General features: G+C 49.2%; 7 protein-coding genes across 13 annotated transcripts; 5 read left to right on the top strand and 2 right to left on the bottom strand.

The window, feature by feature from the left end:
• Nucleotides 1-9,770: 9,770 nt before the first annotated feature.
• npas1 (neuronal PAS domain protein 1) lies at nucleotides 9,771-32,783 on the top strand. The gene is made up of 11 exons (XM_088910552.1): nucleotides 9,771-9,945; nucleotides 15,637-15,872; nucleotides 22,383-22,453; nucleotides 24,131-24,220; nucleotides 27,910-28,084; nucleotides 29,000-29,115; nucleotides 29,262-29,440; nucleotides 29,800-29,906; nucleotides 30,343-30,490; nucleotides 31,386-31,477; nucleotides 31,719-32,783. Exons 1-11 carry the CDS (start codon nucleotides 9,851-9,853, stop codon nucleotides 32,495-32,497), a joined length of 2,088 nt encoding a protein of 695 aa, XP_088766678.1. The 5' UTR covers nucleotides 9,771-9,850; the 3' UTR covers nucleotides 32,498-32,783.
• Nucleotides 32,784-33,908: 1,125 nt separating this feature from the next.
• Nucleotides 33,909-37,506, bottom strand: tmem160 (transmembrane protein 160). 2 transcript variants are annotated; one of them, XM_088910061.1, is made up of 4 exons: nucleotides 37,245-37,506; nucleotides 35,153-35,177; nucleotides 34,883-34,975; nucleotides 33,909-34,791 (listed from the first exon to the last, which is right to left on the bottom strand). In XM_088910061.1, exons 1-4 carry the CDS (start codon nucleotides 37,464-37,466, stop codon nucleotides 34,493-34,495), a joined length of 639 nt encoding a protein of 212 aa, XP_088766187.1. In that variant the 5' UTR covers nucleotides 37,467-37,506; the 3' UTR covers nucleotides 33,909-34,492. The 2 variants fall into 2 exon arrangements, with proteins under 2 accessions (XP_088766187.1, XP_088766186.1); XM_088910060.1 differs by having other exon boundaries at nucleotides 35,118-35,177; nucleotides 37,249-37,497.
• A 1,747-nt stretch (nucleotides 37,507-39,253) lies between these two features.
• On the bottom strand, nucleotides 39,254-52,016 carry egln2 (egl-9 family hypoxia-inducible factor 2). 6 transcript variants are annotated; one of them, XM_088910054.1, is made up of 6 exons: nucleotides 51,795-52,016; nucleotides 50,105-51,097; nucleotides 45,478-45,597; nucleotides 44,997-45,133; nucleotides 41,412-41,479; nucleotides 39,254-41,269 (listed from the first exon to the last, which is right to left on the bottom strand). In XM_088910054.1, the coding sequence occupies exons 2-6, from the start codon at nucleotides 50,999-51,001 to the stop codon at nucleotides 41,217-41,219; spliced, it is 1,275 nt and encodes a 424-aa protein (XP_088766180.1). In that variant the 5' UTR covers nucleotides 51,002-51,097; nucleotides 51,795-52,016; the 3' UTR covers nucleotides 39,254-41,216. The 6 variants fall into 6 exon arrangements, 5 of the variants coding, with proteins under 5 accessions (XP_088766180.1, XP_088766181.1, XP_088766182.1 ...); XM_088910055.1 differs by lacking the exon at nucleotides 51,795-52,016 and adding an exon at nucleotides 51,542-51,676; XM_088910056.1 differs by lacking the exon at nucleotides 51,795-52,016 and adding an exon at nucleotides 51,499-51,595.
• Nucleotides 52,017-84,404: 32,388 nt separating this feature from the next.
• Nucleotides 84,405-97,663, top strand: slc1a5 (solute carrier family 1 member 5). Its single transcript, XM_088912293.1, has 8 exons — nucleotides 84,405-85,111; nucleotides 92,022-92,064; nucleotides 92,701-92,790; nucleotides 93,159-93,325; nucleotides 93,412-93,645; nucleotides 93,726-93,920; nucleotides 94,046-94,180; nucleotides 94,361-97,663. The coding sequence occupies exons 1-8, from the start codon at nucleotides 84,564-84,566 to the stop codon at nucleotides 94,590-94,592; spliced, it is 1,644 nt and encodes a 547-aa protein (XP_088768419.1). The 5' UTR covers nucleotides 84,405-84,563; the 3' UTR covers nucleotides 94,593-97,663.
• A 3,359-nt stretch (nucleotides 97,664-101,022) lies between these two features.
• Nucleotides 101,023-101,623, top strand: sycn.1 (syncollin, tandem duplicate 1). Its single transcript, XM_088912196.1, has one exon. It carries the CDS (start codon nucleotides 101,038-101,040, stop codon nucleotides 101,431-101,433), a length of 396 nt encoding a protein of 131 aa, XP_088768322.1. The 5' UTR covers nucleotides 101,023-101,037; the 3' UTR covers nucleotides 101,434-101,623.
• Nucleotides 101,624-105,648: 4,025 nt separating this feature from the next.
• On the top strand, nucleotides 105,649-110,940 carry gng8 (guanine nucleotide binding protein (G protein), gamma 8). The gene is made up of 3 exons (XM_088912294.1): nucleotides 105,649-105,715; nucleotides 108,331-108,431; nucleotides 108,766-110,940. The coding sequence occupies exons 2-3, from the start codon at nucleotides 108,348-108,350 to the stop codon at nucleotides 108,892-108,894; spliced, it is 213 nt and encodes a 70-aa protein (XP_088768420.1). The 5' UTR covers nucleotides 105,649-105,715; nucleotides 108,331-108,347; the 3' UTR covers nucleotides 108,895-110,940.
• A 23,522-nt stretch (nucleotides 110,941-134,462) lies between these two features.
• LOC148838836 (prolactin-releasing peptide receptor) lies at nucleotides 134,463-135,599 on the top strand. The gene has a single exon (XM_088911974.1). It carries the CDS (start codon nucleotides 134,463-134,465, stop codon nucleotides 135,597-135,599), a length of 1,137 nt encoding a protein of 378 aa, XP_088768100.1.
• Nucleotides 135,600-141,377: the final 5,778 nt, after the last annotated feature.

Below are 141,377 nucleotides of genomic sequence, written 5' to 3' on the forward strand. Positions count from 1 at the left end.
TCATGTCGGAGGGATTTGGGGTGCCACAGCGTCCTATGCTGCATGGAGCCCTGATCCAGTACCGTGTGCAGGACTGGTTGTCTGGTGAAACGGTTGCCTGCTCACGTAGTTTGAAAGGGAATCTTTCAGGTTCCTATTGAAAAAGTTACAAAGTGTACTGAAAGCCACTAAATAACGTACTCGTTGTGCGTGAACCAGTGTAAAAGCTGATCTGTTTTTTCCATTCTCCTGCATTATTATGTTAATTCAGCACATGGGCCGTGATAAGGTGATTGTAAGGACCTCATTATGATTCCAACTTATTCATTTGGGTGATCCCTTTATTGAGGGTTATGTGCGGTTAATAATGCAATTGAATTGTAGGTAATGGAACTTGATTAGCAGGCAGCTGCACCTCATACAGGACTGACTGCTTTGGATGAATGCAGCACAAGCCAACAGCAAGGCAACAGCTACGGGCAGGAAGCTGCAATCACAGCCTGTAAAGCAGTGCAATCTGAGTGACGTGCTGCAAAGAAAACTCTGTTCCTTGGGATTATGCCCGTTTCACCTTGAAAATTACCTTGCTGTAGAAATTGGATCGATTATTTGATTAGCAGGATCGTCTGTGAGGTGTCACCTAGATGGGCTTCACATGGCACAAGCTCATCGAGGGCAGGGGGGCAGCAGGGGCTTCCTGTGGGGGGGTGGGGTGCTGAAAGCCCAGGGCCCAAACCCCCTGCCCTCTAGTATAGGGGCCCAGGAGGCTGCATCCCAACATGTTTTGGGTCGGGATGTCTCAGCAGGCTGCAGAGAGATAAAGGCTGGAATATGGAGCAGGCACACCGAGGAGATGGGGAAGGACCTGGGGAGGTTCAGTGCAGCTCTTTCAACAGCTGCACACACACAGACACCACACGCATGCAGTGTGAGAAATGTTGTTCAGTTCTACTACTGCATATCAGAGGCCTGATCTCCTGTCTCTGATTTCTTGTCTTGACTGTTTTTTGAAACTGGTGCACCTGGAACAGCACTTCCAGCGGTGATGCCTCAAGCCTTGTGCACAAGGTGTCTTCTTGTTTTTGCCCCGATGTCTAGTGAGGGGTTGAGGATGTTCCTGTTGTGAAATTCCCCCAATATGATAGCTGGGAGCAAAGCAGGGGCCTGGTGTTTCCCAGGAGGTCCTGGCGTGTGGAACAGGAAGACCTCAGATGAGCAATCATCAGCTCTGCTTCCCTTTGATACTGGCGGACGGTATTAGCATTGCTGTATGTACAGTACTGTGCCAACATCCTGTACATTTTGTATTGTTCTACTCTTTATGCTTCTTTCTCAGTGTCGCAGCAGTCTTCTACTTCAAGCCATTGTCTTCGGCACTAACAGCTAACCCTGAAGGATCTATGTGTGTTTGAGGGTTTTCAGTGGGATCAGTGTGAACTGGAGCTTGGCTTCTCCTCACCCAATCAGACCTGGTGTGGCACAAGCTCATCCAGGGCAGGGGGCATCACGGGCTCCCACAGCAGGTCAGCAGCAGGGATGTAGGATTGTGGCACAGTTCTGTCCTGTCTCAAGTAAGTCCATCTGTTGTCAATCTCTTGCATTCCTGTGCAACTGTAAATCACTGTGTTGACTGTGATGCCCATGGAAAGGAGCCCTGGCTGGTACCTTCTCTCCAGGTACAGAATTCTCCTGGAAGGCAAAGAAGAAAGAAATCAATAAGCTCTCGGCTGTGTGCTCGGCCATTGTGTTGCCCCCCTCTTGCAGAGTGGGGGAGGGAGGAATTCGTATCGCCGTCATGCAGCATTGCCATGCTCTGCTCTGCTCGGCTGGGGCGGCAGGGATCTCTCGCAGTCTAACGCAGCTCGGCAGGGAGATTAGGCCCGTGTGTGGGGCAGGGGGTGGGGTTACATGTTATTCTGTGTTTGAATTAATTGGCCGCTTGGAGGCTGTTTGCAGTGGGCAGAGGCAGCTCTGCGAGCTGATTACACGGGCACGGAGAGAATTAAAGTAATTAATTTGCAGGCGCTCGCAGGCACGGGGCCAGGATACAGCTGCTGCCAGGCGTATTGAGAGGGAAGGGGTGGCCACAGTGCGCACAGAGCAGGGAGCTGTCCTGGGCACTAGGGGGCGGCAGTAGGAGAGTGCAGGCGAGCTGGGTGCGCCCAGAGACATGATGCCAGAGCTCAGCACAGCAAGGGGTTTTTGCTTTTCGTTCTGGCTGTGGGGTTGAAGATCAGGGTGGAAAGCTATCAGGACAGCAGGGCCTGTCTGAGCCCGAGCGCTGACATCAGCCAGGTGGGCCACAGAGTACGACTGGCCAGGGGCTGCTGCTGCACAGAGCCCCCTCTTTCTGGGGGCTGCCGGGACCCTGTGAGCTGGCGCCAAGCACGCAGCCCGTCTGAAGATGCCAGGCTGCGGCAGGAGGGCGTGCCAAGCTCCTTGTTCTGCACACACTGTTGGGGAAGTAAAGCTGATGAAAGGTTTCAGAGAGAAAACAGGTCTAAAAATCCTGTGGGTGACTTCCAAAGCCTCTGCCTGCCGCGGATCTGAGCGCTCCGCCCCCGGACGCGAGTCTCCACACCTGGAAGACATGAGCCCCCAGATGCAGAGGAGCTCTGAGCTGGGGGACCCCTGAGTGATCGCCCCTCTAATGGGGGAGCCTGCTGGCGACCTACAGAGGTGACCTACAGCTCCGCTGTCTCGTTCTGCTGTGCTTCACCCCGCTGGGAAGGTGGGGTGCGAGCAGGAGCCCCGATGTGCGCTGGGGGCCCTGACCTGTCCCTCCCCTGTCCCGGGGATCAGCCGCTCTCAGGGCAGCCGGAGCGCCGATCTGTATTCCGAGGAGAGAGTGAGCAGAGCGATCCGGAGAGGGAGGGAGGGATGTATCAATATTCCGAGTTGTGTTTGAGGGCGAGCGGAGGGGGCCGGGCCTGCGGGAGGGTGCGTGTCCGTGTGTGTCCGTGTGTGTGTGTGGAAGAGGGGAACAGGCTCAGAATGCGGATGGGGGCGATGTGATGGAATCTTCCCATCCTCTCTGCTGCTCCCCTCTCGCCCCGTTACTCCGGGTGCTAATCAGCATTTGAAAGGCAGCTTTGACAGTGAAAAAGAGGGAGCGAGCGGCAGGAGGAGGGGGAGGAGAAAGAGCGAGTGAGGGAGAGAGAGTTACAGGCAGGGTCCGCACAAGCATGCCTTTTATATTTACCAGCAGCTGTAGAGGAGGAGGAAACGAGAAAACACAAGCAGCGCGTTCTTTTCCCACAAGAAATGAAAAGAAAGAAGCCGTGCTGAGGGAAATTTAGCTGGTGTTGAGGTTTTTTCAGTGGAATCTCTTTTCCCGGCGTGTTTCAAGTGTGCGTGGCGTGCCCCCTGCCTCTGGAGCGCCCGCGCCGAGCTCCGGCTCCCTGCTCGTCCAGCCTCGTGCAGCGGGACCGTCGACCGGCCCCGGCGCCGCGCGCCTCCGCTCTCCCCGGCTCGCGGCTGCCGGCGGGGCGCGCGGGAGCAGCTGGAGATGCCCGTCAGGTGAGTGCAGACACCCGCGCTCGCGCCTCGCGCCATGGCCTCGCGCTCGGAACACGTCGGCAGTGGAAGTAAAGATCACAGACCCCGCCTCGCGCGCTTACTGCGGTGGGCTGCATGATTCGAGACTTTTTTTACTTTTTGTAGCACAAAACTATTTAATAATAACACAATAAAAGTCAAATGTAAGAATCCAAGAGACGTTTTTCCAGTGAAGTGAAAGTCGCGCACGTAATTTGTCACAATATCGAGTGTCTTTTAACAGCACTGTGCTCTTCAGGGTGAGTTAGTTTTGTTCCAATCGGAACAAGAAAAGATTGAGCAAACAACGTGTTTGAAGTCGAGCTTCACGGGACACGACGAACGCATACCGACACTTCGCGACGCGTGACTTGCAGCCGCTCTCCGGTTCACGCGTGTGCGCGGAGGTTCAAGGAGCTCAAGCAGACGCATTTCGGTGTCTTTCGGGGCGACGATTCCGCCCGGGACTTCTGTTTTCATCTTCAAAAGTAGAAACACCGCTCTGCCCGGTGAAACTCGCGGGTTCACGGGTCTGAAAGTTGCGGCTCCTGTTTCTGACAAGGTGTCAGACTCGCCACAGCCCAGCTGTTTCCAGATGTGCCGCCGCTGTAGGGGTGTGAGTTCCGGGTTACCGCCAGCTCTCGCAGACACAGGCGGCTTTCTGACGGTGGACTGACGGCTGCATTTTCACTGTGTGCTATGACATACTTGTCGCAGATGGAACGTCCTGTTAATCTTACTTCTGGATTTTTATATTGAAAGTGCATCCTCTAATGTTACAAACTCAAAAATACATTCCGTGCAGTAACTGTTTAACTCTTACTGTATGTCGCTCCAGTGGAGGTGTTTTCCAATACGGAACACTCGAAACACGCTCTCACTTGGCACGATGGCAGCTGTTTCACGAACGCGAGCGCTTGAGCCCACTCCACGGGGGAAATGGTTCGCGTGATCTTGTTCCACGACATCGGCTTTCTTTACCTCCAGCCCCCGATTCTATCCGCTCCAGTCAAACCCAACACCCGCAAACAAAATCTTCCCTTCCTGTGACACCGGCAACACGCGAACACCGACGGTACATTTCGCTTCGTGACCACGCCTCGCTGCCAGGTGTGTGATACGTCTTAAGAAAACTAAGAGAGAATTCTCCCAGGAGAGCACGGCGGCGGCAGCGGCGCCAAGCCTGGCTGTTTGTTGGCGGCGGTGCACCGCAGAGGGCGGCCGTCTGGATGCGGAGTGTGATCGGGGAAAGACACGCAGCTGCACCTGTTCACCATGTGAAACAGCATCAGCATAGCGGAGGCACCTGAGATGAATGTCCAGGTTTTCTTCTGTGGGAACGTGAGGAAAAGGTCGTTAGCTGAACTCGTTCAGGTGGGTAACTGCGTCAGCACGTGTAGGCTGCAAAGGAACAAGTACTAGGTTTATTCCATGCTGAAAAAAAGAAGAAGCAAAACACAACGTTTCGGCTGTGGAGCCTCACACCTGAAGAAGGCTCCACGGCGGAAACGTTGTGTTTTCCTTCTTCTTTTTTTCAGCATGGAATAAACCTAGTACTTGTTCCGTTAGCTGAACTCTTCCAGCAGGCCCTCAGGACAGAGGTAATGCCCAGCCCTAATGCTGTCCCACCTGACTGCTGGTGAAAAAACCCAGCCACAGCATTCTAGATCAAGAAGCCCGATTCCTCTTAGATTCTAGAACAAGCTAAATTGTATCCAGCACCTGTCCTGATGTATCTTCTGTAAACTAAAATCAGGCACCAGTATAAACAAACTTTTTTTGAAAGTGAAATTTGAAAGTGCTGACTGACTTGCAGGGTCTGATATGGTCTGGGAAGTCAACCCACAGGCTTGGAGCAACAGGACAGAAGCACTGGTCCCTCTGTGTCTCCCACTGTCTCACAGTGTCTCCCATTATTTCTCTCTGTCTCCCACTGTCTCACAGTGTCTCATAGTGTCTCCCACACAGTGCCAGAGCTCTTCCTCATGAGCAGTAGATCCCACACAGGGCCGGAGCTCTTCCTCGTGAGCAGTAGATCCCACACAGGGCCGGAGCTCTTCCTCGTGAGCAGTAGATCCCACACAGGGCCGGAGCTCTTCCTCATGAGCAGTAGATCACACACAAGGACAGAGCTCTTCCTCATGAGCAGTAGATCCCACACAAGGACAGAGCTCTTCCTCATGAGCAGTAGATCCCACACAGGGCCGGAGCTCTTCCTCATGAGCAGTAGATCCCACACAGGGCCGGAGCTCTTCCTCATGAGCAGTAGATCCCACACAGGGCCGGAGCTCTTCCTCGTGAGCAGTAGATCCCACACAGGGCCGGAGCTCTTCCTCATGAGCAGTAGATCACACACAAGGACAGAGCTCTTCCTCATGAGCAGTAGATCCCACACAAGGACAGAGCTCTTCCTCATGAGCAGTAGATCCCACACAGGGCCGGAGCTCTTCCTCATGAGCAGTAGATCCCACACAGGGCCGGAGCTCTTCCTCATGAGCAGTAGATCCCACACAGGGCCGGAGCTCTTCCTCATGAGCAGTAGATCCCACACAGGGCCGGAGCTCTTCCTCATGAGCAGTAGATCCCACACAGGGCCGGAGCTCTTCCTCATGAGCAGTAGATCCCACACAGGGCCGGAGCTCTTCCTCATGAGCAGTAGATCACACACAAGGACAGAGCTCTTCCTCATGAGCAGTAGATCCCACACAAGGACAGAGCTCTTCCTCGTGAGCAGTAGATCCCACACAAGGACAGAGCTCTTCCTCGTGAGCAGTAGATCCCACACAAGGACAGAGCTCTTCCTCATGAGCAGTAGATCCCACACAAGGACAGAGCTCTTCCTCATGAGCAGTAGATCCCACACAGGGCCGGAGCTCTTCCTCATGAGCAGTAGATCCCACACAGGGCCGGAGCTCTTCCTCATGAGCAGTAGATCCCACACAGGGCCGGAGCTCTTCCTCATGAGCAGTAGATCACACACAAGGACAGAGCTCTTCCTCATGAGCAGTAGATCCCACACAAGGACAGAGCTCTTCCTCATGAGCAGTAGATCCCACACAGGGCCGGAGCTCTTCCTCATGAGCAGTAGATCCCACACAGGGCCGGAGCTCTTCCTCATGAGCAGTAGATCCCACACAGGGCCGGAGCTCTTCCTCATGAGCAGTAGAGTCTTTGTGGTGCCAGTAGTTTATGGTAACTATTACAACACAGCTGTGTAAGTCCACTGTGTGACACTGCAGCCTGGCTGTACAGCCTGTGAGCTGACAGTATGACAGGGCAGCCAACGGCCTGGCAGTGCCTGTGCTCAGTGTGCAGGGGGCTGTAGCTGTGAGACAAGATGATTCAGCATTGATTTCTTCCTTCTGTTATCTCCTAGGAGGAGATATGACATCACTGTGTAGATCTGTATGCACCAGGTAACCTCTAAAAGGTACAGCGATAAAACATTATGCCTCATGCATTTGACTGTTTCAAACTGTACAGCTGTCTCACATCTCTGGGTGCAGAGCTCTGTCTGGGATATCAAATGCTTACTGTACTAGCATACATAACAACTCGTTTGGCTCCAACTGGCCAGTTAAATTAGCCTGCTACAACACTGTCTAGTACAAGAATATATAAGAAAAGTTTTTTACTTGCTGGAGAGAAGCTGTTAAGTTTGTGCCTGATAAGCATCCCCAGTCAACCTGGCTTCACATGTTGTGTTTCTGATAGCATTTTCACTGGGGGGATGAAGCAGTTTTACATCCAGTATCACTGACAGCTGGAGGGTTTAATTAATAATTCCCTTCTGAAAACAAACAGTAATTGAGCCAAACTGATGCTGCACTTATGCAAATAGCAAGAAGGAGTTGGGCAGGTGGGGTTTTCCTGCGGATCTGACTGAGTGGCGTGAAGCACAGGAGAGCAGGGGGAGGAGTTGTGCTGTTTGTCTCCTCTGGCCTCTGACCTCCTGTCCCAACAGGGCTGCTCTGTGGTTTGTAATGGTTTGGTTGAAGGACGCAGCTACCTGTATGTGTGTATAATGACAATGTGTCACCTTCTTTAGAATAGATGTGCACAGGTAGACGTATGGTTACAAACTCAAGCGAATGTGCTGACACTGTGCCTGGCTGAGTGCCTTCAGACTGTCCGCTTACTAATCATCCACTTATTTTGCTTGATAGTTTGGAAGTTTGTCTCGGCCCCTGCTGAAAGAAAAATGCAAACCAGAGATAAAATGAAGAGCGAGTCACCGTCACTCTCTGCAGGCAGCAGTGTTATTGCTATGGTGGTATTTCCAAGATCGGTGCCTTTCTGATGGTAATGGAAGAAATAGGAGCAGCCACTATAAACCACACAAAATTAACAAAATAATAATTATATTTGAACACTGCTTAAGGAAAAGTCACTGAAGGTCAAATATTCAATAATGGTGTTAAGGCTACGTAAAAAATATCTTTGAAAAAGTCATGCTCTAACTCTAATGGGACTCTAATGGCTCTCAAAATCTAACAGGCAAGAAAAATACCAAAAAAAAAAAGAAATCGTTTCTTAACAGAGCTGTCGCTGCAGTTCCAGTCCGGCGGATAATCGCGGCCCTGACCGTGTGAGCGCTCCTGGGGGCAGAACGATCTTGTTCTGCTGCTCTGCGATGATACAGGCAGTTGACCATCCTGCTCTAATCACTCGCCCTCACCAGCCTCCCCAGTGCCAAGCGCCAGCGCACCGTGTCTCGGGCTCACTTCCTGCAGCTGGTGGGGTTCGTTAGGGGTTCCCCCTTGGGGTGCGGCGCATGTAAATGTAACCGGCAGTGAGGGAGCAGCAGCTCCGACCAGGCCTCAGCAGCTGAGCCCGAGAGGCAGAGCCGGCTGGTGGCTGGTTTGGCGCTGCATCCAGATGAGGAAGAACAAAAGGAATGATGTCAGATGGGAGAGGGCCTTTGAACAGCAATGTCGGGGTTCAGGGTTCACTCTGAGATAATCCCTAAGTCTCTGCTTTCGCGGTGCGAAAAGCTGACTTTTCACCATTCTGCGTGTATTTGGTACAAACCCCAGCCTGAGCAGGCCCTTGGGTTTGGAAAAGCAGTGGATGGCGTTAGGAAAGGGGCTCAATCTAGGGGCACTGCTGGGGCGCAGTGCAGGCTGGCCCCAGAGCTGCTGACCTGGGCACAGAGATAGGGCAGGTGTGCCCTCAGGCACAGAGGCTTACAGCTGGGAGCGACACCAGCCCTTTAAATGTCACCAGCACACAGCTGAGCCCTAAGGGGTGATGCAGCACAGCTGGCACGGGGTCTGTGGGCACCAGGGGTGTGTGCGTGTGGACTGGCATTTCAGCAGTCAGGCAGATCAGTTTGTCTCCACAATGGCAACAGCCTCCTAGGCCTGCTGTGTGGACCAGTGCTTATGATCTCACACTCGCCATGGCATGCAGTTCCTGCTGTAGGTGTGCAAGCTGACTTCTCGCTGTTGTGCTCCTCAGGAGTCGGTGATCTTCACTGAGCAATTAGGCATCCGTTTGTGGCCTTTGAAGAAACCACACATCACGCTGTCACCTGACCTTCCAGTTTGTGATCTGTGGTCATAGGTTACAGCAGCATTTCCCAGCCCTGTACTTAAAACACCGCCCTACTATTACAGAGCTCTTGCCTGTGCTGTCGTGGAGCCATGACTTATTCTAGGTGTTGTATTTTGTACGTTGCTGTGCATTGCAGTATATTGTATATTGCACAGATCTGTTACTCCTCTCTTGCACACTTATATAGACACTCAGAAGATGCATGGGGGTCTGCAGTGGCGCACCCCGTCTCTCTGAGTGCTCCCTGAGCTCTGTCACCGAGAACCAGCAGGTTCCAGCCTGGATCATACCGCTGGCCAGCTGTGACAGGCTTGTGCCAGGTGGGAGCATGCAGAGGACACGGCCCTGCTGGGTAGGTGGGCATTGGCAGAGCCAGGGCCATCTGGGCGCTCAGCAGAGAGGCGCCAGTGAGAGGCGCTGTGCAGCTCGCTGATGGTTCAGACAAGCCGTCTCCCTGTCTTATTCTCCCCCTGCAGTACAGGAGCCTGGAGATAATTCCTCTGGGGGCTATCTGGGAAGGAACGAGCTGCCGACTCCAGTGGGTTTTTTAGGTGCTGGCTGGGTCTACAGCCTGGAGTGATGAGGGTGGGGTGAAATGCGTTGTACCAAGTCTGGATGCCTTCTCCTGATCATCTCACCAGATCATCTGGTGATTTCTTTTCCTTCTCTGTATTTCTGGCTCTTTTCTGCAGGAGGTCAAAGCCAGTCCCTGCTCCCGCCAGTCAGAGCCTGCATTAGTGTGGCGGCGGTGCCAGCCGTCTCATCAGAGCGCGTGGGGATGGCGGCGGGGCCGTCGGTTAGCGAGGGAAGGCGCGTTTGCGTAGAGTGGGACTTTCTGCAGGGTCTGCTGACCAAACCCCCCCCTCTTCCCTGGTAAGATCGGCCGCGTCGCCGCAGCCCAACAGCCGACAGCATGCTCGCTGTCCACAGCGTGCGCTGTGGCAGGGCTCTGTGTCCGCCAGCATGCCGGCGACCCGGGGGGCAGTGGCACAGTACTCATTCAGAATCAGTCCAATGCTTTCGTCCAAATCGACTGACCTGCACACAAGCAGCTGGGTTTCCAGTCCAGGTCAAGTAGCTCCCTCAGGAGTACAGCAGCAGTGCCCCCACCTGGGGTTTGAGCCCACGACACAGAGCCCTGAACAAACTTCCACACTGCTGCCCTCTAGTGCGCCGCCCTGAGCTGTGCACTTCTGAGACGAGGCATTCACAAGTTGCCTGTGAGGCAAACAAACAAGCTAGATCAGTGCCTGTGCTGGCAGTTTCGCCACGGTGTGGTGTGGAAGCAGGCCAGGAAGAACAGATTCCAGTGCACCCCTTGTTTTTTACAACCACACTATGATAGCTCTGCCATACTGTTGCTTCTGAACATCTCCTGACTGATGACACGCCCACACTGTCTGTGACTCTACAACTCCTCACTGACAACACTCCCACACTGTCTGTGACTCTACAGCTCCTCACTGACAACACTCCCACACTGTCTGTGACTACAGCTCCTCACTGACGACACGCCCACACTGTCTGTGACTCTACAGCTCCTGATGACACTCCCACACTGTCTGTGACTACAGCTCCTCACTGACAACACACCCACACAGTCTGTGACTCTACAGCTCCTCACTGACAACACGCCCACACTGTCTGTGACTCTACAGCTCCTCACTGACAACACGCCCACACTGTCTGTGACTCTACAGCTCCTGATGACACTCCCACACTGTCTGTGACTCTACAGCTCCTGACAACACGCCCACACAGTCTGTGACTCTACAGCTCCTCACTGACGACACGCCCACAGTGTCTGTGACTCTACAGCTCCTGACTACACGCCCACACTGTCTGTGTCTCTGCAGCTCCTGACTGATGACACGCCCACACTGTCTGTCCCTAAAAGCTCCTGACGACACGCCCACACTGTCTGTGACTCTACAGCTCCCGACTGATGACATGCCCACACAGTCTGTGTCTGTGCAGCTGCTGACAAATCTATAGTCTGTCTGCCCAATAGCCTGTTGCCTCTCTCCCTCAGGACTTGGCATCTTTTGCTTAGTGTTCCAACCTGAGTAGTCAAATAAGATTGAAACTAATTAGTTTCTTCATTATATGTAAGATTTCTTTCATGAACTATATTAAAAGCCCACTGAGCTCTATAACAATCCTCATGCTCATCTTTAAGGGTCTACTTCGCTTGGCACCTCAGTACCTATCTGACTTTTCTGTTTACTCCCCACCTTGCAACGTTCATTCGTCCGACTCTGGTCTCCTGTTTGTCCCCCCAACTCATCGACACTCTGTGGGTGACAGGGTCTTCTCTTGCTATGCCTGAAAACTCTGGAACTCCATCCCCAAGGATATCAGGGCTTACCTGCCCTGAGCACATTCAAACCCAGACTCATAGCCTTCTTCTTCAGAAAGGGTTTTATTTAATTGGTGTCTTTTTCTGCTCCATTGCATCTCCACATAACAAGGAATTCAGACCCTGGTGGGGCTGGAGTGGTGTGAGGCTTTCTTGTGTAGCGTGTTTTTTGGTGAACATGTCAAATTGTCTAATTTATTTAGGTGGCGATCATTATGTCAACCGATATGTCTCGCCAAGACAAGACAGAGTTTCTTTGCTGAGGGTGCTGAAGCTCAGGTTGTGTGAAAGAGGCACTTCCTTTGCTCTGTGTGGGAGATCTGTCCAGACCGTCCAGTGGGCAGGAGGGAGGAATGGGGATCGCTGTTCACGGAGTCATCTTGAACAGTAGTGTGTGTAACCTGGTGTGAGGATACATCACAGCCTGAGCTCCCTGATGAGTATAAACCGATATGAATATGAGGATAATGGTTTAAATTTATGATCTATTTTTTTAAATTGCATGGTGTAAAATGGAAAGATGGGGCACGTAACTTAGGCGTTGAGGTTATGTAAATACTAGCTTTGTTAATTATCGACCAGTTTACTTTGGGTTACATTTAGTGCCAATAGTGTTTTATCTGTTTTAATGTTATTTAATAGCACCAATTAAGTATTAAAAGGTTTATTAGACTTGTCTGAGGTTGAATTGATGTGCTGGAGGAAATAAAACAAGCTGTGAATGTTTCCTCTGGTTTTAGTTTGAAGGAGGAGGGGTGTAAAAAGACCCCTGTCTTGCTCAGGTGAACACTGTAGCTGTGACCCCTGTTGTGGCCAGGAAGAGCTGGGGTCACTGGGAAGCCATGAGAATCAGGTACAGAAGAACAGATCTGTTCCAGAGCTCCATGCTTGACTATTGTTCAGAGCTTGGCCTCATTGTCATGAGATCACATTCAGTATGTGTGGCACACCTCCAGTCTCAAAACTCAGCACGCACAAACACCTCAGGCTCTGACAGCTGGGATTAATGTATTATGCAGAGCCGGGTGCCAATGCTACATGAGCATGCTGATAGCTGTGCATTGAGAACAACAGTATTTTGGGAAAGGCAGACAATTCAATGATTTGGGGTGTGGTTTCTTAATGTGGTAGGGTTCTGGCACTTTTGTTTTTTGTCCCTCGCTTGTGTTGGTAGAGATGTAGGAAGACTGGCTTACTGCCCATTCTAATCCGCTGGGATGAATCCCACGATTTGGTTCTGCTCCCAGATAAATGCTCCAGTATTCCAAGCAATACTAGAGGTGAAGACTAATGGGGGTCATGACTCTGAACCTTGGCCTTTGAAGCTTTTTGCAGTTGGAGACTAGAGCTGTCTCCCAAGCTGTGAGTAAATAACAGAAATTGAAATGTTTCAGTTTTTCTTCACAGTGCTGCTTCTGGATTGTAGATTGCCACCCTCAGCATGGTTTACAGTGAGTTTCAGAAAATCAGGATCTCTGAGCTCCAGCGCTCCAGAGCCAGACATGTACAGAAGGAGAGCAGAATGAATACAAGCTGTGAGCAGCACTCTGCTCTTACACTGGGGGCACTTGTAGCTCAGCTTGACAAATGGGGCTCTGGGTTATTGCAGGGAACAGGCAGATGGGAGTCTGTGATTGAGTCCTCACCCCTCTTGCGAGTCCCGGGCGGGGGGGCGGACGGCTGGCTGCTGGGTTATGTGAAATACATCCCCCCCAGGGGCCCGAGCCCGGCGGGCAGCGCTGATCCACACGCACGTGTGTGCATGGGCCGCGGCTGAGTGCACGCTGACACCCCACCTCATCTCCTGCAACGAGCGGCTCGTCCGATCCTTCTCTCTTCCTCAGGCTGTGAGCGGGTGTCCTCAGTATTCAACCCCCCCTGGTGTCGTTCTTGGAATTCGAGACCCTGTTAAAACGAGAGAATTGTCTCACAGGAGGGACTTTGAAAAGGCCCCCAGTCTGGGCAGAGGTTGCGTCACCGCTGTACCATCACCGGTACGAGTACTGTTGCCCAAAATACCCCCCTGAGAGAAGTTTTTTTTTGGAATGGATGAGATGGAAATTATTCGAAATTTAGTGTGGCGAGCAGAAAGGTGAAATATTGATAGGCTCTGATCTATCAAAACCAAGCTTTTCGAATCACTAGCTCACTCGTCAATGGTCTGCTGAGCTCTGGAGGTTCGGCAGCCTCATTCTGTTGTAAAGTTTCTTGGGTCTGTAATTCACATGGGAACAGGAGAGCGGGTTCTAGTCACGTGTAATGGGCCGTGTCAGGAGTCCCACTGCGCGCAGTGCAGGGGTCCCTGTCCCAGGCTGTCTGCCAGCAGCGATCCGGCTGAACCGGCGTCACGTCCTGTTTTCCCTGGTGAAAAGAAAGAAGTGATAGAAGAGCTAGAAGGATTTCCAGCCTTGAAGAGAATGGTTAGACATCACACTTTAAGTACACTGGTAGGAGACACTTTTAATTACTGCAGGATAATCTAAGCTGTGCCTCAAATGATGGATGTCCGTTCTGTCACTTGGATAAATTAGAAATGAAAATAGTGCCAAATGGAGGGGAATCGAGTCCTTTCTACTTTCTACCATGGTTTACTTGATTGATTTAATTAATCATATGTCTTTAGGGTAAATAGCATACAAAACTGAATTTCAGAATTGAACAGATATGTGGCATTAAAGTTGCACAGCAGCACAACAATTATTCAAATACAACACATTGCACCGTACAGCAGCTGCAGAAGCAAAGCAGTTACCATGCAATTGAGCAGCCGACACGCAGAAGAATTCAGAAATGACAGGTGGACACAAATTTAATTCCTCTTGTTTCACTAAATTTAATAACCACAGAAAACATTTCCCATCACTTATACAAAAATTAGCCCTTAACTCATCCGCCAGCAGACACGTTTAGAAACATCAAGGCAGAACGGGTTCCTGTGAGCTCTGTGAGGCAGGGGGGCAGAGGCCCAGTCGCACTGCAGCAGGAGAGAGGTTCCAGGCTTGGCGCAGGCCCTGCTGTGCAGGTGGCCAGGAAAGGTCTATATTTCAGAACACTCTTTTTTGTTCTCTTTTAAGAGCTTGGCGATGGCTTTGTTTCTGAGGCCTGACGCTGTGAATTCTACCCCCTTTGTTCAGCAGAGACAGACGACAGAGCTGTGGTGACAGCACAGTGACAACATGATTCTGCCTCCCAGCCCCAATGAGGACAGGCAGGCTGACAGGCTGACAGGCTGCTGTGCTGCCACTGCAAGGGGGCGCCCTGTCCCAGCCCAGAGCAAACGAGCACTGATCTGGCTCCTGAGCACTCTGGGCTCTGTTCCTGCCCCTGAGCTCAATGCGATCTAGGCAACCCACCCGAAACGCCCCAGAAATACAAAAGGATGAGAGCCGTTTCTGTCTGAGATTGTCCTTGAATTGATAATGGTCAGTGACGCCTCAGTCTGCTCCTTCTCCAATCTTCTTTCTCTTGGCCTCATATCGAGGTGGGTTCCTCTTCTGCTTCAGGCGACTGCCTGTCCGGGGGGAGTGATCCAGCCGGGGTCAGTCAGGCCTCCACAGGATGTGTTCACTGCACCTGCGAGAGCGACCTCGCCTTAACTGGCCCTGCTGAGCGATGGGCTGTGACCAGAGGAAAGTAAAGGTTAGCGACAGTCTTGGAATAAGGGCAAGAGGCATCTATTAACACAGAGAGCACTTCTGGCAGAGGGAGAGGAGCTGCCTCTCTTGTTGAATGAACATGCGTCTTCTCTTGCACATTGTATCCTGCTTCAATCGCTCCTTTGACTTGATCGTTACTTGATAAGCACTCATGTGGAGAGCACACTGCTGACGAGAGACAGCCTTTACTCACCCAGGCGTGTCCCGTGTGTCCAGAGATGGCCGCAGGCAGTCTTGACCGCGTGGCGGTGTCTCCTCTCACACGTTGCTGGCCTGTGCCGAGGCTCGTGATGGAAGAGTGCAGGTGAAAGTCTTGTGGGTGTTGAAGGAGCATCGCTGAGGGACAGAAAAGGGATTTCTGGAGCAGCTGAGGAGAGGCAGGGCTGAGCTCTCTGCAGCCCAGAGGAGAGAGCTCCTGGAGGCTGGGGGGAAGCAGAGTTCCAGATTCTGCTGGGTGTGCAGGATGGCTTCTTCTCGTTCTTACAGTCCTGGGGGTGAAAGAGAAGGGTGTTGCTGATCGTGCTGGTCTCTCTCTCTCCCGCATGTCAGCCTGCAGAACCTGCGGAAGGAGAAATCGCGGAACGCGGCCCGCTCACGGCGAGGGAAGGAGAACTTTGAGTTTTTCGAGCTGGCGAAGATGCTGCCCCTGCCCGGTGCCATCACCAGCCAGCTGGACAAGGCCTCCGTCATCCGCCTCACCATCAGCTACCTGCGCATGAGGGACTTTTCCAGCCAGGGAGACCCGCCGTGGAGCCCCCTACAGGACAGAGGGCCACACAACAAGGGTAGGCTGTCTGGGACAGGAGAAGGGGGGGGCTGCCTGTATCAGGCTGCAGGTCAGAGTAGGAGTGTTCAGCAGATTGGGGCATTCAGCAGGTCAGAGTTGGGGCGTTCAGCAGATAAGGATCAGGGTGTTGGGTCTTTGACCCTCAGAGCTCTTCACTCGCCACGACACCTTGGATGCTGGTACACAGGTTTCCTGCCACACTGGACAGTTGAGAGAGCTGTTGGAAGCATTGTGAGGGAGGACAAAAGACTCACATGACCACTAATTATAGAAATTAACTGCATAACAAGAACAACAGAATTCCAAGAGCTTGTAATTATAGTTATTAGTGCTTTGAAAACCTCGACCACAATTGGCTGGTGTGACAATGGCTGCACCTGTGCTCATGTCACCTGTGTGCAGAGCTGGAGGGGTGGGGGCTGCTGTAGACGGACTGCGGGCACCCTGTTACCCCGTGAGCACGCACTCACACAGGGACTGTAACTGGAAAAGGGCAGCGTCACCCACAGTGGATGCCAGGGGTGTGAAGGAGAAATCTGACAGCTCATTCATGGTGCACATGGTGTTGTGTTCCGACTGCTCAGTGACACAGGAAAGGCAGAACTGGTACATTTTCCTCCTGAGGCTTCTGGGAACGGGGTTTGGTCATGGGACATGTATGGTTTGCTGACATGTCATGTTGGGTAACCACACAGCTACTTTTCTTTGATGATATATTCTGACGTGGAGCCCCTCACTGTGGCTCAGTTTCATTCTTGACAGCAGGAACATGAGCTCAGCACAGACTCACCTGTTCAGGTTTGCCTGCTGCTGTGAAATTGTGAGAATTCTCACTCCAGACCAGCTGCAGTAAATCCAGCAGGATTTCTAGGTGTTTCAGGTGTTGGAAAGGGAACACTTCGAAAAGTGCAGGTTGTGAGGAAGCAGCTCTGGGTGTCCACTCGCCTGAGGATCACTCTTCTCCTGGGACGAGGTAAAGACCCAGCTGGTGTCCCAGGAGCAGCTGTGTACCTCACCAGCCCCCTGCACGGAGCAGACCAGCACCCCTCGGCCCCTGTATCTCCCTCCCTCTCTCAACCCTCTCAGTCTCAGGCAGGAGGAGGGAGGAGGGGCACAACGGGTTTTGTCTGCCTCGCACGTTTCAAAGCCAGTCTTGAAAAATGAAAAGACAGAAGAAAATCAATTGTATGACCTTCAAGTGGTCGGAGAGAGACTGTCTGCTGAGCAGGAGGGAGGAGGCTGGGGGAGAGATGGAGCACCTCACTAATGCAGAGACACTCGTCTGCTTTTCCTGAAGCCCAGTCCGTGCTCCACAATTCCCAGCAGCCCCTCTGAGGACAGCAGCGGGCGGAGGGGGGCTACTGTGCCAGACAGCGGACATCCGACTGCTCAGGAAGTTCTTTTGCATAGAGCCAATTAAAATACCTGCTGTATGGATTTGCTTTCTCATTTTAGCTTCAACTGTAATAAGAAAAGTAAGCAATTTCTCAACGTGTTGCAAAGTGTAGGTGCACATATTTATTTTGGTCCTTTTCCTAGATGCGGTCTTCTGTTTGCTCAGTTTACAATGTGGCAATTTGAACGCAGTTTCCTCAGTTACTCTCTTTCTTAAGCAGCTGCAGCAGATCTGATTTTAGAGACAGAAATCAGAGAAATTTAGAGACAGGATGGTCAGATTTCAGGAGAGTGACGGCTGGGAATGAGGCGGTCAGATTTCGGGAGAGTTTCATCCGCTCCTGGACAAAAGCTCCTGGACACAGTCGGCTCTGGTTGGGCTTCGCTGTTTTGGTCTGAGTTTGTCAGTACAGGAGCTGCTAATGGGAGCAGACTGTTTGGCCTGTTCAATTTACACCACCTGTGTAAACATTGTTTGTCCTAAAAGGAATTCCTTTTAGTTTCTCATCCTGACACGGTATCACTGTCTCTCTCCAGAGTCTTTACACCTCTTTAGGAGTTTCAGAAACTTGAATCAAGTCTCTTCAGTTCACCGTGCGGTGAGTGTGCTACAGTATGTTCCTCCTGCCCAGCCTGTGATTCATCTGTCGGCCATGCCCTTCCTCTCTCTATCCTGGTTCCCCACTGCGGACATCGGCCCGATCAGAGGTTCTGGTCTGTCCCGGGAGGTGACGCGCTGTTCCATGACTCGGGACCGGCTGTGACGTCTTCTCGTGGGAGACGTCATTGCTGTGTCTCTCCTTCCTCCCCGAACCCGCTGCGTTCAGCTGTGGCTGTGCGCGACTCTGGGGGCCGTGCTGGTGGATCAGGGAGCCTGCAGCAGGGGGGTGGGATTCCTGGGGTCCCACGAATAGTCGATTCTGGTGCGCTAAGGGCTGCTCCTCTAGCTGCGCTTTTAAAGCTGCACAGGCTTGTGAAAGGCCTTGAATTGCACTCAAACTGTGTCCGAGTGCGGAGGGGGCAGGAGAAGGACGGGAGTGAAAGGATAATTGCAGGGGGGTGGGGGGGCGTGCCGTTTGGTGTCGCTCTCTTTATGTTCTTTAATATGGCAGATTAGGAGGGAGGGAGAGGGAGGGGGTGTGGGGAGCAATCTGCATGGATGTTAACGAGGTGCCAGGTTATCAGCATTGGAAAAACACTCAAAGAAAAACTCGGAATTGCGCCGATTTGTTTCCATAGAAACCTCATAAGTTAGTAAAGGATTGTGAGGTGTAGGTGGGGGCGGGGGGGGCTTAATTATGTAAAGAGCAGAACGACTAAGTATCCAATTATTCTACCTTGTTATTTCAGACCTTCAAAATAAAACTGTCAGATTTTACCTCCAAATTTCAATGAGCGAGGAAACAGATTCCAAAGAGATCCTGATGTTCTCCAAAAGAGATGAAGTGTTCTTTACAGAAGCGTTTTGCTCTCCTCGCCCTTTCAGCCAGCTGGCATCCACAAGTAGCCATAAAGCACATACGTACGGCCACAGACGAGAGGAGGCCCTTCTGCCTCCAGCCTGCTAGAGCGATAGTGGCTGTTGATTGGAGAGTAGAAGACGAGCAGAGTGCCGACTTGACCACATGGCTTTAGCATTAATTCCACACTCTCGCCACTCCTTGTGTAAAGAAGTGGCTCCTTTTCTGCGTGGCTCATGTTACACTGTACACCGGGCTGATCATGTCAGGGCCTTTGAGGTTTGTGATTCCTTGTGTCAGATCTTCTCCTAGACGTCTCAGTTCAAGACTGAAGAGATAGAGTTCCTGCAGCCTCTCAGTGTGGGAATGTCCCATAATCCCTGGAATGTACATGGTTGCTTTTTTCTGGACTGATTCCAGAGCAGCAATATCTTTTCGATATTGTGGTGACTAACACTGTACACGATCTGAGTACTTTCTAGCACATTGTACAATTTTCACACAACTTCCCTTGATTTCAGTTCTGTGCTTTTATGTCTATATCCTTGCATGTTGGTTGCTTTGTGATTGGCCTCGCCTCCCCGCTTGTAAAGAAGATGTAAACAGTGTATGAACATCGACCCTCAGTGGATTTCCACAGGAAGGGAGTGTTGTGTGTGTGCAGGTTTGCATTGTGTGTGGTGTGAGCGGTGTGTGTGTGTGTGTGTGTGTGTGTGTGTGTGTGTGTGAGTGTGTGTGGTGTGAACATGTGCAGGTTTGCATTGTGTGTGATGTGTGTGTGTGTGAATAGTGTGAGCAGTGTGTGAGCAGTGTGTGTGAATAGTGTGAGCAGTGTGTGTGGAGTGTGTGTGTGTGAATAGTGTGAGCAGTGTGTGTGGTGTGTGTGTGAATTGTGTGAGTAGTGTGTGTGTGAATAGTGTGAGCAGTGTGTGTGGTGTGTGTGTGAATAGTGTGAGCAGTGTGTGTGGAGTGTATGTGTGAATAGTGTGAGCAGTGTGAATAGTGTGAGCAGTGTGTGTGTGGTGTGTGTGAATAGTGTGAGCAATGTGTGTGTGTTTGTGTGAATAGTGTGAGCTGTGTGTGTGTGTGTGGCGTGTGAGCGACAGTGTGTGCAGACAGTTACCCAGGTCAGCAGGCTGGGCACAGTTCTTCACTCTTAATGGGCATCTAAATTAATTCATCGAATCCCGGGTGACTCAGGGTGGAGTCGGAGAAATAACGGCTTGTGAACACTGAAGTGTGACAGAGCCTGCTGCCCGACTCCTGCCCGGGGCCAGGGTCAGTGTGAGCTGCAGGTTCCCAGGGTTCGCCAGCACCCCCTCCTTCCGGGCCTGGAGCACAGACTCTCCCGTCAGCTGCACTGCTGGGAGGCCGAGCCAGGGGGCTGATCTTGTCTCCTTCTCTCAGTAACAGACCAGGGTCCTGCGCCCCGGCCCCTCCGCCAGGGCAGACAGCCCAAACGCACACCACCCTGCCCCTGCACACGCCCCTGAAAGCCCCCAGCATTGTGCACCGGGTCCCGGGTGACAGCGGGGGAATATTGATGAGGCTCTGCATTCAGCGCAGTGAAAGAGGTCTGGGAGGCAGATTGAGGTGTGGGGGGCGGGGGGGGGGGACGTCCCAGACTGTCCCAGACTGTCCCAGACTGTCCCAGCCTGTCTTACAGCGATGACCAGGCCCCCCCATGAGACGCCAGGGCTGCAGAGAGCAGACAGGGGACTTGTGACTGGACACTGGAAACAATTCAGGGTTCCTGCACCCAACCGGAGAGTCGAGGTTATTCTACCTGTGCTTCCCTTGTCCAGGCATGAGGTGTGGAGGAAACTCATCCCTTTTCAGAACAGGGACCTCAGTGGGGGCGGCACTGAGCACAGACCAGCGCTGTCTGAGCCACCCTCTGGGGGCACGTACTGCCCTCTGACCTTGTCCACACTGATCTGTTCAAGACCCGAGCCCCATCTTCCCTGCGGCCCCAACCTGACAGCGTCTTCAGTGTGAGCTTAACGTTAGACCCCGCTCAGCACAGGGGATCCCCGCTTCACAGCAGAGCCCTCACCCCTCAGCACAGGGGATCCCCGCTTCACAGCAGAGCCCTGACCGCTCAGCACAGGGGATCCCCGCTTCACAGCAGAGCCCTGACCGCTCAGCACAGGGGATCCCCGCTTCACAGCAGAGCCCTCACCCCTCAGCACAGGGGATCCCCGCTTCACAGCAGAGCCCTCACCCCTCAGCACAGGGGATCCCCGCTTCACAGCAGAGCCCTGACCGCTCAGCACAGGGGATCCCCGCTTCACAGCAGAGCCCTGACCGCTCAGCACAGGGGATCCCCGCTTCACAGCAGAGCCCTGACCGCTCAGCAAAGGGGATCCCAGCAATATTTACCGACTGCAGGTCAGTTTGTGTCCCAGCTCCTGGACGGATCGGTTTCAAGCCTCAGACTTGCTGTAAATCTGCAGGAAGGGTGAGATGGGGAGTGAAAGTTGCACCAGTGAGTGCATTTGTGTCTGTAGAGGAGCACACCTGGGGCTCCTGTTGCACGAGTCGAGATCCTCTGTCTTCTCTGTTTTACAGAGGCTTGGTTGCTGAGGGCACCCAGGCAGGGGCTCTTCAGTGCTGCTGTCTAATTAAAGTCCTGCTTTCCTGCCCTGTTTAGTTTAATCTGCAGTTCCTTCACTGCTGTGTTTGGGTGACTACTCCTGCTGCATTTTAATGTCCTCCTGCCATTGCAAAATCATTAAGCTAAATAATTTAAAATGCTCTTTCTCTGGCCCCTGCTGCCGTAATGTATTAGTCGAGGCCGCCTGATTAGCTCGCATTAAAAGTGCATTTCCTGCGAAGGCACTGGTGCTGGAGGGGTGACGGTGGTCTTGCTCACGCTGTTCTAAGTGAAACAGAAGCACCCCGGTGCTGATCAGAGGTGTAGCGCCCCTTGTCTGCGGGGCAATGCAGACCCGTGTCTCTGCTCTTTGTGGTGAAGCCTTACATGGCGAGCATTATAAATACGGGAAGGAAGAGGGCAAGAGAGTAGTGGGAAGAAGAACCTGTGAAAGGGACTGGCAGAGTGCAGAATGCTGGAGAACCGTCATCCAGCAAAGTCTTGTACAATGTGTTGTCGAGACCAGTTCTTGCCTGTGGCTTTGGCCTCTGCTTTACGACTCAAACAAGAAAGATCTGAATTGTCTCAGAAGTGCACTGCCACTGGTACACAGAGAGATGTGAGGAACTGAATCTCTTCAGTCTTTTTAGAGACTCGTAGGGGGTTGTCTTGTCCTCACTGTACGCCAACAGGAGCTTGGTTCAAGATCAGGGACTGATCGCTCAGTGGCAGTATGGCACTTCCTGATCCTGCACTGGGCGTGCATACTGTGTGGGGACAAATTTGACTTAATAATAATCCTGTACTTGACCAGATAGGTCTTATAAAAACAGCCTCTGATCTCATCAGTGAGACCCAGGCCCACAGACACTCAGCTGTGTGTGATGGACCAGGACCAGGCTTGGTAATCACATGCCTGCTAACGCCCTGAGATACAGAGGTGAGGTGGGTTTCAGCTCTCTCTGCAGACTGGTCAGTCGCCAGCAGCGACAGACTGAAAAGACTTGTGGCCAAATCTGTAGCAGCTCTTGGGCATGTTCTCTGTTGTGTGTTGCAGCTGTGGGAAGGACAATGAGCTCAGTGGCCACTGATGTCTTTGAGCAGCACCTGGGAGGACACCTGCTGCAGGTAAGTAGTCTCCGGCTCCTGCCATCTCCAACATTTGCCATTAAATGTTCCATTTCTATTGGCTGCAGTGTTTGTCCTGATCTGCGCAGTTTGCACTATGCTCTGCAGGTACTCTGGGTTCTTCTTTACCCCTTATTGCCACACAGTATTAGTTGGTGGAATTTGCTTTTGGTACAGCAAAGTAACACTGATGAAGCAGACTTACAACACATTCAATATTAAAGAATACAAATTTGACATGAAAAAGACACATAAACATTGACCTAACATCTAAAAAATAAATTATAAAGGGGGGTTTTCAAGGGAGGCTAAATAGCTGAAGGGGAAGAGTTCAACGTTTGTATTGCAGTGGGAAAGAGGCGGGCGGTTCTTCTGGGAATGGATCAGTTTAAAGTGTTTTCCCGAAGGGAACAGCTAAAAAAGATTGTTCTGTAATTTGCAATGGTCTGCGCAGCCCATCATAAGCTTTGAAGCTTCAGATTTTATCTGGGAGATCCGTGACACTGTTCTGAATTGTGCAGTGATGTGAAAGGCGCTATACTTATGGGTTTAAATGCAGTTTTGATAGTTTGCCATATCGAGTCAACAATACCAGCGTCCTGGAGTTTGACACCGCCGCCGTCCAGAACTGTGTCTCGGGGTCACTGTTGTGCTGCTGCAGTCTGTCCCCAGAACTGCTCGGTCCCGCCCGGAGGGAATCCGAAGGGAACTAAAAGAGTTCAGGCGGCAATGTAAGACTCAAGATGGCTGCTTTTTCCCTAGTGCTGGAGAAATAGAAAAATGATAGAAATCAAATTAGGGCTGCAGAAATTTGTGATTCTTTCTCCGTCGTCCTCTGTCAGTAATAACTAGATAATTGCACTTTATTTCCCTCAAATTCAGACGACAGAAGCACTAATCCCAGGCACTCTCATTTGCATATTGAATGGATCGGTTTGCATAAATTACCACCACTTAAAGTGCCGTAAAAACAGCAATCATTCTCTAACGAAGTCGGCATTCTGCTATTTTTTAAAGGACCTTTTTAATGGCTTTTCTTTGTGCTCTGCGTTTTCATTGTAAGCGCATGTGATATTGACCACTTGCAGTTTCTCTTTGTGATTGTTTTTAAGTGCTTTTAGACACAGGCATGTGCATTTTAGAGATGGAGGCAGAGGCCAGACCGAGAAAAATCTTTGCTTTCTTGCACCCCCTAAACCCTTCTCACCTCAAGAAATGTTCCCTCTGGTCAAGCAGTGGAGTCTAGTCCACAGGGAGGAGGACCAGTCAGGAGGAGTTGAAGGACAGGAAGCACCCAAACTCTATATAAAGAATGAGCAGAGGCTCTCGCAAGATGTGTTGAAGACTAGGATAAGGAACTTTCCAGGCTCCTGAGGAATACAAAATGAACACATGACCAAAAATGCAGACCTGCTAGGAGCCACTGTCCTCTATGTTTATGTTCTGTGCTCTGTGTCTGTGTTTTGTGTCTGTGTTTTGTGTCTGTGTTCTGTGTTCTGTGTTCTGTGCTCGGTTTGTGCTCTGTGTCTGTGCTCTGTGCTCTGTTTGTGCTCTGTGTCTGTGTTATGTGCTGTGTATTTGTTTTTTGCTCTGCGCTAATGGCCAGGACTTGTGCTCAAGTGGGGCTAGCAGCAGCGTAGACAGTAACTGGCTGGATTGTGTGTCTTGTGTCCACAGTCCCTGGATGGCTTTGTGTTTGTGGTCAGTCACGATGGCCGGTTCCTCTACATCTCTGAGACAGTGTCCATCTACCTGGGCCTCTCGCAGGTGGGTACCTGTGTCCCCGGAACAGCCACAGGAGGATGGTGAGTGGAGTAGGAGAGAATCTGGGGCTGCTGCAGTTCCCAGGAGTGGGAGCCAGGGCCGAGAGTCTCGTGGCGTGTCCTGGTCCTGGTCCTGCTGTCTCCAACAGACACTTCCAGGGGCCAAATTGGCCAGGCCTGGTGGGGGTCCTCTCGTACTTGGAGGCGTCCCCTCACCCTGACGTGCTCTGTGTGTGAGTGGAGTTTTATCGGGGCTAAATGGTCGTACCTCCATCATGATCATCAGTCACAAACCATCAGAAGCCAGTGAGGTGTGTGAACTCTAGACAGATATTAGAGACCGAGCTGCGCTGGTGAATTAATTAGTTAATTGAGCTGAAGATCTCGTCCAGCTGTTTCTTGAAGGTATGAGCTCCGACAACGCGACTAGGACGATGCCTACATTTGAGCTGTATTAGGGATCAGAATGAACAGAGAAACACAAACCAAAGGACCCAAGTGGAAGTGAAGTGGAACAGCAGTTTGAGCTCCGAACAGGAGGCCTGAAACAAGCTGCCAGCCATGTGGCTGCGGGGGGGTTTCTTATGAAACCAGCCCCAGTCCGCAGGGAGACACTCTTGGAGGCTTGACTGTTTAGGCCTTTGGTTTGTGTGTGATGTCTGATGTGAGGTTAGATCAGGCCAGGGGCTTTTTGGATGTGAAATTGACAGACAGATTGATTATTCACTGTAAACAGTAGTTTGTGGGAAGGTTTCTTCACTGTGTCCACGATGTGGGATGTGTCTGTCCTTGACGTCTTGCGGTTCCCACTGTAGCTCAGCTCTTGATTAGTTGACAAAGCCATGGAGTTCAACTGCTAACTAGCAGTTTAGACCTCTTTGACTGCTTGGCTCTGATGACTTGATGGTGGACTGTGTGCTGTTCACTGGGGCGTTCTGCACAGGGGAGCTGAGCTCAACAGGAACGAACCCTCACGCTAACCCTGAGCCCCACTGATGACCCCGACTCTGCGTGAGCCATGCACACACTCGTGAGACTCCACAGGGGCACACTCCTGTGGAATCACTCCGGCCGTTTCTCAGAAGATGCTGGGATTTTGATACTGTACCTGTTCCACTTCCTCTTTGCCCTTGTCGGGCCCCTGTGCTCACTCCTGCAGACAGCACCACAGTAAAAGTTCTTGTCTTTGCAAGTAGCAGTTGTGCCTTGTTTTCCTTTGTTTTGTAGTTAACCGAATTGATCCCCACCTGGTTAGTATGCTGTCCTCTCCGTCTTCCTCATTTCCATTAGTCAATGCTCTTGTGTTTCTGGGGACAGCTCATAAATTTTAAAGCTCTCTGCTGTTATTAATGCGGCTTTATAAATGACTGATCGCAGGGCAGGATGTCCTGTGTGGCTGGGACTCCACGATCACCCCAGGGCTCCACAGCAGCACAGAGCAGGAAGAGTGGCACCGGTGTGTGATCACTACACTGGACACAGGGCTACAGTGGGCACAGGGTTACAGTATTCACAGGGTTACACTGGGCACAGCGCTGCAGTGGGCACAGGGTTACAGTATTCACAGGGTTACACTGGGCACAGCGCTGCAGTGGGCACAGGGTTACAGTATTCACAGGGTTACACTGGGCACAGCGCTGCAGTGGGCACAGGGTTACAGTATTCACAGGGTTACACTGGGCACAGCGCTGCAGTGGGCACAGGGTTACAGTATTCACAGGGTTACACTGGGCACAGCGCTGCAGTGGGCACAGGGTTACAGTATTCACAGGGTTACACTGGGCACAGCGCTGCAGTGGGCACAGGGTTACAGTATTCACAGGGTTACAGTGGGCACAGCGCTGCAGTGGGCACAGGGTTACAGTATTCACAGGGTTACAGTGGGCACAGCGCTGCAGTGGGCACAGGGTTACAGTATTCACAGGGTTACACTGGGCACAGCGCTGCAGTGGGCACAGGGTTACAGTATTCACAGGGTTACACTGGGCACAGCGCTGCAGTGGGCACAGGGTTACAGTATTCACAGGGTTACAGTGGGCACAGCGCTGCAGTGGGCACAGGGTTACAGTATTCACAGGGTTACACTGGGCACAGCGCTGCAGTGGGCACAGGGTTACAGTATTCACAGGGTTACACTGGGCACAGCGCTGCAGTGGGCACAGGGTTACAGTATTCACAGGGTTACACTGGGCACAGCGCTGCAGTGGGCACAGGGTTACAGTATTCACAGGGTTACACTGGGCACAGCGCTGCAGTGGGCACAGGGTTACAGTATTCACAGGGTTACACTGGGCACAGCGCTGCAGTGGGCACAGGGTTACAGTATTCACAGGGTTACACTGGGCACAGCGCTGCAGTGGGCACAGGGTTACAGTATTCACAGGGTTACACTGGGCACAGCGCTGCAGTGGGCACAGGGTTACAGTATTCACAGGGTTACAGTGGGCACAGCGCTGCAGTGGGCACAGGGTTACAGTATTCACAGGGTTACACTGGGCACAGCGCTGCAGTGGGCACAGGGTTACAGTATTCACAGGGTTACACTGGGCACAGCGCTGCAGTGGGCACAGGGTTACAGTATTCACAGGGTTACAGTGGGCACAGCGCTGCAGTGGGCACAGGGTTACAGTATTCACAGGGTTACACTGGGCACAGCGCTGCAGTGGGCACAGGGTTACAGTATTCACAGGGTTACACTGGGCACAGCGCTGCAGTGGGCACAGGGTTACAGTATTCACAGGGTTACACTGGGCACAGCGCTGCAGTGGGCACAGGGTTACAGTATTCACAGGGTTACACTGGGCACAGCGCTGCAGTGGGCACAGGGTTACAGTATTCACAGGGTTACACTGGGCACAGCGCTGCAGTGGGCACAGGGTTACAGTATTCACAGGGTTACACTGGGCACAGCGCTGCAGTGGGCACAGGGTTACAGTATTCACAGGGTTACACTGGGCACAGCGCTGCAGTGGGCACAGGGTTACAGTATTCACAGGGTTACACTGGGCACAGCGCTGCAGTGGGCACAGGGTTACAGTATTCACAGGGTTACAGTGGGCACAGCGCTGCAGTGGGCACAGGGTTACAGTATTCACAGGGTTACACTGGGCACAGCGCTGCAGTGGGCACAGGGTTACAGTATTCACAGGGTTACAGTGGACACAGCGCTACAGTGGACACAGGGCAATGGTGGCTACCGAAAGCAGCAAAGTAGCATTTAATTCTGAACGCTCCATGTCTGGTACTGTTTGCATTTGGGTAGGAAGATAAGTGCAGAAGTTTGCGTTATTTTATGTGAGTGTTTGTTTTGTGTTTTTTTTGCAGGATCAATGTCAAAGTTTTCCTGCTAAGGTGCAAATACCAGCCCTGATGTGAATGGGTCTGTGTTCCACTCTGATGCACAGAACTGTGGGTGAGAGAGAGAGACTCTGGGTGGAGCGTGTGAACAGGGGACTGCAGCCTGGAGGGAAATGTGAAAAGCAGAAAGTTTAGGCAGAGTTTAGGTGCATCAGTGTCTGGGGGTGTCTCAGTGTCCGGCTGGTTAGGACTTTAAGGAAGGTGTTGTAATTGAGTTGTTGATTCTCCCCGTCTTGTTCCAAGAGCTCATGACTTTGACATGTTCTTCTTGAGCTGAGGTCACAGTGTCCTCCTGTGCTTGTGTGTGAGTGATGGCGACTGTGTGTCACTGCGCAGGTGGAGCTGACCGGCAGCAGCGTGTTCGACTACATCCACCCTGCTGACCATGTGGAGATGGCCGAGAGACTGGGCATGAGGCCGCACCTCCAAGGCGGGGCTGAGTCTCACGCAGCCAATGAGAGCGCGTCCAGTTCAGCATCTACCTCCTCATTGGCCGAGGCCCCAGAGCCAGGTGAAATGTTCTCTTCAGTTTATAAAAGAACTTAATTATGTTACAAATGAGAGGAGGTCAGCTGGCCCATCTGGCCTTTTCAGTAGTTAGTAGTTAATTGACCCAAGCATCTCATTCAGCCTTTTTTAGAATGAAGGGAAAGTATGGGCTTCAATCACATGGCTGTGTAACTTGTTCCGTACTTCTGCAGCCTTTTGTGTAGACAAGTGCCTCCTGTTCTGGCTTTTAAAAGCACTCCCATTTAGTTTCCAGTTATGCCCTCTGATTTGAGTTTTAATATTTTTTAATAAGTCTGCTAAGTTAACTTGATGCCTTTGAGGACGTGTGAATACTTGTGTCAGGTCCCCTCATGGTTGTTGCTGTGGAAGAGTAAAGGGATTCAGCCTGTCAGAGCAGGACATTCTTTCATTCTCTGAAGTCCCAGAAGGCAGGTTATGCTGGTTGTACTTCTGTGGACTGACTCCAGAGCAGCAACCTGTTTTCTGTAAGGTGGTGACTAAAAGTGTACACAGCATTCTGAATGAGGCCTTACTAGTGCATTAGTAAGTTTAACAAACCATCCCTTGATTTGACTTCTCATTGTTTGACTATACCCTAACGTTTGTTTGCCTTTTCTATGGTTTCTGCACATTGTCTGGAAGACGCAGGCTTGTGTCAGTGTGTTTTTCGTAGGACCTGTGTGCCCAGTGTGGGCCCTTCGTCTTGTCAGGTTAGGAATTACTTTAAACACAGACACCATATGACCACGCAAAAGCCAGAACTGAAGTTCCATTCCTATTGCTCCTCATTTCAGGAGGCACAGAGGAATGGTGGACAGGGCAGTTCATGCAGGGCTCCTGTTGACAGACTGTCCACTGTCATCAGACAGACTCTGTAGGGTCTCACTCCCTGTGTCCTGTGTCCCCTGTCTCACAGAAGAGACCCTCAGTCCTCTGTGCCCAGAGCCCGATCCCCTCGAGAGAAGCTTCTTCATCCGCATGAAGTCCACCCTCACTAAGCGCGGGCTTCACGTCAAGTCTTCAGGGTACAAGGTGGGACATGATACACTCCTCCTGATACCCCCAGACTCAGATACACTCCTCCCGATACCCCCTGACTCAGATACACTCCAATCACTCACACGCTCTCAGACACTGACACCCTGGACTCTGCACTCCTCTGATGCGTGTGTTGCCAGGTGATCCACGTGACGGGGCGGCTCCACAGTAGGCCCGGCTCCTCCTCTCCACGCACTCTGGGTCTGGTGGCCCTGGCTCACACGCTGCCGCCCTCCACGCTGAGCGAGGTGCGCATGGAGAGTCACATGTTTGTCTTCCGGGTCAACCTGGACCTGCAGGTCACCTACTGTGAGAACAGGTGGGTCTGCAGCCCTCGACTCCTCGTTTCAGCGCCGGCCCTGACTGGGCCTCCAGCCTTTGATTTCTCAAAATCATGTTGTTTGAGATTAAATGTGTGTCTGGATGAAAGCACAGCAGGAGCTGGTGGGCACCAGTTTGACACGTACCACCACAGTCCAGTCAGAACAAGATGGTGCCGACATTGTCGAGCATAATTTTATTACACCACGGGTTGCAGGAGCATGGAACACTCTACTTGTAACTGTTGCGATGATGTTCCAGCAGGCTGCAGCAGTTGAGAAGCTGTGTGTGTGTTCCTTAGCAAAGACTGACTGACTTGTATTAGTGCTGACGATGCTCTTCCCTGGTCGCGTGCAGGATCTCAGACTACATGGACCTGAGTCCTGCGGAGGTGATTGGACACAGCTGCTACCGGTTTGTCCACGTGCAGGACCTGGATCGCCTCCGGCAGAGTCATGAGGATTGTAAGTGTGAGCCCTAGTGTCCAGGCAGTTGTGCACAATCACAATCGTGAGCGTGCGGTCACGCCTTGTCGAGGATCGTGAGTGTGTGTGTGTGAGCGGTCACACCTGGTCGAGAATCATGAGTGTGTGTGTGAGCAGCCACGCCTGGTCAAGGATCGTGAGTCTCGGCTGGTCGAGGATTGTGAGTGTGTGTGCGAGGGTCCAGGCAGTCGCACCTGGTCGTGATTGAGCTGTAGCTGCTGCCCTGCCCTGAAGGGATCCTCTGTGGTTGGACCCCCAAGACCACTGTGGGAATCAGTGCGTCGTCCTGTCTCCTCTTGGTGCTGGCGGTGAACACGTTCAGCTCACTCGGGGGACCCAGGCCCACCTCCAGCCATTCTGTTGAATGTCTCTTCTCACACTTCACTGTCTCTCTCTCTCACTCTCTCACTCTCAGTGCTGCGGAAGGGACAGGTGGTGACTGGGTATTACCGGTGGCTTCAGCGTCGTGGTGGCTTCCTGTGGGTCCAGTCCTGCGCCACTGTGTCCATCAACATGAAGACGCCCCACGACCGCAACATCATCTGGGTCAACTATGTCCTGAGGTACTGCGTCCAGCACCCCGAACACTGGCCGGGGCCAAAGCTTTTAATATCTACACAAAGATCAAAAGCTCTAGGCTCCAGACTCACACCTTCTTCTTTACCATGTCCTCCCGTTATGCATATCTCATGTTTGTTTTTGTTGTTGTTTTCATTTTGTAAAGCCACGTGTAAAGGTATTATCATATTATTATAAAACCCCAGTTCCGTCAGTGGGTCATGTTTTGACTCCTGAGAGAGTTATACCAGAGTGGCAGCTATTTAGTTGCTTTTTGAGTCACGGATCTGATGCAGCTGCTTCCTGAAGGAAGCCTTGTTCCATGCTCCTGCAGCTCTTTGCATAAACAGGCCCTTTTCCTGCCATTCTCAAGTTTGAAAGCACTTTTATGTCGTTTGGCCTTGGTTTGACTTTCCTGAAGTCTTTAAGGATTTGGAAAAACTGTCTCAGGTCTTCTCTGTTCAGAATAAGAATAAGGGTTCGGTTGCTTAAGCCTGCCAGTACAGGACAATCCCTTAATCCAGGAATGTTTGTGGTTGCTCTTCTGTAGATTGATTACAGAACAGCAGCATCTGTAGCCTGGTGACTAAAATGGTTCACAATATTCCATATGAGGCTTTACTACAGCATTGTACAATATAGAATGTGCCATGCTTTGATTGGAAAATACCACTTTTGATTTTTGTCTATCTGCATGCCAAACCCTACACTTCTCTACTTGAAATTTGATTTATCAGATGTCTTTTCCAGTTTTGAACTTTATGTGCTTGAATTTTGTCTGCTGCCTCTCCAGCGATAGCTAAAGCCTGTAATGTAGAATTGTATGCAGACTGGCCTAGTTTCTGAGAGCTGCCACACGCACCCTGGAGCCTGTTGTCAACGAAAGCGTCTCTTCCACAGCCGAGCGGAGCTCCCAGACACCCCCCTAGACATCCAGCAGCTGCCCGAGAGGCTGAGGCCAGAGAGAACGACCCCCCAGCAGCATCCCAAAGGTACAGCCTGCCAGAGCAGGACACACGCTCTCGCTCTCCTCTGTCGAGGGCGAGATGCCATTTTCTAGCCTGTCAGAGCAAAGGCTCTGCGGCGACATCCAGTGGCCAAACTGTCAAATTGCAGGGGTCTGACTGTGTAAGGAGGTGTCTCCTGGCTCCTGGAGGAGGACTCCCTGCAGGGCTGCGTGCTGGCGGAGCTGGACTACTGCAGTCGGCTGAGAGACGTGTTGTATGTTCCCAGGATCCCCTTCACTCCAGCGGCCGGACTGCAGCGGCTCCGGGTCCGAGGCGAGGGAGACGTTTCTGCCAGACAGCCCGTCGGACGAAAGGAGGAAGAGGAGCCGGCAACACGCCTCTGGAGAAGGGTCCCCAGAAGTGAGCAAGATGCAGCCGGACTTGTCCAGTGTCGAAAGTGACGTTGAGGATGATGTCCGGAGAGACTACAAGCGGCTCAAAGCCGAGGAAGGACAGTGTCCGGAAATGGGAACGGGCGAGGAAGAGGAGGCAGGGCTGCCGAATGGGTGCGTGACCACCCGGCAGCCGATAGGCACAAGCCCTACTCGCGTCAAGACAGAGCGGGAGCCCCCGACTGGGCCTCGGAGCCGCTCCCCGGCCCCCTCGCGGCCCTCGCCGCCGGCAGGGCCCGCTGACAGGGGCCGCCCCCCGATCGGCGTCCTGTCCCCTGAGGCCCCACCCCAGAGCCTCTTCACGCCTGCTTCCCCCGCCCTGTGTCCCCCGCCAGGGCCCGGCCGAGACCAGGAGGCTCTGCACAGACTGGCGCTGCCCCCCACCATCGGGGCGCAGGGCCCCCAGAGCCTGTTCGCCCCCAGCACCATCCGCTATGCCCCTGCCGAGGGGGCCGGCCTGGGGGCTCCCGCCCACCTCAAGGCGCCCCCCTCCCTCTTCCCTCTGCCCCCCTTCAGCAGCGGTTTCGGGGTGCCTTGCTCCCCGTTCCCCCCCATCCTGCCCTTCTGCATCAATGGGCTCCGAGGCGCCGCTGCCAGGAAGGAGGAGGACTGAGCAGAGGGCAGAGGGAGGGGCGCCCGCAACGTGCCCTGGACTGCCGGCTGTGTGGACACACGAGCTCCGGCCCGGGCAGCGCTGTGATTGTTGATTGTCCTGCGAGTGCGACGCCTGGTGCAGGGGGGAGGCCTGGGCCAGGAGAGGAGGGGGTCAGCCCCAGTGGGACTGTCCTGGGGTGCTGACTGAGTGCAGCCGGACTGAGGGTGTCCTTGAGGGATTCCCGGGCTCGAGCGCGTGTCGATGGAGTCTGGTGCCAATAAAGGATGTACTGTTTTGAGCCTGGGTCAGTGTCCTGCAGTCTCTCTTGGCAAGTGTGTCGGAAGGGGTAACCAGCGGCCGTCTGTGGGGCTCCTGTCTGCACACCGCCCCCTGAAGGCCTGGCCACGCTCTGCGGGAACCCGGGTTAGAAAGAGGAGACTGAGCTGTCCCTGGAGCGTTTGCTAGTTTGTTTCGAGCCGTGAGAGTTCAGCTGCGGGGAGCCGTCTGGTTGGAGGACTTTCGTCTCCCATGTGTGACATGACTGTGTGTTTTGCTGCATGAATTGCTGCTTCTCTCCTGTTTCTTCCTCCTGCTGTTCAGTGTTTTTTCCACTCCCCCCCATATTTATTGCTTTTTGGTTTTTAATCAGTAGAGTCTCTTTTGACACTCAGGGGGCCCAGTGGAAACTGTCGTCCAAACTCTGAATAGGAGGCATTTCTTTACACAAAGGGTGGTAGGAGTATGGAACAAACTAGGCAGGCTTCTTTCAAGAGGATTTGAGATCCTAAGACCAGGTACCACGTGACCAGATGCGTCAAAGATGAGTTTAAGATTTTTTTTGCAACCTGTCTATTGTTCTTTCCGACCTGAAAAAACATAGTTGAAGAAAACCTTCTGTTGTTCAAAATACGTTTGCATGTTATTTAATAGTGATCTAGTCATTTAATACAAGTAAAAGTGATTTCTAATTGAACAATATAAAGAAGAAACGGGTATGTGTTGTCTTGTCTGCATGGCTCCCTGCTCACCCTCGGACCAGCTGGACCAAAATAACCCTCAGTTTTGCTCATCGTGTCATTCGTGTACCTAGCAGAACACCCAGCCGCTGTTACTGGCAACTGAGCACGACTGCCTCTGCCCTGAGGAGGAGTGGGTGTGGTTCTGAGTGCGAGCTCCAGTCAGCCTGCAGCAGAAGGATGTGAAGGACTCCCCAGCTGTAGCTCACAGCATGCTTTCTCCAGCTGGTGCACAGGGAGGGCTGTCACACACTCAGTCTTGGTGCACAGGAGCTCATCCTTTGGTTAGATTTCATTAGAACTCATCCAGCCCATAGAGGGGAGGGAGACACGCCTTCACTTTTGCCACCTCTGCCACCCTGGACCTCACTTACTGCACATTTCACACTCATAAAACTCACGCTGACACCAGCGTCTTCAGGCCCTCGGCCATCTTTATTGATCTCTGTGTCGCTCATCGTTACTGCCAGCCTTTCCCCACAGCAAGGCGCCCTTCAGTTTCCCCAACACCGCACCTTCGCACCCCCCTCCCTGTGCCAAAGAGGCCTCGTCTCCCCTGCCCTGCGCTCACACCGAGCCCGGCTCACGCGCAGGACGCAGGTTCCCCAGAGGGTTGCAGACCTGAGAAGGTCAACACCCACCCCCCCGAGACACCAGCCCCAGCGCTGACTCCTCCCCCCCGCGGCAGGTGGCACAACAGAGAGGCGCACAGCGCCGGCGCAGCCGAAGTCCTCCCCTGGCACCGCGCCTCAGCAGGGCTCCTCAGAGGCAGGGTCAGACAAGAGCACCTCGGCCTCGCCACAGGGGGCGCTGTGACACGCCTAGGAAAGCCTGCCCTGATCGACATGCTCATTTCAACGTTTCAACGAGTGGAGGACGTGTCCTGCACCCACATATCGTCCCTGCTCCTCTCAACACACACGCCCGGGGGACAGGCACCAGTGTCCCCAGCAGAGTCATGCAAGGTGTCAACTGGGGGCGTTGCCAAACAGGCAGCTCACTTCCTTCCCCGGTCTCCAGGCTTCCCATCCTCCTCCGCGTGGTGACCTTTGCGTTGCCCACCCCTGCTCTCCTCGTCCTCCTCCTCGGCTTCGTCCTCGTGCACAATCTCTACTTCCAGCCGCCCGATATAGAGCGACACCGAGCACAGCCACAAGAGGGCGGCGCTGGACACCGCTGCGCTGTGCAGCAGGACGGCGGGCAGCGACAGCAGCATGGTCCTCCTCAGGGCAAACAGGTTCCCCACGTAGGCGGCGCCGCCGAAGGACACGCACGCGCCGCCCAGGATGAAGAAACCTGCGGGGCAGAGAGGGGGGTCAGGCTGGGGGCGTCACACATGCTCTGCGCTCCGCGCGCATGGCAGTCGCTCACACCCGCCGGGCCCTACCGTAGGCAGCCTCTCGGCCCACGTCGCTCTGCGCGTAGGAGACGACCCCGATCCCCGTGGCCAGCAGGCCGTTCCGAAACCACGCCAGGAACCCTGAAACACAGGGGCTGTGCCATGACACCAGAACACACAAACAGACATGAAGCCAGAGAGAGGCGCCCGGCTCGTCGTGCCCTTTTGCCTTCCCAGAGTCCCGCAAACTGAACAGGGATATCTCATCCCTGCAGCTGCTTACCTGCCAAAGGTCACAGTCCCCCAGGTGCAGCTTACCTGTCTCGTGGGCCTTGCGCAGCATCTGCAGGAAACAGAGAGGTCACGTGACTTACAGCAGCACACTGTCCAGCCTCAGCCTCAGTATGTACAGCAGGCCTGGACCTGGGCTTACTGTGTCCCAAAACGCATGCAGGTGCTACTATCACACGCACGCCGCACGCCGACCGCCGCAACGCCAACCCAGATCTCCTTGGTAACACCCAGTAAGGGAAAAAGAGTGAGAGAGGAGGCAGCTGAGCCCGTCCTGCAGCTGAGAGGCTTGCTCCAAGCTCCTACAATTCGTGAATGAGTGCCTCCCGCTCTCGGTTTTCAATGTGCTTCTGCCTACTCTGTGCTCAGGCCCTTTCTGCTGCTTGGCTACTGACAGCTCAAACAGTCTGAACATTTGGATCTAGACCCGTGACCCTCTGGTAAAGACAAACACAATCCCTGTGAAACCAGCTGGGCTGGGGTGCTGAAATAGCCGACAAACTCCAGAGTGTGGCACAGGGAGAAGGCGCCCAGACACACAGGAACAGGACAGAGAGCTCTCGCCTGCCGCCCACGGGGGAGAGCCACACAGGAACGGGCTGGAGACAGGCTTGGGGAGCGTGGCGTCACGGACAGAAGGGCCCAGAGCAGCTGCTGACGCTTGGGGGAGCTCAGCCTGAATCTGCACAGAGCCAGGGCTAATGCGGAAACCCATTGGGGCAGTCAGAGCACCCCGAGTGGAGAGAGAGCGGGCAGAGCTCAGTGAAGCTTCCCCCCTACAAACAGCACAGATCACGAAAACCACCGCATTTGATAGTGCTCCCTTTGTGCTGGTGAAAGTATCTATTCAACTGCTTTAGTTCCCAACATATAGAGCCTTATTTTTCGGGTCATCATGTGACTGTGTACTGCAAGCTTGAACTCTATTAATACCGTCCTAGCAGTTGAGGCGCTGAATTACTGGATGCGGGGGTAACAATGTCTGCAGGAGATTTTGCTTTAAATACCACATTGTCTATGTGTTCGTATGAGCAGTAAAATTAGTCTCCAATACCACACTGTAACCACAAGATGCAAACAATTGCATTTTCTAAAAAAATGGTATTAATTAGCATGTCACAATACTTCGTCAATACTTTTTAAAACTGAAGAATAGTGAGTTTATCGTTGAGTCCTTTGTTAAATAAATAGGCAATTAAAGAACATTTAAAGTTTCAACTAGTCTTTATAGGAAAGTAGTTTAAACCAGCACAAACAGAGCACTAATACACTAACAAACACAATGTTTTGGCTATGGAGCCGTCTTCATGTGCCAACTTCTGGATGACAACAACATGACTTGTTCCAGTCCCCTGCTACCCTTGGTGTAGGAAAGGGCCTGTCCTTCTCCATTCCACACACACCCTGTTGGGTTTCCTGGTTTGTGCTGTGTGTAGGGGGGCAACTTCACGGACCCAGCGGGGGGTCCTCGCAGACTTACTGCCCCTGGGGGGGTTCAGCCCCAAGCAGACTCCTCACTGTACTGTCAGCAGACGCGTCACAACACTGGAAGCCATGGGGCTGAACACAAGCTATCATTTCCTTGTTCCAACCGTGAGAGACCCCATAACACAGCGCTAATGTCTCCGCACCGATACAGACTGCTGGACCGCGACGCACATACACTCCGGTGCGTCTCTGAACACCCGTGTCTGTCGGGGACTCAGGCTCTAGAGCTCAGCTCTGCACGGCGAGGGCAGCACCTTGCCCACTAGGGGTGCTCTGTGGAAACGCCCCACTGCACCGGCGGTGCCTCAAAATCGTCTGACAGCCCTGGGACCTGGATCTTCACACAGACGGTTCCCAAGGGAGACACAGTCCACCCCTGTGGAATTCTCCCGAGCCAGAACCACGGGCAAGTACGTTTCAAACCCACGACCGACGGCACTGCTTTACATCAAGGGCTGTAGGAGTCGGCAACAAGCTGCCCGGCCGTCTGGCCTAGCCGGTCCCCGGAGCCGACATGCTGGGCTGCGTTAGCTGCTGCCTCCCGAGCGGGACCTGCCGTCCCAGCGCCACACTCGCACCCGGGACAGCACCGGCTCAGGCGCTGCCCGGGCCACACGGCGACACTCCGTACCCACGCGTCAGCCTTGTCCAGCTCCGTCAGCTGCGGGGGCTCCGGCCCACGGCTCTTCCCCCACGCCCCGCCGCTCTTCTCCGCGACGCGGCCTCGGGCGGTGCCGGCGACCCGCCTCGCTGCAGCTGCGGCCCGCAGGGCTCCGGGACGCCCGCACAGACAGCTGAAGTAGGAAGCGAGCCGCGGCAGCCGCCTCCATCCCCAGCAGCTCGCAGGCGCCATGGCCGACCTCCAAAACACACGCAGCGCGCCTGCGCCTTGACCTCTGACCCACCGATGCTCTGGCAAGGCGGAACGCGCCGTGACGCGCGCGCCGTGGAATGGCACTAGCGCCGCCACGAGGGCAGCGCGCTTCCCCGCCAGCAAGTCGCGTGGCGAGGAGGCTGCGTCTTCACACAACGTCAGCGCAACGTTGCAAAAGTGTGCAGAAAACTAGAAGCCATAAGACACCGCAAAGCCTAAAAAAATATCCAGTAAAATACACTCCCCCGGAAGCCCACAGATCACCCGAAGAAGGCTCCACTGACCCTTTTTTCTCTTTTCAGCATGAAATAAACCAAATAATTATTCGCCTCTCCTCCTTGCGTGTCTGTCGCTTGACCATCAGATGGAGACAAACCCTCAGGAAACAGACCCTGCTGGGCTTTGTGTCTTCCGATGCGACAGCAGCCGGGTCACAGACCGCCGGACCCCTCCGACCCTCCCAGCCCGACAGGCTTGTGCAGCTGCTGGGTTATCCACTCCACCACAACACGCAAAGGAACAAGTAAAGGTTTATTCCATGCTGAAAAGAAGAAAGAAAACAACGTTTCGGCCTTGGAAAAAATAAAAAGAGACTATTTCAGCTGTGGGGTCTTTTTCTGGTGCCAACGTCTGGATGACAACATGGCTTGTTCCAGCCCCCTGCTACCCTTGATGTAGAAGGTCTGCCCTTCTGCATTCCACACACTTGTTCCCACCGTGTCCTGTGTCCCATGCTCCGGCAGTGTGCTTCGCGGATTCTTCAGGTGCTCTGTGAAAGTGCCACAGGGCCAGGTGTGCGGCCTGCTCCATGCACCCGCTCCTCTCTGTGTACACAGCAGCTGCTGGGTTTGGAGCACACTGCCAGCACTCGGGCCCCTTAACCAGCCTGCACCAGGACTCCTGCACCCAGGGCAGCGTGCCAGCCCCCTCTGGGGCACCGACGGAGAAGCAGCAGCTCCTGCCAGAAACCATTACAGTCAGTCCAGTCAGCTGCACGTCCACACAGCCGTTCCCAAACAGCCAAACTCAGATCCACAGCCTCGAGTGCAGACCAGCCTCCGTGTGCCGTTCCCACAGCGACCTGGGAGCAGCTCCATCCCTCTGCTTCAGATCCGCTTCGTGCCGGTCAGGGTTGCAGAGGAGCTGGCATCTATCCCAGTGAGCAACAGGCACAAGGCGGGATACACCCTGGACAGGACACCAGTCCATCACGGGACACACACAGACACCCTGGACAGGACACCCATCCATCACGGGACACACACAGACACACCCTGAACAGGACACCTGTCCATCACGGGGCACAAGGGCATAAGGGCACAAATGGACACGCCCGCTCTCAGCAGGGCCGGCTCCTCCGAAGCCCATTAACCCAGCAGTCTCTCTGCGGACTGTGGGAGGAAACCGAGGAACTCGGACGAATGTGAGGAGAACATACAAACTCCACACAGACAGCACCCCAGGAACTGAACCCAGGGCCCCAGCGCTGTGAGGCAGCAATGCTGAACACTGTACCACCCTTGACGAGAACTCAGGATGGCAAATCATGGGAAAAGGAAATTCAGGAAAGAATTCCTTAATTTATCCTCTGAGGGGACACCCTCACCAGCCCCAACGCTCGGCCGCCAGACAAGCTCGCAGCTTTGCACCACTCGCCTGCAGAAATCTGCCTCACACTGGTGCACAACACACACCACCCTCCAGGGGGCGCTATACTTACAGAAACAACAGACAACCACAAACAAACCACACAATCTATCGGAAACTTTAGTAAAAAATCATTTTGTCTTTAATAATTAAATACTGCAAAAATGCAAAACATTAGGCAAACATTTCTTTTTAACTTCTATTGCATTTGAATAACATCCACAGCTTTCAAGCAAACATTTTCTCTCCGGTATTTATTCCTACAGTAAAGTGCAATTTCTCTTCACCCCTGCACTGGGGGCTGCCCTGGCACAGTGGTGTGGGCAGTGGGTGTGCTGGTTCTCCAGCTCGAGGTCACTTGGCAGCCCCTGAACGCAGACTGAACCTGCACACTCCATCGTCACCTCCTCACAACAGAGACACCGCTGCTAGCCTGGCCTGGAGAGTGTCCCCAGAGCAGGGCCGCGCTGCCTGTTCCTGGCCTCGGTGACTCTGTGTTAAGGCACACAAGGAAAGGACCAACGTCCTCCGGGCCTGTAAGCTGTCAGGGCCAGTCAGTGCGGCCCTCGTTCAGAGCTCACTGCTTCAGATCATGGTGGAGCTGGCTGGTTCTGATACCCGGCCAGTCATACAGAGCTGGTCCTGATCTACACTCAGAGCTCGTTGGTGCTGATCGAGGGTCAGTCGGAGCTCATTTGTTCCAGTCTGGCCTATGCCAGGCCATGTTGGGACAGGAGATGACCGTTTAGGGGGCGGTGTAAGTGACCAGGACAGCCTCCTAGCAGAGAACAAACCCCCATAATCACCTGCAGCAGCCTGGGGTTCCTACTGCCCAAAATGAGCTCAGTCTCTTCTCCTCTGGCGGGGGCCTCTGTCACACCTCTGTCCGGCCCCCGGCTATGACAACAGACCTGTGTCACCTTGCAGAACTGCTGTCCAGCTCCTGTGGACAACACACCGGGCTCTCTGCTCCCCAACAAGAGGACATTTCATCTTCATTGACCGAACCGGCAGCAACAATGAACCATGATTAGCAGCTCCTTCAGAGACGCCTGACTTGGAGACGCGCTGCTCTCCATTAGCAGTTCAACGTGAGCCGCCTGTTCCCCGCACCTCACCCACTGGCACCCGCCTGGCTCCCAGGCGCGCCCAGCCAGGGAGACCCTGCCCGCCGCCCGAGCCGACAGAATCGCAGCGCGAACAGACGGGGGTCTGGCCTCACTCGGAGGGTCTGACCGGACCGCACTGCGCTCTGCTTTAACTCGCACTCCTCTCCGGCCCGCGGGTTAGAGGCAGGCTGTCTGGCACCCCTGGTCAGAGGCCACCCCAGCGCTCGAACCCTGTCCCTAAGCGCAGGACGAGGGGAACGGGGAGAGCGCGGGTCACCGGTGCGCCTGACTGCTGATGACGTTTACTGCTCTGCAAGGAAAAAAAAATCAGGCTGCAAAAATATACACTGCTTTCAAAAATAACCAACGTGCCAACGTCCACATGCTGGGCGCGGGTCTGGACCGCCCCATACACCACGGCCGAGGCCGAGTGAGCGTGACGCCCACGAGGGTCACGGGTGCGAGAGACCTTCGGACAGCACCAGGCCAAACCAGCCGGCACGAGTCGCGCGTTTTGTGGAAGTGTGGAACGCTCATTGCACCCCTTCGGGTCTGGGCGGCTCTGGGTTCGAGTCCAGCCCACCGGCAGGTCGGGTACGCAGACCACAGCTCACACGGATTATCGGACGCCCATTCCTCTCCTCAGCTCAGCCCGAATGTGAAAAATATTCAGGGTTGAAGCCCCTCTCGCCGCGCCTCTCCGCACACGGCCTCAGAGCGTCGCTCCGGCAGCGTCCCGGTGCTCCCTAACCAGACCGCGGAATGGAGACAGGAGAAAAGATGCAGCGAGCAGCTGTCCATTTCTTCTTTCCTTCCCACAGTTCCTCTTTCGCTCCCGCCGTCCCCCGTGCCCCGCCCCTCCGCGCAGGCGGCTCTGGCCCACGGCTGCGGCACGGGATCGCTCGCTGGTGTCCACGGAGACGAACCCCTCCCTTGGGGGTCTCCGGCTGGCTGTCTCGGGCCGCACGCGGGGCTAGGTCTTGCCACTTTGAGTCACAGGCACTTGAACCCCTTTCTGGCCGGCAGCTGAGCAGAGAAGAAGGCAAACGTCAGCAGACAGCACAGGCGCCCGCGGGACACCGTTCAGATCGCCCCGCCCAGGTGTCTCCAGGCCTGAGCCTCCTGCCCTGAACAGGCTCCAGCTGACCCGAGAGGCGGCGCTACTCACCCAGCCTGTACTTCTCTTTGGCTTCTGCCCGCTCCTTCGCATCGAAGTACCACACTGTGATGGCGTAGCTGGAAAACACGAGACGGCAGGTCAGGCTGACCAGCTCAGTTCCTGTCGGGTTAGCCTCCCTGCAGCCTTTTAATTACAAACACCCCAGCAAGCAGCACTTGCAACCCCGTCAGGTGTCGTGAATCTTGAAACTCAGGACATAGATGGTTTAAAACCCCATTTCAAACCGAGAACAGGAGGCACCACTTTATGCAAAAGGTTGTGAAACAAGTTTCCCAGCCATGTCATTAAAGATTAAAATGGTTTCTATTAAGAAAGGGCTGGACATGATCCTTGGATCAAACACCACTGCAGCCCAACGGGCCATGATTATTACTTCAAGGACAGCTCTTTCTGCCGTTACTGCCAGAGGAGCTTCCTGGCGCTTTCTTCGGTGCCACAGATATCGTGCCAGCCCCCGGGGCGGAGACGCGCCCCTGAGTCTCCGGCGCTTTTATCTCCATGCCAGCTCAAACACAGACCGAGCCGCCGGCGGGAGAAGCCGTTTTAACTCCCCCCACGCTGCCCTGGGGGGGCTGGCCCGGACAGCGACCGGCCCACCTTCACACAGAGGGCCTGCTCCAGAACCGGTAGGACACGGTCGATTCGGAGCAGAGTGGCCCGGCCGCAGGACCCGGCCTGGAAGCGCAGCTCCCTTGGCGCAGTCGGAGGCGTTTCCCAGTTTCCGACCTGCAGGCTCTGGAATGCGACCGCTCTCTAGCCAGGGAGGCCCACTCAGATTAGGATCTGTCTCTGCACAGGGGACCAGGGCGTGGGGCAGGAAACGACTCTTTCACAAGTCTGTCCTGCCTCTCGTTACTCTCGCAGACTCCCAGAGCCCCCTGCTCTCCATCCACAGGGAGGCCTCCAGGCAACAACCCTTACCCCCACCCAACAGCCTTCATGCACTATGGCACCCCGATCTCCCTGTGAGGTCTCCCCTCTTCACTCCCCACCACGTGCAAACACACCGGACAGCCGCCACAGTCTCTTCACTCCTGATGTCGAAGACCTGATGCTTACAGTCACAGGTCAAGCCAGCGTGGAGACAGAAATGAGGAGGTAAATTTATTCCCCACTTCCAGAGTTCCAGGCTGCAGAGGGCTGTGTGCTTGACGCCGGAGCGCAGAGCTCCAGGCCGCGGAGGGCTGTGTGCTTGACGCCGGAGCGCAGAGCTCCAGGCTGTGTGCTTGACGCCGGAGCGCAGAGCTCCAGGCTGTGTGCTTGACGCCGGAGCGCAGAGCTCCAGGCCGCGGAGGGCTGTGTGCTTGACGCCGGAGCGCAGAGCTCCAGGCCGCGGAGGGCTGTGTGCTTGACGCCGGAGCGCAGAGCTCCAGGCTGTGTGCTTGACGCCGGAGCGCAGAGCTCCAGGCTGCGGAGGGCTGTGTGCTTGACGCCGGAGCACAGTATTTGTGCATCGAGAGAGCGCACGCCCAGGACCCCGCGGAGCTGAGCGCTGCCGTCACAAGCAGGAAAAGCGTACTTCCTGCTCTCTAACCGCGGGCATCTGGGCCCTCCCTGGGGACACCCCCGCCCCCCACACCCTCCCTGGAGCTGCATAAACACGAGGGCCGGCTGCTCAGCAGGAAGTGGCTGCTCGCGAGCTGGGGAAGACAGCCCGCGCGGCGGGACAGCACCAGGGCACAAGAGGGGCGGCTCAGGCCGGGCTCTACTCAGTCCCTACCGGCGGTTCAGATCACAAGTGATCAATCAGCCACCTCCGGCCCAGACTGACACAGGGGGAGACACCTGGTACCACGAACAGGAGCCCCGGGCTCAGGGGACTCGCATTCCCACGTCTCCTCCGTCCTGGACACCGAGCCTGAACTCCTGAGGGCTACTAACGCAGTCCACCAGGGAACAGCTGCAGTCGCCAGCACTGACCGGCTGAAGGAACTGAACTGAGTCTTGAGGAAATAAAGGGGACCCGATACCAGTCATCAACATCGAAATCCATCGACCAAGTCAGTCCAGCGGTCATCTTCAGAATGAACAGAGAAACACGAACCACATCACACGTCATCTTCTCATCTCGAATCAATTCCTTGAGCACACAAAATAGCACTTTTGACTTCACTGTCCCCATGCTTATGGAGAGCTCTTTATTTCAAAACGCACAGCTACAAAATAAAGAGACCAATTTTAAGATTGGGGAAACACTTGCCACATTATACTTGATGTACAAAGTGCCGAGTGTTACAAGCTGGCAATAAAAAGACTAAAATCCTGATACAAAACGGGAAAGGCTGAGTCAACTCTCTTCAGAATAAATAATGAAACACCAACTGGAGAACAGAAGGAGGAACAACAAGGAGGTACTGAGCTTTAAATACAAGCACAAGACACAAGTAAAGGAAAGAGACAATGTTTCTGTGGAGCCTTCTTCAGGTGTGTGTGAACCGATACAACAGAACCGGCAGTAACTAAATGTAAATATTGAAACTGGTGGTAAAAATCCCAGGGCATTTCTCAAAAAGAGTAGGGGTGTAACCCTGGTGTCCTGGCAAATTCCCCCCTGGCCTTTACCAGTCATGGCCTCCTAATAATCCCCATCTCTGAACTGGCTTCATCACTCTGCTCTCCTCCCCACTGAGAGCTGGTGTGTGTGGGGAGCGTACAGGTTCATCATCCAGGTGGGGCTACACACTGGTGGTGGTGGAGGGGAGTTCCCATTGCCTTTAGAGAACTTTAAGTGGAGTGTCCAGAAAAGTACTATATAAGTGTAAGCAATTATTATTAATATTAAGACACAGTTCCTTACATAAAGAGATGTGGGTGTGAGGAACAAGCTGTCCAGCCATGTTGTTCCAAGTAGATATCCAGATATCCAGTTATCTATTTCATTAAAGCAGTTGGGGTGAGATACATGGATCCACTAACAGCTACTAATTAACAAACAGGCTAGACAGGTTACAAATGAGGTGAAGCCCACCAGCCTTTCTTATGTTCATAAACAAAGACAAGGTCACAACTGCGTCCTAAGAGGGAATTCTTTTTATACAGGAAACGCATTCCTACGCAAACAGTAGGGGCGACTGGAACAGGATTCTGAGCCCTAACTCTGCTATAAGAAGCAGCAGTATGAAAGTTAAGATTCACTTTGCTAATAAACTATCAACAGAGCAACACAGGCCATTCTTACACCCGAACGAACCTCATGGCCCCAGTGCAGGTGCACAGCGGTTCAATCCCACCTCATCGTCTTTCTGTTATCTCTGTGCATCTGTTATCTCTGGATTGTTTCACGCTCCCACAACTCTAAGTGTAAAGAAGTGCCTCCTGTTTGCAGTCTAAAAACCACTTTCCCTTGGATTCTGCTTATGTTCTCCAGTTTGAGTTTCACTGTTGATCCTTGTCGGTGCCTTTCAGGATGTTCTGGTAATCTGGTTCCCTCATAGTTGTCTCTGTTTTAAGACTAAAAAGATCCAGTTCTTGGGTATGGCAGTGTAAGACATTCCACTAGGCCCTAGACTGTATCTGGACTGACTCCGGTGCTGTGATCTCTCGAGCAGCCAGGGTCAGGGTGCGGATACTCACCGTGTGGCGTACGCTGGCTTCACCTCGTGAGGGTTCCTGCGGTCCGACCAGAAGATAAGGAGTCGGTCGAAGATGGGCTCGATGTTGGCCACCACTGAACGGCCTTCTGGGAAGACCTGGAGGAGTCCCCCATGAACCTGCAAGACACAACCCCCCTGAGTACACGACACCACACAACCCCCCTGAAAACACGACACCACACAACCCCCCCTGAGACACTCTGTGTACTCCTATAACACACACCAGCACTCTATAAACACCACTTCAGGGGACACACTGTACCACACACACAAAAATGCCAACTCAAGCCGTCTCTCCCCAAACTTCCAGCCCAAAACCTGTCCACTTCCGGGCCGCTCTGACCTTGGACCTCCTGCAGGGAGTCGCAGTCCAAGTGGAGCGCGCACGTGACGCCGCCTGCCCCTGGCCAAGGCCCTCAGGCGGAGAGAGACGCCCAGAGGCCCGGACTGGGGCTCCTTACCTTGCAGTCCCAGTCCTTGTTCAGGTAGTAAATGCAGGTGATGCAGCGGCCGTCACCGTTGGGGTTGTCCACGTGGCGCACGTACCCTGTCCCGTTGCCTGGGTAACACGCAACCATGGCCTGCGGGCAGAGCGAGAGGGCGCTGCTGAATTAGGGGGCAGAGGCTGAGCCGGACTGAGAAGGGAGGTTGCTGAACTTCTCTAGTGGGCCCTTCCTCACCTGCCACCCCACCCGCCACAGGGCAGCTGTCGTGTGGGACACTCCAGCCCCAAAGCTGTGTCACTGCGCCCCTGTGAGCACACGGCCCGGGACAGATGGGCTTGAGATCACCCCGCTCCCCTGGGCAGGGTGCGAAAGTCTGCACTGACACAGAACACGGGAAAAGCAGGGCACACACTCCACAGTTACAGGAGGCACATCCGTCAGCACACGGGCCTGTCAGACATACGCCTCCTGCTGGACACCGCAGCTGCACGCAGGGATCCCGGGACCGAGACACAGGCTCCCACTCCTGCCGCCCGCCCGCCGGTCCTGCTGCAGGACGACACGTCCCAGCCGACCTGGTCAAGATGCACTCAGTGTACGCCTAGCGCAACTTCAGCGCGTCAAGGAATGGTGTGAATCCCAGAGGGAAGGGACTGGCTGTGCCGAACGACTGCGGTGAAGGTCCATTCCGGACAGGAACACCCCCGCGCCTCCCCGCCCCGTTCCTATAAAAAGCACAGTTGAAACGGGGGGGGCTGGCATGGCTGCGTCATCTGTCCCGTTTTCAATTCCAGCCATTTCCTCTGCTTTAATCAGCAGGCTGCTGTTTACTCCTCAGGGCCTTGTGGGGGGGGCAGTTGCTGCTGGAGTCCGTCACCAACGGCTCTCCTGGCCTCCAGGGAAACAAGCGCCCAAGCAGAAGAAGCAGACAGTGTGTTAAAGGTGGAAAAGGGGTCAGAGTTCTCAGCTGCATGACACACTGGGCCTGCGTGTCTTTAAATGCTGCTCCGGCCCCCAGATTGCTGAAAGTGCTGCGTCATCAGTGGGAGGGGCCCCTTCTCCATTGAGGAATCTCGGGCCAGCATGTAGCAGCGCCCCTCTGCTTGGCCTTAACCCTCGCACCGCCAGCAAGCCCTGGTCTGCCTGGCAGCACAGCTGGACTTCTAGATCATTATTTATTACGTAAATACTCTGTCTATACTCATCTCTATATCTACATTCAAACTCTACACTCAATAACTCAACAACTCAAGCTGTTATTATTATAGTTCAGGTGGGGAGCTGCGTCAGCAGGCGTAGGCTGCAAAGGAACAAGTAATAGGTTTATTCCATGCTGAAAAGAGACGAAAGAAAACACAACGTTTCGGCCGTGGAGCCATGTTTGTAGTGTACCGTTTACACTGTGTGGTGTTGTCTGTTCTACTGGGTACGTCCCGAGACGTCAGCGTGATTAAGAATTCCAATGTACCTGTACATATAGCAATAAAGTACTCCACTCTATACAGTCACGGAAAAAGAACAGCAACAAAGCCTCACACTACTGCCCCTCCTCCTGCAGGCCGGGTGTCCCAGCAGCCTCTCCCTTCGTCCTTCAGACTGCAGAGCGAGGCCTGTGCACAGGGGGCAGGGCTGGTTTTCTAAAAGATCCAAACCTTATTTTACAAAACCACCTTCACCACACCTGGGCTGTCACCTGCTACTCTTTCACCACCAGCAGTAACATATTAATGAGCTCTGATCTTCACCTCATGAAGAGGAAACGTTTCGTGTCCTTTCCCCTCCAGTGTGGAATTAACCTTCACTGGGTCCTGGGTAAATACAAGGCATCAACTGGACAACTGTGAGTCCAGTGAGCTCAGCTTGAGACCAGCAGACACAGGACCAGGGCAGGGAAGCCCTGAAGAGCCTCTGAAGGGGGGGGGGGGGGTGGCTGTCTCATATGCCCCAGGGCACATAGCAAAAATCGACCAGACTGCAGATCACAAACCGGGAACAGAGCTGAAAACTACAGAGCTAATGCTCAGGTGAGGGGCAGCACCTGCGCTGTTCATTTCAAACTCCCTGCCAAACATCCAGCAGTTCAGGTGCTGAAAGAGGATCTCAGTCTCATCCAGCTTCTCCTACACTGGGCTCAGAGCACAAAGAGACAGAGACTCTTCTATCCACTCCCATTTTGTGTCTCTTCCTGCACTCACACCTTTCAACCCAGATACTCTCCAGCCAGTCAGGAGAACTTGGGGAAAACACCTGTGAGCTCAGTCGAGCTCAAAGCCGATGTGGAAGAGTCTGGAGTGACTTGGGCCCAGTTAACCCGGGCCTGGGTCACCAGCAGAACCTTCAGCACAGCGGTCAGAGCTGTGATTTGGTCAGAGAGGATATAGACAACAAAAAGACCATTACTGAGGCATTGCTCAGAAGTTTGCAGCACGACGTGGAGACTACAGCACCACAGATTTCACAGTTTTTCACCCACTGCTTGCCCTCTCGCCCTCCCTCCGCACCCAGGCAGCGTGGGTGGGAGCTGGACGACAGCTTCACAACGCAGCATGTATCAGTGACTCAGGGCCACATGACCTCAGGTTGCAAAACAGCATCACTCAATCCATGGGCCCTCCTGCTGTCACAGAGCGGGAGACGGATCCGCCCTGCCTGCCATCACACAAGATGTGCTCCCGTCAGCTCACACAGCTTTCACACACCCTCAATAAGCACGGAGATCCCCCGGAGTCAGTAACAGCTGAGCAGCCGTTTAACCCCCACCCTAAAATACCCCCTGCTGCTTAGCTGTTATGTCACGCCACACAGGGCTGAGCTACTGCACCAAGATGCAGAGGTCTGCTCTCTTCTGTGCCTGGCGTTTTGCCCCCAGTGGTAGCTTTATGCTCAAAATGATCCAGATGCATTTTGCATCAATGCAGATCCTTCTCAAAAGAGGCAGACTCCCCACACGACAGCTGAGCACCCCAGCGGGGCAGTACTGCAGCTCAGCGCCTCAGTTCCAGGGCTGCATGTCTCTTTCCCTTCCCACAGGGGAAGCGGCAAATTCCGATATCCCGCCGCCACCGGACTCGCTGGCTGCCCTCACACGCCTGTCTCTGCGAGGAACGCAATCTGGCGAAGATTTCCCTCACGGAAGAGAACTGCACTGGCAATTCGAGAACGTGAACCAGCGTGGAAGAGCATCTACAACTGGAAACAGGTGGCACTTCCTTACACAAAGGGTGGTGGGAGAATGGATCGACGGTGATGTCATTGAAGCCAATACGCTGGGTGAGATCTTGGGATGAGAGAGCTACAAACTACCAGGTCGAACATGGGTCGAATGGCTCCTCTCGACGGAGGCTGTTCTCTGGATCACACCCCTGCCTACACTGTCCCAGTGCCTCCTTGTTGTCCCATCGACTGAGACTCCCTGTGCACAGTGACGTGACCCTCCTCAGGCTTCACATGCTGGCAGGCTACAGGCCAGAGGTCAGACTCAGGCACTTGTTTTCCTACTCTGTGCACATGTACAGACACACTCCTGCTCCATCAGAACCACTTCCACACCAGGGACCGGACTCTCCGGACTCTGTTGGACTTCTCCACAGGAAAAAACCCACTGGTTCTCCCTACAGCAACTACCTGTGCCAGGGAGACTGGGGGAACTGCGAGCATGTGAAAAGTTAAGATGACACCTGGAGATGTGTTGTTAGCTGTCCTCTGCCTGCGTTGCGAGCTGTACTGTTAACTGCAGTAATGGGGTCTGTTTTGGTCTTCCTCGCCTCCCTAAGCCTGCCTCACACTGCCTCACTCCTCGGACTCGTGCTCTGGGATCTCGGCCTCGTACCGCGAAGCTCTGGGCCAGAAGGAACAGCAGCGCTCGTGTGGGAAGACTTCCAGGCTTCAGGAACAGCCCTCTTCTTCGCCATCGTCAACAGACGTCAGCAATGCGTCTGCTTCGACACGTTCTCATTGCAAGGACAACCACAGTGCGGCGGTCCAGCTCTCCAGCATGCTGGGAAATCCCTGTCTGCGCTGCTCACAGCCAGCTGGCGCCCTCACGACACCAGCGATCCGGATTCTCACCCAGGGCGCGGGTCTGGGCTGTCGGCACCAGGACAGGGACGCAAGACAGCGCCGCCCTACTGTACTGGAGAGGAGAAAATCTCTAGCTGGGTTGTCTCTCAGTCAGCACCAGCTCGCACCCTGACCCCGCTGGACACAGGAGCACCAGCTCGCACCCTGACCCCGCTGGACACAGGAGCACCAGCTCGCACCCCGACCCCACTGGACACAGGAGCACCAGCTCGCACCCCGACCCCACTGGACACAGGAGCACCAGCTCGCACCCCGACCCTGCTGCACTCCGACAGCGAGCGCCGGTTGTCTCTGTCCACTGCGCCAGGGCTTCTGTTCTAACCCAGCCCCTCACTAACCAACCCGCCCGCGGCCACAGTCGGGGTGTCCCCAGGAGGCACCCCAGGGGCGACCGGGCGGCCGAGGAGACCCGTCACACTGATGCTACAGGCAGACAGGAGCCGCAGCTCCACCGGGACGCCCCCTGAGCAGACAGACCCCCCGACACCAGGAGCAGGGGGCCGAGCCAGACGTCCCCCGAGTGAGGCCTCCCTAGGACAGAGGGGTACAGGGGCTCGCTCACCTTGGTCCTGCCATTGATGACGCAGTCCCCCAGCCGGCCGTTGAGCGAGCTGTACATCACCACCTCATCGATGTGCGCCATCAGGGCGCCGATGTGCTGGCAGCCCGGCTCGCGGCCCTCCACCCAGGCGATCCGGTCGCCCCGAATGCTGCGGGGCGGGAGGCTCCGCTGGCTCACCAGCTGCCCGTCCCGGAACTTGCCGCTCTGGTTCAGCGTCTCCACCTCCCGCAGCACCTTGGCGCCCAGCTCGGCGCCCAGGAAGGCGTCCTTCACGCACAGACCGTAGTACTTCATGCAGGGTACGATGTACTGCAGCGCCACGCGCTCAGGGCACCAGCGCGCCGCTGGCACGGCCTGGGGGGGCTCTGCGCGCCTCCTCTTGCAATCGCCCCCAGCAGCGCCCGCCGGGGGGTCCCCGCCGTCTGCGCCCCTGTGCTTGTGGGGCGCCGCACCGCTGTCGGGCCGCTCCGGCAAGCCCGGGCAGGCGGGGGGGCTCTCGCCACCCTCCTGCGGCCGCACCCTTGGGGCACCCCCCACCCCGTTCGCCAGGGGGCAGCTGCCCTCCACGGGGGCGGACGGGGAGGCCACCCCCCCGCCCAGCAGCGGTAGCCCCGTCTTGGCCTGCTGCCTGAGCGCCGGGACGCCCGCGGACAGCGGAGGGGCCGCCAGGCCCGCCAGCACCTGCGCCGAAGAGGCCGGGACGCGGGCCGGCGCGCTGCCGTAGCCGCTCACTCCCAGGCTGCGCGCCGCGGAGCGCGAAGGACCGAGGTCTCTGCGCGGCGTCTTCTCCAGTGGCGAGTCGCTGCTGTCGGCTCTCCTGGACGAGCTGCGTCCCAGGCTCTCCATCTCGTCTGTTCCTGCAGGCGGCGGCGCACGTAGCTCATGTCCTCTGGCCATGTCGCCGCGACTCGGCCGCGCAGGAGACTCTCATCCTCAAGCCCAGCCGCAGGTCCGCACCGGCCGCCCTCACCGTGCGCTCGGGGTGCGATCAGCCTGCGGGGAAGCAGAGGCTCCGCTCAGAAACGGGGCGAGACCCGGCGGCTCCTGGGGCTCAGACTCGGTACAAACCGCTGCACAGCTGCCAGCGACCCAGCTGAACCCGAGCACTTCGCCTGCTGCCGAGAGTTCATTTCTGCAGCAGAGCCGGGGTCTCTCTGCCGAACAGTTCGCCCGCTGCTGCTCCGGTCCGGACAGCCCGGGGGTGTCGCTCGGCGCGGTGCGAACTCACGGGTCGCCCCAGCTGGGGGTCTAGCCCAGCAGACACCCAGGAGCAGCAGTCCTGTCGGGCTTGGCGGGTCTCCAGGTCCGGTCTCCTCAGCTGGACCGCTCGCGAACCTGTCGGCAAACTGAACTACGAAGCGCAACCCAGTCCCTCCGGAACCCTCCCCCCTCACCTCCGAAAGATATGTCTCAAGAGAGCGCAGGGAGTACACGTACACGGGGCCACGCGTGACACTGCCCACGGCGGCTCGGGGAACGAGCTTTTCTCACTCAGACAAACACACGCAGAGCTGATGCAGCTGGTCTGACCAGCAGTCTGGGAAGAAATGTCACCGAGACGCTGCCCGTCTCTCGCTGTTCCCGAACCCACGCTCCCCCTGCGGGTCCAGATCTATTTCAGCGGATAAATTTCCCTGCTGCGCCGTGACGCCCGTGCGCTCCGGGCTCGGGTATCTGCCCCCCGACTCACCACCGCGGCGCAGAGACGAGATCGGCTGACAGCAGATAAGGTTTCCTGGATCGTCTCGCCCATATCGCGTTTTCCGCTGGGCTGGGGGGCGACCATGCAGCGCGGGACGAGCCCTGGATCCGGATCGCAGCCGAACCGCGGGTCCCTACTGCCCGAGCCGTGCACGCCCGCGGCTCGCCCCAGCTCTCTCCATGAGCGCCTCTGTGGCTCACACGTGCGCACTCGCGCGTCACGTGACCCCGGGGCGCCCCCGCCGTGCTCCGCTAGAGGGCGCCAGCGAGGGCGCGCTTCACCGCCCTGGCTGCGACTTGGACTGGGGATGCTGCAGCAAAGATTGATCATTATAATTAACATGTTAGAAAGGGCAATATTGCGCATGATTATTAGTATCATCATCATTGTTATTATTAATTTCTTCATCCGGGGTGGCTCACATGCAAAACAATTCAGAACAAAAGCCCACTAAAACATATCGCGGTAAAACTGCACAAAGAATGGTGAATGCAGCGTCATGCAGTAAGTGTGTCAAAGGAGCAGGTGCAGTACGAGCAGCGCTGGGCCTGGGACAGGAGGCACACAGAATTCCGGCACAGTCCCACCCGAGACTCAGTGCCGCTAGCGCTGCTGACCCGAGAAGCAAGCGACACTACGGATCTCATCAGGGATTGGAGCCCAGGATCCAGAGCCCGAGTCATACTCTTAGACTGAGCAGTCTCTCTGTGTGCTGTGTGCCCAGGGTCAGCAGTGAGGGCTGAAAAACATGGTACACCCCTGGAAGGGACTCTGAAGTCCCTTTTCTGTTTTTAAGAGCCAGAGTAAAATTGCTACACACAGGTGCACAGTAATAACACCCTGCTACACATAATAATAATAACAACAATAATAATAATAATTACAGCAGAGACAGCAGACTTACACAGTAACAATGAAAGTTTGGAATACAATAGGAATGCAAAGGTGCAGCAGACAGAATCAGTTAAATAAATCCCTCTAAAGAAGAAGGATTTGAGTTCAGATCTGAAAGAGCTCAGGGAAGGAGACTGATATCCTTGGGGAGAGAGTTCCAGAGCTTTGTGGTGTAGCAGGAGAAGGCCCTGTCACCCATAGAGTGTAGACAGGCTACACAGACTGCTACACAGATGCACACTAATGCATAATGCTACACACAGGTGCACACCAATACACACTGCTGCACACTAGGTAGAGTAACACTAGTACACACTGGTACACACAGGTGTTATAACACTAGAAGTTCTAGCAGGTAGCTGTGGCAGCATGCGTAGGCTGCAAAGAAACAAGTAAATGTTTAGTCCATGCTAGTAACGCTAGTACACACTGGTACACGATACACATTAGGTATCCCCCACAACTTTTCTCTCAGCCCCTTACACCTCCAGCTGTCATCACAGGCCTTTTTAATGTTTTGTTAAATCTTTTAAAACTGTTACTTCAAAAACACTCTACACTGAATATACAGCAGCTCCTACTGCTTCCTTCTCTCATTGACCAGACATCAGCATCCTGCACCTACCACACCGCCAGACTCCTGGTCCCTCAGGCTCTTCAGACGTGTGCAGCTGCATATCAGGCCTACAGGCCTGGAGACAGAGCTGGGACAGAGCTGGAGACATGGGGACAGACCTGGGACAGATGTGGAGACAGATGTGGGACAGAGCTGGGGACAGACCTGGTCAGGGGGAGGGAGGGCGGCAGGCCATACCCCTTCTGCCTGGTCCTCAGGCCCTACGCTTTTATTTGCACAGGGTCTCCGAGCCCCCATGGGGGATGAGTCAGAGCGGCACCAGGGTCCAGAACATCACAGCAGCAGCTGCCGAGTCCACCATTTGTCATGGTATAAAAATAAAAATAATTGGAGTAATTGGAAAATAACGCAACCCATCTGCTGTCTTCCGCTGCCTTTGAACTGGAGAGCCGCTGACGTGCTGCCATCGCTGTTTGTTTTCCTCCTGTGGATTTCTGGCGAAGTTGGCGGTGACCTCTCTCGCTTCCAAACAAACAAGCTGTACTTCCTGAGCAAACCAGGGGCCCAAGAGCCATGCCACGGCGACAGAGCAGCGAGAAGCCCCTGTCCGCCCTGCTGCGCGGCCCCACCTCTTCCTCGCTTCCCACAGTCTTCCTCCTCCGCCCTGCTGGCCCCAGGAGGAATCTCTGCGGCAGGAGCACAGGTCTGCTTCCTCTCGGAGCCTTTAGAGTCCGGCGGGAACGGGCGCGCGAGCAGCGCAGGGGCTGTCCGCTCCGGCCGCAGGGAGCCGCGGCGGCGGCACAGGAGCGCCCGCTTCACCAGCGCCGGCCAGCAGGCGCGGACGCCAGGACAGGAGGGTAAGGAGCACCTTCTTCTCTTCTTGGCTTTAAAGAGCAGAAGGCAGTTTGTCACAGGAGTAGAGGCTGGGGCTCGGTGGGACGTGTCTTTGAGCTGAAGGGGTGAGCAGTGCCCTTGCGGGGGAACGCCGGCGCTCCGCTCCGTGCTCCTGCCCGGGAATGCTGATGCCAGCGTCACCCTGGGCGCAGAGAGCCTGGGTACTGGCCAGAGCTAGTCCAACTTTAACTAATGAGTCATCAGAGCTAATTAACCACCGGATGAGAAACCAGTCACTTGGCCCATCAGAGCCCGCAGTGCCCGGAGCGAAGGCAGATTCTGACTCAAGTGCACATTAACCCCGGCGCCCATGAGCAGGTGTGAAACCTGGCGAACAGGACTTTAGTTTGCTTATGGCTGGTGGCTCCCAGGCTGTCTGTCACTGTGTTCCCAGACCTTTTTTCCACTGGGGAAAGCGAGGCTGGGATTGAGACTGTGGGAGCAAACAACAGGACCTGCATCTGTTCCCAACAAAGACGAGTTTACAGATTGTCACCCGTCTCAGACTGCTTTAAATCCACACACATTTAATTTGCGCAGGACAGGAAACAAGCTGGCATTGTAACTATACCAAACAGGATGCCCAGTAAATAACATGAGCAAGAATATTTACATATCAAACTCTGTAAATCTTTGCAAATGGTTACACCTGAGCATTTGTTCTTAGCTCCTCCTTCTGTGTCCTGCTTTTCTGGGATCGGGACACAGGCCCTTCCATGACGCAGCTCCCTGCTGGAGTGGTGGATCATGTGGGAGAGTGCAGACGAATGACCGAGAGTCATGCAGAGTGATTCATGTGACCTTTGCTCCCACAAGCTGGACTTTTAACTTTGTTTGTACTGAAATCTGTACATGACAATTGTTGAACCATCCATACATGATGCAGTGCACACTATGGAAACCACTAGGGATAGTAGTAGAGAAGGCTGGTCCCAGGGGTGGCCTGGGAAGCCGAGTCTGCAGTGAGAAAGGCCTTGCTGTCCCTGTGAAAGAGGCCTCAGTAAACCCTGATGACTCTGTGTCATGGAGCTGGAAGCAGGATACAGAGCTGATACAGTCCTGAGGCTCTCAGTGCAGACGTGACTCATGTGCAGCAATCCTGGCACACTCCCACTGACACTCTGCATGACTCTCGGTCATTTGGTCACACAGGTACAGTTCTACAGACACACAAACAGGCATACTATTATAATTAGACACACACAAGGCACGCTACTATAGACACACACAAGGCACGCTACTATAGACACACACATACACAAAAGTACACAATCCCAAACAGACACAATCCCACAGACACACATAAAAGTATTCCTTCAGGCACACTACTATAGACACACACACAGATACAAACAGACTCTAATGCATGTCCTCCTACATGCTTCCTGTGGTGCACCATTATAAAGGCAAAGTAAAATGATACAAACCACAGTCACATTCTGGGACCTATGACAGTGCATGTTGCCATCATGAGGGAACTGTGGGAAAACAGCAATATTGCTGTATTTTTACCATAATAACACTTCACAGGGAAAGCAAATACTTTCACACCCTGTGAAATCCCTTTGTCCATCAGCAGAAACAGATATAGACACAGCCAATGAGACATGTCACAGGCATGAGAACAAGAAAAATACTGATGGACAAGCACAAACTCTGCAAACAAACACTCACGTCAACACACGTCTCCCTGCCTGGGTCTGCAGCTTGACCCCCTGTATCCGCCTGCCTCATACTGTAAACTCATTAGCACAGATCTGCTCCAGAGATCTTCCCAGCTTAACACTGCAGAGCAAAGCTGACTCCCCAGGCTTCCTTACAAAACCTTCAATATCCGTTCATGACCGAGCCAAAGTGACATTTCCACTTCTGGTGTGAATAACCCAGTATTCATTATGGCTCAGTAATGTACTGTTCGGGATGGTGTCTGAAAGGCAGCTAATGTTCTGTGCTGTACTCCAGACCTGACAGTCACTGCTGATTAGACACCCTGAAGGCTTCTTGCTGTGTGAACACTTTCTAAAGGGGAACAAGCTACCCAGCCGTGTTGCTGATGCCGACACCCCGTCTTCTTTCTAGAAACGGCTGGAGGAGAACCTGGATCAATAACTACTAACTGTCAGACGGCCAAGATGAGCTGAATGTCTCTGGGATCTATGGAGAAGAACTGGATGAAATGCTGAGTCCTATAGTCTGCTCACAAACAAACGGACAGGAGAGATCGAAATGGCCTGATCTTCATGTCAGCAGTGAGGATGCTGCTGGAATAAGATCAGACAGCAGCAACAGGAGCGCCGAGCAGCAGGGATGTGATCTTGGGGTGCTGTCGTCAGACCAGCTAGCCAGATGTGCCTCTGCAGCTGTGAGAGGTCAATGCCTAGGTCATCGTGTAACGAAAGAAATCTGTTCCCGAGGTGTAGGCACAACGTGTGACAAGACCTATAACTCCCCATGGGCTGAGCACACACAAGGAACTCGTCTTGCCAGTATTAGCAGTAGTGTTGTTATAACCCTCACCCAACACCTTTATACAGAACCCAGACGCAGCGGGAGGTCTCTCCTCAGTGATGACGCTGCAGGCTTCAGCAAAGGCTCTTACGAGCTCCTCAGAGAGAAGGCAGGCCGTTATTCATGCAATAACTCTGATGTTGTCAGCTTTGTCAGTGCTGTACCGTGAATTGTATTTTAACTGCACTGTAAACCAACTGAAATCAATGACACAAGGGTATGTTTGTGCTATATTATCCCAGCAAAAAGTGTCCATTCTGGTCTTTTTAAAGTGTTAACAGTTGTTTGGGCAGAGTGATTTAGAAGCAACCCTGGTATGTGTGACTGGGACTGGGATTTGAGGAACTGCACAAACTCTCACTTTAGTGATGATTTCATTGTGAGTTTACCACACATTAATCTTCTCTAACAGCAGTAAAGGCTTGTAAAACAGGGGGGAAAAAGTTGCAAGTCACTGTTATAAAATATTGGCTGGTGATCCTTGAAGGAAAGTTCAGAGAAAGCTGAAGAGACCTTTTTTTTAAAGATTAGCCAGATACGTAATTCCTGGACAAGGGGACCGTGAAATTTCTCAGAAGTGACTGAAAAACAGTTCTGTGTGTTTGCAAGCTGGTGATGGGGCTCATTCCGTCATTCTGCACACCGCGCTGTCTACAGCCCACCCACTGCGCGCGGACAAGCCCGGACAGCCCCGTCACCGTTTGTCCCGTTTCTATGGCAACGCTCGTTGGGGAGCAAAATCGCTCAACCTGTGATGTTCCTGCCTCCAGGTTTTCCATCCCTTTTTCCACAACGTCAAGAAAAATGTAAACACGGACGTGAGAAATAAGTCCACCAGAGATCTGAAAGGCGTAGCGGGGCATGTAGGAGCGGGCAGATTGCCAGTTTTCTTTCCTCCGATAAACACGGCCAGCGCCGCCGAGGTCACTGCACTGGAGCAGCTGGGCCGAGTCCCCCGGCATGCCCCGCGACAGCGAGTGCGCCTCCGCACGTACACACCTCAGCCGGCTCGTGTGCGCGCAGACAGACCCCCTCCTTCAGCGCCAGTTTCTCTCCACTGAAAACACATCTGCAGCAGCGCTGAGCCAACATAAATCTTACCGAACAGTTCGTGATAGCATTATTAAGTGACGATCACATCTAGGTAATCACAGAACCCCATGCACGTCATTCAATAACCATTAACCCTAGTATTAGAAACTGCACATTTTACAGTGTTTTAAAAACGCAAGATGTGATTTAAATGCGCAGCTATAAAACGAATACATAACAACGAAGCCTGGGAAAACATTTGGCAAATGGTGCCTAATGCAGTCAAGTGCAATACAAATTTAAAACAAAGTAAGAAACAGTGACTCAACGCAGTGGATTTCTTCAAAATCAAGTGTCGTAGAAGTGGATTAAAAACTGATCACAGGAGACACTCTTTGCACAAAGAGTGGTGGGAGTGTGGAACAAGAAGCCCAGCTATATTACGAAACACTGCTCATGCTTCAATCGAGGGAAAGCTGGATGAGATCCTAGGATCAATGAACTAACAACTGCCAAAAGGCTGGATAGCCTGAACGGCTCTTCTCATCTTTCTTACTTATAATCTCTTAGGTTCTTACTTACAAGCTATTGTTTACGTATTCATGTTTCAGCAAGGAACTTTCAAAATAAACCTCAGAGGTCCGAAAAACATCCTTTGGAACAATATAGCTGAAGAACCTGCCCAGAAGTCCCAGCATTCCCCTGTATGTGACGCCCTCCTCACAGCCTCTAAGTAGCACAGTTCATGCAGGCCAGATGTTTGCCTCTGTGGCACCGCGGGGGAGTGTATAAACAGAGCAGGCTGGTGGGCACTGCGAGTGCTCCGTCAGCGCGTGGCGCGGCGGGGCTGTGAATACTGGTTGTGTGAAGAGAGCCAAGGCCTCGCCCTCTTGGACAAGAGCACCCCGCGCCCACCAGCCAGGCTGGGCCACTCTGACGCAGCTCAGCACTGCCCCCTCCTGGAGAGGTTCTCTCGCAGTGACCCATTCGTGTCTACACGATGTTCACAGTGCGTAGCTCACAATGTCAGCAACGCACACGTGTGCATTACTGTGGTGTGTACCACAGCGCCACGTAACGCTAGACTCACGTCTTGTGTTCAAAATTCTCTTGCATGCCTGTCAACTCCACACACGTTGAAAGTCTGAGGTTCTGTGGAAGTCGTGCGGCAGAGCCCTGTGGATCTGCAGACGCAGGTCTGGAGGAGAGTTTCGGCTGTGCTTTGCTGTGCAGGCTGGATTGGGATGCAGCTATTTTTAGCTGTGTAAACAGTCAGCACAATGACTCCAGGCTCACACACGCCACCCCTCCCTGCTCCTGGCTGGCCAGTCTTCTCTGTTTTGCCATCTGATGTGTCTTTCGCGTGAGGAGGGCTCGTGACCATGCTGCCAGGACACTGTCCTTAACTCCCTCCCTGCTGATGGGATAGTTTGTTTTTCTGATCCTTGCTTGTTTTTTCCCCCCAAGATGTGATTCTGATTAATCTTTGTGCTGCTCTACTGCAGCTGTTAAGACAGCCCAGCTCTTGTGTGATGTCAGTGCAGGCCGAACAGGCGCCTGTGTGCCTTGTGCCACGTGGAGGTGAGCAGACAGAACAGCTTCACACAGAGCCGCAGGAAATGTTGCATCCCTGTACTGGACACAGAAAGTAATTAAGTGCACTGAACACATTGGGATGGGGACTCCAGCTGTCTTGATTTGTGCAAATGTAGAAGATACAGTCTGAAAACAAAGGAAAATAGGTGTTAAATGTGGACATCAGGTATGAAATAAGACTGATTTAATTTTTCATCATCTGACTTTACACAGCAGGGAGTCTGGAACAAGCTACAAGATACTCTGACGTCTGTCAAGAAATGAGATCTGAAAGGCAGTTAACTAGTGAATACCAAACAGACAAGGTGGACTCAATTTCCTCCTCCTGTTTCTCACCTTTCTTATGTTCATATGTGGATGTTCAGGTTAACAAAACCAACAGCAGACCGACAGAGCTGCTCAGCAGTCAGAATGCCACTGTCCCTCATTTCCTCCTGATCTTTGATCCTGTCACAGAGAGGGGCAGATTCCTACATCCACTTTTCCCATCTCTTAATTTCTGTGCTGATGAAATTAAACCACTATCTTGGAAAATACCGGATATCCTGTCAAAACAGGGCGAGAACTCATGGGAACTGTTAAAAGGAACACTGGTCAGGTACTCCAAACATCCACCTGGATTTTGAAAGAGATAAATGCTCTCTGTTTTTAATGTATGTGGAAAGCTCAGCAAAGTCAGATTTCGAGGTGCCTGGAACAGTGTTCTCATTGCGCAAAATTTAACACTGTTTGTGTGTGTGAGCCGGCAAGCCGATGTAATCTTGGAGTTCATGGCTGCAGTTGCTCAAGTTTGGCCTTCTCTGTTTCCCCCTGCTGGTGAAACAGAACAGCACCCTCCTGCCTCAGACTCCGCCCAGCGGGCTGGAGCTGGCAGCTGGCCACAAGGTGCTGCCTTCATGTGCACGAGTGTGCCAGGCCCCGATGGAGCAGGGTGTATCCCTGTGGGGTTCCTTTGCTCTCCAGGGACTGGTTGACCGTTACAAACTGTCAGTGCCCCTCCTTAGGCTAGAGGTGGCCCTGTTCTGTCAGACTTTAGAATAAAAGCAGGGCAGTAACTTTGTCTGCACCAGGACAATGTCGTGGTTCTTTCCGCTGCTGTTAATACTACTGAGAATGCTGCTTTTGAGCCAGTGTGCAATGGAGCTATACTCAATTTTTCATTCCAAGTCCCATACAGGTATAATGGCAAAGCAAGTTATTATACTTTGAATTAAGTGTTATTAAAGATTTCTAATAACTTTTGTGTTGCCTGGACAAGGCAGCTTAGGCTTCTCTGGAAATGCAGAGGAATGTGGCTAAGAGGCCCCTCTAATAAGAGAAATAATGGAGCTGTAGCCCAAGATATTCTTTCTGAAGTCTTTCTGATGTCAACATCCTGAACATTCAAGGATTCCAAAGTTTCTGGGAGTGAGGACCTTGCTTGAATATCTCCTTTGAAAGGAAGGCATCCCTGGGGCACTGGCACTGGAAGAGCCCCTCTTACTGGACACCACCTACAACAGCAACCTGTTTTCCTTAGAGGTCTACGTCTGATGCCATTAGATAGATAGATACTTTATTGATCCCGTGAGGGAAATTGCAGAAAATTACTGGCCGGGCCCAGCCCTGCTGAGCCCCTGAGACCTGACAAGCTCGGGCCACGGGTGGTACTGTTGCTCCCCTTCATGTTGTGTCTGCTGGCGAAGTCTGCCTGCTGGTGACGTTTGGCCACGTGCAGCAGTGGGCTGCAGAGTTGCGTGATTTGACTTCTAGTTGTGTTGGTCCGTCCTGTACTGTTGTCTTGACTCCTTGCCCAACGGGTCTGCTGTGACTGTATTCCAATAAAAGGGGAGCAGAGTCAGTCTAATAACGCAACGTTCTCACACCCCCAAACAATAAGGCATGCAGACTGAACTGGCGAGACCCTGTGTGTCTGGTCTATCCCCCACAGTCATATTCGGAAGGTTCCACTAGAGGGCACTGTAGCCTCACTAACCTGACCAAAATGGTCCCTGTACTGTGGGGAATTCTGCATGGATAGTGGCTCGATGGAGAGGGGCATTTTTCTCAAAATGATAATGGTTTTAGAACACAAAACTTCTCAAAAGCACAGAGATGGGCCTTGAAAGTGAAGTGCTGGTTTTTCCAAACCCCTAATGCCACTGAAGTGTGAAGAGATACATTTGATTACAGACCCTAAAAATAAGAGAGCAAACAGCAGGAGGCGATTGCAATCAGAGTATGAGACCCCTCCGCAGAGCTGTGCTTGACAGAATGATTATTCACAATGAAGGGGGCTGAGAGAAGCATGTTCTCTTTCGGATTGCATTCTGAATTGTTCATATGAACCAACAGTTTATAGTTTATACTAATACCTCCTTTCTTAAGTGTTATTTCTCCATATTTGACCACCAACATACATAAACAGTGTTACAAACCTACAACTGGCAGGTAATGCAAAGGCTGTATTTAGATTGGTTTCTCTGCTTGTATACGTGTGTGTGTGCATGTGCGTGTTTGAGTGTGCCTGTGCTTGTATGTGTGAGTGTGTGAATGAGGGAGTGTGTGTGTGTATGTGTGTATGTGTGCCTGTGTGTGAATTTGCGCGCGTGTGTGTATGTGTGTGAGTGTTTGAATGTGCGTGTGTATGTCTGTACGTGTGTGAATGTGATTGCTTGTACATGCGTGTGCGTGTGGATGTGCATGCGTGTGCACGTGTGTGAGTGTGAGTGTGCATGTACGTGTGTCCGCGGGCGTCTCCAGCGCTGTGTCCGGCAGTGAGTGACGAAGCTCCGTGTCCCCTGACTCCCGCTGCTCACAGGCTCCTGCTGCAGCTGCCCTGACTCGCTCATGCAGGCAGTACCTGCACCTCGTCCCTTCTGTCAGACAGCTCTTCCTCGTTTTTGATCTCCATGCTCCGTACAGTCAGTATTAGATGCCTAGTATATAAAACAAGAAACATAGCTGTATGAGATCTTCCAGACCAGCCATCCGCTTTCTAACTGCTGCGTGCAATTCAGGGAGAGCAGGAGCCAATCACAGCAAGCAGCGGGCACAAGGCAGGGCACAGCCTGCAGGGGACAGCTGCCCATCACAGGGCACAACAGACACAGACACAGACTCACACCAGGGCCAGTGTCCCCAGAAACCAATTAACCCACCAGTCTGTCTAACAGTCTGAAAACAAAAATATACTAACTCCATGCAAATCCCAGCTCTGGACTTGAACATTAGGCTCCAGCACAGCAAGGCATCAATACTAACCACTGCGGCACTCTCTTCCAAACCAAACATGTTCAAATGTAAAATCATACATCTTAAAGAGTTTAGCTGGAAAGGAAACCTCAAGGCATAAAGCTACAAGCAGCCAAAACTGAATAATTGAGCTGTAGTACTTGTTCCTGTCAGCAGGTGACATCAGTACTGCAGCTTTAACCTACAGCAGCGCTGGAGTCTTCAAGGGCAGCTCACCCTGCACTGTACTTCATACACAGTGACCCCATATTCAAAGGACCAAGTAAAGGTTTATTCCTTCTCTTTTCAGCTGGAATAAACCTGTACTTATTCCTTTGCAGCTACACATGCTGACGCAGCTCTTTACCTCGACCCCAAAAACTGCACATAAAATTCTCAGGTTTTCTCTTCTTAAATGTGCAACAAAGCCCCCTCACTTACAAAGTTTAAGGGGAAAAGGAAGTACTAAAGTAACAAAAGCTTCAGATGATGAAAAGAAAATGGCTTTTGTACTGTCTCTCTCACTCCGGTTTCCACTGAGGAAGAAGTTGCCAGTATGCCTCATGCTGAGGAAGGGCAAAGTTCTGTATTAAACCATATCAGCATAGAAAAGGCGGAAGAGTTCCTGGTACGAGAAGCACTTCAGTTAAACAAATGTCCAGTGCCTTTTTATTGCCAACTGTACTTACTCAAGGGCCACTAACACAGCTCTTCCCATCGATGCTCCAGACAGGAGTAATGCCTCCTGGGGAAAATGAATAGTGTACAGTAGCATTCGTCCAAGAAGAGGCGGACAAAATGGAATCAAGCAATAACTCACTAATAAGCCTCATTTCAGGTGCATGTAAAGTTATATGATAATGATAATTAGAACTAAACTAGAGGAACATCTGTCTGGCTGTTAATAGGACAGCGTGGATTTAGAAGGCAGGTCTTAACGTGTTTGGAGTTCTGTGCCCAAGCAACAGAGCAGCAGCAGTGGACACACTGCGGCCAGTCTGGGGGTCAGCGCAAGCAGTCCTGTGTGACTTGACAGGACCTGATGTAACTCCTCGGGCTCTTGCAGCGGAGTTCTGTCACCCAGCCCTTCCTCTCTCTTTGCCTGTTTCCATTTCTCAGGTTGAGTGTTCACAGGGAAACTCTGCAGCTGATGCAACAGCAGCGCGCCTTGCACCACGCGCCAGCTGCCTCTCTGCACTTCCCCTGTGAAGGAGGAGCTGCAGCTGCCACACAGCCCAGGGCTAGCCGCAGCCTGCAAGCTTCCGCACTGCAGCTGCAGGAACCAGGAACCACTTGATTGAGTCTGGGGTCCCTGAAAGAGCCACCTGCACCCTGAACTGGCACTGCCCATCTCAACCAACACAAAAGAAAGTGGATTCTAGGCTTTATCGATCCAACATTTTTAATAAAATACCATAAATGAAAGAGGCAGACTTAAAAACAAGCACACATGGGTCTGACATTACTTTACACAAAGGCTGGTGGGTGTCTGGAACAAGCTGGCCAGCCATGCTTTTGAAGCTGGTTCCTCAGGGTCTTTCAGGAGATTGTGGGAGTGACAAGCTACGAGCAACAGAATGAGCAGGATGAGCTGAATGGCCTCCTGGGCCTCGAACCTGGAGCTTCCCTTCTCCATCTGGGATTGCCTGGGCCTTGATTTCGCTTTCTCCGCAGTGGCCGGCCACACAGTTAATTGAAACTGGCTGGAAAATAAGTGAACAATCAGTGCAAGATGTTGTTTACAGCTGATGCAATGCTCTGACTGTACACTGTGAAAGCAGTTTTAAAGGAAGTGTTTCTTCACACTGGGAAGCCCTGAAAGTCCCTGCATCATACAGCTGGATTTTGAACTCTCGTCTGGGCTCTGAGAGAGGCTTGGATAAATGTCATCACCTTCCCTCCCCTGTGCCTTCCTGTCCTTCGCTCCGCTGGGATGGAGACTGTGCTGTGTGCTCCGGTCTGGGCCTCGACTGGTCCCTTTACCCTCCTAACACGCCTGTCAGGTTCAGTGCCCACTAATTTCTTTTAACATGACTCTTTAGTGACTTCAAGCTCATGTCTCTTCTTTCTCTTTCCTGCTGTTTGTAACTTGTTTTCTCCACTACTGTTATTCTTCTTTTCGCCCCCTGTGATTGTGGATGGCCCATCCTCCATCCCCCTGCCTTCCTGATTGTTGAGGGTGAGTGAGAGCTGCTCTCCACCTGCCCCCTGCTCGGACAGACCCTTCCTCCTGCACTCTGCCCTCCAGTCCTCATGGCTGGAGTCACCAGGAGCCCCGTTTCTGCACTGGTTTGCCTTGTAATAAGTAAAAATCCTCTGCGCCACTGTTACGGAAGTGAAAACAAGGCACAGCGCACAGTGAGCTGCGTCACAGCCTGCCGTATCCTTGAGCTCCCGTGATCTGCATGTGCTAACCTGTGTAAGGTGTTTAAAGAAGATAACAGAGATATGTGCAGGTGCTATCTACCTACAGTTGGTTTAATAAGTCATTAGTCATTTCATTACTGCCACTGCTTATGTGTCAGATAACCTCCCTTGGCAGCAGCCCACTTCCACTGATATCCTCCAGCTTCCTTACTGGCTGAGGAGCCTCCTCCTATTCCAGCCCTACTTCCAGGCCAGCACAGAAGCTGCCTGTTTCCCCTCTGTTCAGACGGATAGTTCTCCTGCCAAAGTGTAATGTGCGCAATCTCTAATAACCACAATAATCTCTAATCCTGTATTCAAAATCCTCAAAGTTACTGAAAAAGTCAGCCCAGTGCATATCTTCAGAAACAACGTGTGAAACATAGATCAGATGGCACAAGTGGAAATATTGAGGAAATACATTTAAAATCAAGGAGAGGAGGCACTTTTTTACACAAAAGGGTTGCAGGGGTGTGGAACAATCTGACCAGCCATGTTTTTGAAGCCATGAAACCCTGGCTTCTTTTAAGAAACATCTGGATGAGAAGCCAAATGGGCTAGATGGGCCCCTCTTACAGTTTTATTAATGAGAGTGCAGGAGAAGAGAAAATACCACAGGTGCTACAGCGTCACAGAGACAGTACAGTTTACTGTGGGCTGCAGAGGCCTGGTTCTCTGAGACAAAGTGCAATCAAACACCGGACAGTAAAATGGGAAGAAATGGGAACAATGATTCAAAAATGTACAAAATTACTGAGATACATCAATTTTGGTTCTGGATTTGAAAAAGAAAAAGGAGACACAGCAAACATTATAATCTACATCATGAATGAAAGAGTGGGGCCATTCAAAGTCAAGATGTTTGAAACGCAAACTAACCGTGATCTTGAGTGCGGACTTGCGTCTTTAATGAGAACTGCTCTGATCTGCCTCATCTGAAGTGGTCATTGTTTTGCCGAACCTGCAGGACTGGAGTTGCTTGAATCAGATTTGCAAGGCATCACACCTGTGACCTTGACGGCACAGTGGCCGGTCTTCCGCAGCCCGGTCGTCCCTGCAGGTCTGCAGGGGAAGGGTTAACCGCCTGGCAGGCTGCGATTTTTCTGCTGAAGCCGCAGTGTGCGCTCTCAGCCCGGCGTGGCCCGGCGCGGCCCGGCGCAGATCAAACACAGCTGGCCTCTAAGTCCCTTGATCCCCCTCCAGGGGAGAGGGGCCGGGCTGCGCTCTTGTTGTCACAGCCCAGACAGACAGGCGGGACTGCGGCTCGGCCCCGCGCCAGTTCTCACAGGACCTCTGCTGTGTCAGCACACAGCACACAGCCGCAGGGCAGCTTACCCCCTGGGCCCTAGAACGCCGGCCCAGTCGGGCCCCCCTCCCGCATCATCCCACCGGATTCCATCGCTGGTGAATACCGGTTCCGTGTGAGAGACCTCAAGAAACAGCAAAGTATTAATGGCATTAGCCTGGGACGCTGCTGTACCCATGGTGCCTAATCCATCACTAACCTCTGTCCTAGCAATCCACTACTGCAAAAGCATGCTCCATCTTCCAGTGTGGACAGGTGAACCCCTGTAGGACAGTGACTATCACTGACCATAACTGTGATAATAAAAACAGTATAAGGATCAGACTGATGACAAGAAACACTATTCTGAAACACAAAGTTGGCTCACATTCAAATCAGACAACATGGCTGTGACACAGCATAAAGCATAAAGCAGAGCTGGCACAAACACAGCAGCTGTCTGGTACATCTTGGCCCAGTGTTTTCTGATCGCTACATCTTAGGAAATACTGTACAGCTCTTTTAAATTCTAAATTATTTCCAGTAAAATGGAGCTTGCAAAGGTTTTTTAAGCAACATCTGTAGTAAATTAATGTTAGCATGTGTGTGTTACATGCAAAGCTTGGCAAATACATTATGAAACATTCTAATAAACTTGCACAATCCTGTTTAAGCTCAGGCGATCAAAGGGGTAGTAGGGGCTGCTATTGTGAAGGGCTTTGCGTGCTGTGATTAGTCCAAAGCTTGATAAAAATACTAGTGCAGATTTCCTGCTTACCAGGACCTGGGCTGCTGTTTTATTGAGTTTCCATTATCAAGCATCGGAGATGTGCATTAGAGACACTGCTCAGCTGATGAATTTCTAAGCTCTTTACCTCTGCCTGTTTCAGCGAAATGTCTATTTAATCAGAAGAGCTTATATGCTGGAAATAAGATGAGGCCATGAAGTCCATCACATGTATTTTGTTCTGTGTCTCTGTTGTCTCATAGCTGGTACTGGGGTTACTGGGAACAGACCCCCTCAGTACGTCTTAACTTGCATGTCATTGGGAAGTGCTCTGAAACTGGAACACCTGGAGGATTCCCACACAAGCAGGAGATCACACAGGCAGGTCCCTGCGCTGGAGCAGTGAGGCAGCAGCGTTGAAACCAGGACACATTTCACCCTTGACCAGACCTGGCTTCTCTCCCAGGCTCCTGAGGTGATAGGATTTAAAGTCTTGTGGTTTCTAATCTCTTATCCCTTAACCATACTGAGGGCCTTGCAGATCAGCCTCAATGTGCAATTAGAACTCATCACTGCTCGTTAAAAACCAGTGTCCCAGCAATTGCCTCCCTCTCACTCACTGTCCTGTTGATACTGGGTGTTGAGTTTGATGTATTTTGCTTGGCTAGAACTCTCAGGTTCCAGAGCAAAGCACAGAGTGTACTTTGTTAGGTTCAGATTTGGTTGTGGTTAATAAACTTAAGGAAGAATAACAACTATACATAAAACCTCCCCCACAGACACCACTCTGATCCCTGACCTGCTGGATCAAACTTATAAACCATGTAAGTGAGGACAGAAAGGGAGGAGGTGAGGAAGAAAAGAAGAGACTGAGAAAGATGATGATGACAAAGGTGAGCAGTTGTCATAGTAATGGAGTTTGTGGTCATGGCAACATGGTTGGAAAGCCAGCCCCCCGGGGAGGCGGTTGCCCTGGCAACAGAAGGGTTTGGGTTGGTACAGGCTGGATACTCATCTTGGATGCTAGCGCTGGTAGCTCAGTAGGGATAGTCAACATGGTTTGAGAAATGGTTGGTCTTGCTTAACTAACTTGTTAAAGATCTTTAACAAGCACCACCAGTAATGATGTAATGGATACACATTGCACATGGCATGGTATATTTAGAATTTCAGATGGCTTTTGATAATGGTCCTCATAAAAATCATATTTTCAAATTGCAGACAGACAGCATTCAATTTAATGCATGTATTAAGTTTTGGGAACTGATTAATGGATAGAAAACAGTATAGATAAGGGATTAATGCTCTTAAATTGCCCCCATTGGGTGTGAATAAAGTGTTTTGAATTGAACTGAATACAATTAGTGGAGTGAAATAGGAATCTGTATTAGGACCACTGCTGTTACTCATTCAGTGTTAATGGTCCAGGTTCTGGTACAGTTAGTAAATGAGTGTAATTTGCAGACAATTAAAAAAGAGCAGCAGCAGGAAACATAGTGTAAATTCAAAAAGAAGGAGATTAAACTGACGGCTGGGCAGATGCTGTTTAGTCCTTGTGACATGCTAGTAGCAAAAGCAAAGGGTAGGTATGAGCTGGGAAACACTGAGCGTGAAGAAGCAGCTGATGACAGACGAGGGTGTCTGTGTTGACACATCACGTACAGCTCCTTGACTCTGTGGGGAAGCAGTAGAAACAAACCCTGGAAGGTAGGATACATAGTAAGGAACGTCAAATCTAAATAAAGGGGTGTTACCTTAGATCTCGTTTAGAACAATTAGCGGATTTGTGGTAACCATGTTGTGGAAAAACAGGCTTTAAAAGAAGGTTCTAGACTGACAGGCTGGAGAAACTGAATCTTTTTAGTCTTTTTAGATGGAAAAGACTACAAGAGAACCTGGTTCAAGTAAACAAAGTCAGAACCAGCAGTGAAGTGGAAGTGGATTTGAACCCGCAAGCAGGGGTCACTTCTTGATAACAGGGGTTGTGGAACCCTGGCCTCCTTCAAGAACCAGCTGGACAAGACCTTCGGATCCATTAGCTTCTAGCGGATAAATGAACTGGAGTTTGCAGTCTTTCTTATGTTCATAAGAAAGACTTAAATGCAATAATAAAATGCAGAATTATTCAAACGTTTAATGTTGGGTATTTTTAGTTGTGGTTTTCTTTAAGAACCACAGAATCCTCCTTCATCACATCGTTTACTGCTCTGTCTGAACAGCATTTCTGTTCCAGAATGACAATGACAATGACCCCAGGCACACTTCCAAGACATGAAGAAGACATTTCTGAAAGTTTCAGCTAAAACCATTTTACAAAAATTACCAAATAGTTTTCTAGTGCAAGGCTCTATGTCACTTGCCCAGGGCAGCTCACTCTGCAAACAGGACTGGTCACTGCTTGTCATCTCTGAAACCAGCCCCACACTGTCTGGTACCACCAGAGCTCTTCAGCTGGAGGCCAGGGGCTTCATTCCAGATGGAGAGAAACTGTCCGATTATCTCTGACTGTGTGGTATAAATATCATCCTGCTGCAATGCAATGTGCGATGCAGTAGGTTACTGCTGTGTTTGTGTATGGTGTCACACAGATGATGCCTCTATAAAGAATTTCTATTTAAAACAGGCCTATAAACACCTGCGTGCACGTTCACACTCCCCCCGTTCTCCAGCCATCAAGCTGCCATTTGATTAATATGTTACTCTGACGCATCTCCTAGTTCCCTGAGGCCCCTTGCTTGCGGGTTGTTGTCACTGCAGTGCCCCTGTGCACCAATCACACGGCTGCCTCCTGCTCGTACAGACACAGCCGAGGAGCGTGACTGACTGGGCAGCCCTCAGCCCAGCCGACCCCCGACTGTGAGAACAACCCCCCTCTTCTGTTCTACAGAAATATATCACAGTCGGAATCAAAGAGGAGGCTCAATAAGAAGACAGACAGATTGCAGACTGATCAGACAGACACATCAGTCCTCCGTCATCTCTGCTGTGTTCCTGTTCCTGCGTGTCCTACTTTTATAAATCTTGACATCCTTTATTTCAGATGTTTCACAGGGGTAGGGCTTAAGAAGAAAACAAGTTAGGAAATCAATTATACAGATGTGTGACAAGAAAAACTATAGTAAAGACAGAAGGAGCATAACAACCCACCAGCTTCTGCAGGGGAAGAATATAAGCTTAGAAATGTGAGGAGGTCATTTGGACCATCAAGTGTTTCCTTACTATTAGCTAATTGATCTGAGGTCTTCTCTTTATGGTTCTTGAAAGATCAGATGAAAATAAGTCCAACAATATGGCTGAGAAGCTTGTTCCAGACACCAACCTCTCTTTGTTTTCACTGCTTATCCTAAAGTAGTCTGTTGGATTAATTTTGTCATTTTCTTTCAGGATTGTGAACAATTTATTCATTGATATCCAAGGATTTATCCTGCATCTGACATATCTTTTCAGGAATTGTTTTCCTTTACAGGAATAAATGAAGTGACGCTGCTGTGCTCAATGGCAGCAATTTTCCTGTTGTATCTGATACAATATCTGTAATATCTGTAATGAGGCCTGACAAGCCTGCTGAACAATGTACCCCAAATTTAAGATGCACGCTTATCTATTTCTGTTACAGCAATTTGTGGGTCCCTTTTATCACTCCCTTGGCTGTGTAGCAGAGGATAACAATGGCTCTGTGGGAAGACTCCAGTCCCTGTCATCGGCTGATTCTCCCAGACCTGTGCCACCCTTCTTCTATTTATGATGTTTTTTTCCTGCTACACGCGTGAGTACTTGGCATCGACTGTACCTGCGCTGTCAACTTGACAGGCGTCTAAATGTAGCTGTAAAGCAGAGCTCAGCCCACAGGTTCCTCTGTCTGTCGCGACGCTGTCAGCTGCAGGGCTGCTGCTCGCTTCTCAGCTCCAGGAGGCCAAGATCGCAGCAGATCCTGCGCCAGGATGTGAACTGAACTGCCATTCTCTCTCAGCTCATCCACAGCAAGAGGCTGACAGACTTTAAAAATGTTTAGTTTTAGAAGCATTATCTTCTCCAACACTGGACTTAGGCCTAGTTCTTTCACAGACGACCAGGCTTTGACAGGCTCAGATACTGTACAGCTACTGTACATCTTCAGATCTTCAGATCATTCTGCAAAGATGACTAATGCCTAACCTCCTAAAAACAAGTCACATGTATTCTCTGCATCTGCATCTGAGTCAGTCCTAGTCTCTCCTACTCACACTGGGTTCTCTCATGTGTGGGTCATGAGGGATGCCAGCAGAGTCAGAGCCGTCAGTGGTAATTGATGGTCCAGCCAACTTCACACAGACTAGATGACAGCGGTGCTGCGTGTGACTGGTATGAGGCTGCTAAAGGGCAGCAGAAGACATTGGTGTCCAGAGCCGGCTCTGCTCGTCCTGAAATATATCCACTGGAGGACCAGGTGCCCGAGTAACAGATGGGAGAGAGATTAGGGAGAAGCACAGCCCGCTGGCAGCAGGATCACTCTGATGTCAGCATGGCACATGCGGCTCAGAAGGCAAAGCTTCACTGCTCGGGAGGGATTTCCCAGCATTCCTCCTCTTTTCTCTGTCAACAAGTTTTGAACTTTGGAATATTACTTGAAACAGGATGGAATTAGTTATGCTTTGCAAAACTGAGCTGCAGCACATTGGTACATCATCCTCACATCCTCGTGCACTCAGTGAATTAGTACAGAGCCAGGAGAAAAACTAGCCGTCCCTAAGAAAGGTCTTTCCAGAAACACACAGCTCCACAACACTTCAGCATGACTCCCAGTCCCAGATCCACCTGGGAGATCAGCACAACTCCTGCAGCTGCCGGGGGTGACAGGGCAGGTCTACAATAAGTTATATCTGTGGCCCTGTGTTCCTTTTCTGAATCAACTGCCCACCTGCCAGTCCTGCCTGTTGAAGTCAGCCAAAAAAACTGAACCATCAGTAGTCTGTTTAATGTGACAGGTTTCCTGGATTGTCAGAGACAGAGGCCTGTGCAGCACAATGAACAGTTCTTTTCATAATACCATAATATCTTTTGAATATACTATAATAAGATAAAAATCACCTTATTTAGCTGATGCCTTTATCCAAGATAGCTGATATTAAAGATCACAACAGGATTATATAAACTGAGAGACATTAAAAACACAACAAATTAATATTGGAACCAACAGCTTTTATTACAATTTTAACTCCTTTCGGTACACAGTATAACAGACCATTATAATCTCCTAACACCTGCACTTTTGTAACTCTAGGAGTGCATCTGGGTGCTGCGCACCTGTAAGAAGACAATGATTGAATAGAATTCCTGAGCAAGAGCTATTCAATTAAATGTGATCCAGGGGCATGACATTTCTCAGGAAGTCTCAGGCGTTTTTCAAAAGCAGATCAACAACAGAGTGTGTCCTCTTTCAGTTACAGCACCAAAACTACAGTGTGTGTCCCCTCTCAGTAACAGTAACACAACAGCAGTGTGTGTCCTCTATCAGTAACAGTAACACAACAGCAGTGTGTGTCCTCTTGCAGTTAGAGATACATAACAACAGTGTGTGTCCTCTCTCAGTAACAGTAACACAACAACGGTGTGTGTCCTCTCTCAGTTACAGCACTAAAACTACAGTGTGTGTCCCCTCTCAGTTATTGTAACACAAGAACTGTGTGTGTCCTCTCGCAGTTAGAGATACATAACAATATTGTGTGTCCTCTCGCAGTTAGAGATACACAACATCAGTGTCCTCTCTCAGTTGCAACACCACAACTTTGATACTTTGTATCTTCACAACTCAGATTACGCAACCACTATTCTTACAGAGTCACAGCAAGATGAAGCACTGCTGCTGTACATCTTCCTTAGACAGAAATTACCTTAATTCTCATTATGACCCTTTAGGGTAATTTCACACTTTTACTGTGGCTTGGATTTCCTCTAGACTTTGTTAAAATGAAAGTACTATTTTTAGCTAAGTGGAGTTTGTACAAGACCTTGCAGCTTGTAGAACCTGAAATACTTGAAACTGCTTCTTCTTTCAATACTTATTAGCATCCATGAATATTACCATTCATATGCAGTGATTCACAAGGAAGGTATTACCCAGATTAATTCATATAAGTGTTCAGGAATATACATAGCAGGCTGGGCTGGGTGACTCAGGCGGAGAGTGTTTGCTCCAGAGTTCAACAGCGTCTGTATTTTTCACAAAGATTAAGAATATCTGGAGTTGGACAGAAAATAATGCTCCTCTTTTACCATTCTATAATTGAGAGTCTTATTAGATATGTTATAACAGTGTAGTTTGGTAATTTCTCAGTTCACTTAAGATCAAAAATCACCATCTTGTCCTGACAGTAGTGAAGGTTATGGGAGTGAAGCAGCACTCCTCCTTGCAGACAGTTTTTGAACAATTCAGGTGGGTAGATGCGTCAGCAGGCATGGGCTGCAAAGGAACAAGTAATAAGTTTATTCCATGCTGAAAAGAGAAGAAAGAAAGCACAACGTTTCAGCTGTGGAGCCTTCTTCAGGTGTTTTTGAACAAAGCATGATTAGACAGGAGGAAACAATTATATCAGATCTTTTTTATATTCTTAATTCTGAACATCAACTTCTTCCCTCTGGCAAACGTTTTAGGTTTCCCAAATCTAGACCAAATAGAAATATTCATTTGTTCACTGTTGTAACAGAAAAATAAGTTCTGGATCCCAAGATGAAGTTAAACAGATGAGTTTTATTGCATGCAAGGAACAATAAAACCGAAGTCTTGTTCCCGCAAGGAACAGCAAAACGGAAGTATTGTTCAAAGTGTTGGTACAAAACTTTCAGTTTATATAGCCCTTTCCTGCCACTTCTGACGTAGCTCATTTTTGTGGTGAAGGGGGGAGGTCACGGTGCTCTGGACAGTTCACAGACTTTTGCCAAATGGTTAGTGTTTTAGGTTACCCTCCCTCGGGGTTTCCTAGCTGGCATCTGGAATCCTTATCAGTTATCCCCCTTTCCTGCCATAACTAACTAATGCAGAAAGGAATCAGTTAACCTCTTCTTCACATCTTTTATCTTTCTTCACCCTTATCTATTAAAGCAGTTAACACAGATAGATGGCAGGGAAAATGTAAAGATGTCAGTATAAACCAATAATGCTGCAATAAATACTGACTCTATCATGAAGAAGGTTCAGCAGAGCCTTTATTTCTTGAGGTGCCTCAAGCGATGGGGGATGCCAGTGCCTGTGTTGGTGAACTTCTATCACTGCACCATCGAGAGCATCCTCACCAACGGGATCACCGTGTGGTACGGCAACACCTCTTCTCGAGAGAGAAAGGCACTGCAGAGAATGTTCAATATGGCCCAGAAGATCATCGGCTGTGGTCTCACCGAGATTAAACAGCTCTTTGAGGACCATTCTGGCCATCACAGAGGACAGTCACCACCCCGGGCATGAGCTCTTCACCCCACTGCCCTCAGGCAAGAGATACAAGAGCATATGGACACTTACCACCAGATTCTTCAATAGCTTCTATCCACAAGCAGTGAGACTGGCGAACACATTTAGCCCTGCCCCTCGGACCACACCTACACCATCACCATCTACCTCATTATGATTTCTTATTTATTGCACATCTCCAGTCATTGTTTACACGTCTGCATTGTTTACATTCAAACTGTCTACATGTTTACTTGTACATTGTCTACTGTTTGTTTGTATATTGTCTTGATGCACTGTTTGCACTTTGTGTTTTTACACTTGTTTTACAATCGAGAGACTTTCTGTAAGTAAGAATTCCATTGTACCAGTACATGTACCAGTTACACATGGCAATAAAGTTCAAGTTCAAGTTCATAAAGTGCATATGTGTAACATGTCATGACTGTGATGTAACGAGTTCTGCATGTGTAATAGATGTGGTGTGTGATGTTTTGTGATGTATTTAGATAAACAGAAGCACAACATGTCCATACAAATTTAATGTGCATGGGCAGACATATGAAATTAAAACAGTATTAAGTTCAAGTTCAAGTTCAAGTTCAAGACACATTGCAGTCTGTAGCAAGTAAAACATGGAATAGAACAGACTTGATTGTCAATAAGTCTTTGATCAATTTTCTTCTTAACGACTCCTACACTTTATTGTGATGGGATACTTAACGTTGTGTGTAAATTAGCTGTTTTTTTGCCTTTGCAGTTGTGCTTGTACAATTGTACAGCTCAACTGCACTGTGCTAGATGTGGAGATTCAGAAGCACAGCATCTACAACCACAAAGAGCTATAGTCCATCACTCTGGTGCCCTTGAACCCACACTCACTCAAGACAGGACAGAGTGGGCTGTGGCTCGCTCACGCTCAGGCAGGTTCCTCAAAGAGACGCGGATCACATGCAGATGCGTGTCCTTTCAGTGGACACACTGCCATTCCAGTGCACAGCCATGTGATTGATTCCTCTCCCTTTGCCCTTTGACATAAAAGTCCTTGACTCTATGACAGCCACTGTCTGACTGGAATAAGTGATCTTTGAAAACCCCAGCTTCACCCTGCGGGCTGTCAAGTCCCCTGTGATTCTGAGCTGTTGCAGCTGAGGCTGAGGTGGACAGATTCACTGGAGAGTTTGCAGGGGTCTGTAGTTTCACATTCATTCCAGTAAAATAAGATACAATTCAGCCCTTCCTCTGCTGACCTATCTGTTGTTAAGCTTGCTTACTTCAGACCCCATAATTTCTCTCCTCACCAGCTAAGAACAAACTTAAATAAGAAAAGATCTGAGCATTATGTCATTATGCAATTAGAAATGTGAGGTGAAGGGTATAGCCAGGAAATAAGTAACATAAGATCTGAAAATAGTCTGTATAATTCTTGTGTTGCACGCCTCCATAAACACAGTGCCACAGTACTGTGACACAGACAGAGGCCAGCGATTGGCTATCAGGTAACACACCCCCTTGCTACGCCCACACAAACTCTGCCTGGCTCTGGGGGCTCTAATGGTGTGATGACATCACACTCCTACTATTGTGGCGGAAGTCTTCCTACCAGGTTATTTGAGTGAGGAGTAATACACACGAACATCTGTCTGTATAGGCCCTTGATTGTTGTATTATTTTTCATAATAAAACTTATTTTAGAAAAGAGTGGCATGCATAATTAAATTACTGTGGGCTTCACTGAGATGAGGTAATACACAGAAGAGTAGTGAACAGTATTTTTACTATGCCTGCAGAAAGCAGCAGCTGTGTGAATCTCACTGCTCTCCTGTGACAATCACCTTGGAAAAAGGCCACTTGTCTGGCACTCCCCAGCCTAAGCAAAAAGACACAACGCAGAAAAGAAATCAATCCCAGAAATGACATCACAGATTACATCGATCCTCTTGTGTGCAAATACATCACTGCATATGTCCTGAAAATCTGCTTGCGCACAACACATGCGGCACGTCGATCTGGATTCATGGAGTAATAGAGTGATTTGCAGCAGACTGAATTATTCATGGGAAATGAATGCCTGCACCATGAGGGCGCAGTCTCTCTGGGGATACCTGACCAAGGGCTCTCTCTCCTACAGCCCCTCGGCACAGCTGCCAGCACCTCTCACACACAGTTGCCTGTCAGGCACTACTCTCACCCCTCCTCGTGCCACAGGCTCGGGGCATGCTCAGCTCCCCAGTAAGAGTCAGCTGCTGCCCTTCTGCTTTAGTCTGCACTGAACTCCACTGGGAGTTTAAGTGCCTTTTCTGGATATAGGATAGCAAGCAAAATGCAGCAGATGAGACCATACGTTGGATCTATACTAAGCTTTGCTCATGAACACAACATGTGAATTATAATTGCTAAATATAGTCATTTCTCTATATATAGTGAAAAAGGTTCAGAATTACAGCAGCACATCTCATTGATAGGTTTGGTATATACAGTATATATTAAATATATGTGGTTTATCAAACCTGATTTTCATGAGCATCAATGTTATATTAACTCAAATGTTAATATGAATGTACTTTATCACTAATTTCAAGCATCTTTGGGTTTGTTCATGACTTTCAACAAACAAAATCTGTCCAGTGTTGCTGTAGCTTTGACTCTACAGTAAGTACAGAACATATTGCACATAGAGACATATTGTATACAAGACAGCATACAGAGTCTCCACTTTTCAAATCTTAGCCATTTCGATGACAAACACCGAAAGCGCCATGGCGCCGCAGTGGGGGGTGTGGCGAGCTGGGGGAGACTCAGCTGTGACCTGCCCCCAGGCCAGAGCCTGACAGAGCGGGTCTACAGTCACAATGCCCTGGAGCCATTGGACCTGCTAACCTGGGTCCCTTCCAGATTCCACCTGCTCCTTCTGATGGGGGGGGGGGGAGGCCCCACTCTCAGAGGGAAGTGAGATCTCGTGTACTGTTTTGGTTTTGGGGGGGGGGGGGGTGTACAGATCACTCCCCACCCCCTCTCTTGCCTGCTGACAGGGCAGGCCAGAGCATAATGGGACGTCTCTCCAATTCTCCACACAGGCATGTCTGTCTCTGCGCAAATCCTTCCAAAAAGCAACATGAAACTCAATATTCTGGTGTTTATATTGACATATAAGTTAGAAGATTCAAACACTTTCTTTTTCCTACCCGCCCTGCTGCACTCGCCATCCTGTACAGACAAGTGCGGATGAGTTTCGGCCCCGGGGAGCCCCCTTCATGCGGCTGTCTTCAACACGTACCGCGACTTCGCCTGCACCACGGCTAACCACAGCTGCAGCATTCTCATGGTTTTCCAGGGCTTGCTGCTCTGACCGGATCCCTTTCTTCGTGACCTGTCTTAAATTATTATCCAATGTATCCAGTAATTATCCAATGTATTATTCCATTCCTGTTTTCTTACTAAATGCAGAGGCGCCACTTTGATGCCACTATTTTTTGATGGCACTTTGACAGCATTATTTAGTTCATCCAGGGTTTTCCTCACTGGTAGTGCTGCTTTTAATCTCCATACAGTACTTCTCTGATGAATCAGACCTCGTCTCACTCCCTTTTTCTGACCAATGCATGAGTTTAGCAGCAGCCCGAGCCTCAAGCCTGTGCCCCACTACACAGCAGCCCCAGCCTCAAGCTGTGCCCCACTACACAGCAGCCCGAGCCTCAAGCTGTGCCCCACTACACAGCAGCCCCAGCCTCAAGCTGCGCCCCACTACACAGCAGCCCCAGCCTCAAGCTGCGCCCCACTACACAGCAGCCCCAGCCTCAAGCTGTGCCCCACTACACAGCAGCCGCAGCCTCAAGCTGCGCCCCACTACACAGCAGCCCCACTCCACATCGGCCCCATTGGCCCATCGGCTTCTTTCACTTTTCACTCTCCCTGCGTCTCAGAGCTCCCACATCCCCGTCAGTCGGGTCTCTTGCGCCTGCGCTCTGGCACATCATCACTGAGCCAGCCGCGCCACTACAATCTCCTTCCCAGTGACGATACTGCCAGTGACACGTTTGCACCGCATGTGTGAAGCACAGCTAAGTGGGAACCACCTTTAACTTCAATCACGCAGCAGATAATGTCACTCCACCTGTTCCACACATTTTTTAGAAAGCTCACCCCATTCTGAACCTGCGCCCCTTATTCAGTAAAAAAAGTCATGATGAACAAGCACTGTCACACTGTGTAGCTGAGTATGACTCAGCACGTGCTTTTAGCTTCTTCATGGATGACAAATTTGCAAAGTCATGCTGCAGAGAAGAAGAATAAGAACAGAGAACAAGAGGTCCTGGCTGGGAGGACAGATCAGAAGGTTGCAGGCCGGGATTCTTCAAGGTCACACACCTGCCTCTAGCTGACCGATTCTGCCACAGAACCTGCCTTATCTGCGAAGAAATGAAGATTAAAGAATTGGCTGTACTTCTTTTAAAAGGCACATGCAAGCCTTTGCCAGCCAGATTAGCAGCTAAATGCTGAGAATGAACCTCAGATTGCTAGAGGTCACAAATGAGGAAATACGTCTGACAAAGATATTCATTTTCAATGACATTTCAGGTATATATTGCCTAAATCTACATATAAATGGATATTTAATTAATTCTTTCATTTAACTGAAATAGTTTTCATTCACTTTTCATATGGACTTCAATATATGTATCCAGACATTTTTAAACACTGCAAAATGTAGTCAAATTTTGCTTTCAGACTAGGTTTCTCCAGGATTCATTTCCATATGGGGTGTGCCATGTGTTCATGACTCAGCTAATTTCCATGAACAATGACTCTCGTCTCTGGCAAGCAAGGGGAAGAAGAAATGTTTAAACCTTTGAAGCCTTTCCGGGCTTTGTCCATGTGATCAAGACTGGTAATCAGTTTGGAAACAGAGCTGCAGGGAGAGTAATACAAAGGCAGACAGAATGTCAGGCTATGAAGTTAACAGAACAAAGGGAAACAATGCTAGAATTGTGCAAGACACTAGTAAGACATGATCTGGAACACTAACAGTCTAAAAGATTCAGCTCAGGGCTGTGAGGGGACCTGATACAAGTGTTCACAACCCTCACACATTGACAAAGTCAGCCCAGAATGAACTGTGAAACACAAAACAGAGGGCACAAAAGGAAATTTTGTGGAAGTGTACTAAAAACCGAGAAGAGGAGGCAATTCTATCCATTCTATCACAAGCTATCCAGCCATGTTGTTAAAGCCTATACCCTGACTTCCTCCATGACACATCTGGATGAGGTCGTCAGGTCAATAAGCTACTAAGTAGCAGATGGAGCAGATAGGCTGAATGGATCCTTCTCGTTTGTCTTCTGTTCTTGTGTTGGCTCAGCGTCCCTGTATCGGAAGGCAGTGTGATGTGTGTTTTCTGCACTATTATGATAACAGGCCAGCCCTGCAAGGCAGGTGGGCCAGCCCAGAGGAGAGATGCCCCCCACACATACTCCTTGGGTATTCCTCTGTGGCCAGTGTGAAGAATCAGGAATCCTCTCCCCTTTACAGCTTGTCAGTTATCTGCTAATTCTCCTGAATAAGGTTTCCTATTAGTCTAATCAAGCAAATAGCTTGAGATAAAAGGATCGATTTGTCTCCACAATTTAAGATGGGGAACACAAGGACCATGGAGCCAGACTCCCACCCTACTGGTTTTCTTTGCGGGGCAATTAGGCAGAAGGAACTGCCTCTGACAGGAGGCATCTGTGAAAGGCTGAAAGGGTGCTGTTGGGGAATAATGAGATTAGAGCTCTTCAGTGTTAAGTATCCGGGTGGCAGGTTAGTTTGCTGTGTAAATGTTCTGCAGCAGGACACACCCTGTTGGCTGGGGGCTGCGTTCCAGGTACTGCTCTCTACAGGAGCCCTGCCCTGGTCTAGAGAGTCTCAGAATCGCTCTGAAACACAGTCATAGATCTAGACCTGCCATGTGACAGACCCTCAGGAACACTGGGCCGCTTGGAGATTGTAGTGATAAATTTTTTAATGCTTGTGGATTGTGTGTGGAGAGACTGTGGCGCAATTAACACAGAAGATGGATCCATGTTCTGGGTCCGATTACCATTTCTGAAAGCGCGTCTCTGGATTTCTGTGCTGTACCCTGGACTGTAATCATGTGGTGTAATCAGGTGCCAATCAGGAGGCTGATACAGCAGGTCCAGTTACACAGTTGGCACTATCCTCTTGTCTTCTCTCTGTGCCTTTCTAGCCCGTCTCTCAAGAACTCTGCCTTTCCCACGACACTCCACTCAGGCAGCATTGTGTCTGATCAGGTTTCCTCTTGTCTGTACAGGGCTCTGGCTCCGTGCTGCAATCAGCAATGTTCCTATCACCTTACCTAGCCAGCTTCACATAATGAAGGCATACACAATAGCAGAACTCAGGTCATTTCTGCACCCTTGTCAAGCCAGGCCTTGCCTGTTAGCTTACTTTCAGACTTTAAAACATCAAATACTCTAGCACCCCCGTCGAAACAGAAATTATGCTTTTGCCATATATTGTGCTTTAGGGTGCCATTTTTGGGGGTCTGGAAAATGCAATCCTCTAGACAACTACAATCAAGCATTCCACTACCAAGAGACTCCTGCAAGTAAACTCTGTTGTCATGAAGTGAAACACTGTGTCGAATCCCTGTTTCCAAATGGCTCTGGTCACGGCAGGCAATGCTGAGCAAATCAGAGCTCACTCCTGCAGGTGTCTCTCAGCATCAGTGCACCTGACTGTAGCTCGGCCCCAAAGCCACCTGGAACACAAGGCTGTGTAGGAGCGAATGGGATACACGCACAACAGAGGTCTATGCAAGTTTAGGTCTAGAAGGCCAATCATGTCTTTCTCTGCGCTGACAGGGCTCTTCTGACATGTTGATCGAGCCACTGAAGCCAGAAGCAGGACACTGCGCCCCAGAACCTGACATCATGAGGGAGCACAGACCAGACCGACAGAGAGCCCCAGGCGTGCCACCTGCAGACCCACACCTCAGGAGCTGAACGTGTTCAGGATGTGAACAACAGCGAGACAAATTCCAGGCATAGTGCCTGAGCAGCTGTAGTCACTCAGGGCAATGTGTAGCCCTATGATTTACTGGAACCTACTGCCTCTCTCTTCACAACCCAGCAGCGGAGATCAGAGTCCATGAGAGGCTGAAGCCTTAGGCATCACGAGGATTAGGGAGCCCAGCAAAGGAAACAGTGAACAATTCTACCTGGACAGGGAGTTCCTGAAGATTCAGTGAGGAAAACAACTATGGCACATATACTGTGCGTACATAAAAACCAGACAAACCTGTTTCAGAAACATATAACTTCAACTGATAAATACAAAAAAAGGATTCAGCTGCTACTCCAGGTCTGTCTTGAAGGGCCAGGAGGGATCTAACAGGGACTGTGATGCAGAAGGCAGACAGGAGATAAAGTTTCACCTGACTGACACTCTGATTGCACACCTTGATCAGACACTCTCATTGCTCACCGTGATCAGACACTGTGTTTTTGGAGTGGAGACAACAAATATATTCGTTTGTCTGCATCATTCACACATGTGACTGCAATGGTGCAGTCAGCTTCCCAAGCAGACAGTCCGGATCTCAGCTCGGTTCTGAACATTCACAAGCACTAGACGGCCTAAACTCCCACCAGGCTCACAGATCACGAGTTACTGCTAAATGGTTAACAGCTGGAGCAGGTCTGCAGGTTCCCAACCCACAAAGGGACAAAGAGGAAAGGCCCTGAATTCAGTTTACAGTCTTGGGAAAGAGAGAACTCCAGGGCCCATGATGGCCCAGTCACAGACAGGAGCACTGTGTGCTACAAACAAACACCCAAGCAGAGCTGGCAACCCGATAACACAGCCGAGCACAAGGTCCCCTCCCGCCCACACCCTGGAATTTCAGCTTGGCTGCTGTGGCTTTTGTTTGCCTTCTCACAAGACCCTGGCTTCTCACAGACCTGCTGTTTCCTAAAGACAATAACCCCTGTGTCACTATAGCAGAAAATGGGATATTTTCTTCATATTCTCATGTGATCACTTGCAAAACTCCACATGGCTAGAAGTCTTTTGCATTTGAAAAACCGTATTGTAATGCTGTATTTTCATATATCCTGAAACAGTGAAGGTAATTCAAATCATGACTGAAACTGTTAAAATTAAGTCCTGGAACTGTAGGGTCAAGCAGAATTCCTAGCCTCAAGGTACTGTATGCTTTGATCTGTACTTCATGCAATCTTAGAGATCAGGCAGAGGCAATCTGAGCTGAGCCCCTTCCCACACAGCTGAGCCATCACTTGTACATGAAAAAAAAATAAAACAGACAGCATTTCATATGAATTCAGTGCAATCTAATGCAATTCTTAATATACACGATGACTGGAGGCTGTTAACAGTAATATTTTTTTTCTGCTCATTCCTTGTGATTAAGATTAAAAACCAGGATGCAGTCTCACCAGTTTGAGCAAACTAAGCTTACATTCCAATAACAATAAGCACATTAAACCATAAACCCATTTTTACAGAGAGGCCCTGAAAACATTCTGAGGCACCAAGAGGCTTGGCTTACAGCATCAAGCTGCTTTACAGCATCAAGTGCTTAATTACTGTATGTACAGCGAATCATATGACTGTCCTGAAATATTCTAAAGCCTACTTAATAAGATCCCGTTTGTCAACAATTTTTCTTCTCCGTATCTGATCTTAAAAGAAGGTCATTCTGTAACATTTATTTCTGTCTTCCTGTTCCTTTGAATTATTCATATTCGGCCAAGAATGAATCCGCGCCCAGCGGCCCGGGGCGGAGAGACCGGGAGTGAGGATGTCAACATCGCTCGGACCCACGGTCTCCGTCACCCGAAGACACTTCGGGACACCCTGAGAAACTGGCGTAGGAGGTCAGCCTATTTTGGGATTGTTTATTGCTTTGTTGACTTAACAGTACTGCGTACCTTTTAATCGCAGAAGCACAATATAATGTAGATTGTTATTATTCATAATGCACACCTCTGTTCAGGACACCTCTGAGGTGAGTAATTCGGTCCACATGAATAACAAGCACAATAATGTCATGGAGTCCTATCTGTAACAAATTGGGAATAATAATCTCCTTCCCCAGGAGTTCATCTTAAATTCCTATTTTTACACCCTCTTCTGGGCAGAACTTGTCGGTGGGTGAGGACGTGGCTACGTCATTTCCCAAAATCGCTGCTGTGGAATTCTGCCCTCGAGCCGGGCGGCTCGGTCTTACAGTTCCGCGTCTTAGCAGCATGAATAATCGTCGGATAATAAAACGCATTTAAAAAGCACATTTTCCCAGCTCCCCCAGTTTCCCTGACGTTTCGGCGAAGCATTCTAGGAGGCTAGGAGACTACTAATCGTGTCACCGTTGACAGGCGATGCCGGGGGCAAGGGCAGTGTAACCCTTCTTCACAGGGGACACTCAGCCGTTACCGGCTGGCTGGACAGAGAGCAAGAGCTGCTGCTGAATTCACACTTCCGACTCGCTGAAGTTAAAGCGAACCCGGAGCAGAACCGCACCGAGACGCCGAATTCATGCTCTCTCTGCGCCCTGGGTGTCAACGAAACTAGCAGAGGCGAACCTGTATGTTAGGGAAGTATTCGCACCAAACAAATATAATCCTCATTATAATTTCAATGTGATGTAATGGGTCAAATATTTTTTCAAATATATTAATACATTGCAATTATATATTTATACATTATGAATATTCTGAAATCGAATTCTGAAAATGAAGTAGCCTGCCTATAAATAAATCTTATACATACAGACTGTAAATGATATCCACAATCGGTTACATACTTAACATTTGCACTGGACAAATCTGCATATTTTCAAAGATTTGCTCTACGTCAGCGTCATTACTTCTCGTGTCTTCGTGTCGCTCCCAAACAGCCATTCAGCACGCGCGTCCCTGTGCACGAGATCCGCCCCTTTCCATTGCAATTGGGTTGTTCCACAGCGTCGTGACGTCATGCATGATGCAAGAGTGGAAGGTATGTCTGTGTCTCCGCCGCGCGGCAGAGCTCTCACTCTGTCAGCGCGTGCAGTAAGTGCGGCCGGACCGTGCCCGGTGTGTCTCACGAGCTCCAGCTCCCGGACCTGCCCTCTGTGTAGATCTGTTTTTATTTTCTGAACTTTTCTAGAACCTGTATCCCTTGGCTCGCTGGTTGAAAGTTAGCAGATGGCCGACAAAACGGCGCTGGACGTGGAAGCGAAACGCACCTCCAACGGGGAGGTGTACCAGGAGGAGGGGGTGGCCAACGGCACGGAGGGGCACAGGGAGCCGGCCCGCACGGACACCGCGATGGACAGGGTCCGGCGCGCCGTCCTGGCCAACCTGATGGTGATCCTGACCGTAGCCGGGGTCATCGTCGGCGTGTTGGTTGGCCTCGGGGTGAGGAACGCGGAACTGAGCCGGACCCAGATCATCTATTTCGGGTTCCCCGGCGAGCTGCTGATCCGCCTGCTCAAAATGATCATCATCCCCCTGGTCGTGTGCAGCCTGGTGTCCGGGGCCGCCAGCCTGGACCCCAAGGCCCTGGGCAAGCTGGGCGGCTGGGCGATGCTCTTCTTCCTGGCCACCACCTTGATAGCGTCAGCCATCGGGGTGGCCATGGCCTTCATCATCCAGCCGGGCAGCGTCACTGGAGCCAAGCCCAGGGTGGCCGGACTGGACGATGGGGTGCCCGAGTCCAAGGAGGTGGTGGACTCCTTCCTGGACCTGATCAGGTACGGGACCGCCCGGCAGCGCCAGCCGGCTCTGTCCGCTCCGAGCGTCTCCTGGCAGGGCGACGAGCGCACGGTGTGTCCGGCGGCTGTGCGCACTCCGTGTCTTTTTCTGAAGCGGCTGCAGGCAACAGCGTGTCCGCGCTTGCCTTTGTACCCCTGCGCGCGTCAGGCGAAGTTTGTGTTGCGTTGCGTCAGCCGAGTCTGAGCGCGCGTGCTGGGATAGCCTTCGCTCGCGCTGCTTCACCCACAGCCGAGCAGCTGGCAGCTCTGCGAGTCTCGGGGTCATTCTGCCCTCCCGTGTCCGGGTGCGCTGCACGTACCGGGCGCCTCTTGTACACACAGGGACGTTAATGTAAAGGAAGACAGTGTTCGTGCCTGTTCCTTCAAGAAGACTGAAATGAAAACGTAATTAATCTCTTATCACCTTGTTTTGTACTGCATTGTCCGCTGCATTAATCTTATAAACTAGCCGAAAGACGTATAATAGCACGTTCTGTACAGTATTTTAAATTATAATGATGTCATATTTCCTCATTGACGTATAAAGTATAAACGGTGTCCTATAATAAGAAAGCAGTAAGAAAAAAGATCAGGGTACCCTTTGTATGGTTTTATCTAGTATCATATTTCTACCTAATTTCTCAAAAATAGTAAATAAGAGTATTTAGGGGGGAAGACTTTGAACAGTACGCATTCCTGAAGACTTCTGCGAGACCTTTCCGTTTCTCTGTGAACGAAAAAGCAGATAAAATCACGCATCGCGATTACAGCTAGACGCCTGTGCCGCTCTCGGCATTGAACACGTGGAGCGTTAACAGCGGCTCGCGAGCCAGTGTCATGCCAACCACAAACCAGGAAGTGAAATTGCCAAGAGCCCGGAGCGCTTCGGCCGACGCAGACGAAACATGTTTATTAAAACGGGAGACAAAAAGCGGCACATTCTGTTCTTTTTGGCCCGAAGTCTGCCTGTGTACTGGGAGTGAGATCTGTGGGAGCTATGTAAGTCAGTTTGGAGTTGGAGCGTAACAATTAACGACGCCAAAAATGAACAGCAAAGTTATCCAGGGTAAATTTTATCTGATAATCTGAAAAAGTAGAATAATTTACAGCGGTTTATACAGAAAACGACAACTGCAGTATATAATATCACTAATAGATTTATTCATTTTGATTACATGTAAAACAGATGCTGTGAAAGTATTTGCTGGTGAGAATGGTAATTCCTGCTTGTTTTCTAGTGGTAGTACAGCAGACCTTCATCCAGGGAAGAGTTCTTGAGGGCACAGATCATCTGTTTGTGTACTGATGTGTGTGTGGGTGTGTGGGGGTTACTACAAGATGTGCCTGAACATTTCTTGGTGAAAGACAAGACATGAAATATAAATTCGGTTGTCATTGAACTAGTGAACACCCAGTGGAGCAGATGCTAACCCAAGCAAGGGGCCTGATGTAGACGGACGGTGATATAGGAATCTGATGTTCTGGTAATGAAGCTATTTTTTCCTTTTTGGGGGGTGGGGTTACTGCCTTTTATCAAAAAACGCAAAAGGCTGCTGATGTTTCGTGTGGAGGGCAGGGCCAGAGGAGCCAGCGGTTGCTTTACCTGAAGCCCTGTTCCAGCGGCCGGCGGTGCCCAGCAGGACTACGCGTCCTTTAGCCACTGGACAAGTGCTCTGCAGGTCCGAGTGGAACACAGTCGGTGTGAGACAGACATAACTCAGGGGCTGGACAATCCAGCTGTGAAAGTACTCTGCCTTTCTCCTCCCACCAATAGTCGTCACTGACAGCTGCACACAGCTGGAGCTCTGTAGTTTGTCTGGCTCCCAGCACCGTTCACACCTCCAGCATCTGCAACTACAGACAGTTCCAGGTGTTATACGGCTGCTGTAAACAGGCACCCTTTGCCTTGCAATGGAAGACCACATTGTTACTATCCTACACCGAATTAGTGCTTCAGTCTTTCCTGAGTGTCTGCCAGCTGCAGTCTGGGGCTGAACGGAATGTCCCACACTGACTGGCTGAGAGACCTGGTCCTTTTTATACTCTTGAACAGGGAAGGTTCTGAGGAGACCTGATACAAATGTATCAAAAAAGAGTCAAACTGAACAGTGAAACGCAAACGGAGGAAGTACATTTAAAACAGAGAACAGGAGGCACTTCCTTACACAAAGGGTGGTGGGAGTGTGGAACAGACTGCCCAGCCATGTTGTTGAAGCGGGTACTTTAGCTTCCTTCAAGAAACAGCTGGATGAGACCCTGGGATAAATAAGCTACAGGCTACCAGTTGGGCTAGATGGGCCAAACGGCTCCTTTTTGTTCTAACCGCTCTTATGTGCTTTCGTTGTTCTGAATCAGTGCATCACATGTACTCTGGCCACCTTAATCCAGATGGCCAATGTGCTGATTGCACCCAAGAGTATTATAAAGGATGTTCCTGTTGCCTTTTGTGTTGTGTTATGAAATGTTTATGAGACAGGTGCCTTTAGCACCTTTACCTGCATCTTTACTGTAAAAATGTGAATAAGATATACACACAGCCTCAACCTGTCAACCTGGTGACATTGCCTCTGTTGAGCTCTTCAGAATATTCCATCTGAGGAATCTGCTCTTCCTGCCAACTCTGGAATTTAAAGTTTCTTTAAAGGTAAGAAGTCCTATTGAGCAGTTGAAAGGAACAAATACTAAGCTGCAAGCAGTTGCATTTTCTTATCGCTAAACAATCCTCAAGCTTTTAACTTGGGATTTGATAACCTAAGGCAATCAAGCACTGTAAACATTGGGAAACTCCTCAGCCCTCCGATCCTGTATGTTCTCCCTTCAAGCAAACAAGAGACTGAAAACCAAAAAAACACCCCTGACACTAAAGAAAACACTGTGCTCACCTAACACATCCTCTCCCGGCGGTTCATTTGTATCTGTGGTGACATCAGGGTCCTCAACACCATTTTGTCAAATAGTGCAAGTATTACTTTTGCTTCATAATATGAAAGGAAGGATTGAAAATGGGGGGGTGTGGTTATGTGTAATGTGGAAGTTACTACTCCGTTGGGCCCCTGAGCAAGGCCCTTAACCCCAACTGCTCCAGGGGTGCTGGATAAATGGCTGACCCTGCTCTCTGACCCCAGGCTTCTCTCTCTCCGTCTGTGTTCCTGTGTGTCTCATGGTGAGCAAGCTGGGGTAAGTGAAAAGACAAATTCCCAATGCAAGAAATTCTATATGGGCAATCAAGTGATCTTATCTTATGTGGACATGGGCACCAGAATAACATGGCTGGTCCCGAGAGTGAGAGCAGTGCCGCAGGTGTGAGTGGTGCCGCCCGGGTTCTGCTCGCTCTGTGTGGGGGAGGTATACAAGGTTGTTTTAGCTGCTCTGGAGTCGTCTCTTACAGAATCGCAGCGTGTTGGAACAGGTCTCGTTGCCTTGTCTGTATCCTGTGGGATTTTCTTAAATTTGGGTCCATAAAAAAACTTCCTGAGCCCTGAACTAGAATACCCTGTAAATTTTCCAGGAATCAGTTTGGACTTGATATTGTCTAACAAACACTGAAACTGGCAGAGCTTGTTCCCTAGATGGTTTCAGAGTGTTGGATATCGGCTTCATATTCCCTGACAAGGAGACTACAGAAACCTCTCTTACTAAATTTTATCAACCCAGTGCCTATTTGTACCTGGGCAGTGGCAGTGTGCGTCAACATCAAGTCCTTCTAGAATCGGAAGCATGTTAATTTGGTATCCAAATCACATTTGCAGAAAATGTCCACTTTCCCTTTCTTCCTCAGTTCAGAAATTTACCTAAAGTATACATTCACTCACAGCTCAGTAAAAAGCAGTCATCAGGAGAAAAGCCTCTGGAGGTTTAGTTCCTAGCCAGGAGGCCCTCACAGAGGTGAATCAAGGCTCAGTCAGAACGGTGCGCTGGGGTAAATACTGTACACAACAGCCATCTTGGACCCCAGCCCCACGAACAGCTTATCCACCATCACATATTCTGTTGACCACAATGAAGATTATTCTTCCACACTGCATGGCTGTTGCAACATAAGGGATACCAACTATTTTTGATAGTACTTTCTGTTCTCATGCTTTATTTCATGGAGACCATAGGTCACGTGGCACCTGTAATGTTTTTTACAATGCTCCTAACAGTCTGTTTGCTGCAGCTGGTCTTTCTGATTGGGGGTTGTCTGCAAGATCCTCTGGAAAGACATGCGCTCAGGTGGGGGCTGGGTGCGTTTGTTTAGCCTGATAAAGGGTAGCAGGACTGTAACTTCATTTGACCCGTAGAAAAGCAGATTTAGGCATTCTGCCCTGAAGAAAACACACTGCAACTAATGTCTACTTCAGCATTTTCTTGAGTTGAAAGGTGTTGCTCAGAGCAGCAGACCAGCACTTCTTGGCCAGTGAGGCTGTTTGTCTGAGGCCTGCTGCAGGTGACCACACACTAACTCTGCTGTTAATGTTCAGCTGGAAACTGAGGACTGAAACCAGGAGGTGAAGTAGAGCTGAGGCTTGGGATATCTGCCAGGGCTGCTGTTCTGTCGTGGAAAACAGATTAAAATATAGTCAAAGAGTCCTGGAGAAATTATCCTGGGGAAGTTGTGGGAACTTGCTATTTTCCCAGGAAAGAAAACAATGACAGTAACTGAAAATGAAATAATTTGTGGTTGCAGGAGAAAGACAACGGGCAATTAAAGGGAGTTTGTCAGTTGGTCTGCAGACCCTTCTCATCCTCACAGAGTGCGAGTGTTGGTGTGAACAGTAAGCCTGGTAAAGGTCTCATCGCTGCTCTTTAGAAACAGAATCCATCTCTTACATACTGCCCCTGCTTGTGCTTTCATGCCACGTCGAGTTTTCAGGTGCAGATCTGAGTGATTTCAAATCGTACTGCTGCGTGTGTTTAAGAATAATGTCAAAGTGTCGCTACCCAGTGTGAAGAGGAAGCTGAGTGTGTCTTGACCACTGTGACAGCTCCACGCGACTCTCGCTCCCTCATTCCGGACAGCTCACGGCTGAAGTGACGCCAAGTGCTCTCGGTCTCTCAGTAGGAAGGCTGCTCAGTGTGCACTGCTCAAGTCACACACAGCTGCGTGCACAAATGACAAATTACACAAAGCTGTGCTCTAGAGCGCAATATGTTTCTCGGGTATGAACAACAAGGAAGTGTCTGCACAGACGTAGTAATGATACCGGCATGTCTTTTCCCTGGAGCACAGCTATAATGTGTTTGAATGAGACAGTCTTAGTTACCGCTTGTTATTCTTGACTTGGATCAAATTTCCTTTGGTCTGGACACAAGAGATTTGGTTCCTTTACCCTGTACGTGAAAATTCCCTGGGAATTGGCATTATTCTAGTTGCTCTTATTTGAATCTTTACTAAGACTAGAATATCCTTTGTGCTTCACAATATTCTACTTGGCAACACAAGATGCTGAGAGAGGTCGTATTGGTGTTTTGTAAAGATGAGATGGAAGTTCCCTTGGTTTGAATTCCACATGGTTTGCTATGTACCCAAGATTTTTGTTTGCTTTATTGCTTCTTCACTTTATCTGGACAAGCAGAATATACATAAACATCCAGATCTCCTTTCCTACTGAGGGGTTTCGTAACCTTTTTCAGAGCTTTGCCCCGGACATTGGCATGTCCTCAGGCTTCTAAATGTAGACGCGTTTAACATTTTGCAGACATGACACAGCACATCCTCTGAGAGGCATCAGCCGCTCTTTCCAGGGATATATTTAGCGAGTCTCCAGGAAGGGGCGCTCACAGCGCCTCCGAATGCGCCTGGTCACAGCCAGGCTGGGGCAGCGACCCAGAGACGTGCTGTTAGACAGGGACACGCATTCCTCACCCACTGAGGAGTGTTCTTCCACCAAAAGCCAGGAGAATTTAATTTTAAATTTGGTCTTGCATTCCAAGGATTATAGTACTTAGTAACCATTTAAGTGCAGTACATTACACCAGCTTCTCGTGTCTACTGTCTCCTCATGTGCCTGGAGTGCACACCTAGGGCAGCGGGTTGCCAAGGCAAAAGGCAACACATGGCCCCTGCAGCAGGGTTCTGTTACCAAGGAAACCTCACGGGCTGAGCACAGCGCTGTCACCCTTGTGTGCTTGTGCACAAGTGGCAGAGTAATAAACCCTTTAATTATTAATTACTTAAAACATCTTCTGGTTAGCAACTTTACAAAAGGAGACTAGATTTAATAATTGTGTAATTTCTAATGGTATATTAAAAATAAGAGTGGATTTACAATTTTCAGGTTAAGACTGTTGAGGTATGTTACACAACAAGGCAGAAGAACAGTGCATGTAGAGCAAAGTACAACAAGCTCTGACAGTGAAGAGCAAAGAACTCAATAAATATTGAGGTCAGGCTGAGGTGGGGTGGGGCAGGATGGATTCTGATGTGTTTTTGTGTTAATCCCATATTACTGTAAATCCCTCTGGAGGCAGGGGCTTGCCAGGTTTGAGCTGGTCTCGTTATGAATTTCAGCACAAGCCGGGACACAGACAGCATCCTGAGCTAAAACAACAGTGTAGAGCCCTGTTACATCACACAGAGCAGACCCAGCGTGGAAAGGAGCAGGCTCAAACACCATCATCCACTTGCTCAGCCTCCTGAGCGCTGTAGGGCCTTATGCAGGTGCTTGTGCAGTGGGATGATACATTTAAAAACACAAGGACACATTGGTGTATTAAAGGCAGTGCAGAGCTGGGTAGGCATTTAAATATGCAATCTGGTGCCTGGTAGATCAACATTTGGGATTGTGGGGAAAGATCCCAGGAGCACCTGGAGAGTTTCAGCATGAGTCAGAGCTGCAGATCTGCTCCTTATTTTAGGTACCAAAAGAAGACTGAAGCACTGGGAGCGGAGAGCACTGGGTAATGACTTGTTCTTGTTTCTTCACAGGAACATCTTTCCCTCCAACTTGGTGGCTGCAGCATTCCAGTCAGTAAGTGTGAATTCTCCTGCCTGAGTCAGAAAGATCTGTGAAGGGGACTGTTACTGTAGGCAGTCTTGTGCCAGTGAGACAACCTTGCGTTTCCACAGCAATGTCACTCTACACTCTTTAGCCAAAATATTAGGAACAGTCTCTCAGTCGCAAGTGACTGGCTTGCAGAGTGAAAAACAGAGCGTTTCTGCATTCCCAGAAACACTGAATGCCACTGAATGTAGGTGGAGCTGGTGGGATGGGCAGGTAGTCCCACACACTACTGCCCCTCATTAAGAACTGAGGGCAATTCTGGAAGCACAAGGGATGACAGTGGGCTTGAGATGTTCTATAAGAGCTTTGTGAGACACCTGCCTTGTCCTAGTGTAATAGTTCCTACTGCTTGCAGAGGCCCAGCATGTTGTTTTGTGCTGGTTCCTAATAATTTATCCAGCAAGTGTGTTATATTACACTAGCTAATGTCTCTACTGCCATACTGCACAGGTCCAGAATCTCGAGCACTGTAGTGTGGAAGGGAAGACAAAGCTGTGGGCTGTGCTTGGGGGTGGAGTGGTCACGGAACACTGCGGCTCTCTGGCAGGGTTCTGGCCGACTCTAATTCTTGCTGGTAATCCGTGTGTCTGTATTCTCTTCCAGTATACTACGAGCTACAAGCTGGTCAACATCACGAAGAACATAACAGACGAAACAGGGGTGTATCTGAACTCTGCCATTGTTGTGGAGAAGGTAAGGACAGTCATTGTGTCTCTGCCTGTCACTTCTTTTCTTCTTAGGGATTTATTCTAAAAAAGGATATTTCTGAAAAAAAAACAGATCTTTGGGTTTTTTATTATCCTGTCTTGAGTGATGGCTTCCTGAACGGGGCTTGGAAGTTCTGAAAACTTTATCCCAGATAATGAAGATAACTAGAAACAGAAAAGTATTGGCCATGTGTTGATATCCTGGTGGACTGGTTCACAGTCATCTTCATCTAAACATTTGACTTTTACTGGGACAATTGGCCCAAACACAATTCCAAGCTGCCATTAGCCAGCTGTGATGGGGATTTTCTGAGCAGGAGTGTACAACTGAAGGCTTGATCTTGTCTTGTATAGGTGCCCTTTGGCATTGACGCAAATGGAATGAACATCCTGGGCCTGGTGGTGTTCGCCATTGTGTTTGGCGTGGCGCTACGCAAGCTTGGTGAAGAGGGCGAGATCCTCATCAAGTTCTTCAACTCCTTCAATGAGGCCACCATGATCCTGGTTTCCTGGATCATGTGGTGAGTGTGAGTCTCTCTCTGCCTCCGGCCAAGTCTCTCTCTGTCAGGTGTGTCTCTAACCCGGTGCTGTGCCTTGTGGTGTGCAGGTACGCCCCGTTTGGTATCATGTTCTTAGTGGCAGGGAAGATCGTGGAGATGGAGGATGTGGCCACTCTGTTCACCAGCCTAGGGAAGTACATCTGCTGCTGCATTGTGGGCCATATCATCCATGGCCTGGTGGTGCTGCCCCTCATCTACTTCGTCTTCACCCGGAAGAACCCCTTCACCTTCCTATGGGGCATTGTCACTGCGCTTGCCACAGCTTTCGGCACGTCCTCCAGGTAGCCCCTCTCCGCCCGGCTCCGGCCTCTTCCTCTCTCCTCCTGCGACCTGTCTCACCCAGCCTGTCCGCTGTCCACAGCTCTGCCACATTGCCGCTGATGATGAAGTGCGTGGAGGAGAAGAACGGCGTGTCGAAGCACATCAGCCGCTTCATCCTGCCCATCGGGGCCACGGTCAACATGGATGGGGCCGCCCTGTTCCAGTGCGTGGCTGCCGTCTTCATCGCCCAGCTCAATGACTACCCGCTCAACTTCATCCAGGTCATCACGATCCTGTAAGTCAGAAAGCGAGCACGCCATCTTCTCCAGAGGCAGCGCTGCTGCTCCTCGGTGCCTCTAAGAGACAGGTGGCCTTCTCGAGGGATAAACAAGATGCCGACTGCTCTGTTTGTCTCGGAAGGGTCACAGCCACAGCATCCAGTGTCGGCGCAGCAGGGATTCCAGCAGGGGGCGTCCTGACTCTTGCCATCATCCTGGAGGCCGTGGGTCTGCCCACAAACGACATCTCCCTCGTCCTGGCAGTGGATTGGCTAGTGTAAGTGTGGAGTGCATCTTGGGGAGGGTGGGCTTCTGGAGAGCCATAGTGCTGCAGGTTTCATAGGGGACACAGATTCCTCCAGATGCAGTAGCTTGTTTGAGATGACCTAGTTGTGAGATCTCTTAGCCCTTGTCCAATGAGTAAGAGTGGATTTTGTCTCTTTTACCACCCCTGCAGTGACCGGACCTGCACTGTCATCAATGTGGAGGGCGACGCCTTTGGGGCGGGGCTTCTGCAGTTCTCTGTGGACCGAAATGCCCAGAAGAGTGAGGGGGCAGAGCTGACAGAGGTCAAGCTGGGGGATGACCTGCCCCTCAAGGAGGAGGGCACACCCCTCATCAAGAAGGCCGAGGAGGTGCTGGCAGACAGCGATGTCTCCAGAACTTGCGAGAAGGAGTCTGTCATGTGAGCCGGCCTCATTTAAAAAACACTACCTTCACCTCAGCGGCAGTGGCTCACAGAAGAAGAACAAACTGCCAGCTGATGAGATTTTGCGAAGTGTCAATATTTTTTAAGAACCCAGAAATGTCAAGAGCCATCAGTGATGTTGATTCAGTCTCGCCCCTCCCCTATGTCCATGGGTTTTTAAGGGTATTAGATATAAGGGTCATCCTCCATCTTATGTCATCGTCTTTTTTTATTTATTTTTATTTATTTTTTTAGGAAAATTCAGTTAAATTGATAGACAAAATCTTTCAATTTCTCTTACAGAAGGCATATTCTAAATTTTCTTTTTGCAAACAGTTCCCATTTCTCTGAAGAGCAAATTGGTCTGGAAGAATGCTGCCAGTAATCAAGGATTGATGTTTTCTGACAATTAGCCAGTGAGCTGTTCTGTTGTTGAAATCTTTCTCCTGGTGAATGACTTGATTTATTGTATTGTAAGTTGGTGAACTTGGGTGAAAAGGATTTCTGTCTCTTTTTGTACTTTTACCACAACCCAATGTGGGAGACATGCTGCTCCTAGTCCTTGCGTTTTTAAATGCACCAGAAGAGCCAAGACTACACTGCAGGAGAATCTGCCTCTAAGAGGCTTTACTAGTTTAGGACAACTCCGGTGCTCAGAAGCAGCTAACATGAAGAGAAAACTGAAATGCCGGATGACTCAGCTTGTGGAACTTCCAACCCACTCCGTTTTGCTACCACCGGCCTTCTGATCTTTCTGTTGATAATTATAAGGAACAGTTAAGGAGCTGGTTGTATCAGTAGTTCAGCAGAGCAGATGGGCCAGCCCTAAAGTCCAGCAGTCCTGTTTAAAGGCGACAGAGACAGTGAAGAAAAACAAGACTGGGGAGCTCTCGGACTCGGGACAGTCGCTGAACTCTCTCGACTCGGATGTTATCGGTTTTGTGACTAATCCTCTTTTCCAGGGGGAAGTACAGAGTGAACATGCTCTCGTAGTATGTCTAATCTGAGGGACAGATAATGCGTGAGCTTGTGGATAGTGGGACAGGTCTGGATTCCTGAATGTTACAGCTCAGCTGGTGGGCCTACAAGAACCTGTAGCGTTACCCTTAAGGCACCGACACTGTTCTCTCCGCTGTTGGCATCCGGACAGCTTCTCCCCTGGTCCAGGAGTCTGGGCTTTCCATGCCCACCTGCTGGCACAGGTCAGCTCCACTGTGGGAGACGTCATGGCAATAATTCTAGAGTCACATTTTCTTTCAAAAACATCAACTTTAACCATTTATTGTCAGAACGCTGCTGGTGTGCTACTGATGGCAGGATAGATTCTAATTCTGTGTGGGACGGAGGCGCAGCAGCTGTATTCTGCCCAGTGCGCTGCTGTGTGTCGGCACTGTGAGATCTGCGCTGGTCTGGCTCACCAGGGACGGCTGCTTAAAGTCTCCCTTTCCATTGGCTGCCCTGGTGAAGCAGAGATAAATGCGGATTTTCAGTGAAAATTTCTGTAACGTTTCCTCTTGTTGTGTACAGTAGTTAATAAGTCATAAACAATCTACAGTAAAAAAAAAATTCAGATGTCAACAATGGAGAAAACGGTTTCTTATGCAACATTACTCGAAGCCTTTTTTAAGGCCAAAGGTCCTCACAAATTATTTCTGCTGGATTATGTTAAACTTTAAAACTGTTTCTGGTATTTATATAGATCTTTTTGTTCTATGGCCAATGATACTGCCATGTGTGTTCATCCACATCGGTTACATTTAATCATGTTTTTTATCGTATTCTGTACATACAGTTGCTTATCCTTAGAATGAGCTTTTTCCCTGTGAAGCAGCTTTGTCTTGTCCGCGGTGGCGCTGTGGTGTCTTGCTGGTGTGCCGCAGGGCCGGGGGTAGAGGAAACCCAAATACAAACTTGGGACGAACAAGGCCAGAGCGTCGTCTGTCTGCCCCCAGCGTGGGCTGAAGCCGAGAGGACGACAGGCGTTGACACCCAGAAACGGACCAAATCACTGTGCAGTGGGAGTCATATCTGTCCCTCTGGGGGAAGGCCTGGAGCTTGGTGTTCAGGTCCGGACTGCTTTGCCGAGAGGCTTCCAGTCTGTCCTCACCCCTGGGTGCAAACGGATTCCCTGGGTCTCGTTACTGACAGGACTGGACATTAAATATTTTTATTTCAGGTCGTTCAGTTGATTTGAGCGGCCATGTCTGAGGCGTGTGTGAGGCTCGGACACAGCCCAGTTTGACGGGGGATCCCAGCAGCTCCCGTTTCCTGGGGTCTCGTTTCCCTGGAGCCTCTTTGTATTCCTGCTGCTTTTCTGTTGAGCTGTCAGCTTTTCCCAATGCTCCAGTCTCTCCCATGGACAAGGGTGTAACGAGCCCTCTGTGTCAGCTCAAGAACTCCAGGGAGGCTGTAACGCTCTCTTAATGTCTGCACAAACACGCTCTGTCCTGTAAATGTATTTCTTCAGTGTTGCCTATCAGAGCTCTCCCGGCCTGTGCGCCGCCAGACAGGATCTCGAATGCCAGGGGCTGCAGCAGAGCCGAGCGGCCGGGAGCCTCAGACTCCGCTGCCTGCCAGGGTCCGAGCCTCTCTTCCGCTGCTCCGGCACAGAGCTTCCCTCAGTCATCATCGGTCTGTTTTAATCTGACACCTTTCTTTCTAGATGTTAATTTGAACATGATGGCAGTCCAGCAAAGCTGTTCTTAAGAAGTTACTTATTAAAAAAAAATTATACCTTAAAAGAAAGATTATCTGTGGCTTTAATAAGTGTTATGTGTATTTTGTGAAAGCCATCAAAGAGGTATATATGTTTTGTAAGATTATATACATACCAATGCGCATATATACAGTATACGTGTAGTCTGTGTGAATATGGAAGTAAGTGGATGTATTTCTGAAGTGGAAAGTAGAGGTACTGTAATACAAACAGCTGTAATTCTGGTGAGTGTTTGAGGGGGATGCACGATGTCTCGTCTGTCTTTTCCATTCTGTCATGTTCTGCTGTCAATGATTTTTTTTTAGTAAATTGAGCCAGTGCCCAATGTATGTAAATAATAAAGTTTTTATTGGTGCAAGACTCATATTGTTCCTCTGCCATCTTTTATTTAACTGTTTTGAGATTCCAGTTGGAGCATTTTACATCTGGTGGTATTAGTAATTGTTTTTCGTTATTCAAACTCACCTGTGGAACAATACAATATATCAGAAATTCTCCTGGAACCTAATGGACCCAACTTCAGAACAAAACCCCCAAGAGAGACAAAGCAATGGCAATGAGTAAGATAAGAGTGGAGCCACTTAAGAGCGATGGCAGAAACCACACACACACTATCGAGACAGGAGAGTCACATCATGATTAACAGTATCAGTAGCAGCACTGAGGTCCAGGAGAATTGGGATAGAGAGAGAACTGCAATCAGCTGCCATAAGAAGATCATTGGTAACTTTAACCAGGGTAGTTTCTATGCTGTGTAATCGATTGAAACCAGACTGGAAGGGTTCAAAGAGCTTATTTGCAATGAGATGCAACAGCACATTATACAAGTTTTGTAAAAAAAGGGCAAGTTAGCCTCCATTCCTTCTTTTTTATTTCAATAAAATTTCCAGCCCTCTGCCCTACCACCCCGATGTCATGAATGACTGCTTGAGCTCTGGAATGGTACGAACAGCCTTTAAAATAGCTGCAGTGACCCCGAGCCTGAAAAATAGTGCAGGGTGTCCAGAGCCATGTTGGGTTTTTCAGGCTCGGGGTCACTGCAGCTATTTTAAAGGCTGTTCGTACCATTCCAGAGCTCAAGCAGTCATTCATGACATCGGGGTGGTAGGGCAGAGGGCTGGAAATTTTATTGAAATAAAAAAGAAGGAATGGGATCTAGTAAACGTCGAGTTTCATACACATTACTAATGCTAAATGTATTATCTTAAAAAAAAAAAAGCTGAGCACTGTATGTCTCACATCACACCGCATAGAGGAAGAGAAAGTTAAACTTGTCTGAATAAAAGACAGATGAAGGGTTAATAGAAAAAGCACTGCGTCTTCTCTTCTTTGATCTTTTACTGCCACTACCAGATGTTTATTACAGAAACGCAACACAGAAGTTCTCACAAGATTTAGAGAAATGTCCCCTTTAAAACGGTGCTGGCAGTGTGGATGTTCAGGGCGCTTTGCGGGCCGAAGCCGCCAGCAGACTGGCGGTGAGCAGTCATACACGTTGACACAGACAGCAGAGCCCGCTTGCACACGCTGCTTCTGTCGAGCTGTTCGAGCTCCTCCTGCTGGCCGTATGTCGCAACTGTCCCCGAAGTGGGACGTGGGTTCATACGAACAGTGAGGTTGTTCATATAAATGGACGATGTGTCCAAATCGCCCCCTGAAACTTGTTTTTCATGCATCATTCGTGAAGCCACTGAGGATAAATATCAAAGTGACTGTCACAGAAGTGGGTGGCACAGTGGTTAGTATTGCTGTCTGACGGTGCTGAGGCCCTGGGTTTAATTTTACAGTCTGCATGACGGTGCTGAGTGAGAACTGTCCCTCTTCATGTGAACCGTGAGTGAGGTGGAGATTAACTTTACTTTACCTGGGGATAATAAAGACACTCTCATCCCAGAGCAGAGCTGGTCGTGCTCACTACAGTGGGACACGGAGATATTTCTTCACAGTGTGGACGCGTCAGGTAAGGGAAGTGGGCAGAAAAAAAACAGTTCTCAGCAGGACATTCCAGTAACTCAGTGATCCTCCCTGATTATAACCGTTTTGAACCACAGACTCAGATTTCTGTTTTGTGAAACAAGTCTTAGAAACTTTCTTATATTATTCAGTATTTCAATTAGAACTTAAGAACAGAAGAAATGTAACAAAAATAGATTCCTTGCTGAAAGGAAAAGAAAAGACACAACATTTCGGCTGTGGAGCCTTCTTCGGGTGTGACACAGCTGAAACGTTGTGTCTCTTTTCTTCTCCTTTCAGCAGGTAATAAAACTTTACCTGTTAATTTGCAGCCTACGCATGCTGAGCAGCTGCCTATATGAACAAAAATAGATGTTCAGCTTGATTGGTTTCTTGTAGCTAATTGATTTGAGGTTCTCACTAAAAAACTTGGCTGGGGAGCTTGTTCCCCTCTCCACCAACTCTTTGTGTAAAGTTTAAACTCTGAGTGCCATAAATCTATATCAATTTCACCAATTACAAAAAAATGAATAGATAATAGTTCCACAAACATATGGCTGTTCTTTTTCAGAAAATCTTTCAGCTTCATAAAACCATGAATGTCAGCACTGTGGCACAGAGTTTACATATAAAGGTCAGAGTCTCTTCTGGAACTGCAGCTACAGTATCAACACAGTGGGCACACATCTAGTTGCTGACAAAATCGAGTTAAATGATTACACATTTCTCTTTTCATGTGACAAAATCTTCACCATTGCAATAAAGCTGATCTTTATCCATGTGAAAAAAAAGAAAACTGCTCCCTTATTTCACTATGGTACTTGACACAACAACAAGTTTTGCCTTGCCAGTGTATCCAAACCCTTACACAGTTTGCACATGATGTTTTAGCACCATCACTACTGTCAGGCACAGTGGTGGAGCATTATGTCATCTATGACTGATGGGAACACAGATGGAGCAAAATACTGGCAATCTTAGAGAAAAACCTGCTTCTGACCTAAAACTAGGAAAAAAATTATCATTCAGCTGGAAAATGATTAGAAGAACAAGGCCAAAGTTAACTGGGGTGGATTAAGAATAAGAAACTTATGTACTTCAGTGATTCAAGTCCTGACTGGAGAATGTATGGAAAGACGTGAACGCTGCTGTCCGTACTGTTAGCGATCCCCGTAATGACCATCTGAGACAGCCTGAGAGATCTGCCAAGGAGAATGGGCAAAACCTGCACCAGGCCCTGTGCAAACATGCTCAAAAGCTTGCGGTTGTAATTTCTGCCAAATGTGCTTCAACTAAATATTGAAAACTTATACTAGCAACATAAATTCAGTTTTTTTCTCTTTTGGTTTTGCTGACATTTACTGTAACATATCTGACCCTTAGAAGCTTTCCATTCCCAGACTTTGCATTAATGATAAAATAACCTCCTAAGAGTGTCTGAATTTGAAGCCCCACATCCCTGTGACATGTCACAAAATCTACACCAGGTTTTGGCATATTAATGAAAAAAGTATAAGACTGAATCATTTGAACTCTGGCAGCTGTTTCTGTTACGACACAACGGGCATCTCAGGTGATTGTTTCCGTAAGACAAAAATAAATCTGGCCTCTGAAGGACGTTGCAACACAAACAGCTCTTATCAAGAGGGAGAACAAGAACAGGACAGCAGCTCAGCTTCTCACGGGGGCAGCACGGGACCACCCTCTGTCCTCCGGGGGCCGTGAGGATATTTAAAGGCACAGAGGTGGTGTGTCGCCCTCACCGATCGCTGTGACAATGAAGGCTGTCTCAGCTGTGCTGCTGTGCGCTCTGTGCCTGACAGGGCTGCAGGCTCAGTGCCCAGATCCTGCCACCCTGAAGGACTCCAGCGGCACCAAGCTGTGCGCCCGCATGTTTGAGGACAGCAACTACTACTACGACCAGAGCTGTGGGGGAAGCTACCTGGACATCTACCCTGGCGACGACTTCCCCCTCATCCCCCCCGCCTGGAACAACCGGGCCTCCTCACTGGTCGTGTCCAAGTTCTGCTCCCTCACGGTCTGGTCTCGCGGCAAGAAGCAGGGCAAGAAGCGCAAGTTCTCCTCCGGCACCTACTACCAGCTGAAAGAGGTCGGCCAGGGGCTCTTCGGCAACTGGAACGACGACATCTCCGGCTACTACTGCGTGTGCTAGCGGGCAGCCGGCCGCGGGCGCGGAGGGGCGAAAGGGACGCACAGGCGGCAGAGGGACGACAGACGCGAGAGAGAACTAGAACGGCCTTCAGCTGGACACCCGACCGGCACTGTCTTGTCAAGGATTTGGGAACAAAACTATGGTTGTTAAAAATGGCAAAATCACATTAAATCTGCATTTAAAAACTGTTTTTTTTCTTCTGCTTGTCTGTAGTGGTTACAAAATGCATTGTCTGCCATCACATTGCAATAATTAATATTTATTGTAGTTGCTTTCAGGAGAGAAATCAACACACACTATTGCCATCAGTTAGGAGAGAGAGTCTGATCGTTCAGGGGTGTGTGTGTGTGGGGGAGAGTCTGATCATTCAGGGTGTGTGTGTGTGGGGGGGGAGAGTGACTGATCGTTCAGGGGTGTGTGTGTGGGGGAAGATAGTCTGATTGTTCAGGGGTGTGTGTGGGGGGAGGAGAGAGAGTATGATCGTTCAGGGGTGTGTGTGTGTGGGGGAGAGTCTGATCATTCAGGGTGTGTGTGTGTGTGGGGGGGGAGAGTGACTGATCGTTCAGGGGTGTGTGTGTGGGGGGAGATAGTCTGATTGTTCAGGGGTGTGTGTGGGGGGAGGAGAGAGAGTCTGATCGTTCAGGAGGGTGTGTGTGGGGGGAGAGAGAGTCTGATCGTTCAGGAGGGTGTGTGTGGGGAGAGAGAGTCTGATCGTTCAGGAGGGTGTGTGTGGGGGGAGGAGAGAGAGTCTGATCGTTCAGGAGGGTGTGTGTGGGGGGAGAGAGACTCTGATCGTTCAGGAGGGTGTGTGTGGGGAGAGAGAGTCTGATCGTTCAGGGGTGTGTGTGTGGGGAGAGAGAGTCTGATCGTTCAGGAGGGTGTGTGTGGGGGGAGGAGAGAGAGTCTGATCGTTCAGGGGTGTGTGTGTGGGGAGAGAGAGTCTGATCGTTCAGGAGGGTGTGTGTGGGGAGAGAGTCTGATCGTTCAGGGGGTGTGTGGGGAGAAGTTCTGATTGTTGGGGGGTGTGTGGGGAGAGGTTCTGATTGTTGGGGGGTTGTATGAGGAGAGATTCTGGTACTTCAGAATGGTGTGTGAGGAAAACTTTGTTCAAGCCTGTGCTTTCAACAATTACATCTGAAACTATGCAATAGGGCCAGAGCACAATTAAAGCACAATTAAACACTTCTGTCACTCCCTTCAACAAGAGATCCAGTGACTGAGATTTAATACTGGACTGGACCGGTCACCTTTTCTGGGGTGCTCTCATGTGAACCTGCCCTGGAACATCTCTGAAGAACCCCATGATCGCCAGACAGCAAAGCCAGAGCTGACAGTCTTTCCTGCAACATGGTGGACCTTAGATAAGTTTTGATCAATTTCAGTTTGCTAAACGAGCGCTCAGCACTGGCGACAGCAACTGGAATTGTTAAAAACGCCTGACATGCAATCACTATGTTTGGAAATGCAGATTTCATATCTTCAGATGAAGTGTTGACTTTATTGGGGAGCAGATGAGACAGAAACTTTAATCCAGTTGCCAAATCTCCGCCATGAATGTCTCTTAAAAACAAGGCAGGTTCGTTGCAGCTTCAGTTGAATTATCTCTGGTATTTTTTATGTCAAACAAAATGCCAAAAAGATGGCTGAATTCACTCAAGAAAGAAAAATGTTCTTCTGTCTCAACATGGGGTCGACAATTTTTGTGTTCAGATAATCTCTGGGACAACTGGATCCAATTAGAAAAACCCTGAGTAAAGACCCCCTTTTCAGTCTCGAATGCAACAAAAACAAAAAATGGCACCTGTAGACCTGGAATAGACTAACCATGGTCAAGGCACAGTTTGAGAGCCCACTTTGCGAAAACAAGTGGTCGGTGTGAGACGACAGCCACAGGTTTTCGGGAATGCGAAATCTGTGATTTGCGGTGGTTTGTTTCTCACTATATCCGTTCTGATATTGTCAGTTGTCGGATGAGTCTGTCCAGCTCACTGCAGGAAATCACTGGGAGCCCACTGCTGGCACTGAGAACTGCAGTGGCCTCAGTCTAATGGATCCGCACTGTTGGTGCCGTGGGGCCCAGAGTGAGAAAAGATGTAGATGGATCATTGTGCCCATCTTGCAGGATTCTGTTGCTTTTCTTTGACCCTTCAAGCTGAACCCAGCTCATTAAAAGTGTGAGATCCCAGGCTGGAGAGACATTTGGGGACAGAGAAAGGAAAAAATAAGCAGATAAAAAGATAGGAGTCCGGGCACTAGAAAAGGGCACAGGTGTCCCAGTTGTCTACTGGGCCACTGCCCAGTAGTGTCCTTGATTGCCTCGGACTGGAGAACACAGCTTTAACATTTCTCACTGTGTGTAAATGAAAAAAAAACATGGTGCACCCATCTTATCTTAATGTAGAATTTGGGCCAAAGGGCAAAATGTCCATCTAATTAGTTTACTCTGGAGCGAGCCGGTTATCCACAGTGGAAAATAACAGCCTTTGAACAGGGAGCTCAGCAGATCCTGCCTGTGTGCTGTTTTGTAGGGTTATTACACAGGTCACAGCTATGATAAGTCCCACCTGAGGAGAGAAACCAGGCAGACACTGGAGCTACTTTCGTCATTAAGATACCTGACCTCTAATTAAGAAATGAAGATGCTTAAAGAAAGTTAATTACAGCTTTAAAGACCGAAGGGGGGAGTAGACACTAGGGCTGCCATCTGGCCCCCAAGTTTTCAGGACTGGTTTTTAAAAAGAGAATGAAATCCATGTTAAACTGATTCTGGTGCATATTTTCTGCAAGACAGCATAATCTTACTTATTACTAATTTACTTACTTTACTTACTAATTCCAAAATACATACTGAATGTTTTTTTCACACTTATCCATAATTGAAGTTTGCAATTTGTCTGCTGTGAATGAATATTGCTACCCTAATTTGCACTGCTTTTCCATCACGACCAGCCAGATCGTTTTGATCAGGGAGAGTTTGTACACATTTTAAAAACAGATTTAAAAGGTGAAAAAAACGCACTTGTTAATTGCATTAAAACGTTCTGTAGCTTCATGATGCCACCTGGTAAACATCAACATGTATTGAAGGCTTTAGTTCAATCCAGACCTTTCAGAACAGGGGCCTCCTGTCCCAGCGCCTCCTGAGAAAGATGACTGACGGAGAGGAGTGGGGCTCGCAGGTGGCCTGCAGGCCCTTCCCCTCCCTGCAGAGCCGCGGCCCCAGACAGAGTGGAACGCCAGCTAATGAGGCACTTGGCATTTCAGCCCTCAGGCGGGCTCCACAGGGCGCTCCTTCCTGCACATCTGTGTCCCGTCCCAGCCGAGGAGCCAGGCTCGAGACTCCGAGTCCTCCCCCCGGATGAGCTGCTTCAGGCCTCAGTGACGCCTGTTTCCCAGTTATTTGCCTCCCGCAAGCTGAGCCGAGAGTCAGCATCCTGCTTCCCCACACAGCCTGAACCTTCGCTTTGTAAAACAGATTTGTTAGCAAATGGGACGCAGCTGACACTTCACTAGAGAGGCGGGCAGAGTCGGCAAAGGATGAGCCTGATATCGGAAAACCACGGTGTTCTCACCTACCCCTCTTCTGCATGAACTCAGAAAAGACGAACTCTAAAAACTCATGCAGCACAGATGCAGAGATCAATATCTGCATAGATTCACCAGCTTCCCAGTGTGATTACAGAAGGAGTTCTGCAAGACTTCCACACATCTATTGGTCAACAAGCACCAAAGAAAAGGGAATAAACTGTGCTGTAGAAATCATGGAAGATCTCTGCCCTGTACTGGGTTTGACTTAAAGAGAAACCTGGATGCCATTAAGCTCAAACTGTGTCCGTACTGCTAAAACAACACAGGTATTAAATGTACTCATGAAGGCATCACACAGATTCTTCAAAATACTATAAAGAGAGACTTTCCAAGTTGTTTCTGTTTGGCTATATCATATTGGGCACACACTCAATGCAGTGATGTAGAAATTCAATCAAAATATAACCTGTAGTTCTTCCAGTTCCCTCAACACCAGGTCCGAGGGTAGAATTAAACACGCCCAAAAGCAGGTGAGAGAGAGAGGTTTCTCTCCTGTTATTACAGCAGGTTCTTGCACCCCCTTGAAAAACCCCAGGACAGCACCAGGGCTGAAGATGAGAGGAGGAGACTTATTCAACCCCTCCCTGTTGATCTCTCCCTCTCTCTCCCCGTGTCTGGGTGGTGTGTCTGGGGGAAGCGCACCGGCTGTGCAGACGTCAGCTCCATCCACCTGCAGCCGAGCCAGAAAGCCGAGGTACGTACCCCCGTATCCCCGCTCGCTCGCGCGGCCTGCTCCCTTTCCTCTGAGCCCTGCTGAGACTTGGCTAAACCAGTTCTTGGCTGGACCTGAGTCCAGTGGTGGTACCTTAACCTGCAGGACTGTGGCTGTCCAGGACCAGGGCTGTAAACGCCTGTCTACAGATGACACCTGCGCTCTGCTCTGCACTGCTGGTATTTTCCTTTTAGACTTGTGGTGTTTTCAGAGATGTTAAATGCAGACTTGTTGTGCTTGCTTGTGTTGCAGACAGTTCATAACCCTCCCTTGGGAGAGTCTGTATTTTCTTCTTTACCTTACATTGCCTCTGAATGTAACATTTATTTTCCCACAAGTTTACTGTGGTTTTCTAGACTACTGCACTGTAGTCAACTGTAGCCAAGTGTGTGGAGCACTAAGGGTTAATTTTATAGTTATATATGTGGCTCAGTCCCTGTAAATATTCATTATGAAAAACTGTGGCATTATCACCATGCATATGCAGTGACCTTGTGTAAAATGTAGAATAAACGTATGTCAAATATGTATGGAAGTGTGCTGATGTATTAGGCAATTTTTTCTAAAGGACAGCAGGAAGCAGACTTCTGCAAAGGTCTGTGTGAGACTGAAGACACAGAGGTTTCATTACAGTAGAAAACCAACTGCGTTTGACTGACTGCTGAAAGGGGATGAGAGTGGAGCTTCTCACCTTCTAGTTTAACAGAGAGGCTTGGAGACTTTATTAGTTCTCAAAAACCTAGTTTGTTAAGAATGAAATACAAATCTGTTAAAAACTTAATTGGCCTTTCAGGCTCCACTCACTTCATTCAATCAGCAGTCTTTCAGAAAGGTCTGGAAATCATGCTTGCTTATGCCAGTCCTGTTAAATAACTGTCTGCTCACTTTAGTTTAGCCAGTACTGAGGCCCAGCCAACAGCAGAGCTGCACGATCACCTGTCTGAGTCTGGGTGACTGTTATTAAATTAACAGTGCCAGGGGAACATGAGTGATACAGCTTTTTTTAAGCCAATTAACAACTAATCACTGTGTTTACAATGTTCAGAATTGTACACGGCAAAATAAGCTCCTACTCGTGTAATTCTGACACTTCTGGCGATGATGTAATCTCAAATGCTAACGACAGACGATCTCCATGTTGGGTGGTGCTGTCTGAAGCAGGTTCTTTTAATCTACAATTTTGTGTTCCTATGGCTACTTTCACTGGCACACACATACGCACACACACACCAGGAGAATCAGTGCAGGTTTTAAAGGAACTGGGCAGGTGGACCTAACAGTTGGATTATCTTTGTGGACTAAAAGAGGGAAGAAATTAATGAGACAACTCACAGCATGCTTAAGCTGCAAAAGGGGTTATTCAATGAGCTTTTTAAACCTCTTTTCATGAAAGAAAGCCAAATGTGGCAAATTTTGTTTCAAAAGCTGCCAAATGGGTGATTGAGCAGCAACACAATTAAACAACGTTTCAGTGCCGGCGGGGTGGGAGAACGGCTTGCTCCCAGCCCCGCCATCCCGGCCAGCCCGTCCTGCTGCATGGCCCACAGGAGCCGGGCCTCTCCAGTCGCCCCAGTGGAGAGAGGCTGATCTGTCATTAACCCGCCTCCCAGTCACCTGCCTCTCTGGCCCTGAGGGGCAACAGGCTGATATTCCAGCTTGTGTGGCATCTTGTGGGCCTGGTTCTGGTTCCCACGTAGCTCCTGTCTGACGTGTGGATTTGGAAGAAGCACAGCGAAGGGACGTGCAGAACCTGCGCCTGGTCTGACCTGCTCCCTCCACGCAGCAGCAGCGCAGAGCTCAGCCTCCTGCAGAGCCAGCAGAAGCACTGCGCTGTCATGCCCTCACCGCCCCGGGGTCTCTGCCTGCAGGAGCCCAGCTCCCTGCTGTTCCAGCGCACGCCTTACTTTTTTCAATAGAAATATAATTTGTTATGATACATATTCTATTTAGATTTGTTTAGATTCCTACTTCCTAGTTTGGACTAATGATGAGTGAAGAGTGAGGTGGTCTAATAATACTGAGAGAACCAGTTTTCAAAACTCCTTTGATGTGTTTTTGAGAACCAGTGTTTCTTCAACCAGTTAAAAATCACTTGCATTCACCTGACATTTCTGGAGCTGTGCTGTGAACAAGAATAGACAAATACAGATAAAAAATGTCTAAAAGTTAATAAAAACTACAGCCAAGGCCAAGCACAGCCAGGGGCAGGACCGGTGAGTTCCCCTTTAAGACAGAGTGAAATCTTCTTTACAGTATAACAACAGCGCGTGGTGTTTATGTAATACTCGTGGATGGGAGGTATTCCCTAGGAGCTGGGTCTCTGCGTGTCTCTGCCTGCCCCTCTGTCCTGGGAGAGAGTGCCTGTCTCTGCCAGCTGTGTGCTGCTCTGGGAAAAGGGACCTGTTGCACAAACAGGGCAAAGCGCGTGCACAGCACCAGCTGTGGGCAACGAACATGAGAGAAGACTGGCAAAGCTGTCGAGTGTTTAGAGCCCATAAGAGACTTCTAAGTGAGACGAGGCTATGGTGGGGTCAGCATTGTCCCACCACGATGTTCGTGACAGAGTGTGTTGGTGCTGACTGGTGTTGTTCCCACAGTGACAGTGACAGCCAGGATGTCGAACAACATGGCCAAGATTGCAGATGCCCGCAAGACAGTGGAGCAGCTCAAACTGGAGGTCAACATCGATAGAATGAAGGTCAGAGGTCACAGACAGCACACACACAATTATAGAGGGATATTATATTGAGAGGACTTAGAAGGTTAAAAAGCACATCATTATATATAACATCTGCTAAATTTGTTGTTCCATTATTGATAATGTTCCAGATTAAGTACTCTCAAAATGTCAGCCCTCTGCTGCAAGAGTGTACCAGTGCCTCACGGATGTCAACTGGCTTCTATCTTCCCATAATGCCCCTGCTAACACCCCAGCTGCAGTCCTGACCTCGAGAAGAGGGGGTGATGCCCAGTGTGATGGGCTGGCAGGTACTGAGGTTGCCCAGCTCTCACCTCTCCCTTTCTCTGCCCAGGTCTCCAAGGCGGCAGCAGACCTGTTGGCGTTCTGTGAGGCTCACGCCAAGGAGGACCCCCTGGTGACACCTGTGCCCTCCTCTGAAAACCCCTTCCGTGAGAAGAAGCTCTTCTGCTCCATCCTGTAGCCCTGTAACCCTGCCCTCTCTCTGCTTGGCACTGCCAGGGGACACAGACTAGCCCCCATCAATATCCATGATCAATACTGTAAAGTAGCATATTGACCATGGTCCTTCTCAGGCAGTAATTTACAGTGATTGTCCCCTTGTCATCCTAGTCTTTCTGTAGGCTTTGTCTGTGTTTTATCAAACCACAGCACATTGTACCACAGGCCTATCAGTTAATACTGATGTTTTAACATTACATCAACATCAGCCCTAGTAAACTGTAGTGTAAACTTAGTCTGGCACAGTAAAGCTCATGGGTAAAAGCACAGGAAACTGTGCAGGTGCCCAGAGGTTTTGTTGAGTCTCACTGTACCTCCTGTGCCTGTGGCTGCTACTGTACAAGGTGTCACAGAGATCCTTCTGCCTGCAGATTCACTTGTCTTTCATTGAGTTACAACTCACTGCAGTGTGTAACTAATTCCACATGAAAAGGTCACCAAACCAGTTTTATGTCCTCAGAAGTGGAGTACTGTGCTCTTGTATCGAGAGTCCTCTGTTCAGATTTGTATCATATGTGTCTGCCTGCTGTAACTGGCCAATGTGTACATCCATAGTATTTACACTACAAGTAAAAAGGAAATTTGTTGAGGACTGCTTAACTTTGTGAGATTTCTATCGCAATTCCAAAAATACCAAAAGAAAACAAAAGGAAAAAGGACTTGCGAGATGTGGCATATGAATTAAAAAACAAAACATCGGAAGAATTCTTTCTGCTGTTAGAGGGCAAAAGTACACTATATACACCTATTAGACTACACTTATCATGGGAAAAGCATAGTGAAGCACAGAGAGGATCAATGAACAGAGACACAAGCAGCGTCACAAATACAGAACCACACCTGCAAATCAAACAACATATGTTGTGACGACCACACAACGACACCCCGTAGTGTTTGTGGAACGCTCTTCAGTACAACTGCCACACAACACCCTGCACTGCATTTGCTGGGCCTTGAGCTGCTGCAAATAGCAACGGCACCATGCTCAGGACGTGACAGGTGATTACAGCGTCATTAAGAGTGAGCCAGAGACCTGCTTGTCATAGTGCCTGGGGAAATTAATATTACAACTTCAGCAGAGTTGTTCCCAGTTCACCAGTTCTGTTAAACCCAATAACACACTATTAAGATACTGTGTGTATTGAGTGCACTGTGAGGCCTTAATCCTCTGAAACAAAAGGCTGTATCCTCTGTTGTGCCATCAGCCTCTCCTAATTAAGTCATACTATGTGGACTCTACCCATCCAGGCTCTCTGGGCACTAGTGGTACAGAGGTTTTTGTAGGGATCTAGGAGTTAAATATGTTATATAGCTTTAACTACAGCAGCAGAACAAGTAATTTAAGAAACCCAGCAACCTGGGCAGGTGTATTCCAGCATTATCAAGATCACCGACTGGACAGGTAAATACAGAGATGTACAGCGGAGACAATTGCTTCTGCTTTAATCACTGAGTTCTACCATGTGACTCTGTGGCAGTAAAACCACATCCAGTGCTGTTTTTATAAGAATAGCTACACGCGAGATAAGCCATTTGGCACATCCAGTCCATTTGTTTGCTAGTAGCTAATTGATCTTCTTGACAGAAGCCAGGCATGGACAAGCAACAAGACCAGACAGCTTGTTCCATACTCCCACAACTTTGTGTGTAAAAAAGTGCCTCCTGTATTCAAAGAGATTGACAGAAGCAGTGATGAGAAGGAGAAGGCTGGGGAGAAGCATGAAAGAATGAGAAGAATGAGCAGCTCAGGCGCGAGTGGAGAACATACAAATGCCCGTTACGCTAATGAGTAGTGTTGACCACCAGAGGGCAGCGGAGCCTTGTGAGAGCTGGGATGTGGATAGCAGAGCGGCGACTGCAACGTTTTGCTCCAAGTGAACTGTGTTTTACTGATCCAAACTCTTACCTGAAAGAAAAACAAAATACTGAATTCCATCATTTTAAATTTGTTGTAAATTTAAATTAAATTAAATAAAAGTAAAGGTACCTGTTCAAGACAGGTGAGCACAGCACATTTATGGCTTTAATCATTTCTTGCCTGCATTTAAAATGCATTTGTCTTTTAATTAGTTTGACTTTTTATGCTTTTAGATTTTGGTGTTTGCTTTTAGTAATCTTCATCCTGATATTACAATATGGTGTCAGAGTTGGCCAAATTGAATTCTTGTGCCAACAAATGTGAACCAGCTTGGATACTTAAACAGAATCTTTCAATCTGGTCCAGCTGGGCGATACAGATTGTGCCATTCTGATGCAGTCCTCTGTATAGCAGAACTGGCCTTTCTGTGTTCAGCAATTCTACATTGATGTCGCCTGTGACCCTTCCTACTCTCCTTTTAGAAGTGGTTGTCTCGTCCAGCTGACTTCAGAGGTCGGAGCACACGGTCCTAATGATCAGAGCACTTTGTGAATGATGGGGTGTAAGGAAGCACAACAGTATTCTGGGGAGGACGTGGGAGGGTGGCAAGTGAATCCCAGTTCATGCAGCCTGTATCCTGACCTGAGCTGTGCAGGCTGTGCTTTTCCTTTTCCCAGATTAATGGGCCTGAAAGCTTCCATTCCCTCTGACCACAAGCCTGTTGTCCTCGTATAGCCACATGAGCCACGAAGGCCAGAGTCAGCGTGACATCACCCCAGGTATTTTCAGGCCTGTCCGCAAGTTCACATAGCCCGCAAAAACTCTGCAGTATCAACATTATCTGCAAACTAGGAAAAAAGTCCTCAGGTTTACATAAAAATACAGAATCTCTATGTATTTTGTAACATTTAATTGTGATGTGAACTGTTAAAATGAGCTGCTGGGGTGCAGTAACCGTGATGTGAGACTGATTAAACCAGTAATCCTGTACCTCCAGTTAATCTGAGGAGACTCCTCCACACACCAGCATCACTGAGGCCAGAAAACGACACCTTGCTTCTAAAAATAGGAAGCTTCAGGTCAGTAGGTCAGTGAACCCAGAACTACAAGACTAGCAGCCCTGGGTGTGTTCTATGTAGTTATCAGTATGTAGTTGATTTAATGATTATTCTCAGGTTTTGTCAGGCTGTACGCTTGCACACACCAGAGGGATCAGCGCACCTGCCTTAGTGATGCTGTTCCTCTTGCTAAGATGTCTGCAGAAAGAGGGCGAAAGGGTTCTCTGCACATCCGCATCCAGCTGCGCAGACATCTGGCTGCAGGAGGGGCGATCTGACAGGTTGGTGTGTTAGAGCACAGGGCGCCTGGGCTCCGCAGATCCTGAGGTGACCTGGCAAGGCTGTTTTTCACTGGTTGTGCACAGGGGCAGCAGCCTCTGTTTTTGAAAGCCCTGCCAACCCTCTGACCTCTGTGCATCAAGCTGGGCATTTTTGCAGGAGGTGGTTGCCCTTGACAACCACTGGCCTTGAAAAAGGAAATCTACGGAGAAGCTCTTAACTCAGGATGTCATTATTCTGAATCTCCAGCATTATTCTGTACGTGCCTCCAGCTCCCCTCCCTCCATCCCAAATGTCAAATGAAACAGTGGAATCGATGCTGGCGTTTCAGAGGTCATTAAAACTTTTGCTTTCTTCACCTCTCTGCAGAAACCTGTTCACTATTTACTGTAGTCCCTCTGATCACCTTAAAAAAGATTTTTTTACCACTTTAAGTCACCATTTCTTTATGCTTGAACTTGATTATACTTTTCATTTCAGTTTTAATTATGTTTAACTACATCCAATTTCCTTCAGCTTCCAAACAAGTTGATCATTTCTGACTGCAGATCACAATGAGGCGGACAGGTGCAGTCATGTGTGCTGCCCTGGTTAATGTGCTTCTGCTTTCTGCTGTGGGATGGGTTGAAGGAAATGAACTCTCCTTCCATTAAAGTATACGTGCGTTTAAAACCATGAACAGGCAGTATTACTCTACACAAAGGGCTGTGGGAGTGTGGAACAACGTAACCAGTCATGTTGTTGAAGTTGACACCTTGGATTTTTTCAAGAAAGGACTGAAGGGATGAAATTACAGAAACGATTCATCAATATCACACAGCCTCAATGGTCCAAACGGCCTCCTCTAATTTGTAGCTGCTCGTGTGCACACAGTGTGACCGGACAGTAATAACACAGCAGCAATGTTGTTTGTGCCAGGGAGACACCTGACTCTTGGGCAGAGGGAAAGGAAGTACTGATGCCTGAGGGGGTGCATGGCTCTGCACCGGTCCACTGGTCCACTATCCTCTTCAGACCTGCTATTGCCAAACCTACCTGGAAGTAACTGGAACAGGCTGAAGACCCAGCCAAATCTCTTCCCGCAAAAGCCTGCCTTCATATGACCATGTATGTAAGCAAAGCAATGAAAGAAAAACAGCATCTCAATTAAGAGAATTGCGTGAACAGTTTTGACGAACTTGGAGAGCAGATCTGCAATGTTAAGCAGATGTAATTGAGAGTATCTATATAGGAATGGTCTGCCATGCAAAAACTGCATCCTCAACTACCTTTACCAGAGATCCTACCTGAGCTTCTGCCTGCAATAGTGACCCAGCATCTCCAGGCACTACTGACTGCTAAAGCAGCAATTGCTCAGACTCTTCACAGCATGTGCAGAGCAGAAAGAGGTGCAGCAGCAGGCAACAGCTGTTGGTGTGAAGAGCTGCTGTCAGTGTGCAGCTCATATAATAATTATAATAATAATTGCTTACACTTATATAGTGCTTTTCTGGACAGTCCACTCAAAGCGCTTTACAGGTAATGGGGATCCCCTCCACCCCCACCAGTGTGCAGCCCTACCTGGATGATGCGACGACAGCCATAGTGCGCCAGAACGCTCACCACACATCAGCTATTAGTGGGGAGGAGAGCAGAGTAATGAAGCCAATTTATAGATGGGGAATATTAGGAGGCCATGATTGATAAGGGCCAAAGGGAATTTTTGGCCAGGACACCGAGGTTACACCCCTACTCTTTTCGAGAAACACCCTGGGATTTTTAATGACCACAGAGAGTCAGGACCTCCGTTTTACGTCTCATCCGAAGGACAGCGCCTGTTTTACAGTATAGTGTCCCCATCACTATACTGGGGCATTAGGACCCACACAGACTGCAGGGTGAGCACCCCCTGCTGGCCCCACTAACACCTCTTCCAGCAGCAACCTTAGTTTTTCCCAGGAGGTCTCCCATCCAGGTACTGACCAGGCTCACACCTGCTTATGAGCTGGACTCTAGCATGAAATCTCACTGGTACGGTTACTTGTGCCTGCAGAAGACTTCCTCCTTTCACCAGCCTCAATGGTCTCGTTAGTCACAGTCACACACGACATTACAGATCCCACCCACACCACCCTTTGTCTTTTCACAGCCAAATCCTCCCTTCTCCCCCAACAAGGCTCAAAAGCCATTCATGCAAACAGAATAACACTTGGGCAAAGGCTTCAAGCACAGTGAGAACAAAAGCAGGCTCAAGTGCATGCCTTTAAGATAAAACAACATGCCCTTATCACAGGCAGTGCTAACTGTTAGGCTACAAAAGAACAGATAACACAGCAGGAGGCTCACTGAGACAGACCAGTACAGAAACAGCCGTGTGAAGATGCTCTAAGCAGCAGCAAAGGTAGACAGACTTACAGAGTGTGCGATCTCAGTGACCCAGATACAGAAGAGAGCCTTGGGGATCTGCTGCCTGTGTCTCCCCTGGGAATCCCAGGGCTGGTGGGAGTGGACCATCCTGTCCATCTCTGGTGACTCCAGGGCTGCTCCTGACCCCTGACTCCACGGCCTTGTCATGTCCCTGACTGCACACACACTCCTGCAGATTGCAGAAGCTGTTATTCAGTTTGTGCCACTTGAGGTCATTTATGAGGAACATGCCTGCACAGTATATACCAGTTCCCTGTAAAGCTGTGAAAGTGTCAGGATAGCAGCACTGTTACCAGCCCTGCATTTCTTTGACATGTAACTCTGCCCCCGAGGACAATTTCTTCCACTTTTTCTCAGGCTGTTAACTTGTCAAGACTGATGAAATTCCTTTACTGTACACAGGAAAACAAAGATGAAAGAGCTGCAAACCTTTTAGCGAGAGTGTGGCCACTTGAGAACGCCAGTCTCCCTTTCAGAACTGGGAGGAGCACTCTGCAGGAGGAGACAAGCTCCTGTCTGAGACCTGCAACAGAAAATCCGAAGACCTTGCAGGACTCCATCGGCCTGGGTCAAACAGCTTTTCACAGTGTCATGAGCTTTCCTTGGCACCAAGAGAGAAGTACCTAATGATACAACCTTTGACAAGAGCCTTTCAAAGCACTCCCAACTTCCTCAAGTGCATCAAAGCGGCTCTGCAGAAGGGGAGCGCTTTCCTGCAGGAGAGGGGAGTGAGAGACACAGGAGCAGGGAAAAGGCCAGAGAGGTGCTGCAGAATCAAAGTCATTGAGAGCTCCAAGAAAGCAGCAGGTCATTAGTCTGTGCCCTGTGCTGTTTTCAAGGTCTGATTTAGGATTTCATTGACAAGATCAAGGTTTCACTCACACCTCAGGTTCCAAAGAAAAGTACGCCTAGAAATCTAATTAGACAACTGTAAAAACTGAAAGGAGGGTGATGTTACAACCTGCTGAGCACAGTTACATCAAAAAGAATCCAGCACAGATTTGAAATTTAAAAATGCCAAATGCATTTACTTGTCAACCTATTAGCAGCCTCCAAAAGAAAAACCTGTGCTGAGCCAGTAAGAGCGGCAAGGACAGCTTGAGCAGCGTGGGTTAACCCAGTCCCATGCTGTTCTCCTCCAGGGCTGCCTGCAGCTTAGGCTGTGGCGAGTGTGAAGTTCTATGTGGATCAGCCACTGAGGAAAGTCTGTCTCCTCAAGCCAGCATCATAGTATTTGCCATTGATAGACTCTATTTGACTGGGGCTCCTACGATTGTGCTCAGTAAGTGCTGTTGTCACACTGTCCAAAACCCATGAACATCCAGAAGTGTTTTAGTATGAATTCGCCTGTTCTGCTGCTGGTCTCAGTAACTCTGTGGCTGTTTCCAGAGTCTGCGCAGCAGAAGCAAACGGGTAGGAGAATTCCAATTAGTTTTATACTCAGGACACAAGGAGTTCAGCGCAGCACTTAGTGAGCATGATGGACTGGGACATTACTGGCACAGAACAGCAGCTCCAGAAAGAGGCTGCACTTCTAAAGGAAATAACATCTCCAAGCTGGTAAGTGCAAGAGAAAGCTGAGCTGTCTATATGTGGAAGATATAAGTTTTATGAGTGGTGTTTTTGCAATTGCACATTTGTAGATAACTGCCTATTAGAGAATGCAAGAGGTGATCTGGTTCAATACCCTCTATCACTGTGGACATGAACAACAGTCCCAGTGTAGCCCCTGCTGGAGGACTGGGGGTGTATGGAGGATGTTACCCCTGTCAGTCTACTCTCTGCAGGTCAGGAAAGTTCAACAGCAAGAATATGCAGATTTACAGCTCTGTGCCACCTGGATTTCAAGTTATGACCCACACTGAAGTGGCTGTGTTTTCTATTCTAGTTACATTATCAAAGCCCAAGATTTACAAGGAAGGAGCTGGGTTGTGTTAATAGTTTTCGATAAGTGAGGCTGTACACAACCAAGATATCAAAAAAGCCTGTAAATTTGTTCTATTGTATGAAACACAGAGCAACACAGAGGGATGGGTTACAGTCCAGATCTTGGAATCTCTTATTAGGGGTCCAGGAAACCAGAACCAGGAGATTCAGAAACTACTTTAAAACTCTCTGAAACCTGATCACTCTGCCTTTTATGGTGTATGGCTAGGCTGATTTGAAAGAGAAATGTTTGTTGTGTAACAAAAAGGTTTGTTGATTGCTATTTTGAGTACTGTATTTATTTTGCTGCAAAAACAAGCAAAACGGACACAAATAGCCTAATCACAGGCATTGGCTCTGTGGGAGTTGTGTGGGCTTAAGCACCCCCAGTATTTTTGGCCATGTGATTGTTAAAGCAGGAGGGAGTGCATCTTTACTGCGTTCATGTTCGAAAGATTGCCATACGATTCTGCATTTGCAACTATCACGTCTCAAAATAGCTATCATGTCTTGTCTTGGACACCGTAGTCAACTTCTCTGATTGCTACTTAATTTTGATTCAGTTTATTTAACATCCAACTACCCGTCATAATCATAAGAAACTGATGTTAGAAGCAGGACAGCCACAGCCAACAAGATAACTCAATAAGATTGATACTGTATGTTTCAGGCCTAGATGCATTTGTAATGTGGAAAATTAATCCTACAAAAGACAACCCACAAGACCAGTGTCTGCACTTAATATGACTACTGACACTAACAGACAGTGATCTTCCCAGGATCTTAATGAGGCACCTGCCCTGGAGACAAATCTAAGGAAGGATGAACATTTCAGCAAAAGGGGACATCAACATTCACAACTCATCTTTAATGACACAAAGGAAAATACATTTCTTCAGATGCAAAAGGCAGGGGCTTAATAAAGTTTGTTACAAAGGTGGAATCTGCATTAATCAAGAATGTATGGTGTCATGCAATTGATAAGTTTCAAAAGCACGAACAATCTGACAAAGCTTCTAGCAAAATTATAAACAAGCAAAATGGGTATAATTTCTAAGAAAGATTAAATGCATCTTGGTACTGTGCTCATGGAGATTTTTTTATTATTGTTTTATTGGACATTGAAAATAACTTCAAGGCAAATAACTTCGTTGCAGGAGCACATCATAAGCATGCCCTCCTATAACAACAGGATTAAGCTCATTTACAGAAAGACATTTTTGACTATTAACCAACAGAAATAAGTGAGCCAGAAAATGCTTCATTAATGTGAATACATTATCATATGAACATCCCCAATAACTTTGAAAAGATGTTGTCTATGAGGCTTAAGACAGCAAGACCTTGAAATTGTTCCAGGAGGAGGAGATGTTGAGCCAGAGCTACAGCAACACTCTGCAGTGCTCTGCAAGCCGCTGTCCTAGCAGGACCCCAGCACAGAACAAGGTTATTATCCTAACGGAGGTCTATCTACAATAACACACTTCCAAGCACTACAGAGTAATCTATAGTAAACGGGAAGCTATATCTGTCCTTTTGTTAGAATGATTAAAAGCCTCAATTCATGACTGTGCAGTGCTGCAGAGTCACAGATGCCACCAGCAGGAGTGTCTCTCCCGCTCCCTTTGTGCCCTCAGACTCCCCTGGGAGCAGGAAAAGGTCAGGCCATGTCGTCAGCACAGAGCTGACCTTTCTCTTAACAAGCCCTCCGGGCAACGGCAGTGACAGCGGTCCGGAAAAAATATTTTTAATCAGAGGTTTTGCATCTCTTTGCTCTTTAACTAGGAGGGACCTTGAGTCAGGATTCGAAACCATCAGAGATGCTGGCACCTCAGGAGCTCAACAACAACAAGGTAACCAGAGGGAGCATACAGGAGGGTTTCCATGTGACCATGAAGCACCTAGACCAGTGGTTCTCAAACGTTTTGGACCAAGCACCACCCCTGATCAAACCAAGGCATACAAGTACCACCTACAAGTCATCTTCTCATAGGAACCCCAGAAAATCTCAATGACAAACATGAGCTCGCACGTGCGCACATACACTCAGGTACACATATAATAAATATTATAATAAACTTTATTTGATATACTGCCTTTAAGGGGGGATTCTCAAAGTGCTTTACAAATGACAACAGGAACAACAACAATTAAAAATAAACAATAACAAAGCACCATTTCAGTGAGAGGGGTGAGCCTGTTTAGTCGAGCAAAGTAGACGTGAATTCATTGGCCGAGCCTTGATACAACTCACAACATTTTAAATCGTCAGGCATTTTCTTGACGACTTCATATCTGGAGCAACCTCTCTAATTCGTGCAACTACACCGCTGTGTCAGCTTGTCATCGCTTTAGCACCGTCTGTACAAACTCCGAAGCATTTTATCCAGTCGATTCCACTCTCTTCGATAAATTCATTCAGAAACTGAAATATGTGCTCTCCTGTAGCTCGAGTTGGTACAGAACAGAAAGTCCTCACGGGACATACAGTACCCTCAAACTCGTATCTAACGTACATGAGCAAATTAGCCAAATCAAAGGCATCTACAGACTCATCTAATTGCAGTGAAAAGCATCTGCTCATCTTAACGTGCTCTATCAGCGTACACTTGACATCATCCGCCATACCAATAATTCTACGAGTGACTGTGTCTTTCGAAGGGGGCAGCAGGTCGAGCTGTTTAGCAGCTTTTTCTCCACACATACGTGTCACCTCTTTTGCGAACGTTAAACAAAGTTCTTCACAAGTTTTGTGCGGCTTACCTGCTTTAGCAATCCGCAAGCTTGCATTTTCCCCCGTTTCCGTTTCAGAAGTCCGTCTCAGAAGCTAAAAGAAGATTTTATTTCATGCGCATGACAGCGAAACACAGAGACGCTCGGTGTATTTTTTTTTAATTAACCTAGAACAGTTCTTAAATATTTTCTGTTATCTATCACGGTTTCCTGTGCTCACAAGATTGCCAGTGTTCCAAAACCTTGCACATTCTCCTACCTTTCTATTTATTGGAGATACCTTTTTTAAATACAATTGGTCGTTTAAGTTCGTAGCACGCATTCCTACACAATGGTATAGAATTACATTGTAGTTCTTGTGTCCACTCAAGTATTAGCGCGCCCTGTATCGTAGTACGTAGGCTACGTATTCGACACAAACTAATTTTACTAAAATAGAAAATATGAAAACCCGTCCCAATTTTTCAGTGCACACAACAAACTTCCAGGGTCATATGGCGTACCACCTGGCGGCGCTCCCATAGTTTGAGAACCACTGACCTAAACAGACACTGCAATCCAGCCACGTCTCATTGCTACTGTCTCAGGGAAGTCTGCACAGTCCTCTTCTTCCTCAGTCACTCTTTTACTCAGTTACACTAACCACCAACACAAGTGTTTCGCATTCACTCAGCTACAGTTTTTTTTACTACTCAGCTAAACAAAAAGTCTTTCTTCATCAGGCACTGGAGAATTCAACTCATCAACTCCACGCAATGTCATACATTTGCAATATTATCTCATAATCATTAAGTCTGGAGCACTACACTCTGCTCAATCCTTGACGTCCAGTTCTCTATCTTTTCATGAATAAACACTACAATATAGCATAAAATCTACTCTACTCAACAATCAGCTCTTCTGGCTGGTCCTGTGTCTCTGATACTCATGGAATATCTGAGAGAATCCAGGATTCCCCCTGTCCTCTAGGATGGGGACAAGAGATGCCCAAATCAATCCAGTCCTAACCTCTCCGGTATAGTACAGGTGTTGGCTGTGTCCTTGAGTATCCTCAGCTAGTTGAGCTGCACAGACCTGCGTCCTTATGGTCTAACAAGACCTTCCTGCAGCACAGCTATCTTTCACACTGCCATGATCCTGGAGTGCAGAAACAGTCTGAAACCCTTTCTCTCCTAGCTGCTCTTACAGAGCTCTTAATGAGCTCAGAGCAGTGGCTAATTCCACACAGAGCCCATCACACCAGCGCCTTTCCTCTTTATCTCCCTCAATAATAATTCCTCATTCAATGTATATTGTTTTGCAGGTTCCTTACATGAAGAGGCAGCTATCCTTAAGCTCCCAAATGTCCTTAAGAAACAGCTGGAGGAGAAACATGAGCCACCAAACCAAATGGTGATTTTGGTGAACCAAATGACCAGCTCTCATTTGTAGCCTTCTTATACTGTACCTACCTTTAGTTAATTACCACCATTTTTACAGTACCAGCATAGGATGACTTAATATGTTGTAGTACAGGCAGAAAAATGGAACAATGTTTCCCTTAAAATAAAAAAAAACATTACGCAGACCTTGATTTCTAAAAAACACTAATAAGCATTTTCATTTAATTTTATAAACTGGACAAGACACTTCTGCCTCTGGTCACGTTTCTGACTGCGCCTCTGGGCAAGATCTGGATTTCGCACAACAAACACTCTGCCGTGTCTTATTAGGACAGGAGGACATAAGCCAGTTATAGAGGAGCGGAGTCTTGTGTCACGATCCAGACGGTAATCTGGAGGGGCTCCCATCTTCTCCAGCCATGTGGCTGAGCACTTTGCCCTCCACAGCTGAAGAAACCCCTCTTGAGCTCAACCCATAGGGCACCTGCTTTTAATTTCTACATGCATCCTCAGGTGAGCCATTTTTGCCAAATCGCAGTGTGAAAACGAACTCAAAACAAGCACACTTAATAACCGTGCCAGATTACTGTTCATTATTCAACTAGTTCATGCCTTCATCAATAGCACCTACTGTTAATATTGTAATTCAGTCCGTGAATTTCATAAAAGCTATGTTTAATTAGAGATAATATAAATTAGACCTTACAAAATTAATTATCACATTTCTCAAGGCTAATGTTCAATTACAATCAGCATTATTAATGCAATTGTAGCTACTGTTGTGCACAGGCAGCGTTTAATTAAAGCTTTAAATAATCAGCAACCAGATTAGACCTCCAATGACAAATGAGAATGAAAGCTAAGCGTAGGCACAACAGGCCGCTGAGGAGCCGCTGATGCGAGAGGTTACCAGCGGAAAGCCACACGAGTGAAGTGAGAAGAGAGAAGCCTTTTTGCACTGTTTCTGCCTGTGTTCCCAGGTCGAGTGCTAAGTGCCCCTGCTCTCCAAGACGGGCGTTAATGTGGCAGCTCTCGGCTCAGTGGCTCTGCCCGCAAGGGTCACGCTCTGCGCGCAGGGGTCAGTGCAAGGTCACCGGTCACTCAGTACACAGGGGGGTAAGAGGGCCTGCAGACAGAGACCCTCAACCTTCCTGCTGCTTTCAGGAAATGGCTTCACCACCAGACATACAGTATATATACAGCAAAGTAGACAGACAGGCTGGCAACAGTGGGATGATCTTGATTCTCTGTGGGGATTCGGATAAGCGCTTCCCCTCTCCACCACCCTTCCATATGGCGTAAGCGCCCAACATGGGAAACTATGGAAACATTTCAGAATACTAGGAGCTCTACATGGTTTTCCTACAAATGTTGTAAAAAAAGTCACTAATCTTTCATTTTTTTAACTTTATTTTGACTATAACATTGTCATGCTGCACTTTATGGGGTCTGGTCCTGTCTGAGCCAGATGCTGAACATCTAGAATTCCACAGAAGATCCACTGGAAAACTCGGCACCGCTCAGATCTAGCCAGCCTGTTGCTCACAGGAGAGGTGGCAGGAATATGCCGTTCTGGGACCAGACATTACAGACATGAGACAAAGTCAGATAACTATACTATTCATGCAATGGAAGGCAAGAATTGGGGGCTTTTCTTTCTTCTGCTTTTAATTTACTTAAAGCATCACTACCAGCATATCACTGTTTATTTCCAAAAGATCAGTTATTCATATAGCTATTAATTTATCAGTCGGTTTTAAGACGCACTGTAAAAACTAGAGGAGCTAAACTAGTGTGTGGCAGTAGTAAGTGCTGCAGAGGAGGTGTGGAATCACACACTCAGTCGGGGGCAGAGCCAGGGCCAGCTACACTCTCCTTGGACAGGCCCATCCTGTCAAGGTGCCAGCTGTCTGCACTGCAGGCTGGACACAGCACTGGAAGTGTCTTATACTACTGGCTTCGTCAAATCCCCAAAAAGAGAAAACACGGAAAATTAAAGTGGATGTTCATAGTGCTTGTTATGCATCATTAAGAAGAATTTTACCGGTATTGCAACAGAGCCCCATTTAAAAGCTTCTGGACAATACAAAGTAATTACACAAAATCACATTTGTGAGGACAGCGCTGTCACTTTGACAGTAGGAAAGAGGAGAAGGAATTCAGTGAAAGCAGGAGAGTGATTTTCATCCAATTTCCAGGGCATGACAACAAAGGATTTAAAAGTTAAATTGACTCTGACAGCATTAAGTATGTTTAGTGTTCCTTTGGAACAATCACAGACCCTGCAAAATGTCCAACCAACAAAGGCAAGACATTAGCGCAGAGCCCCATTCCTGCTGCGACCCCTGCTGTGTGGAAACATCTGCCTCCTGCTGAGAGACTCCTTTCTCAGCGTATACAGCTGTACCACGGCTTTACTGGGCTAACACCTTCATTGTAGTCCATTGTTTAGAGCCCTTCCACTGTGATCTCTTCAGTGCACTGTTAACCCAGAGTCTTCTGGCTTTCACTCCAGTTAAATTTCTGATTCATGTTGGCTTAAACCTACTAATTGAACAGTTTTCTTAAATAAACTTTGTTTTCTGTTTCAGAAAGCTCCTGCTGTACATTTCAGGCAGACTCGACTGACCTGTTCACTCCCCAGCTTATTTAATAAATCTTCACCTTTTATAAATTTCTAATGTGTAAAATTTCCATTGTATCTGTCTAAACAACTTTTAACAGGACATAATTTATTTAACTGTCACTCACTGCCTTTAGCCAAACAATATGTTCAGACTCGTTCAGCTGACACTGCATGGAGAAAAAGCTGAGAGAATAAGTACAGCAATTCATGTTTTTCTCACAGAAGACAATGACCATATTTTACAGTGTATCAGACACTTAGAGGTCTCCTCACCAATGAACACAATACACCTCCCTTTTCATAACCTGATCCATTTGATTTGATGATAAATGGGAGATCAGTGCCCTGAAGATTGGCAGACAGGACAGAAGAAGAAACACTGAAAATGAAGAGACCTAGATCTGGCCCCATATCTTGCTAAAACCAGTTGTATGGTTCTTTTATTATTGATGATGTAATATGTGACTGCATGATCAGGGAGAGCAGACGTGTAATAAACAATTGGTGATAAACATCATTATAATACCATTCCAGCAGCACATCAGTTATATTATGAGACAAAAACTCTGATCTGTCAGCGCAGAGTGGTAATTTTAGATATCCTGAGAAGCTCATTCACTGCCACCTCCAGCAATGACAGTAGCACAAACAAATTTCAGAAACTCTGCTGCATCGATCACACCTTCTGCAACAACCCATTTAACCAAAGTTGTTGCACTGCTCCCTTGTGGGTGAGTGCCAGTGTGTACTCTATGAATCCAAGAAATGCTTAGAGAATGCTAAAATTAAGCAATCTGTCTTAGGATCACTGGTCTTCATACAATTCTTCATGTCAGATAGCAGCTAATGCAATCAAATGAGTTAGATGGAATAAATGAACTCCTCTCATTTTCTTATATTCTTAAATTCTCATTTTAATAACCCCCCCCCCCCACACACACACACTGCATTTGACCACCTTGTTCTGCAACAGTACCTAGAAATATGTCGATTGTCCGGCGCTCTGACCAGACAGAATAATTCCTTTGCCCCACAGTCTAGGAGGTACATGAAGTACTGTGTGTGCAAGCAGTGCACTTGCAGAAATTAATAAATAAATGAATAAACACACAAAAACATTCCTTTCTTTCCATTTTCGTTTTTTCCAGTGTAAGCTTTGCAATGCGATGATCGCCTTCTGATTTTAAAATATCACTTTGTGTTATTTCAGTTACAATCAATAAACCCCATTAACGCTGAAAGCTAGAGGCTGGATGTAATTGTGCCCACGATGTCACTGCATCTGGAAAAAGCCAGAACTGCCCTGCTGGGCACAAGTGTGTAATTATTGGGTGGGAGCTCACTGCAAGCACATACTCAAACGTCTTCTCATCTCAGGGATATGAATACAACAGTCTGACAGTTTCTTACTGGGAAATTGTAAGAAGAAAGGGGACAGAAATTAAATGAAAATTCCTCTCTGATGTTCTGCACACTACTGCAAGAAACAGCTTGATTCAGTACTTGATTTGTAAATGGTAAACAATATGTCTAAAAATTCAAACTCTATTCTCTCAAAGTCTACACCCATTCGGCAGTAGACCCAAGGGGCCAGTAAATATCACCGATGCTAGATTCCTCTCCAGGACGGATTATCCTCGACTCTCTCAGCTTGACACCAGCTAATTCTGCCCCTGCTTCTCCTGGTGCTGCACCCTCCCCTCTGCCCCAGGCTGTGCCCCAGATCCCCCACAACCTGCAGCCAGAGCTCTGCTCTGCCTCTTCCACACTCCGTGGACGTCTTCGTTTACTCGCTCACTCAGAGCCAGCTGAGGTCCTGAGCCAGAAACAGGGTCGGCTGTAGCCCCGAGGACAGCAGGAAGAGTGTCTCCTTCCTGGGCCTCCTCCTGGTATAAGGCTTCATATTTAATTAGGAACTCATGCCTGCGAAACCTTTTTTGTTACCAAAATGCCTTTTCCTATTATCTGATGTGTGCTTTGTTGCTGCACTCCTTGACAATGTCTTTAACTGCTGCCCTGCCACCCTGGCTGATGTTCTGAAGAGCGCCCCCCCAGTGTCCCCACAGTACAACTGCAAATTCAATTTAAAGACTAATTGTTGAATGGCTCCAGCATAACTGAAAAAAATCTCACCAGGGCAGTTAGAGTCTTATAGATTGTACAGTCACAGTGCCACAAGGCATAGACCCTCCAAAATCTTTATCTACTGTCTTCACTTGGTCTTTCAAGTATTTTCTTCTTCTACAAAGGTGCCAAACACCAACCCAACACAGCCTGTCACTACCTGAATCTCTGACGACCAGTGCTGCAGCCACTGAATAAGAACAGGGGAATAACACAGGCCCACTCAACACCACCAGGGGGCATGTGTGTGCAGAAACTCCTCTCCAGTACAGGAGGGGTGTGTGTAGGAACTCCTCTCTAGTGCGCAGGGGGGAGAGTATGTGGGGTATGTTTATTCATTACTAGTCTTATCAGAGCAGCTTATTGTAACAAGAAGAGCTTCTTTTTCCCCTCAGATGGAGACTGCAGATAATGTTTCAAATAAAGCAGACTTCATTTTCTGCAGCTAACATCCAACTGAACTGTGTTATTAATGGCAAAAAATCACAATGGCATCTGTGGCAATCAGATGCCACAAAACAATACAATGAAATAAATTCGATAACACTCCAGTCCTGTGAGCTTATCTGCATGATTCTGAGCTACTAAAAGCCTTATGCTTAAACCTGGACTGGAGAAGACTGCAAGGTTTTATACATAGTGCAGCATAAAAAGAATCAAACAACAAATCAAATACAAATACAAAGCAAATAATATTCAAATAATTATACAAATAATCAAATGCAAAGCAGACCTGTACAATTGGAGGTACTGGGTCTCCTCAACAGGAGGGACAGGTGACAGGTGGGTCACTTGCACACCATGCAGTGAGCCAGTGCTGCTGCTGTTCACTCAAAGCACTGAGCTCCGTCCCCAGCGCATTCAGTGCACTTCAGCTCTGCTGCCTTCCCTTCTCATTCAGCTTCATTTCCGCTAAGTAGGTGCGGGAGACAGAGTCTGCAGGCTTGAATGAGATGTGCCGAATTAGCCAGTCACCTGGGGGAGCAGGCAGCCACTCTGCCCCTCCACCCCCACAAGCTGTGCAGCCTGCGGCACGCGTGCAGCAGACAAAGCAGTCTCTCACATGGATTCACCCACACACACATTTCCTCCGTACCCGGAGCACCAGGAGGACAAGGGGGAAACGTGCAAACTCCACCCAGACAGAGTCAGGATTCCACCCAGGACCCCTGAGCTCTGAGGCAACGGTATGTTCCCACTGTGCGCCCCCCCCGTTCCCCCCATCCCTTCACTATTTTTTTTTATTTGAAGTCGCCCCCAGTCCAGGGACCACCAATCAAGTCATCTTACAGGTGCGGATGCAACAGAGATGTAGTCTGCTGCAGGCACAGGGGTGAGCACTGCCAGCATCACCCTCCCCACCGCCAGGCCTTCAGCTTTTCATTCTGCTCCATCATGCAACTGTGCAGCAACAAGCTGCGTTTCCTCAGGCGCGGGGGTCCTGAGGGGGGCGTCGGCAGTACTTTACTGCTCATGCTACACCTGTATACACTTTTAATAGATGGGTTTCAATAAAACCCTGACCTTTATTTAATCTTGTGTTTAGTCGATATTCAGGCAATTTGTATTTAATGATCAAAACGTTAAACACCTTTCTGCTTAAAGAACAACATTTTTCTCTGATTGAAAAAATTAAGCTCAAATGCTGTAAAATATTTGAGTAAAATCACATCTTGTGAGAAAAGGTGTTGGATGGTTTTCTACATGTTGTCTGAGTACTGACAGAAGCTTTCTAATAATGCAAAATTAAAGGTCAAATGGCACTGGTGTAAATGTGTGTTCCTTCAATTCAGTGTATGTGTGCTTTATTATGTACAATGTTACTTTACAAAATGTAAGTAAAATAAAAAAAATTCTACTTGGAGACATCAGTGGAATGACCAGCCCACTCAGTGTGCAGGAGCCCATGAACAGGTTGAGATGTGTCCTCTCTCAGACATTACAGACCTCTTTCAGTAGCAATGTGCTGGAGAGCTGCAGTTCTCAGCTACATCTATAGCTCAAGACAGAATTACATGTCTATTTACTCTTCCAAACTCTTGCCTGAAACAAATTATTCTATAAAATGACACAAAGGTCACGAAAAATAATGCTGGACACTGACTTGCTAAAATTAATATCTGAGCTATTTTCATTGTGTGGAACGACTGCCTCTTCAAAAGAAAGTAAGTGCAGCCCTGTGTGACAAAGGCTGCATACAGTGAATAGGAAAGAATGAATTACCATGGCTCTGATCACTGGGCACACATGCTTTTATAAAACCCTGAACAATCAGGTTCTCATTGCATAAAACTAATGGCCATAATAACTGCTTTTGTAATTATTAATGAACCCAAAGAAAAAATGACCCCCTCTCCTTTGGTGTGTGGAGATGAGTGAGGACAGACACTTAGTGAAATCTCCTTCGGGGACCCAGTCTTCTGTTAGACAGTAATCTCTAATACTGAATTCACAAGCCACCAGCAAGGATGCACACTCTGGAATCTACTTCCATTCGAGTGTATTGGAGGCCACACGGTCCCTACAGGCAACAACTGCCTAGGCCTCAGAGATCAGTGACAGATACAGAATGGGAGCTGCTAATGGAGAAGCAGGGAGTTTTACTGAGGTTTATGTCCTATGCACAAACCCATTTAACCGGGCAGAATACCCAGACTTCCCAATTGACAGAGCTGCACAGACAGACATCTCAAAAGTATGATTGGAAATGGGTGACCGATGGGGCTCAAGAGTGGTTCAACCGGCGGCAGGGCAGCAGGTTGGAGCCTGGGTCACGTGACTGGGGTTCCCAAAGTGAGGGCACGCCATTGGCTGAGCACTGCAAAAGGACGGGTTGGGATGAGCCAGCCAAGGTTATCTCAGATCGTGTGTGAGCAGCGACCCCTGTGATTCCCAGGAGCCATCAGGCCTGCGATGCCGTTGATAAGTGCTGAACTTCTGCTATGGGCTGCATAGCCTGTGATGTGAGAGAGGCTTGAGGGTGACCGGGAGGAACATGCCTACACTTCCTCATTCCTCCCTGTGGCTGCCGGGTTCACAGCTGTGAGCCAAGGGTGGCTTTATAAACAAAAACAACTGGACAAATTGTCATAAATCTGGGCCTAAATTTTTAGGGGCATGTCAGTGTAATCCTACATAAAACTGTTGCAAATTTCCTGACTTTCATACAGAAGTGGAGGATATAGTGTAATTCTAACCTGTTTTTTTCCCCAGTTAATTGGTAATGAACAAAGGGGTGTCCAGACAATTACAGGACAATGGCAATTTTAAAGAGATGGGGACAGATGGGACAGAGTTGTGCTTTCTTAATGCCTTTGTGGCTCAACACCCACTATGTTTCTTAAGGCAAAAATGATTTCATATCATTAAAAAGATATCTAAATTAGAACACATTTAAATCCACAGTCCTGTAATCCTCTCTAATTAAGATCTCATTAGAAATGACAAATAAGAGGGGGCTCATCTAGGACCAGGGCTGCTAAGATAATCCAGGGCTGAGGGTGGAACGAAGGATATGGATAGGCTGAGCTCTCCTCGAGCTTTGCTGTTTGAAATAATAATGAAAACCTGGGAGAGGGTGAGTGCGCAGTTACTGCTCAAGCACACACATGAGCACATGCAGTGTGCATGCAGTGAGAGGTCCTCGGAGCCAGTGGGGGCTGCCGGAGAGCAGGCAGGATGGAAAGGGTTAAGAACGGATGTGGAGAGTGTTTGGGAGGGGGTGAAGGAGGAGGTGTTGGAAGGGGGTGCTGGAAAGAGACAGGCTGTTCCAGACTGCCTCACTCCCTTGCCGGTCCTGATGCTGAGTGCAACACAGCCCTTGGAGCACAGAGGCACACACTCCAGAGCCGACAGACCAGCCCTGAGCATCGCTGAGCATCACAGCTGCAAAGAGCCCAGCACAGCCCAGCACAGCACCGCCATTGAGCCTCAGCAGACTGCACCCCTCACAACGTCCTGGGACCCCTGCCTGCAGCACAGGTATGCCACTTCACTCAGCTACTCACAGACTCAGGGGACATTTTAACTACAGGGAGATTGATTTGCTTTAAAATTGATGGAAAAAATAAATATTTCCAATACATCAAACATTAAAAATGTTTAAATGTATTTAAGTTCACTACTGCAAAAAGAAGCAATATCTTCTTAATAATATACATTTATAAGCGAAGAGACATTTTAAACTATTTTAAAAACATTTGAAATTATTTATTTTAAATATGTGAATTTCATATTTTAAACCTTTTTCAGTAATGGTTATGTTGGGTGTGACACTGAGACAAATGGATAAATAGACAACTGACATACACCAAATCTTGATTTGACAAAAAATCGTCCTGTATTATTTAATGTCTATGGGGTTACAAAGTGAATATTAGATTGTATATAGACCACATGTTTCAAAGTGTCTGTATCTGATGTCCCTTTCCTGAGTCCCACTTCACTACGGCTTCAGAAGTGCTGGTAGATCTGTTGCACAAGTAATTGCTTCTCAGAAAGCAAGACACTAAAGAGCTCTTGGTGAGAGATCATTAGAAAACTGTCTGTGCTTGTTGTGAGCTGGGGTGGAACCAGCTCATCTGTGTCTCTGGCCACAAGGGCTGGTCAGGTGTATCTTTAGAAGCATCACTTGAGACACTTCAGATTGAGTCAAAAAGGCTTCAGCTCAGGCTGACATTCAGACAGGAGAGATTGTCACTCGCTCTGGGGGAAAAAAGTAAAGCATCTTCGTACTTCTAATTCATGATGTACGGTACTTTAACTGCTGGTAAAGGCAGTGGCACTGTCAAGAAATGAGCAGAAGCTCAAGCAGCAGGTTATCAGTGATGTAAAAAATTCATCATTTTCATTTGCAGGAGAGCTAAGAGCTCCTTCATCATCTCCTCTTCTGCTGGACAGTCATTTTACTGGCAAATAGACTTAAAGAAGACAAACAGCATGTCTAAAACACAAGCAGCTGACAAAGAACAAAACAGGAAAATAATTACTGGAAAATGTATTTAAAAAAGTCGTAAGAGATGAGCTTGCTGCATCGCTGCCCCATGGTCATGACCAGAACCTGCTGTGCAGTGGTTAACACCCAGCTTTTCACTGCTGGCAGATCAGACACAATTAAAAAAACAATCGAGTCAAAAAGTGTCTCAGCTGGATGACAAGACTCACCAGTTCAGTGGCTTACTGCGATAAGAGGGAAACTATTGTTTATTGCATGGTTAATTTAGATATTGAAATGAATCACATTCTCCACTATTTTCTCCCCAAAACACACTAAGAAATTATTTGCGCTCTAAAAAGATTTTCTGACAAAGACAGTTTCTTTTCCTTCAGCTGTGAAGAAAGCTGTCTGGCTGATTGCTTTATATTAGAACTGATTGAGTCTGCATTAATGAGGCAGCAGCCAGTGAGTGCAGAGTCAGAACACCGACTCGCACTGAGATGAGTGCAGCTGTGATACAAGATTGCTTCACTTGGATTTGATTTAAATCACAAGTGCCTCGTATGAACAGCTCATGCCTGCACTTTTCCATCGAGACTGCTGGGCTTTTCCACTGTGGAAATGGCCAGAGGATAATGATGCTACAGGAGGTTTAGCTCTGCAAACTGAAGAAGAGGCCCCCATATCAGCCTGTGTAGCAGAGCCCTTCAAAACAATAGCCGAACCATTAGCTCAAGCAAAAAAGTGAGTAAGTAAGATTCGATTTTTAAGATTCAGTTGTACAAGAACTCGTAATGCAGATAAGAAAGCAGCTTAGGATAAAGCAGCTAAAAAACCTTCATCCCTTGTGATTTTCATCAGGGCCAATCAGCTGTGTTCTTGAAGCTGCCCTGTCCTCCCAGGGTAAAGGCTGGGTGGGAAGTCCTGGGAAAGGCAAGTGAAAGCACACAGAGGTAGGCAAGGTGCAAGGGACATTGTAAGATATTATGGCACAGTAAACTGATACATGGACTCAGCACAGCAAAATCAAACTGCAAATACACTGTGCACAGGTGTAAGTGAGAGAAAACACTTAAATGCTATACTGTATGTGCACAAGCTGAGTATCACAGTACAGTATGTCCATCTCTCAAGCAGAGTGTGTGCGGGGGTCAGTGACCTTCACATGCTGGGCTGGGAGGCTAGCTGTCACTCAGCGCTGGAATGTGAGCAGATCAAGACAGGAAGTGGCAGCTGTGTGTCACCTCCTGGCCCAGGGGCGCACACTGCATCCAGGGTACTTATCCGTGATGGAAAAAGGACAGACTGGAGATGCAAGGAAATTCTTATTGTTTACCCAAATTTGCAAACCAAATTTCCCAGCTCACTGAAGAGACTACAGGTCCCAAATGCCTGAGAATCCACACTGAGACTGTGTTGCCGTTGCCTGCTGCTGATCTCACTGCCTGCTGTCTGCCTGCGATGGGCAGCGTAGGTGATCACAGTCGAGTGTCGGGGATTAGTGTCTCAGATACTGAGTTACTGTCGCCTTTTTACAACAGACCAGAAACCAGCGAGGGGTCTCCATCACAATGTTTTAGATGTGCAATCAAATATGTGAGACACAGATAGTAATAATAATAATAATAATAATAATAATAATAATAATTGCTTACACTTATATAACACTTTTCTGGGCACTCCACTCAAAGTGCTTTACAGGTAATGGGGATCCCCTCCACCCCCACCAATGTGCAGCCCCACCTGGATGATGCGATGGCAGCCATAGTGCGCCAGAATGCTCACCACACACCAGCTATTAGTGGGGAGGAGAGCAGAGTAATGAAGCCAATTCATAGATGGGGATAATTAGGAGGCCAAGACTGATAAGGGCCAATGGGAAATTTGCCCAGGATGCTGGGGTTACACCCCTACTCTTTTTGAGAAATGCCCTGGAATTTTTAATGACCACAGAGAGTCAGGACCTCGGTTTTACGTCTCATCTGAAGGACGGGCAATGAGGCGCGTAAACTGAAATGCTGTGTTCACAATCCACGAAAAGTGTGAAGGCCCTTTCATGGTGCATAGGCGTGAAAAGAAGTGCAACATGACACATGCTGAATGTGATAAATATTTATGTTTGCAAATGATAAGGAAGGAAAGGTGCAATGAGGGTAATGATACACACACACAGCTGTCCTGCTAGGAGGTACTGTCCATGCAGCTTGCACTTCCAGTGTTGAGCTAATGCTGTTTACTGCACACCAGGCAACGGGACTCCCTGCCTGGGGCTCTGGGGCACATCTGGGGCACAGCTGGGGCTCTGGGGCACAGCTATTGCTCTGGGGCATGACTGCGGCTCTGGGGCGCATCTGGGGCACGACTGGGTCTCTGGGGCACATCTGGGGCTCTGGGGCACAGCTGGGGCTCTGGTGCACAGCTGGGGCACAACTGTGGCTCTGGGGCACATCTGGGGCACAGCTGGGGCTCTGGGGCACATTTGGGGCTCTGGGGCATGGCTGGGGATCTGGGGCTCTGGGGCATGGCTGAAATGACAAACACAAAGCAACTGGTTTCCTTTCTCATCCATGGGTTGGGTTTCCGTTCCCCCCAGGCTGAGATCTGGACAAGGTGTTGAATTGCAGTCGCTCAGCAGCTCGGACTGCAGGAAGGTGCTGAGATGTTGTCCTGGGCTACGCGTGGCAGCGCAGCTCGGTTGGTTACAAAGCCAACTGCCCAGGAGACGAGCAGAGAAGTCCCGTGGCAGACATTTTTCTCCCTGGCTGCAATCATCTAAGTTATATTAACCTTTTTTAGACTAAGGGGCCAGTGATTTATTGAACCCTGGATGGCAATATAGTGCAGTGCTTACAGCAGACAAGGTCTCTTTGTACCCTAGAGCTAACTGCCAGAAACCGGTTTCATCTTTATGTCATAGTCTGACTTTTACTGTCTCTGTTATTGTCTTCTTACTATACAGTATGCTGTGTTTCTCTCTGTATCTGTCTTTCTCTCAATTCCTCCTCTCCACTGTCTCTAACTCCTGCACCTTCACCCTGTACCATTTCACCATGTGCCACTGTGATGTCTCCTGAAACAACAGCATCAGTAGAACCAGGGCTCATGGCTTGATTGGGCATTAACAGCTCCCAGCTTTAGGGAAAAGCCTGTCCTGTCTCAACGAGTACTAGACTAATGTGCTTCAGGTGGAGCTTCAGGCTTGTTTTGTAATGGAGGCATGAAAGCCTTATCCAGAGTGAGCTACACCTTGCAAAGCCAGCAGGCAGAGATGCTCTATTTTCTGTCTAGTCGCTTTCACACTGAGCTGCTTCTGCCTCACAGCATTGACTCTTTGATGTTGTTTTATTGACAAGGTGTTTTATTGAAGACAAGGAAAGTGCTCGCAAGGCAATGCAGAGCAGCCCCTGTGCAGGCTTGGCACAGACACAGCTGTCTAGGCCAGTCCAGCCTGTTAACCTGAGCACAGGTGAAAGCCCTCGGAAACTGCCCCGATGCGAATCAGTGTGTTTCCTTCTCCTGCAGACCCATGAGTGGTGTGTACAGTAGGATGTCTGGGTTTGCTGCACAGTGTGGCACAGGCAGATGGAGCCCCAGGATGAATGAAGCTTAAACGCTGTGCCCACTGCAAATTACTGGATAATGGTGGCAGATGTTGCTTGACAGTTTTTTTTTCTTCTACACCGGACAATCCTTAGTTACTGTGCAGCTAGAGGGCCCCTTAAAGCATGATCCCAGGAAAAGCAGGGCACGTCAATATAAACACTGCTCAAAACCTCAAGCTCCTACATGGGCCTTGTGATACCATGGCTTAATTTACAACAGGAATATATACTATACTTCATATATTTCACGAAAAAACACCCTGAGTCTGATGCTCTCCTATACCTCTGCAAAAAATCTGCCCCATCAGTCTAGCTGTCATAGTTTGATCCCCTTAGAGATACTAGGCCACCATGACTTAAGGCCAAACAAAAATACCAGAAACTTGCCATACAAAACACAAGCAACACCACTGCGGAACACAAAATCTTATAGTAATAAAATAATATTATCCTTCATATGCCATTGGATCTGTGTTGACATTAAAGAAACATGATCTTTGTTAGAAATGGGGGAATTGCTCTCTTTATGGAGGGTGGCTTGCGAGCGACAGAAGCAAATACCAAGGTTGCCTGTCTCCCTGTGTGCTGTGCAGGACAGATATGGACCCACTCCTGACGGAGGGGCTGGGAAGTGGGAACAGCACCCTGGGAGGAGGCCCCCTGAACCGAACAGACCCCCTGGACGTGTTTGCTGGACTGCAGCTGCTCCTGCGCTTCAAGCCCCTCTTTGTGCCGCTATACTGCCTCCTGGTGGCAGTGGCCTGCGTGGGCAATGCCTTCCTGCTGGCCTGCATCCTGGCTGACAAGAAGCTCCACAATGCCACCAACTTCTTCATTGGCAACCTAGCAGCCAGTGATCTGCTGATGTGTCTGAGCTGCGTGCCCCTGACGGCCTCCTATGCCTTTGACCCACGAGGCTGGCTCTTCGGCCACTTCTTGTGCCACCTAGTGCCACTGGTGCAGGCCTCTACTGTCTACGTGTCAGTGCTGTCACTGACGGCCATCGCCGTAGACCGCTACGTGGTGGTGGCCTACCCAATTCGCCGGCGCATCCCCCTGCGCTACTGTGGCCTGGTGGCACTGGGAGTGTGGCTGCTGTCCCTGGCTCTGGCCACCCCTCCGACTCTGCACACCAGCTACCTGGACCTGCGGCCCGCTGGCCACAACCTGGTGGTGTGCGAGGAGTTCTGGATGGGTGCTGAGACCCTGCGACTGCTCTACTCCTGCCTCATGCTTCTCATGTCCTACATGATCCCCCTGTTGTCCGTCACCATCTCCTACTGTGCCATCACTGCCCACCTCCGACACCGCTGCGTGCCCGGCGCTGCCCAGCCCAACCAGGCCAAGTGGAACAAAAAGAAACGCAAGACCTTCACCCTGCTGGTGACATCAGTGCTCGCCTTCGCCCTGTGCTGGCTGCCCCTGCAGGTGTTAAACCTCATCCGTGACCTGGACACGGACTTCCGCATCATTGGCAAGCGGTACGTCAACATAGTGCAGGTCTCCTGCCACCTGGTGGCCATGAGCTCTGCCTGCTACAATCCCTTCATCTACGCCTCGCTGCACCACAAGTTCCGGCTGCACCTGCGCCACCTCCTGCACCCGGCCCGGCACCGTCAGAGCAGCCTGCTGTCCCTCCGGGCCTCCCGCCACAACGCCACCTGTCTCAGCCTGGTGTCAGAGCCGCTGCCCAGGGACAGTCGTGACCTGGACTGCAACATGGACAACCCGCTGTGAGCCGAGCCTGCTGGACCCTGTCTCAGGTCCGCTCTGCTAGGACAGAAGAGTGGGAAGAACAGGTGGAGGTTCGTGCTTCCCCCAAGGTGTTGATCAGCTCTTTATCTCTCATACAGTTAACATCCCGAAAAGACTCTACTCTCACCCATTTTCATGTGCATTTTCTCACTTGCATTTAAGATAAGATGAACTTTTATTTTCCCCAAGGGTAAAATCTTTATGGACACACTGTGCTTCTGTTCATCTAAATACATCACAAAACATCACACATCACATCTATTACACATGCAGAACTCGTTACAACATAGTCATGACACGTTACAATATGTAGTTACATATATCAAACTTATATTTGTTTATATCAAATATAAACCTCTGTTTATACTGAAACAATTGCATTTATCCTTGCCATTTATGTGTATAAATTGCTTTAATAGATAAGGAAACAAATGAATATTTGTAATTACCTGATCTACATTTGGAAACCATACAATGTTTGCTAGTGGGAAGAAGCTGATACTCAGAATTAAGAATATGATAATTTTTCAAAAATTACCTGGATGGGAGACCTCCTGGGAAAACTAAGGCTGGTGCCGGAAGAGGTATTAGAGGGTCCAGTAAGGGGCACTTATTCTGTGATCTGTGTGGGTCCTAATGCCCCAGTATAGTGAAGGAGACACTGTACTGTAAAAAAAACCCTCCGTCTTTCGGATAAGATGTAAAACTGAGATCCTGTCTGTCCATGGTCATTAAAAATCCCAGGCGTTTCTTGAGAACAGTAGGGGTGCTACCCCAACGACCTGACAAATTCCCCCCTGGACTTTACCAATCATGGTCTCCTAATAATCCCCATCTCTGAACTGGCTTCATCACTCACTGAGAGCTGATGTGTGAGGAGCGGACTGGCACACTATGGCTGCCGTTGCATCATCCAGCTGGGGCCACACACTGGTGGTGGTGGAGGGGATCCCCATTACCTGAAAACCACTTTCAGAGGAGTGTCCAGAAAAGTGCTATATAAGTTTAAGAAATTATATATTATTATGGGTTGTTCAGAAACTGTCTGCAAGGAGGAGTGCTGCTTCACTCCCATACCCTTCACTACTGTTTGGACAAGATTGGTGATTTTAATTGAACTGTTAAATTATCAAACTACCATCTTCTCCACACTCCAGATATTCTTAATCTTTGTAAAAAATACAGACGCTGCTGAACTCTGGAGCAAACACTCTTGACCTGAGTCACCCAGCTAGGTTAACACCAAGATGCATATTGCTGTTAATTGCAACATTGCTGCCTCATCTGCGTTTATATGTAAACTAAAATGGACTCAGTAGTTTCACCTTCTGAGCAGAGCATAGATACCATAATTCTTTCTACGCATTTCATTACAATGGAACTACAGGTCTATAATTGTTATATTCTGAGGGACAGGACATTTTCATGATTGCCTTCTTCCACGGCACAGGAACATCTTCTGAAAGATAGGCACACGTTTTTAAAAGAAAAACTGAGATGTCATCAAGAACTGTTGCTTTTTTTGCACAAATGTGCTTAAAGGATTGTGTGTTTGTTTGTGGTCTGAGTTCTAGCCTGTCAACACTGCTATCAGCAGTAATAATATCCAATATGCTGCTACATGAACCGGAAACGTTCTGCAGCTCAAACCTCAGATGAATATCATTCAGATCATGAGCTAGTGTATAGCCAGTTTGTCCATTGTATGAAAGCATTTGCTTTAAGAATGCACATTTGTGATTTTATTGTCTCCCACAACCATCGTCTTTCTGAGGTTCAGTGTTTGAAAGACCCTCTCTATTAACTAAAACTAACGAAAACTACCTCCTTTCTGTATTGAGCTTTGGTTTCAACTCTTTTTGGATACATGAGGATATGTTGAATTTTCCGGTTTGTTCTCAGAGTCCCATCTCAGAAGAACGAGGAAACTCACTCCGACTGATCAGAGAAATCTGCTGTCCTGCTGGAAATCACACAGGCAGAAATCCCCTCGATCACCCCAGAAAAACACAGTCACAAGCAACACAGTTACTCAAACCAGCTCCCTAACCTTCACAACTGCTGCAAAGGACAAAATGCAGCACATTTCTAGGGAGACGCCACAACAGCCTGTGATATTGGCTATAAGACAAGAGGGTACCTACATCCAAATTTCGTTTTGCTAACTTGATGTGTCTTTTGTCAGTTTGACAAACAGTGTTTCTTGTTTGTATGTACTGTATATATAAATGTTTTTCAAACTAATATTTTACCTGTAATGTGAAACTTCTGCTTCAGTTTATGTGCCAAACTGTAAATAAAACGATCTGTTTTCAACATGTTAACTGCCTCACAGTCTTTAAGAAATCTGTGTGTGTGATTCAGTGTTGCACACAGCCCTTTGTGTCTGTACTCAGTCGTGAAAGATGTTTTCATCTATTTTTGTAGCTGCCTATACAGTGTTTGATTAAAAAAAAAACACAGTCAATGCTCCACCAAGGCATAGATGAAGCCAGCCACAGGATATAGGAGGAAACTATGCAGCAGATCTCTGAAAAAAAAGACAACACAAGGTATGTTTACACAAAGAGTGGTAAGTTCTGGAACAAGCTACTCAGCCATGTTTGGAAAGTGACATTCTGCCTTCTTTCAAGAAACAGCTGGGCTGGATCCTCAGATCGATTAACTTCTAAAATCCAAACAAGGCTATTCTTTGTAAACTGTCTTATGTTCACATGTGCATATAAAGTATTCTGAAAATATACCAAAGTGTTTATATGCAGGACGGCATACAAATACATTGAAAGCAATTGGAAATTAAAGTTTGATTAAATGCACAGAGACAGGCGCTAATGAGAACTTTTACCTATTAATTGTCCAAACACAGGGCATCAGCCATGAAAAGTCATGCTGTAAGTGGTGCACAGAGCTCCTCTGGCTCGGGAGACCTGGAGGGCTGCCCTCTGCCTATCGTCCTGCTGCCAGGAGTCATTTTGGAAGACAACAGCTGGGCCCCCACTGCTCTGATCCTTAACAAGAGTCTCTCAGTCAGGGATAAGGAAAAACCCCTGGAATGTGACCACTGCAGGGGTGCAAGGCTTCCTGTAAAGGGCAGCACCAGGACCCTGAGCTACTCAGGGCACAGTCGTCTCATCCAGGTAGTGTGAGGCTCCAACTTTTTCCATCTTCCCAGCTGTGTTGCTGATGCATTCCTGCCCAGAGCTGTGCTTTGCTATGCCAGTTTAGCAATCAATTACTCCACATGTGTCAGTGAGGAAAACCATAAACTCACAATGGCAAGAGGCCAGCTGCTGAATGTGACGTCTGCGTGACAGCCTTCCTCTGTTCACACAGCATCTCGGCGCCCACACCAGCCCACAGGGCCTGCCCTCCCAGCTGGCGGCGGCAGCGACTCATGGGTCTTTGAAGAGCTTAATTGTTCAATTAACATGCAATGCAGCACACGGGCAGTGGGAGAGCGAGCAAACCAATTAAAGGGAAGAAAAATAAGTGAGTGCACCAAAAAGTGACAAAGCCTGAAATTAGTCATAAAAATCACATAGTGAGAATAAAGTGAAAATAAGATTAGCAGTGAGTTATGACCTGCTGAATAGCAAAAAAAAAATACAAAGAAGGAACAGTTACAGAAAGCAGCACATTTCATAGCAAAAATAAAATACAGGATAGCTTAAAGAGAGAAATCAAATTGAGGGACAATAGCTGATTCCAACTTTTGGAATCTTTTAGTGCAAACTACTTGATGAGTTAAAGGACGAACAGCACACAAGTTGGAGTACATGAACCACACAAAACACATTGTGTCCCAGACAAGCTCCTTCTGTCAAACTGCTACAAGACACCAGGCTGTTGCTCATCACTGCAGAGCTAAAAGAGATACTATATGACTGTACAATATTAACAATGAAATCACCCACAGTTGCTTCGGCAATTAATACAAAACACAGGCAAATGGGCCTTCTGACTCTGCCACAGGTCATTGGCTGCTGCTTCTGATTCTTCAAATTCAAGGGTTAATTCAAGCATTTGTCCCTTGTAATCTAATTACAGATCTGAGGGATTCAAAAAGTAATTCAGCCCCATGTGACGTCTCACAAATTAATGACTGCTCTGTGCAATTATTTGGAATAGTTCAATTTTATCTAATTAAGGTTCAGAGAACAAGGTTAATTCACATTAAGCTCTCAGTGACACACAAGGAGCTAGTGTCTCAATAACAGTTACTAGCTCTCATTTTTATCTGAGTGATCAGAGACTCTGAGTCACTGAAGAAAGAGATGAGTTGTGTTCAGCATTGTAGTCCAGCTGTTGGTTCTGAGGACTGTGTGCACTGTGGGAATCCAGATGGTTCATTACACTGAATCATACCAACACTGTGGACATGAAACTGACATGCACACTGGAAGAATGAGTCCAAAAACCTATTTTTAAATAAAAATATGCAAAAGGCAGGGATAAAGTAAACCTCAACAAGAGTGCATCACACATTTTCCTGAGTAAAACCACAAGGATTCTGTTAGGGCAATAAAGTGTGTGATATCTGAAACATCAGGCAGGCTGGGTTACGAGAGGTGCTGTCAAACTGTGGACATGAATTGAGCCATTACAGAGTGGTGAGACTACAGTGCAACATGCAGGTGTCATAGCTGAGGAATGACAGAGCACTTAAGAAGACAGATCCCCATGTAATTCCCATTCTCTGCTTTGCCTTTTCATTTGAAAATGCATTTGAAATTCTGAAGTTTAAAACAGTAATTACACGTGTGCACAGTCATTTCACTGTTCCACTTAATAACATTGTTCTAAATTAATAGCAACACAACTGCATTAGAAAGAAAGGTCCCATGGGCCCATTTAGCGCATTTGTTTGCAAGTAGTTTACCAGCACTTAGCCCAGTTTTAATTCCTTCAAGCTCAGAAATGCTCTTTTCTGAATTGATTGCAGAGCACCAATATCTGTTTTATAATGTGATGATCAAAATTTGTCATGACATTTTAAACAAGGCATTACTAGTGCCATTATACAATTTTACCCTAACAATGCTTGTTTTAAACACTTCACCTTTTACTACATATACTGACAATCTGTTAGCTTTTTTACAGATCCCCACATTGCCTGTGTCTTTTTCATAATTAGCTTCTTAAAACTGTGTCCTGCCTTGTGTGTTGAGTTCAGCTGCAGTATGTGAATATAAACGATGAATGTATATGGAAGGGGCTGCTGCCCAGTGCAGAGTCTGTTGTGAGCTTGTTCCACATAAGGCTGGAGGAACCAGGGTCTCGATTCCACTCAGGGGAAGCTGGAGGCATGACTGCTGCTGTTTGCTCTCCTTTGCTGCTTGGATGTGACTGGATGTGATTATGGCATCCATGTACAAAATCAATGGCCAACACTGCGAAGGCGAGAATGCAGTTGGACCCTCAGAGCCTGAACAGACTCTCCGACCCATCAACCGATATTCCAAACTCAACTTTCCAACAGGATAAACAACTCACTGTCACAGGGCCTGCTTGGTGTTAGCCAGGAGGTCGTGTCACTCTATAAGAGCTAACTGCTGCACTAAACTAGTTTTCTTTCTCGGCACGTACAGCCTCAGCCCAACTCGACAAGAGGGGAGGATGAAGCTCTTGAAGACACAAGAGACTGGAGCTCTTGTGAGAACAGAAGTGAAGTAGCATTAAAACACACTGCAGCTTCAAAATCTAATTAGAGCTGGTTGTCTAACAGAGAAACTCATTTTCATTATTATCTTCATAAAAAAC

This window comes from Atractosteus spatula, chromosome 3, assembly GCF_055471065.1.
Source record: "Atractosteus spatula isolate fAtrSpa1 chromosome 3, fAtrSpa1.hap1, whole genome shotgun sequence".
Taxonomy (NCBI): domain Eukaryota; kingdom Metazoa; phylum Chordata; class Actinopteri; order Semionotiformes; family Lepisosteidae; genus Atractosteus; species Atractosteus spatula.

Excerpts from the sequence above, each read along its gene's own strand:
- sycn.1 (XM_088912196.1), top strand. The coding sequence starts at position 101,038 with ATGAAGGCTGTCTCAGCTGTGCTGCTGTGCGCTCTGTGCCTGACAGGG.
- npas1 (XM_088910552.1), top strand. The coding sequence starts at position 9,851 with ATGGCGGCGGGGCCGTCGGTTAGCGAGGGAAGGCGCGTTTGCGTAGAG. Across the intron at positions 15,873-22,382 it reads CAGAGGGCCACACAACAAGG|CTGTGGGAAGGACAATGAGC; the intron begins GTAGGCTGTCTG and ends TGTGTGTTGCAG. Across the intron at positions 24,221-27,909 it reads TCTACCTGGGCCTCTCGCAG|GTGGAGCTGACCGGCAGCAG; the intron begins GTGGGTACCTGT and ends GTCACTGCGCAG.
- gng8 (XM_088912294.1), top strand. The coding sequence starts at position 108,348 with ATGTCGAACAACATGGCCAAGATTGCAGATGCCCGCAAGACAGTGGAG. Across the intron at positions 108,432-108,765 it reads TCAACATCGATAGAATGAAG|GTCTCCAAGGCGGCAGCAGA; the intron begins GTCAGAGGTCAC and ends TTCTCTGCCCAG.
- LOC148838836 (XM_088911974.1), top strand. The coding sequence starts at position 134,463 with ATGGACCCACTCCTGACGGAGGGGCTGGGAAGTGGGAACAGCACCCTG.
- slc1a5 (XM_088912293.1), top strand. The coding sequence starts at position 84,564 with ATGGCCGACAAAACGGCGCTGGACGTGGAAGCGAAACGCACCTCCAAC. Across the intron at positions 92,065-92,700 it reads TGGCTGCAGCATTCCAGTCA|TATACTACGAGCTACAAGCT; the intron begins GTAAGTGTGAAT and ends ATTCTCTTCCAG. Across the intron at positions 92,791-93,158 it reads CTGCCATTGTTGTGGAGAAG|GTGCCCTTTGGCATTGACGC; the intron begins GTAAGGACAGTC and ends TGTCTTGTATAG.
- egln2 (XM_088910054.1), bottom strand. The coding sequence starts at position 51,001 with ATGGCCAGAGGACATGAGCTACGTGCGCCGCCGCCTGCAGGAACAGAC. Across the intron at positions 45,598-50,104 it reads TCATCAATGGCAGGACCAAG|GCCATGGTTGCGTGTTACCC; the intron begins GTGAGCGAGCCC and ends CTCTGCCCGCAG. Across the intron at positions 45,134-45,477 it reads ACAAGGACTGGGACTGCAAG|GTTCATGGGGGACTCCTCCA; the intron begins GTAAGGAGCCCC and ends TGTGTCTTGCAG.
- tmem160 (XM_088910060.1), bottom strand. The coding sequence starts at position 37,466 with ATGGCGCCTGCGAGCTGCTGGGGATGGAGGCGGCTGCCGCGGCTCGCT. Across the intron at positions 35,178-37,248 it reads GAGCTGGACAAGGCTGACGC|ATGCTGCGCAAGGCCCACGA; the intron begins GTGGGTACGGAG and ends TGTTTCCTGCAG. Across the intron at positions 34,976-35,117 it reads GGGACTGTGACCTTTGGCAG|GGTTCCTGGCGTGGTTTCGG; the intron begins GTAAGCAGCTGC and ends CCTGTGTTTCAG.